The sequence below is a fragment of the Nerophis ophidion genome, linkage group LG19 (genome assembly GCF_033978795.1).
Source record: "Nerophis ophidion isolate RoL-2023_Sa linkage group LG19, RoL_Noph_v1.0, whole genome shotgun sequence".
Lineage (NCBI taxonomy): Eukaryota > Metazoa > Chordata > Actinopteri > Syngnathiformes > Syngnathidae > Nerophis > Nerophis ophidion.
Window position 1 is genome coordinate 8636773 of NC_084629.1, and position 120700 is coordinate 8757472.

General features: G+C 41.1%; 3 protein-coding genes across 8 annotated transcripts in view; 2 read left to right on the forward strand and 1 right to left on the reverse strand.

Moving 5' to 3' along the window:
* The first annotated feature begins 60103 nt into the window (after positions 1–60103).
* Positions 60104–103768, forward strand: egfl6 (EGF-like-domain, multiple 6). Of its 3 annotated transcripts, XM_061879087.1 has the most exons (13): positions 60104–60415; positions 75254–75360; positions 77706–77798; positions 79918–80037; positions 80095–80214; positions 87574–87708; positions 87789–87911; positions 88269–88331; positions 88770–89018; positions 95109–95183; positions 99496–99591; positions 99731–99993; positions 101306–103768. In XM_061879087.1, the coding sequence occupies exons 1-13, from the start codon at positions 60342–60344 to the stop codon at positions 101411–101413; spliced, it is 1626 nt and encodes a 541-aa protein (XP_061735071.1). In that variant the 5' UTR covers positions 60104–60341; the 3' UTR covers positions 101414–103768. The 3 variants fall into 3 exon arrangements, with proteins under 3 accessions (XP_061735071.1, XP_061735072.1, XP_061735073.1); XM_061879088.1 differs by lacking the exon at positions 88269–88331; XM_061879089.1 differs by lacking the exons at positions 87789–87911; positions 88269–88331.
* Positions 103769–108906: 5138 nt separating this feature from the next.
* rab9a (RAB9A, member RAS oncogene family) lies at positions 108907–116065 on the forward strand. Of its 2 annotated transcripts, XM_061879096.1 has the most exons (3): positions 108907–109056; positions 109320–109455; positions 114747–116065. In XM_061879096.1, the coding sequence occupies exons 2-3, from the start codon at positions 109417–109419 to the stop codon at positions 115368–115370; spliced, it is 663 nt and encodes a 220-aa protein (XP_061735080.1). In that variant the 5' UTR covers positions 108907–109056; positions 109320–109416; the 3' UTR covers positions 115371–116065. The 2 variants fall into 2 exon arrangements, with proteins under 2 accessions (XP_061735080.1, XP_061735081.1); XM_061879097.1 differs by lacking the exon at positions 108907–109056 and having other exon boundaries at positions 109318–109455; positions 114725–116065.
* Positions 116066–117069: 1004 nt separating this feature from the next.
* trappc2 (trafficking protein particle complex subunit 2) overlaps positions 117070–120700 on the reverse strand; it is a 3940-nt gene continuing 309 nt past the window's right edge. For all 3 annotated transcript variants that reach the window (XM_061879100.1, XM_061879101.1, XM_061879098.1), the window contains 4 exons: positions 120575–120696; positions 117635–117783; positions 117454–117535; positions 117070–117392 (listed from right to left, as the gene is read on the reverse strand). In XM_061879100.1, coding sequence (XP_061735084.1) covers positions 117294–117392; positions 117454–117535; positions 117635–117783; positions 120575–120667 — 423 coding nt within the window. In that variant the 5' untranslated portion in view covers positions 120668–120696 and the 3' untranslated portion in view covers positions 117070–117293. The remainder of the gene's footprint in view (positions 117393–117453; positions 117536–117634; positions 117784–120574; positions 120697–120700) is intronic.

Consider the following 120700-nt stretch of genomic DNA (forward strand, 5'->3'; position numbering starts at 1 on the left):
TCAATCTTCCAAAACTGGTAATTGTAATCAGCAAATGTGCTGTCTAGAGCTCGGCAGAGTAACCATGTTATACTCTTCCATATCAGTAGGAGGTAGCTAATTGCCTTGTAGATGTTGGGAACAGGTTGTGTGAGCTGATTGTCTTGATCACAATTTGTGGATCGCAGGTACAAATGTATCTAATGCTTAAAACAAAAATAAAGAAATGGTGTGTGTGCCTCTAAGAAAAGGCATTTAAAGGTCTACTGAAATGAGATTTTCTTATTTAAATGGGGATAGCAGGTCCATTCGGTGTTAGCAACTTTTGGTCGCTAATAAAGCTTTTCATTTACCGGAAGTAGCAGACAATGTGTGTGTGAGGGCTCCTCACATTGTTTATAATGTGAGCCTCCAGCAACAACAGCTATTCGTATCGAGAAAGCGACAATTTCCCCATTAATTTTAGCGAGGATGAAAGATTTGTGGATGAGGAAATTTAGAGTGAAGGACAAAAAAAAAAAAAAAGGTGATTTAGATGTTTTTAGACCAATTTAATAGGATAATTCTGGGAAATCCCTTATCTTATGTGTTGCTAATGTTTTAGTGAGTTAAATAATACCTGATAGTTGGAGGGGTGTGTGGACGCCAGTCTCTGAGGGCAGTCACGAAGCTGCAGCAGGACAGAGGCTCTGCTGATCTCCGGTAAGAGGTGACTTTTTACTACAATATTCCACCGAAGACTGCTGTTTCACATCTGGTCGGGGTCCATATTCGCTGATCCATAGTAAAGCTTCACCTCCAAGAATTTTAAACAAGGAAACACCGTGTGGCTAAAGGCTAAAAGCTTCCCTCCATCTTTTTACTGTGGCTTCTCCATTATTAATTGAACAAATTGCAAAAGATTCAGCAACACAGATGTCCAAAATACTGTGTAATTGCGTGATGAAAAGAGACAATTTTTAGCAGTAAGCGGTGCTGGGCTAATATGTCCCCTCCAATAACGTCACAAACGCGTCATCATACGCGTCAATCCGCAAAGTTTTCAATCGGAAAGTCCGCGTGAAATTCAAAATTGTAATTTAGTAAACTAAACCGGCCGTATTGGCATGTGTTGCGATGTTAGGTTTTATATCAATGATATCTTAGACTGCGTGGTCGGTAGTAGTGGGTTTCAGTAGGCCTGTAACGCAGTGTTTTTCGACGCTAGTGTACCATGAGCTACAATCTGGTGGGATTATGTAATTTTACCTAATTGGGTTAAAATCAATCTTCCAAAACTGGTAATTGTAATCAGCAAATGTGCTGTCTAGAGCTCGGCAGAGTAACCATGTTATACTCTTCCATATCAGTAGGAGGTAGCTAATTGCCTTGTAGATGTTGGGAACAGGTTGTGTGAGCTGATTGTCTTGATCACAATTTGTGGATCGCAGGTACAAATGTATCTAATGCTTAAACCAAAAATAAAGAAATGGTGTGTGTGCCTCTAAGAAAAGGCATTTAAAGGTCTACTGAAATGAGATTTTCTTATTTAAATGGGGATAGCAGGTCCATTCGGTGTTAGCAACTTTTGGTCGCTAATAAAGCCTTTCATTTACCGGAAGTAGCAGACCTGTGTGTGAGGGCTCCTCACACTGTTTATATCAACAGCTATTTGTATCGAGAAAGCGACAATTTCCCCATTAATTTGACCAAGGATGACAGATTCGTGGATGAGGAAATTTAGAGTGAAGGACTGGGGGGGGGGCGATTGCATTAGTAGCGATTCAGATGTTTTTAGACCCATTTGCTAGGCTAATTCTGGGAAGTCCCTTATCTTTTGTGTTGCTAGTGTTTTAGTGAGATAAATACCTGATAGTCGTAGGGGTGTGTCCCCGGGTGTGTGGACGCCAGTCTCTGAGGGAAGTCACGAAGCTGCAGCAGGACAGAAGCTCCGCTGATCTCCGGTAAGAGGTGACTTTTTACCACAATTTCCCACCGAACACATGTTCGCTTGACCGCTCTGATCCATAGTAAAGCTTCACCTCTGGGGAATTTTAAACAAGGAAACACCATGTGGCTAAAAGCTTCCCACCTCCATCTTTCTACTTTGACTTCTCCATTATTAATTGAACAAATTGCAAAAGATTCAGCAACACAGATGTCCAAAATACTGTGTAATTGCGCGATGAAAAGAGACGACTTTTAGCCGTAAGTGGTGCTGGGCTAATATGTCCCCTCCAACCAATAACGTCACAAACACGCGTCATCATACGCATCATCATTTCGCGAAGTTTTCAACCGGAAACTCCGCGGGAAATTTAAAATTATTTTTTAAACTAAACCGGCCGTATTGGCATGTGTTGCAATGTTAAGATTTCATCGATATAAAACCTATCAGACTGCGTGGTCGGTAGTAGGCCTGTAACGCAGTGTTTTTCGACGCTAGTGTCCCGTGAGCTACAATCTGGTGGGATTATGTATTTTCCCCTAAATGGGTTAAAATAATTTATCCAAAACCGGTAATTCTAATCAGCAAATGTGCTGTCTAGAGCTTTGCAGAGTAACTATGTTATACTCTTCCATATCAGTAGGTGGTAGCTAATTGCCTTGTAGATGTTGGGAACAGGTTGTGTGAGCTGATTGTCTTGATCACAATTTGTGGATCGCAGGTACAAATGTATCTAATGCTTAAACCAAAAATAAAGAAATGGTGTGTGTGCCTCTAAGAAAAGTCATTTAAAGGCCTACTGAAATGAGATGTTCTTATTTAAACGGGGATAGCTGGTCCATTCTATGTGTCATACTTGATCATTTCGTGATATTGCCATATTTTTGCTGAAAGGATTTAGTAGAGAACATTGATAAAGTTCGCAACTTTGTCGATAATAAAAGCTTTGCCTTTACCGGAAGTAGCAGACGATGTGACGTCACTGGTGTGAGGGCTCTTCACATTTTTTGTGAGCCAACAGTAGTAAGAGCAATTCGTACTGAGAAGGCCACAATTTCCCCATTAATTTGAGCGAGAATGAAAGAATTGTGGATGAGGAAATTTAGTGTGAAGGATTATTAAAAAAAAAAAAAAAGGCGAGGGCAGTAAGAGCGATTCAGATGTTTTTAGACACATTTACTAGGATATTTCTGGAAAATCCCTTTTCTGCTGTTGTGTTGCTGGTGTTTTAGTGAGATTAAATAGTACCTGAAGTCGGAGGGGTGTGGCCACGGCTGTGTTGACGCCAGAGTCTCTGAGGGAAGTCACGGCAGCTGCATGGACGGCGCAAGCTCCGCTGATGTCTCCGGTAATAGGTGACTTATTACAATTTTCTCACCGAAAACTGCCGGTTGACCGCTCTGTTCCATAGTAAAGCTTCATCTTTGGGAATTTTAAACAAGGAAACACCGGCTGGGTTTTTGTGGCTAAAAGCTTCCCACCTCCATCTTTCCACTTTGACTTCTACATTATTAATTGAACAAATTGCAAAAGATTCAGCAACACAGATGTCCACAATACTTTGTAATTATGCGGTTAAAGCAGACTACTTATAGCTTGGATCGGGCTGGAAAATAATGTCCGCTAGAACCGGTGACGTCAAACGCACGCGTCATCATACTGCGACGTTTTCAACACGACACCTCACGGGAAATTTAAAATTGCAATTTAGTAATCTAAAAAAGGCCGTATTGGCATGTGTTGCAATGTTAATATTTCATCGTTGATATATAAACTATCAGACTGCGTGGTCGGTAGTAGTGGGTTTCAGTAGGCCTTTAAGCTTAGGGATGACTATGTAGAACGAAACTAAAATTGAAGTGGCTACAAAGTAAACAAAACCAGAATGCTGGACGACCGCAAAGACTTGCATAGACGGCGTCCACAAAGTACATCAGAACGTGACAATGTCACCACAAAAAAAGATGGCAAATTAAATATTCTTGATTGCTTAAACAAAGCAGGTGCGGGGAGTATAGCTCAAGACATGAAAGTGCAACAGGAAAATGCCACCAAAATAGCACAAAAGAACAAACACTACACACGGGAAAACTGCAAAAAAAAATGAAGGTAGGGTTAGAGCTATAGTGATGCATAGTTTGTTATGGTTTAAACTTATATTCAACAATTGCAATGACTTTTCGTCAGTTATTTTTTTCAATGATTTCTGCTGGTGTGTCTCGGGACTTTTTCAATGAAAAAAAATGCGGCTTAGCTTAAAAAAAGGTTGGAAAACACTGCTCTAATGATCACACCCAAATAATTTGTACGGGTAGAGAAAATTTGCTCAGTCCTGCAAAGTGATGATCGCATGCATAGGTTTATGCAACTTCCTAGATACTGACACAGCTGTGCCTTTACAATGAGTTCAACCCGGGGAATGTCAACGTCCCCTTCATCCTTGATCCCATGAGCGCTGAATGTCTCAAATCTGCAAAACTTGGTGGTGTAGGGAGTGGAAAATTTGACAATTATACTCTTTATGGCCTGAGCAAACTGCATGATTAAGATGTGTTGCAAGTAGAAATATGCCCACAAATTGCAACACGCTCAATCGATTTAAAGGCCTACTGAAACCCACTACTACCGACCACGCACTCTGATAGTTTATATATCAATGATGAAATATTAACATTGCAACACATGCCAATACGGCATTTAGTTAACTAAATAGCAATTTTAAATTGTGTGGCAAAGTATCCTGCTGAAACGTGCGCGTGACCTCACGCATTGTAGAGGACATTTTGTTCCAGCTATAAGTCGTCTCTTTTCATCGCATAATTCCACAGTATCCTGGACTTCCGTGTTGCTGAATCTTTTGCAATTTATTCAATGAATAATGGAGACGTCAAAGAAGAAAGCTGTAGGTGGGAAGCGGTGTATTGCGGCCGCCTTTAGCAACAAAAGCATGGCCGGTGTTTCCTTGTTTACATTCCCGATAGATGACGGTGAAGCTTTACTATGGAACAGAGTGGTCAAGCAAACACAGTTGGATTGAACCACACACACAAAGTACAGTGTATTATGCAGCGATCATTTCGAAAGATCGTGTTTCGAAGAGGGTCCCTTGCGAAGGGCAGAGATGGGCATCCCCACCACCCGTCGACTGGTGCTGAAGAAAGGTGCGGGGCCGATCTTTAGGTTGTATAGTTACGACCATATAATCTCACTAAAACACTAGTAACACAATAAGCAGATAAGGGATTTTCCAGAATTATCCTAGTAAATGTGTCTAATAACATGTGAATCGCTCCCACTGTATAGTCTTTTTTTTCTTCTAGTCCTTCACTCTCACTTTCCTTATTCACAAAACTTTCATCCTCGCTCAAATTAGTGGGGAAATCGTCGCATTCTCGGTCCGAATCGCTCTCGCTGCTGGTGGCCATGATTGTAAACAATGTTCAGATGTGAGGAGCTCAACAACCCGTGACGTCACACGCATATCGTCTGCTACTTTCGGTACAGGCAAGGCTTTTTTATCAGCACCAAAAGTGGCAAACTTTATCGTCGATGTTCTCTACTAAATCCTTTCAGCAAAAATATGGCAATATCGCAAAATGATCAAGTATGACACATAGAATGGACCTGCTATCCCCGTTTAAATAGGAACATTTCATTTCAGTAGGCCTTTAGAACAAGCAGTTTCTCTTTACAAGAATGTAACTTGTACACCCTTGGCGGTGAAACTCAAATTCAGTATTTTCACAAGTCACCGACCAAAGTGCCTACCTTGTATCAAGCTACATGAAATCAATAAGTATTGTGACGGTAACAAGCATTCAGGGTAGACTCGGACTGCTTCAACGCGGTCACGGGGAGAACATGTAAACTCCAGACGGAAAGACTCGGGATTGGACCCAGGACCCTGTGTATGTGTGTTATATGTATATGTATATATATATATATATATATATATATATATATATATATATATATATATATATATATATATATATATACATATATATCCATCCATCCATCCATTTCCTACCACTGGCGCCTATCTCAGCCACAATCGGGCGGAAGGCGGGTATCATCCTGGACAAGTCGCCACCTCATCGCAGGGCCAACACAGATAGACAGACAACATTCACACTCACATTCAAACACTAGGGCCAATTTAGTGTTGCCAATCAACCTATCCCCAGGTGGATGTCTTTGGAAGTGGGAGGAAGCCGGAGTACCCGGAGGGAACCCACGCATTCACGGGGAGAACATGCAAACTCCACAAAGAAAGATCCCGAGCCTAGGATTGGACCCAGGACTGCAGGACCTTCGTAATGTGAGGCAGACGCACTAACCCCTCTGCCACCGTGAAGCATATATATATATATATATATATTAGAGATGCACGGTTTTGCGGTCTCATCCACGGATAAACCGCGGATTTTAGATTTTAATTAGATTCGGGCGGGTGACGGTTGAACCATCCGGAAATATTTGCATGGTTCTGTGATCGGTATCCTTTGCCATTTAAGACCCGTGTCACAAAGCGAAGTTGACAATAAGAGACTCTATTATTCTCCTGAATGACTGCCGGCAGTCACCCAGATAATAAGTATAAGGGTGTGCTATGAAGTCATTGACTTTGTCGCCTACTACAACATGTACGATCTAATTGTCAGTCCAGCATCATGTTGTGTGTGGCTTCCGCGGCATCATGCACACGACTGCAAGGCATACTGGGTGACACAGAGTACACTAATGGTTGTGATATAAACAATTTTAACACGCTTAGTAATATGCGCCACGCTGTGAAGCCACACCAATTAAGAATGACAAACACATTTCGGGAGAACATCCTCACAGTAAAACAACATAAACGCAACACAACAAATACCCATAATCCTTTGTATTCATGACACTTCCTGACTATTTTGTACACTATTTTATACACCCCGTGCGTTGGTAATTAGGGTTGGGTTGGGGGCGCGGGGGTGTAAAATATAATTAGGAAGTGTCACGGATACAAAGGATTATGGGTATTTGTTGTGTTGCGTTTATGTTGTGTTACTGTGAGGATGTTCTCCCGAAATGTGTTTGTCAATCTTGTATTGTGTGGCTTCACAGCGTGGCGCATATTAGTAAGTGTTAAAGTTGTTTGTATCACAACCATCAGTGTACTCTGTATCACCCAGTATGCCTTTCAATCCTGAACGTGTAATCGCGGAAGCTGCACACAACATGTCGCCGGACCAACAACCGGTTTGTACATGTTGTTGAAGGTGTTTGAGGTAATGATTTCACAGCACGTCCATTTTCTAGTAATCAGGATGAATGCTATTGGATAGCCGCGGGAACATTTGCGGCTCAAATTGTCTTCATTACTCTGTGAAACAAGTTTAAATAGCTCTGTGAGTGGTAAAGGCGGACATCCTCTGATGTGTTTCAGCGGGCTGTTGGCGGGCGGGTACGGTCCTGATAAAATGTTCGTTTGGGTGGATGACGACTTTGGTGATGCGGATGCGGATGATATGATTGCCTATCCGCGCATCTCTAATATATATATATATATATATATAATATATATATATATATATAAATAGTAGAAACCACATGGCCGAAGCTAAATCGTGATGGCAAGCAGCAGAACAAAAACAAACAATGGTACCTGCAAACGAAATATTTTTAAGTATATTGTGGGAAATGGGCTTCACGGTGGCAGAGGGGTTAGTGCGTCTGCCTCACAATACAAAGGTCCTGCAGTCCTGGGTTCAAATCCAGGCTCGGGATCTTTCTGTGTGGAGTTTGCATGTTCTCCCCGTGAATGCGTGGGTTCCCTCCGGGTACTCCGGCTTCCTCCCACTTCCAAAGACATGCACCTGGGGATAGGTTGATTGGCAACACTAAATTGGCCCTAGTGTGTGAATGTGAGTGTGAATGTTGTCTGTCTTTCTGTGTTGGCCCTGCGATGAGGTGGCGACTTGTCCAGGGTGTACCCCGCCTTCCGCCCGATTGCAGCTGAGATAGGCGCCAGCGCCCCCCGTGACCCCAAAAGGGAATAAGCGGTAGAAAATGGATGGATGGATGGATTGTGGGAAATGTATTTAACTCTGCAGAGCTCCCTGCAATATCGGCTCTGAGAAGTCAACAGTATTCAGTAGTTTAGTGGTGTGCGGGTCAGCTGATGAGAAACTATCCCTGTGGGAGCAGGTCGATGACAGCTAAAGAATGCTTTTCGTGTTCAGGCACGGTTTTGACTTCTGGCAAGCGTGCTTCACTGCACAAGTGGGAACAATATTCATGTCTGTGCCGTGTCCCTCAAGGCTCAGGTAATAAAGGTGTGGACCTCGTCATTTTAAAATAATATAGTAATATAATAGAAAATAGAAATATCTGATAATCATTACGAAATTGGAATAAAATGGTAGATTTATACTGATACGTTATTTGCCCTGCCCACGTTATATATTTGCATGGCCACTTTTTAGTGAGCAGGATGCATAGAGCTTCATCATAAATGCCCCATGGGCCCAAAAAAATGGCTTGAAAATGCAGTTTACATATGATAGCATTGTAGTCGAGTGCAGAGGTGTAGTATTGGTACCGGTACCAAAATCAGGACAACACTAATACATATACATATATATAATTTTCACAAAACAATAGTGACACGATATGTTACGGTATATGTCAGTAACTATATTGCCATTTGCTTACTTTCTACTAAAAGAGTGGTTGTCTAGAACAGTGGTTCTCAAATGGGGGTACGCGTACCCCTGGAGGTACTTGAAGGTATGCCAAGGGGTACGTGAGATTTTTTTTAAATATTTTAAAAATAGCAACAATTCAAAAATCCTTTAGAAATATATTTATTGAATAATACTTCAACAAAAAATGAATGTAAGTTCATAAACTGTGAAGAGAAATGCAACAATGCAATATTCAAAGTTGACAGCTGGATTTTTTGTGGACATGTTCCATAAATATTGATGTTAAAGATTTTTTTTTGTGAAGAAATGTTTAGAATTATGTTCATGAATCCAGATGGATCTCTATTACAATCCCCAAAGAGGGCACTTTAAGTTGATGTACTGTGCAATCTACTAATAAAAGTATCAATCAATCAATCAATCAATGTTTACTTCTATGTGTAGAAATCTTTATTTATAATTGAATCACTTGTTTATTTTTCAACAAGTTTTTAGTTATTTTTATGTCTTTTTTTCCCAAATAGTTCAAGAAAGACCACTACAAATGAGCAATATTTTGCCCTGTTATACAATTTAATAAATCAGAAACTGATGACAGAGTGCTGTATTTTACTTCTTTAATTCTTTTTTTTCATCCAAAAATGCTTTGCTCTGTTTAGGGGGTATTTGAATTATAAAGAATGTTCACAGGGGGTACATCACTGAAAAAGGTTGAGAACCACTGGTGTAGAATGTTTACTATCTTATTTTATGAAAAAATTCTAATTCTACGAAATAATCGAAAAACATTATTTGCCCACTTGTCAATATAGTGAGAGCGTAGAACTGTTCAACTTGCACCATACTGACACCGTTATAGTCGATAATGTCTTGAAACGGTCTTGATTGATGTTTAGTAGCTTTTTTTCCCCTATGCTTAAGTCTGTTTCTGTTCTCTACCCTATTTGCGTGTGTTTACTTTCGGTTGTTAGGGACACTAATTGTTTGCATTTGCCTTCGGTTTATCGATTAGCTTCCTCCCGTTTCTGCCCCTAATCACTCTCCTTTATATTCTGCTGTCTACCAGCCTTTACTTGCAGCATCAATCTTCACTCTATGCGGCAATTGCGTTTTTTTATTTTTGTTTTCACCACTCTTGACTGTTTTTTCATCGTCTAAGACACAGGTGTCAAACTCAAGGACCGGGGGCCAGTTGTGTCATTTTGTGTCATTTTATTTGGCCGTCGAAAGCTTGGAAATAATTTGTATCAATAAAGTACTGTAACTTCTCTTATTAAATGTATTCTTTATTTCTATTTTAGACGAAACTAAAATAAATGTATTCCATGTAATCGCAAATTATGTTAACTTAAATATTGTAATAATGCTAAAATATACTAGCAAACATTTAAAACTTTTTTTTTTTACATAGAAATACATACTGGTAATAATGATTTCAAAGGATATCCATTAAATCCTGCAATGTAAAAGTAGCAATAGATTTCATGGTAAAATTGTGAAATTGACTGTGGTTTTTATAGCCTTTTTCTCTAAATGAAAAAAATATATATAATTTTATTTACTGTAATGAACTTTGGTGCAGTTTTGGCATTTACAGTAATACACCGGAAAATGTACAGTTGCGGTAAAAAATAAAACAAGAAACAAACAAACTGGCACCTCTGGTGCCCAAATTTTACTATAAAATTGCATTTTTTTTTATTTACAGTAATAAAACAAATGTCAATTTTACAGTAAATTTCTAGCAACTGGGCTGCATTGTTTTTCTTACCATAAAAACAGCAGTCCTGTTTTTCCATTCACAGTAATATACACAAAGTTTTGAGGTGAAATTTTTGCAACTTAACCATATTTTTTGGGACATTTTAGTAAAAAAAAATCTACTAATAAAATGCATGAAAAATTTGGTGTTAATAGTATTCACTGTTAGATGCGTCCTTCTGAGGCCAAACATAACTGCGATGTGGCCCTCAGTGAAAGTTTAAGACTTTCACGCTATCGCCCCTTGCCGACGTTTTGGTTTATGGGCTCCATGCTAAACTTGTTCCTGATTTTTTGTATGTTTTGCCCTGCATGGAAGAATTCAAATGGATTCTTACCTGCACTCTGCTTCTGACGCTTTCCTCCTTGTCCTTCTGCATCCGTGAGGACACAACTGTCGCAGCAATGCGACCAGAACGTAACAGATAAAAGGCTATTGTAACCCTCAGGAGGGCTAAACGATTTTTATATTATTCGACTCAAAATTTCATTTAATTAAAAATATATCTTTTCGACCTATTTGCAAAATAATCAATTTAACATACATTAATTCAAAGGGTCATATTATAAGGGGGTTTACGCCAAGGTACTGTAAAGGAAGGTCCGGTCGATAGTCGAACCTCAGATTCAAGAGGAGCTATGTAGATTCCGTCCTGGTCGTGGAACAACTGACCAGCTCTTTACTCTTGCAGGCCTGGGAGTATGTCCATCCAGTCTACATGTGTTTTGTGGATTTGGCTTATGATAGGGTCCCCCGGGAGATCCTGTGCGAGGTGCTCAGGGAGTACACAGTGAGAGGGACCCTGCTGAAGGCCATCCAATTTCTGTACAACCAAAGCAAGAGTTGTGTCCGTGTGCTTGGTCGGATCCGTTTCCAATCGGGGTTGGTCTCCACCAAGGCTACGCTTTGTCACCTATCCGTTTTCTGATTTTCATGAACAGGATTTCTAGGCAGAGTCGTGGTATACGTCTCATCTGCGTCACTCCTGTTTGCAAATTACGTGGTCCTGATGGCACCATCGGTTTGTGACCTTCAGCTCCCGCTGGATCGGTTCGCAGCCAAGTGTTCAGCAGCTCGGATGAGGATCAGCATCTCCAAATCTGAGGCCATGGTTTTCAGCAGGAAACTGAGGGTTTCTACAGTCCAGGTAGAGAACGAGACTCTGTCCCAGGTGGAGGGGTTTAAGTATCTCGGGGTCTTGTTCACGAGTGAGGGAAACTTGGACTACGCACTCAGGAAGGCCATCAATGGACGTGAGCAGGATCTTGGCCTTACCATTACATCAAGGAGTTTAAGAAGACACCCTGCTTTAGTCTTGACAGACCTAGACTACGTGGACGACATCAGCCTGCTCTCCAACCACACGGTGTAAGCACAGTAGCTATTGAGCAGAGTGGAGTCAGAGTGCGCCAAGGTTAGCTTTTGGCTGAATGCCAAGAAAACTGAGGTGATCACCTATAACATCCAAGCGGAACACCCACCTCTCACAACAACAGGAGGCACTGCTCTGAAGGAAGTCAATTGTCATGTTTTGTGATCATGTTTTGTTGAGTTGTGTTATGTTACTTCAAGACTCCATTAGTTGCTGTTTTTTCACTCCCTTGTTTTGTTTCCATGACCACTCATTGGTTTCACCTGTACTCATTTGGACTCACGCACCTAATTTGTTTAGGACTCACGCACCTGTGTTAATCCTGTCACTATTATTTAAGCTTGTAGTTGCCAGGCAGTCGGCCTGGCGTCATTGTTGTTGTTCCATGCTCTGTTCATTCTCTTCATGCCATTGTTCATGCTTCATGCCCTGCACGGAAGCTTTGTTTATTCAAGTCACAGTTATCGAGTTTTTCATGTCCTAAGTTTTTTGCCTTTGTGGTAGTTTTTGTTTTTTTAGCCAAGTTTGTTCTTCGCCTTGTGCGCGCCTTGTTCATGCTTCATGCCTTGTTCATGCTTCATGCCCTGCACGGAAGCTTTGTTTATTCAAGTCACGGTTAGCGAGTTTTCCATGTCCTAAGTTTTTTTCCTTTGTGGTAGTTTTTTTTTTTTTTAGCCAAGTTTGTTCTTCGCCTTGTGCGCGCCTTGTTCATGCTTCATGCCTTGTTCATGCTTCATGCCCTGCACGGAAGCTTTGTTTATTCAAGTCACAGTTAGCGAGTTTTTCATGTCCTAAGTTTTTTGCCTTTGTGGTAGTTTTTGTTTTTTTAGCCAAGTTTGTTCTTCGCCTTGTGCGCGCCTTGTTCATGCTTCATGCCCTGCACGGAAGCTTTGTTTATTCAAGTCACAGTTAGCGAGTTTTTCATGTCCTAAGTTTTTTGCCTTTGTGGTAGTTTTTGTTTTTTTAGCCAAGTTTGTTCTTCGCCTTGTGCGCGCCTTTAGTTTGCACTTTTTTATAGATAAAATAAAATGTGTTTTTGTGATGGGACACAAGTAGGGGATTTTATTGTGTGTTTTTGTTTCATTGCCATGCAAGTTTTATAGTGTTTTATTGCTGTGGATTTTAAATTTCATGTTTTTATATTTTAGGATTTGTTTATATTTTGAATTGCACGTTTTTACATTTTGGAGGTTGATTGTATTTTTAATTGCACGTTTTTACATGATAGAATTTGAATGTCTTTTTTTATTGCATGTTTTTACTCCTTGTGGACTTTGCTGGTATTTTAAGACATGGCCCTTTTAGCTGGTTGCCCCTAACAACCAAAGTGCCCAATCCAATGGCACAGGAAATTGGACACACCTGTGTAGCATTAGGACTGCACATTTAAAAGGAGCAGCAAGAGGAGAGACAGGACGGCAGGATTCGGCAGGTTCTGGCCGGAACGGGGAAGAATCTGCGGCTTGGCCGAGAACGACCGGGTAGACGCACGCAGGCTGGGAAGGAACCCCCGGACCACGCAGTAGACCCCGCAGGCTACCGGAATGACCCCCAAGACGTCCACAACAGGCAGGGGCAGAGGAAACTCTGCCGCCCAAGTAAGTGCCGTACTGTTGTGGATCTGTGGGGACACCCAACTGCCTTTGGCTGTGGGCTTGCGGGCTTGCGGGCTTGTGCGTCGTACGCTGGCTGTGTGGTTCTGTGGACAGGGGAGCAGGACCATTACATATTTACCTTCACGCCTTGTCCCGTCACCTTCCTTTGCATTCCGGGAAATCAAACCCCACCACAGTACACGTTCTGCCATCAATGACTTCAAGTACCTGGACTCATGGGTCAACTTAACAGAGCAGGATCTAAAAGTGAGGAAGGCCCTGAACGGCATGGCCAGTGTGTGGAACTACAATCTCCCCCGACAAATCAAACTCAGCTTCTTCTACACGACTATGGAATCTGTTCTCCTATATGGCAGTGACTGCTGGACCCTGAAGCCAACACTGCAGAAGTCTCTAGACAGGTGCTACACCAGAATGCTACGTGAAGTGCTCAACATCAACAAGAGTAAATGTTACCAACGAGAATCTGAATGCTGGAATACTTTGGCTGAGCGACAAAACAGCAGCCAGAAGAATGAGACACTGCCAAAGACACCAGGATCTGCCAGCCAGCAAACTGGTACCGTGGGAACCCCCACATGGGCACCGGTCACGAGGACGTCCCACTGTAACATATGTGGATGTACTCAAGAATGATGCGGGAGCACAACGCACCAATGAGCTGGCCAGATGTTTCGACAACCGGGATGACTGGAGACAGCGATGGAATGCTCGTCTGAGGACGACCAAGAGAGAGAGGGAAAGATGGAGAAGGAAATCAACCGAAAAATCGAAGCAGCTGGGGCAGTATTGCTGTCTCTCTGCCGCACTGTTGTGACGGAACAAGAGCTGAGCCAGAAGGCAAAGTCATGAAGCGTGGGTCATGACCGAAAGAATAAGATTGCGGATCATACTTACCAACCTTGAGACCTCCGATTTCGGGAGTTGGGGGGTGGGGTGGGGAGGCGTGGTCGGGGTTGGGTCGGGGGCTTGGCTAAGAGGGGAGGAGTATATTTACAACCAAGTCAAGTATTTCATATTCTACCTATATATATATATATATATATATATATATATACATATATATATATATATATAGCCTTCCGCCCGATTGTAGCTGAGATAGGCGCCAGCGCCCCCCGCGACCCCGAAAGGGAATAAGCGGTAGAAAATGGATGGATGGATATATATATATATATATATATATATATATATATATATATATATATATATATATATATATATATATATATAAATAAGAGAAATAGTTGAATTTCAGTGTTCATTTATTTACACATATACACACACATAACACTAATCTACTCATTGTTGAGTTAAGGGTTGAATTGTCCTTTTGAGTTTGAACAGTTTCTTAGCTGGATCAAATTAGTGCATTGTTTGACTTCTTTGTCCAATCCATTCCATAATTTAACTCCACATACTGATTTACTAAATGTTTTAAGTGTCGTACGTGCATAAAATTGTTTTAAAGTACAATTTTTCCCTAAGGTCATATTTCTCCTCTTTTGTTGGGAAGAATTGATGTACATTATTGGTTAGCAGGTTACAGTTTGCATATTTTTGGGGCTTATTTCTCCATTGTTCATTTACGTTTCGACGAGGAGTTGCTGGTGTGGACCCCATGATGCAGAGACGACAGGCAAAGTGCCGGTAAAATGCATTTAGTAGCAGAAATAAAGACATTGTGCAGCAGGGACGTGCACGTGAATCATGGGGGAAGTTATGCAGAACGACCGCCACCAGCCCTCAAACAAGGGAAGTGGTGGAGGCAAACAGGAAGTGGAAAAAACAAATACTAGAGCCCTAGACAGGAAATAATAGTGAAACTAACTACAAAGTGCAAAGTGTCAAGTGAAATCATTTCAACACAATAATTCAGATATGTTATTAAATCACACCATGCCACCTTATCTTGTATATTTCTGTGCATGAAATGTGTGCATACTTGCAAACAGTAAGACTACAGCTCAGTCAAAGTGTAAGAAGTGCATTGTAAGGCAAGCAGAGGGCCTTCTGCACGTTTGTGTGGCCCTATGGAGTCTTTATGCTCTTCTCCCTGGGTGCACCCAGAAAAGAACAATCCTTCTTTGTCTTCTTTATTATACCCGTGGTGGGAAAAAAACGCGCCGCTATTGTGTGATAGCCGGACACAAAAGCCAAGGGTGTGAAGCCGTCCGGCGACCGAAACTTTCCCAGTTCTTCTTTTTTTGTGTGTCACATTCGTCAAGATAGTCCACTGAGTTTAAGGAAAGTAGTTGATAAGAAGTAGCTACATCATTGAGAAGACACAAGGCAGAGTAAATAGAAAGAAGAAGTTGGCTACACTGCAAAAAGTCAGTGTTCAAAAACAAGAAAAAACAATACAAAAATGAGAGGTATTTTATTTGAACTAAGCAAAATTATCAGCCAATACAACAAGAAAATTTGGCTTGTCAAGACTTTCCAAAACAAGTAAAATTAGCTAACTTGTCAGGATTATTTGTTGACGAACCCCAAGATGCAGAGATGGAGGCAGGCATGGAATGATAAAACATGATTTAATTAAATACTACAACTAGAACAAACAAAGGGTACAAACAAAAAGCACGCACGTGGGCGGATATAACAAACCAAGGGCTATGAACAAACAAATCGGAAGCAGCGAACAAAAAACAGTAAGCTACAGACATCTACCAAATATAGCTTACCGCTACGCTGCAATCACACGACCAGTAGGAATGACAAGTAGAAAATGACATTGACACGACAATAAAATGATCCAGCAACTTACACAAGACAAAGCAGGTACAAATAGGAGCGGGCTGATTGGCAACAGGTGTGACCAGGTGCCAATTAGGAACACAGCACTCAGGGAACAAGACAGGAAGCTGACAAAATAAGAGCACTAGACAGGAACTAAAGACAGGATATACCAAACACAGAGGAAACAGACAAATGCAGAGGAAAACTAAAACATAGACAAACTGTCAGGGGAAAGCCTGACATAACTTCAATGAACCCCAAATACCTTAAAATAAGTATATTCTCACTAATAACAAGTGCACTTTTCTCGGTAGAAAAAAGGAGACATTTTTGCTCAATATGTTGAAAAATATTCTTAAATGAAGTAAATGCTAGTGCCATTATCTTGACATAATGATATGCGCTCGACATTACATTTCTTGAAACCAGCAAACTTATAAGGTTTTACTAATTACGTATAAAATACTACACGGTCTAGCTCCAGCCTATCTTGCCGATTCTATTGTACCATATGTCCCGGCAAGAAATCTGGGTTCAAAAGACTCCGGCTTATTAGTGATTCCTAGAGCCCAAAAAAAGTCTGCGGGCTATAGAGCGTTTTCCGTTCGGGCTCCAGTACTCTGGAATGTCCTCCCGGTAACAGTTCGAGATGCTACCTCAGTAGAAGCATTTAAGTCTCACCTTAAAACTCATCTGTATACTCTAGCCTTTAAATAGACCTCCTTTTTAGACCAGTTGATCTGCCGCTTATTTTCTTTCTCCTATGTCCCCCCCTCCCTTGTGGAGGGGGTCCGGTCCGATGACCATGGATGAAGTACTGGCTGTCCAGAGTCGAGACCCAGGATGGACCGCTCGCCTGTATCGGTTGGGGACATCTCTACGTTGCTGATCCGCTTGATATGGTTTCCTGTGGACGGGACTCTCGCTGTTGTCTTGGATCCGCTTGAACTGAACTCTCGCGGCTGTGTTGGAGCCACTATGGATTGAACTTTCACAGTATCATGTTAGACCCGCTCGACATCCATTGCTTTCGGTCCCCTAGAGGGGGGGGGGTTGCCCACATCTAAGGTCCTCTCCAAGGTTTCTCATAGTCAGCATTGTCACTGGCGTCCCACTGGATGTGAATTCTCCCTGCCCACTGAGTGTGAGTTTTCCTTGCCCTTTTGTGGGTTCTTCCGAGGATGTTGTAGTCGTAATGATTTGTGCAGTCCTTTGAGACATTTGTGATTTGGGGCTATATAAATAAACATTGATTGATTGATACTAAAAACTAATGTTTTGTTCTTAATGGAAAGGCAACAAGGCAACGACTTGTTACTCTCGGGCTCTCCCAGCCACTCAGGCAAATCATATTGTCTAAAAATGCATTTTTCCATCGACAACATGACATCATCGCGCCAAGTGAGTGCTCTTTCCTCATGTACAACCCGGCCCCCGGCACAAAAAAAATGTAATTGTAATTTTGAAGAATTTCTCTGAATGTGCATGAACTATTTCTGTTCAAAATAGTTTGAAATGTCACATGTTAAATGTTTAAATATTAACTGTCAGTTTACTGTACTGTGCCAACTGTACTACTATATGAGTACGTGTTTTCTATTGTTTAATTGAAAATAAAACAGCAAAGTCCATTAGGCTGTCATCTGTTTTAATTATGAGACACAATTGTGTCAAAGCCATGATTTTTTTTTTTCATGCTTGAAGTAAGAAATGATTACTTTAAAAAAGTAGTTTTATACTTGTGGGTGTTGTTGACACAGCTTTGCAACAATTGATATTCTAGTTTCAAGCATGTCTTACTCAATTTAGGTCATCAAAGCTCAGCTACAAGCTGTAATATCTTACCGAGATCATTTAGGACCAAAACACTAAAACAAGTAAAACACTCCAACATAAGATCAGATTTTTTTATCAGACAGAAAATAAGAAAATATCACCCTTATTTGAGATAGTTCATCTTACTTAGATTTTACTTTTTGCAGTGTAACCAATAATGGACAATAAACTCATACATATCAGAGGCTTTTTCTTTCATTTGTGGCTTTTGTAGACCAGAATTATCCAGCGAGACTATTTGCCTAAAGGCTTTCTGGGTAATTATGTGAAACATAAGAAGTGCCCATTAGAGGGAGGGAGAGAATGTGGAAAAACCGGACCCTAAATTGTATCAACTCTTGAAACAAAAACCTACAAAAGTGTTATTTTTTCCTCAATGTAAACAAATTCCAAATGACGAGTGGAGGTTATTTCAAACCAAGAGCCAATCCTAACCCACCCCAAAAAGAATTTCTGGGGCCTATCTTGTGTTTTCTTGTCTTAACAGGTTTTAGGGTTATGTGTGTTTTTTTCCCCTCAAGATTCTGACCCTCCCCTGAAGTCTTCTGGCACAGCCTACACTTTTAAAAACCCTTGCTCCAGTTACACACACACACACACACACACACTGGTTATCATTTTGAATGGGGACCAGGTTTTTGATCAGTACTTTTCAGTAGATTTAATTTTTTTATTTTTTTCATTTTTTTTCATGAAAAATTGAGTTTTTTGGTATGGTGCACTAAATGTAAGTGTATCTTGTGTTTTTTATGTTGATTTAATTAAAAAAAAAAAATAATAATACATAAAAAATTATTGGGCTGCGGCTCGATGGTTGGCCCGGTGGTTGGGGACCACTGCCCTAGGGGTCCTGTTTTTTGGTCCCCATACCGTCAGAGGTCCCCTAAAGGTGTAAACAGAGCGATGTCCCCATTAAGTCAGAACACACACACACACACACACACACACACACACACACACACACTGGTTAACTTTTGGAAGGGGGACCACACTTTCAACAGGTTCTGGAGGCATAAAAAAAATTAGGTAAAATGGCCACTGCCCAGTTAGCTCATACATGTCTTTAAACCTCTGGATTGATGAAGTAATGGATGGATGGATGTGCTGATCAGTCTTACTGGGGACCCTGGGGAAAAAGAGTTAATATGTTTCATGGGTACCAAATTTCAATAATTTTGCATAATTCACACACATTTGTACGTGACTGTGAGGAGTATTAAAAAAAAAGAGTACAAATTAAATATAAAATGATCCTCAGAATACATGACTACAGCTGTCCTCTTATAGGCCAGGTGGAAGTGATTTACTATATAGGGAAGAAGTGTGAGCAGAGCAGCAAGAGTAGTACCAGCCACAGCCCGACGAGGGGGCCGCTGAGCAAATGTCTCACACTCAAACTAACCAGTAAGCATGTTTTATGGGCCAAAGCTTAAAAATCACTTAGGCATCTTCAGAATGGTTCTGACTATCATTTAAAAAGGTTTCCCCTAGGGCGGGGGTCGGCAACCCGCGGCTCTACAGCCGCATGCGGCTCTTTAGCGCCGTCCTAGTGGCTCTCTGGAGGTTTTTCAAAAATGTATGAAAAATGAGGGGGAAAAAGGACATTTTAGGTTGTAATATGCTTTCTGCAGGAGGACAAACATGACACAAACCTCCCTAATTGTTACAAAGCACACTGTTTGTATTAAACATGCTTCACTGATTCAAGTTTTTGGCGAGCGCCGTTTTGTCCTACTAATTTTGACGCTCCTTGAACGCACCGTAGTTTGTTTACACGTACAACTTTCTCCGACTTTCTCAGCCGTGTTTTATGCCACTTCTTTTTCTGTCTCATTTTGTCCACCAAACTTTTAACGTTGTGCGTGAATGCACAAAGGTGAGTTTTGTTGATTTTATTGACTTGTGTGGTGTGATAATCAGACATATTTGGTCACTGCAAGCTAATCGATGCTAACATGCTATTTAGGCTAGCTATATATACTTATTGCATCATTATGCCTCATTTGGAGCTATAGTTGAGCTAATTTAGTTTCCTTTAAGTCCTCTTAATTAAATGTATATATCATGACACACTATCTGTATGTAATATGGCTTTGAATTTTTTGCGGCTCCAGACAGATTTGTTTTTGTATTTTTGGTCCAATATGGCTCTTTCAACATTTTGGGTTGCCGACCCCTGCTCTAGAGGACCTGTTTTTTGGTCCCCATACCGTCAGAGGTCCCCTAAAGGTGACTGTGTAAACAGAGCGATGTCCCCATTAAGTCAGAACACACACTCACACACACGCACTTTTTTGTATTTGTTACCTTCTTGGGTTACACTTTAGTATGAGGAAGATATTCTAAGTAACAAATACTTAATTTAGAGTTATTTGGACACTATTAACATTTGTAGTTTTTTGTCTTGTTAGTTAGGGTTAGGGTTATATCAAACTTTTGATTTTGATTTTGATTGGAGGTGTCATTGTGAAAATGCCATCCATCCATTTTCTACCGCTTAATCCCTTTTTTTTTTTTTTTTTTTTTTTTTCGGGGTCGCGGGAGTCGCTGGCGCCTATCTCAGCTACAATCGGGCGGAAGGCGGGGTACACCCTGGACAAGTCGCCACCTCATCGCAGTGCCAACACAGATAGACAGACAACATTCACACACTAGGGCCAATTTAGTGTTGCCAATCAACCTATCCCCAGGTGCATGTCTTTGGAAGTGGGAGGTAGCTGGAGTACCCGGAGGGAACCCACGCATTCACGGGGAGAACATGCAAACTCCACACAGAAAGATCCCGAGCCTGGATTTGAACCCAGGACTGCAGGACCTTCGTATTGTGAGGCAGATGCACTAACCCCTCTGCCACCGTGAAGCCCTAAAAACAACTAGAACAGCCTAATAGCTAGAACTAGTATGCATATTTCTAAATATATATATATATATATATATATATTTTAAGCATACACAGTCTGTGGTGCCCTCAGGTGGTTAGGGAGAGCGTTCTACAGACTGGGAGCGGCGGGACAGAAACCCGGTCTTCCATTGTCCGTAGCTCTGTCAACACTGGCTGGAGAACCTCCGTTCAGTTTGTTTTCCATTTCAGATCATTCAAATTTTACGGATTTATACCCCCAATTTCCTTAATAATGAAGAGTGTCTTCGATTATCAGAACCAATCGAAACGGATGCTGATGAGAATTCCATTGAATAGCGGGCGGAGTTGCAAATATCCTGTCTACGTGTTGCATGAATATTTGATTTAAGGGAGGCTTTTTACAGCCATTGAAAAGAAGGATCTAGTCACAGGTGAGCATGGCGACCTAAGCAAAAATTAAAAAGTCACACTTGGCACAATGCAGTCTGAAATGTACCATTCTTCTGGCAACCTCCAAACCCGGACTCACCCATCAGATTGTCAGATGGAAAAGCGGGACTAATCACTCCGGAGAACGTGTCTCCACTACTCTAGAGTTCAGTGGCGATGTGCTTTACATCACTGTAGCCGACGTTTTGCATTGGACTTGTTGATGTATGGCTTAGATGCAGCTGCTCGGCCATGGAAACCCATCCCATGAAGCTCTTTGCGTACTGTACGTGGGTTAATTGGAAGATCACATGGAATTTGAAGCTCTGTAGCAACTGACTGTGCTGAAAGTCTTTGCACTATGCGCTTCAGCATCCGCTGACGCCTCTCTGTCAGTTTCCGTGGCCTACCACTAGGTGGCTGACTTGCTGTTGTTCCCAAAGTTTTCAATTTTCTTATAATAAAGTTGACTTTGGAATATTAAGGAGCGAGGAAATTTCACGACTGGATTTGTTGCACATGACAGTTCCACCCTTCAAATACTTTTTGGCAGTGTAGCATATATATATATATATATATATATATATATTTATATATATATATATATATGCTACATTGCCAAAAAGTATTTGGTCACCCATCCAAATGATGAGAATCAGGTGCCTTAATAACTCGGCCCGGTCTATAAAATCAACACTTAGGCATGGAGTTTGTTTCTACAAATATTTTTGAAAGAATGGGCCGCTCTCAGTGATTTCCAGCGTGGAACTGTCATAGGATGCTACCTGTGCAACAAATCCAGTCGTGAAATTTATATATATATATATATATATATATATATATATATATATATATATATATATATATATATATATATATATATATATATGTCCCGGCAAGAAATCTGCGTTCAAAGGACTCCGGCTTGTTAGTGATTCCCAAAGCCCAAAAAAAGTCTGCGGGCTATAGAGCGTTTTCCGTTCGGGCTCCAGTACTCTGGAATGCCCTCCCGGTAACAGTTCGAGATGCCACCTCAGTAGAAGCATTTAAGTCTCACCTTAAAACTCATTTGTATACTCTAGCTTTTAAATAGACTCCCTTTTTAGACCAGTTGATCTGCCGTTTCTTTTCTTTCTGTCCCACTCTCCCTTGTGGAGGGGGTCTGGTCCGATCCGGTGGCCATGTACTGCTTGCCTGTGTATCGGCTGGGGACATCTCTGCGCTGCTGATCCGCCTCCGCTTGGGATGGTTTCATGCTGGCTCCGCTGTGAACGGGACTCTCGCTGCTGTGTTGGATCCGCTTTGGACTGGACTCTCGCGACTGTGTTGGATCCATTATGGATTGAACTTTCACAGTATCATGTTAGACCCGCTCGACATCCATTGCTTTCCTCCTCTCCAAGGTTCTCATAGTCATCATTGTCACCGACGTCCCACTGGGTCATTATTGTCACCGACGTCCCACTGGGTGAGAGTTTTCCTTGCCCTTATGTGGGCCTACCGAGGATGTCGTAGTGCTTTGTGCAGCCCTTTGAGACACTAGTGATTTAGGGCTATATAAGTAAACATTGATTGATTGATTTATATATATATATATATATATATATATATATATATATATATATATATATATGTTTTGAAAGACTTCCAGGGTTCAGACCAAAGTAGATTTGTGTTAGCCCCGCCCCCTGACTTTGTGGGTGAGTTTGACAGATAAGATATTAATTAATGAAGCGCTGCCACTCAGGTTCTTTTAATAATTTAATCATGAACTAAATTAATAAGTACTGAAATCAATAATTAATTCAATCATGAAAATAATGACGTTTAGAAATAACGAAATGATCGAATATACTTTTACATTTAAAACCAAAAAAGACACATTTAGTAGTACATTTGAGTATTTCATTTAAATTATGATTTAAAATATAATTTAAATTCTCTGAGGTCCGAGAGCCAGTTCCAGCTCGTGGTGCCTAAGACGGCCCTAAGCTCTGGAACACTCTGCCCCTCCATATTCAAACTCTTCCCAGAGTGGACTGTTTTAAGTCTTGTCTTAAGACCCACTTTTATTCTCTGGCTTTTTAACACTACGTGAGTTGTGTGGTCCTCTGTGTTTTTATATTTCGATTTATATTTATTGTTGTAATTGGTTTCATCCTTCAAAATCGTTTTCAATCATATTTATTGTTATCTTGTTTTTATATCCATCCATCCATTTTCTACCGCTTATTCCCTTTTGGGGTTGCGGGCGGGGGGGGCCCTGGCGCCTATCTCAGCTACAATCAGGCGGAAGGCAGGGTATACCCTGGACAAGTCGCCACCTCATCGCAGATTTTTATATTGGTTTTATATTTATTTATTTTTCTGTTTTTATTCAGTCATTGGTGGAGCTAAGGATAATATTTGATCGTTGTTTTTAATATTGTTATGCAGCACTTTGGAATCGGTTGTAGTTGTTAAATGTGCTACACAAATAAAGTGGATTAATTGGATTAGCTTGATTAGATTATAATGGATTAATGACACATGTATTGTATGTCATTATTTTAGGGATGTATTTAATTAATTTGGTTCCATTTGACCTCCTAGATACTGTGTGCCTCTGTCAGGAAGCACATGACCAGACTTGCACAATATCACATTCAAGCAGAGTCTGCACGACTTTTTGCGGTTTGGTTACTACCGTTTATGTCGGTGCTGCTACCCATGCCATTGCTTAGTTTTTAGTATGACAGTGGTTAACTTTTATTGTGTCAATGTAAACATCACATGTACAGTTTAAATATTATATGATGGCCACAGTTGATAGATTCTTTTTATGTCCATTATGTCCTATGAGACGCATATGCTGTAGTTTGATCTTCACCTGTCCAAAAAACACAATGGAACTTCTTCTTTTTTTTCAATTTTACTTCAGTTTCAGTTTCGGTTTATTTGGAACATGCATACGGTACAATGTAATGCATCACCTATTTCCAGTTGTTTCATTACAGCACGTCCGAAAAGGAGTAGGAAGAAGCAGAGCTTATTTAATCCTCCCCCTTTTCATACCATAGCAATTTTTTAGCCGATTTCTTTGTTCTCTGTAACAGAACAGTGAACAAATAAATAATGAATAAATAATATACCATAGTAAGCAAACCAATATTATATAGATAAATAATATTTGTCTTAATAAAAAAAGGGAAAACAAGTGTTTAAGATGTTTATCATACATTCTTGCTCTGTGCACTTTCACTGCAAAAAGTCAGTGTTCAAAAACAAGAAAAAAAAAATACAAAAATGTGTGGTATTTTAATTGAATTGAGCAAAATTATCTGCGAATAGAACAAGAAAATTCGGCTTGTCAAGACTTTCCAAAACAAGTAAAATTAGCTAACCTCAATGAACCCCAAAAATACCTTAAAATAAGTATATTCTCGCTAATATCAAGTGCACTTTTCTTGGTCGAAAAAAAGAGACATTATTAAATTAAATACATGTGTCATGTCTTTTTGATCACGTCTTGTTTGGCTATGTTCTGTTGACCTTTGGACTCTTTAAGTTCCTGTTTTTTTTCACTCCCTTGTTTTGTCGCCATGGTTAATCAATCAATCAATCAATCAATGTTTATTTATATAGCCCCAAATCACAAATGTCTCAAAGGACTGCACAAATCATTACAACTACAACATCCTCGGAAGAACCCACAAAATCATTGTGTTCACCTGTCTCTGATTTGTGCTCGCCTGCTTACCTAACACTAATCAGAGGCAGTATTTAAGCTCGTCTTTGCCAGTCAGTCACTGACGTCATTGTGTTCCTTTCATGACCTGTTCTTGCCACAGTAAGTCATACTCGTTTTTCATGCCGAAGTTCATGCTGTTCTTTTCAAGCCATAGTAAGTGTTGTTAGATTCATGTTCATAGTCTGTTTATGTGTTAGTTTTGTTCCTTAGGTCAAGTTGTGCCTCCGCTGTGAGCGCTTTTTGTTTGTACCTTTATTTTTTAGTTAGAATTAAATCATGTTTTTACCTGAACGCCATGTCCCGAGTAGTCTGTCTGCGTTCCTGGGAGAATGACCCTTCAGCAAGCTTCGACCCCCCCCCCATCCTTCCATTATCTTGACATAATATGCGCTCGGCATCATGATTTTTTTTTTCATGCTTGAAGTAAAAAATTATTCCTTTAAAAAAGTAGTTTTGAACTTGTGAGTGTTAATGGCACAGCTTTGCATCAGTTGATATTCTAGTTTCAAGCATGTTTTACTCAATATAGGTCGTACCATCTCAGCAACAAGCTGTAATATCTTACTGCAAAACCCTTAAAACAAGTAAAACACTAACATAAAATCTGCTTAGTGAGAAAAATTATCTTATCAGACAGAAAATAAGCAAATATCACCCTTATTTGAGATATTTAATTTTACTTAGATTTCAGTTTTTGCAGTGTTCTGAACACTTGTAGTTTGAACAGTCTCTTCAACTGAAGCATATTGGTGCTTTGTTTGATTTCTTTGCTTAATCCATTCCATAATTGATTTCCACATACTGATATGTTAAAGGTTTTAAGTGTTGTACGTGCATACAAATGTTTTAAATTAAATTCTCTTCTAAAGTTATATTTTGCTGAGAAGAATTGTTGTACATTCTTGGGTAGAAGGTATTGTTTGCTTTCTACATAATTTTAGCTGTTTGCAAATGCACCAAATCGTCAAATTTCAACAATTGTGATTCAATAAATAAAGTTTGTATGTTCTCTATATCCAACAAGATGTATTCTTCTAATGTATCTTTTTTTGTAACACAGTTAGTTGAAAGAAGCGCACATTTGTAGTTGTTTCCCCATATTTCTGCACAGTAATTCAGATATGGTAACACTAGTGAGCAGTAGAGAATATGAAGTGATTTTTGGTCTAGAACATGTTTTGCTTTATTCATTATTGACGTGTTTCTTGCTACATTATGTCGTATATTTTTTTTACATGAGATTTCCAATTTATTTTGTAATATAATGTTAGACCCGCTCGACATCCATTGCTTTCGGTCCTCTAGGAGGGGTTGCCCACATATGCGGTCCTCTCCAAGGTTTCTCATAGTCACTGTCATCGACGTCCCACTGGAGTGAGTTTTTCCTTGCCCGTATGTGGGCTCTGCACCGCGGATGTCGTTGTGGCTTGTGCAGCCCTTTGAGACACTTGTGATTTAGGGCTATATAAATAAACATTGATTGATTGCCCCAAGTGGAGGAATTCAAGTACCTAGGAGTCTTGTTCACGAGTGGGGGAAGAGTGGATCGTGAGATCGACAGGCGGATCGGTGCGGCGTCTTCAGTAATGCGGACGTTGTACCGATCCGTTGTGGTGAAGAAGGAGCTGAGCCGGAAGGCAAAGCTCTCAATTTACCGGTCGATCTACGTTCCCATCCTCACCTATGGTCATGAGCTTTGGGTCATGACCGAAAGGATAAGATCACGGGTACAAGCGGCCGAAATGAGTTTCCTCCGCCGTGTGGCGGGGTTCTCCCTTAGAGATAGGGTGAGAATCTCTGCCAGCCGGGAGGAACTCAAAGTAAAACCGCTGCTCCTTCACATCGAGAGGACCGACCCAGATGAGGTGGTTCGGGCATCTGGTCAGGATGCCACCCGAACGCCTCCCCAGGGAGGTGTTTAGGGTACGTCCAACCGGTAGGAGGCCACGGGGAAGACCCAGGACACGTTGGGAAGACTATGTCTCCCGGCTGGCCTGGGAACGCCTCGGGATCTCCTGGGAAGAGCTAGACGAAGTGGCTGGGGAGAGGGAAGTCTGGGTTTCCCTGTTTAGGCTGTTGCCCCCGCGACCCGACCTCGGGTAAGCGGAAGATGGATGGATGATTGATTGATTGATGTATTATTACAACCAAAAATGTGTTTTGTGAATTGAATTATATTTATATATAGTGCTTTTCTCTAGTGACTGAAAACGATTGGGGCGCATGGTGATGTGGAGTCGTTCTCGAACACAGTGAGCTTCGAACACAGCATGAAGGTAAGAAACAAATGATTTATATAAAAATGTAATCAGACTTTGACAAAAACAGTCAGAACCAGCATGTTCTGTTACCTCCCGGTAACAGTTCGAGATGCTACCTCAGTAGAAGCATTTAAGTCTCACCTTAAAACTCATCTGTATACTCTAGCCTTTAAATAGACCTCCTTTTTAGACCAGTTGATCTGCCGCTTCTTTTCTTTCTCCTATGCCCCCCCCCCCTCCCTTGTGGAGGGGGTCCGGTCCGATGACCATGGATGAAGTACTGGCTGTCCAGAGTCGAGACCCAGGATGGACCGCTCGTCGGGACCCAGGATGGATCGCTCGCCTGTATCGATTGGGGACATCTCTACACTGCTGATCCGCCTCCGCTTGAGATGGTTTCCTGTGGAAGGGACTCTCGCTGCTGTCTTGGATCCGCTTTGGACTGAACTCTCGCGGCTGTGTTGGAGCCACTATGGATTGAACTTTCGCAGCATCATGTTAGACCCGCTCGACATCCATTGCTTTCGGTCCCCTAGAGGGGGGGGGTTGCCCACATCTGAGGTCCTCTCCAAGGTTTCTCATAGTCAGCATTGTCACTGGCGTCCCACTGGATGTGAATTCTCCCTGCCCACTGGGTGTGAGTTTTCCTTGCCCTTTTGTGGGTTCTTCCGAGGATGTTGTAGTCGTAATGATTTGTGCAGTCCTTTGAGACATTTGTGATTTGGGTCTATATAAATAAACATTGATTGATTGATTGATTGATTGATAGAAAGAACAAAAGGGCTTAGCATGGAAGCTAGTATAAGCAGAACTTGGTAACCAAAGTCGTCACGGTTGTGCGAACACAAGCTAAGAAGCAAGACTGAATGAACGGAAAAGGCAGGCTTAAATAGAGACAGTAATCAGAACACACATGTGCGCGCTCAGAACAGGCGGCAGGTGAAAATAATGAGTTACCATGGAAACAAACAGAGGAGCACAAACCGCAACCGAATGAGTCCAAAACAGAAAACACAAAATGACTCGAAAATCTAAATCAGCTGATCCCAAAATTTACATAGTGAAACCAAATATCTAAGTTACATTTAAACCAGTGTGGGTGGCACTGGGAGCAGGTGGGTAAAGTGTCTTGCCCAAAAACACAACAGCAGTGACTCGGACCTGGAACCCTCAAGTTGCTGGCATAGCCACTCTACCAACCGAGCTATACCGCCCCGTTTTCTTTTACCCTTTCAATGTCTACTCCGTCTATTTGTATATTTCTGTTTGACTTTCTCCAATTGGGACTAAAACTAATTCTAAAAATTTCTCCTGCTTATGAACATATTAGTCTCCCGGCTGGCCTGGGAACGCCTCGGGATACCCCGGGAAGAGCTAGACGAAGTGGCTGGAGAAAGGGAAGTCTGGGTTTCCCTGCTTAGGCTGCTGCCCCCGCGACCCGACCAAGGGTAAGCGGAGGAAGATGGATGGATGGATGGACCTGGTTCTCAGATAAATCTTAGCTGACATTGCTTAACACGGTAAGTAATGAATAATTCCGCTGGTAAACAAAGTGTCCAAAATAACGTTCAAAATATAAAACATTCTCATGCATTTTAATCCATCCATCTTGTTTCTACCTCACCTGTTCAAGAAGTCGCATTAATGGTAAGAAGTATTTTATTTATTGTTGGTTTCCCAGCCTAAGCAGGGAAACCCAGACTTCCCTGCTTAGGCTGTTGCCCCCGCGACCCGACCTCGGATGAGCGGAAGAAGATGGATGGAAGATGGATGGATGAACATATCACAGCAACAGCATGTGCACGCTCTTACACTTTTTTAATTCATCCGCTAAAGAAAGGGGAGAGGCATTATTTTTGCAAGACGTCTTGAAAGCCTCTCTTTTTGAGTTGCTGGAGAAAGTGTTTTTCCAATCCAAGGCGTATGAATTAGACAGAGGACGGCGGCGGTAGGTTGATTCAAAGTGACACGTGCATGCAAATGCAACCTCTCAGCCCGGAGAGAGATGGGAGTCACGCACAGTGGCTCCACAGCTGTGGACTCGGCAACTGGCTTATGTCAGAGTGTCCGCCCCGAGTCATGCCAAAGACTATAAAAAATGGGACCTATTACTTCCCTGCTTGGCACTCAGCATCAAGGCGTTGGAGTTGGGGGTTAAATCACCAAAAATGATTCCCGGGCGTGGCCAACGCTGCTGCTCACTGCTCCCCTCACCTCCCAGGGGGTGATTAAGGGTGATGGGTCAAATGCAGAGGGTAATTTGTGTGTGTGACAATCAGTGGTACTTTAACTTTTAACTTTAACGTGAAAGCTCTTGAGGAAGTGAGTGAAATACCGTACAACTCTCCTTTGTGCAAAAAAGGGGAAGATGGAGATTGCGTGACATTTGTAATCATGTGATGGAAGTGTGTGTCTAAGGCAGAGCTCGCGAGTACATTTACGCTTAATACGGCTGCTGCCGTTCCAGCCGAAGGTTTTCGTGCCGCGCACTTTTTCGTACGATGTTGTTCTGATGTACGGCACTGACTTTAATTCGATGCCTGTTTTGTAGATTTTGAGGGAAATATATGGTTTAGCAATTTTTTTGGGGGGGTGAAAATGAATTTAATTTGTTCGGGTATGTCAGTGTTTTTCAACCTTTTTTGAGTTGAAAAAAAATCCAGGGCCACACCCCTAGCAGAGATCATTAAAAAGCGAAACTCATTTGACAGTAAAAAGTCCATCCATCCATCCATCTTCTTATTATCTTATCTAAATCTTATCCGCTCATCTTCTCCTCTCTGAGCTGCCACCTTATCGTTGGTAGAGGAGTTTTTCGTGTCCCAATGATCCTAGGAGCTATGTTGTCCGGGGGGTTAAAGCCCCCTGGTAGGGTCTCCCAAGGAAAAAAGACAGAAAAAAGTCGTTGTCGCGATTGCTGGATATGACTTTAAAGCATAACCAAGCATGCATCACTATAGCTCTTTGTCAGGCTTTCCCCTGACAGTTTGTCCAGGTTTTAGTTTTTTCCTCTGCATTTGTCTGTTTCCTCTGTGTTTAGTATCCCCTGTCTTTAGTTCCTGTCTAGTGCTCTTATTTTGTCAGCTTCCTGTCTTGTTCCCTGAGTGCTGTGTTCCTCCTCAGCTGCGGCTGATTGGCACCTGGCCACACCTGTTGCCAATCAGCCTGCTCCTATTTGTACCTGCTTTGTCTTGTGTCAGTTGCTGGATCATTGTATTGTCATTCGGACTAGTCGTTGCCATATGTTGCTCTTGTCGTGTCTGTGATTCTTTTCAGCTATTACCTGTCGTGCTACATTTTGTCCTGGTCGTCGTAGCGGTAAGCTGTTCTTGTTAGCCATTAGTTATTTCCAGTTTTTCTGTTTGCTATCCTCTACCTTCCATGCTAAAGTTACTTTTTGTTTTCTAGCTCCCAGTGCTAGCTCCCTTAGTTTGTTATTCCGCCCACGTGCGTGCTTTTTGTTTGTTCTTGTTCTATTATTTATATTTAATGTCTTCATATCCAATGCCTGCCTCCATCTCTGCATCTTGGGGTTCGACATCTCTGACACTCTTGTCTCAAAGTAAGTGTACTGTCACCACCTGTCACATCACGCTATGACTTATTTTGAGTTTTTTGCTGTTTTCCTGTGTGTAGTGTTTTAGTTCTTGTCTTGCGCTCCCATCTTGGTGGCTTTTTCTCTTTTTTTGGTGTTTTCCTGTAGCAGTTTCATGTCTTCCTTTGAGCGATATTTCCCGCATCTATTTTGTTTTAGCAATCAATAATATTTCAGTTGTTTTTATTGTTCTTTGTGGAGACATTGTTGATTGTCATGTCATGTTCGAATGTACTTCATGGATGCCGGGTAAGTCTTTGCTGTCGTCCAGCATTCTGTTTTTGTTTACTTGGTAGCCAGTTCAGTTTTAGTTTCGTTCTGCATAGCCTTCCCTAAGCTTCAAAGCCTTTTCTTAGGGGCACTCACCTTTTGTTTTTATTTTTGGTTTAAGCATTTGACCCCTTTTTACCTGCGCCTTGCCTCCCGCTGTTTCCGACATCTACAAAGCCATTATCTACCGGCTGCCACCTACTGATAAGGAAGAGTATTACACGGTTACTCTGCCGAGCTCGAGACAGCACCGACACTCAACAACAACGCATACTTTCCAGACTTAAATTACTGGTTTGCAAAAAATATTCTTAAGCCAAACAGGTGAAATTAGATTATCTCACGGCACACCAGTGTGCTGCTGCACAGTGGTTGAAAAATACTGGTGTATGTAATTAAAACATCCATCCATACATCTATCTTCTTCCGCTTATCCGAGGTCGGGTCACGGGGGCAGCAGCCTAAGCAGGGAAGCCTAGACTTTCCTCTCCTCAGCCGCTTCCCCTGTATTTAAAACACAAATTTGCATATCTTCCTGATACATATCAACATATCAGGATTAGATCTCAGGAAAATGTGCCACTATATTCTTATCGGTGACAGATCAGGAAGGGGCTAGGAATACCCTTGTGGTAAAATGTTATATTGGGCGCTCTGACATTCATTAATTGACGTAAAATAGGCGCTTAATCATGCAAAATGTTGTGATTTTTTTTTTTGTGCGTGTAATTTTCTAATCCAGGATGTATTTAATTTGTCTTAAGAATGTCGCGGCCTGATAAAAAATGATCTGCAAGCCATAATTCATTCACATACATATTTTAAAGGCCTACTGAAATGAGATTTTCTTATTTAAACGGGGATAGCAGGTCCATTCTATGTGTCATACTTGATCATTTTGCGATATTGCCATATTTTTGCTGAAAGGATTTAGTAGAGAACATTGACGATAAAGTTAGCAACTTTTGGTCGCTAATAAAAAAGCCTTGCGACGATATGCGCGTGACGTCACGGGTTGTGGAGCTCCTCACATCCTCACATTGTTTACAATCATAGCCACCAGCAGCAAGAGCGATTCGGACCGAGAAAGCGACGATTTCCCTATTAATTTGAGCGAGAATGAACGATTTGTGAATGAGGAAAGTTAGAGTGAAGCAGTTGAAAAAAAATGAATTAAAAAAAAGGCGACGGCAGGGGGAGTGATTCAGATGTTATTAGTCACATTTACTAGGATAATTCTGGAAAATCCATTATCTGCTTATTGTGTTACTAGTGTTTTAGTGAGATTATAAAGTCATACCTGAAAGTCGGAAGGGTGTGGTGACCGCCAGTGTCTCTGATGGAAGCCATGGAGGAGCCAAAAAATTTGCAGCTACCTCTTTGACAGCCGCAGGAGGACGCAAGCTCCGCTCATGACTCCGGTAAGAGCCGAATTGTTACCACAATTTTTTCACCGAAACCTGCCGGTTGACATGTGGTAGAGAAACATGTTCGCTTGACCGCCCTCTTCCGTATTAAAGCTTCACAACAAACAAAGAAACACCGGCTGTGTTTTGGTTGCTAAAGGCAGCTGCAATCCACGCTTTCCACCAACAGCATTCTTCTTTGACGTCTCCATTATTAATTGAACAAATTGCAAAAGATTCAGCAACACAGATGTCCAAAATACTGTGTAATTATGCGATTAAAGCAAACGACTGGGATAAAACCGATAACGTCACAAGCACACGTCAACATAAGCATCATCATTCCGCGACGTTTTTAACAGGACACTTTGCAGGAAATTTAAAATTGCCATTTAGTAAACTAAACCGGCCGTATTGGCATGTGTTGCAATGTTAATATTTCATCATTGATATATAAACTATCAGACTGCGTGGTCGGTAGTAGTGGGTTTCAGTAGGCCTTTAAAAAGAGGTGTTGCAGGTTCGAGAAGAACTTGACAACGACACCCCCGAAAAGCTGCAGCTGAATGCATAGTAAAATAATTCATTTGATGCAACGATACAAAGGGAAAGTCCAAGGTTTGCGAAGAAAAAGGTTGATTTCAACCTGTAGTGTTGCCATCCTGCCATGTGGAGTAAAAGTAAGCTCGTTTTTGCAATACACACAACTTAGTTATCGGAAGTTGCGTAACAGGAAGTGGTTTCAAAGCCGCACTGAATGTAGAACTCAGCTGATGAATTGACAGTAGTGGTGGCTTTGCGAACAATGCAAGTGTCATATCAAAATGACAATGTTTTGACATTTCTGGCTATTGATTTAAACGTTTGTTTGGTGTGTGTGTGGAGAGAGTCTGAAGAATGTGTCTTGTTGGCGAACAACATGTTGGAACTAAATCTGCGAGTAATAGGAACATGCATGTGGTTAATGATGTTTAGAAATGTTAACCGTGCGTGTGTGTGTGTGTGTGTGTGTGTGTGTGCGTGTGTGTGTGTGTGTGTGTGTGTGTGTGTGTGTGTGTTCTTGTATTTCTACCATTCTTGAGACATCAACAAGAAAAACAAAAACTACCATGAGTGAACAAATGGATGGTAAATAGATTATACTTGTGTTGCACTTTTCTACATTTTTTTTTAAGGAAATCAAAGCGCTTTGACACTATTTCCACATTCACCCATTCACACACACATTCACACACTGATGGCGGGAGCTGCCATGCAAGGCGCTAACCAGGAACCCATCAGGAGCAAGGGTGAAGTGTCTTGCTCAAGGACACGACGGACGTGACCAGGATGGTTGAAGGTGGGGATTGAACCAGGAGCCTTCAGGTCGCTGGCACAGCCACTATCCCAACTCCGCCACGCCGTGCCCGACTTTATCAGTATTTATTGCCATATTTCCCAACTTCTTTGTCACGTGTTGCTGGCATTAAATTCTAAAGTTAATGATAATTTGCAAAAAAAAAAATGTTTATCAGTTTGAACATCAAATATGTTGTCTTTGTAGCATATTCAAGTGAATATGGGCTGAAAATCGTTAGCAAATCATTGTATTCCGTTTATATTTACATCTAACACAATTTCCCAACTCATATGGAAACGGGGTTTGTAGAAATAGACTTAGACTTAAACAAACATTAATGATCCACAAGGGAAATTGTTCCATACAGTAGCTCAGTTACAAAGGATGGAAAGTGTAAGCATGGAAAGGATATTGCAGGTATTAAGTAGACTAACAATGTACCGTATTATTTACAATCACCTTGACATTGAGTTAGCATAAGCCAACTTTTGGGTTAAATAATTCAACCCAATAGTTCGGTTGGGAATAACCCAACATTATGTTGTCATAACTCAAATTTTTGGTTAAATAATTCAAAGCAAAAGTAGGGTTGAAAAAACGTACCCGAAATGTTGAGTTAAAACAACTTAAATAAGGGGTTTGTCCTTTTTTGGACCAGCAGTTGGGTTAAAATTGGATTAATTTTTAACCCAGCATTTTTTAATGTTTGGCACATGTTAAAATAGCAATTTGAGCTCTTGCAGGCAAAACAAATAAATAGACACACACTGAGTTCAAATTCTCATGACACAGAATGACATTTGCATACAACAGATGCATTCCAGTCAAAGGTAACATGTTGTAACAAAAGGGTGTGTTACATTTCAAGTACCTCTACAGTATGCAAATATCAATCAATCAAAGTTTATGTGTATGGGCTTTAATCTCAGGTGCCTCCAAGGGCTGCACAAACCTCGATGACGTCACTGGCCTGAAACCACATCAAAGAAAATATCAAAATCAAATCAAATCAAACTTTATTTATTTTGCACTTTTCATGCACAGGCAAGTGACAAACACAAAGTGCTGTTACAAATAAAACAAACAAACAAAAAATACTCACAGGAGAAGAGAAGAAAACATACACACACAAACACACAGACACACACACACACACACACACACACAATTACGCAGGCACAAAACTAAACATGGCATGGCACTGAGAATTTAAGTAAAAATAGCATCTACACTGGGGTATAACTGAAATTAATGCCATCCACTATATATATATATTTATATTAGGGCTGGGCAACGATTGAAAATTGTAATCGAAGTTAATCGCACTATTTCTCCAATTAATCAGGATTAACTGCATTGTATACGCAAAGCCCAATAACGAATTCAAAAGTAGTGTGTAGTGCACATTTGTTGGAATATTCTCCCACATGAAACAAAAGCGCCAAAACATTTGTTGTGCAAACACAATTTAAATCAGTCCTTGTTAAACAGTAGCAGTTAAATAGCATATTTTATGAAAATCAACTCAAAAAATGTAAATACAAACATTCAAGCTTATTGCCACTGCCAGGGTATTTAAGTTATCCTGTTTGTTATGGAAAATAAAAAATAATCTGTCGGCGTTAATAGATTGATGAGTTAACTTGAAATTAACGCATTAACTTGCCCACCCCTAATATATATATATATATATATATATATATATATATATATATACTGTAATATTACAATTATTCATACTTTAACATTTCTATATAAATATTTTATCATATGTATTATATTATATATAATACATATATATATACAGTATGTATATATATATATACCGTATTTCCTTGAATAATTAATTCAAAATCTCTTTCCACTCCTGCGCTTATTCAAAGCATGCGGTAAAAGTAAGCAGGCGCTAATTATTTTAAAACCTCTTCTCACCCCTGCACTTACCAATGGCATGAAGTAAAAAAAATTGTGTGATCAATAAAAAAATCTATAAAAATTATACTGCATCCGCGGCCCGGTGGTTGGGGACCACATCTTTACAGCATGCCACTACACCATACTGTCTGCATGCCAGCCGGACGCATGCATTTCGCTGCTTCTAAAACGAGATTGCAATGCATACTTGGTCAACAGCCATACCTTTTACACTGATGGTTGTGATATAAACAACTTTGAAACTCTTAATAATATGCGCCACACTCTGTGAACCCACACCAAACACATTTCTGGAGAGCATTGGCTCTGTGGCACATTATGAACGCAGCATTTTTTTTATTTTTTTATTTTTTAAATTTTTATTTTAATCTTCTTTTTTTTTTTTTTCTCCCCTCCCCCCTTGTTTACCTGTATGTCATCTTTTTTGTAAGGGGCGCCGGAAGCCGGCAGACCCGTCAGCGATCCTGTTCTGTCTCCCTGTAATGTTTGTCTGATCTTGAATGGGATTGTGCTGGAAATTGTAATTTTCCTGAAGGAACTCTCCTGACGGAATAAATAAAGTACTATCTAATCTAATCTAGGGATTACCCATAATGCCGTGTATCCGTGACACTTGGATATATTATACACGCGCCCCCCAACCCCCGCCCACCTCAACCGACGCATGGGGAGGGGGGGTATAATATATCTATGAGTCACGGATACACGGCATTATGGGTAATCCCTGTGCTGCGTTTATAATGTGCCACGGAGCCAATACTCTGCAGAAATGTGTTTGTTATTCTTATTTGACCAGGCGGTAAAAGTAAGCATGCGCTTATTAATTTGGTGAGCGAGTTTTGCCCGGCAGTAATTCAAGGCAGGCGCATGTTACTTGCCCGGCGGCTATTCAAGGAAATACTATATTATATATATTTAATATATGAGTCACTACCTATCAAGCCCCAAAAGGAAATGAAGACTTCACCCACCCAGCCTTCCTCGCCCCCGTGATGCAGACCGCATTTAAAAACCTGCTGTCATTTTTATTGAAGGCGCAGCAGGCGTCTAGTTAAAGCCAAAGTCTAGCAGAGTGCACTTACCCCGTCACAGTTGTCACCCTTAGGGTAGTGTGTGACCAAACAAAAGCTTTAAGTGGGCATCACTGTTGTTTTTTTTGTTTTTTTTTCAAGGCTACTTCAAAAGGCACTCTGTCATTGTGTAAGCTGTGCCGGAGATATATACTTAAGAAGTCCCTGGAAAATCTGGTAGGGTGGGTTCCGAGGTCCTATGCCTTGAAGTTCCACACCAGGAGTAGCCAAAGAATGAAGTTAATAACATGCAAAAAAATGAGGCTAAATTCCAGCAAAAGTTTAAAAACTCTGATTCCTGGGTCTTTACGTTCCTATTAGGGTTGTACGGTATACCGCGATACTAATGAATCATATTCGATACTATCCTAATCCTCCGACTCACCCACAAAGCCCTCCACAACCAGGCCCCCTGCTTCACCACACAGCCTCCGCCCTTCTGATGCCAACCTCCTCTCCCCACCACTCAGAACCAAGCTCCGGACCTGGGGTGATAGATCCTTCTCCATCGCTGCACCCACCCTCTGGAACTCTCTTCCCAAACTCATCCGTGACTGCGTAGACCTTCCTACCTTCAAAAGCCTTCTCAAAACACAACCTCTTCAGATCTGCTTTTAACCAGTGATTAGTGTTCTGTGTCCCGTGATGTCCTGTCTTGTAAATGTCCAGTATTATTATGTAATTTTATATTTCCTGTATTTTATATTATTACTTTGAACTGTTTTATATTTACAATTTTTTTATCCTATAAAGCAGGGGTGTCAAACTCAAATACAGAGTGGGCCAAAATTTTAAACTGAACAAAGACGCGGGCCAAGGTTGAAGAAATGAACCTTTTAATAAGGACCCCAACAAGTTTTGCATTGAATATTGAACAAGCAATGCTAAAATAACTTTATAGTGACATGCAAAATCGAGTTTGAAATAATAATAATAATAAAATATCAATAATTATTGCTCAGTTTGCTACACTGATTTGCTTTAACACTAAATAGAATACGGTGGAAGAGGGGTTAGTGCGTCTGCCTCACAATACAAAGGTCCTGCAGTCCTGGGTTCAAATCCAGGCTCGGGATCTTTCTGTGTGGAGTTTGCATGTTCTCTCCCGTGAATGCGTGGGTTCCCTCCGGGTACTCCGGCTTCCTCCCACTTCCAAAGACATGCACCTGGAGATAGGTTGATTGGCAACACTAAATTGGCCCTAGTGTGTGAATGTTGTCTGTCTATCTGTGTTGGCCCTGCGATGAGGTGGCGACTTGTCCAGGGTGTACCCCGCCTTCCGCCCGATTGTAGCTGAGATAGGCGCCAGCGTCCCCCGCGACCCCAAAAGGGAATAAGCGGTAGAAATGGACGGATGGATGGAAAATAGAATAGAATAGAAAGTATTTTATTGATAGGATAGAAAGTACTTTATTGATCCCTATGGAACAAGCAACGCTTATATAACTTAATAGTGCAAAATCAACTTTAAAAAAACAAACAAAAAAACATCAATGGCATTTAAAATAACCTTTTAACAAAAAATTGAATGCCTCTTTTCTATTTGCAGCCTTCTGAGGTAAATATCAACATTAACTCTTTCCACAGGCTAATACATTTGAAAATAAATGAGGGGGAAGGGGTTTGTTGGTAGCGGGGGGTTTATATTGTAGCGTCCCGAAAGAGTTATTGCTGCAAGGGGCTCTGGGTATTTGTTCTGTTGTGTTGCGGTGCGGATGTTCTCACAAAATGTGTTTGTCATTCTTGGTTAGTGTGGGTTCACAGTGTGGCGCATATTTGTAACAGTGTTAAAGTTGTTTGTATGGCCACCCTCAGTGTGACCTGTATGACCAAGTATGCCTTGCATTCACATACCTGTGTGTAGAAGCCGCATATATTATGTGACTGGGCCGGCACGCTGTTTGTATGGAGGAAAAGCGGACGTGACGGTTGTAGAGGGCGCTAAAGGCAGTGCCTTTAAGGCACGCCGCCCCCAATATTGTTGTCCGGGTGGAAATCGGGAGAATGGTTTTTCGGGAGGGACACTGAAATTCGGGAGTCTCCTGGAAAATCGGGAGGGTTGGCAAGTATGAATATTAGCGGTGAATGGGGTGTTACAGCGACACCGCCGCTGTATAATACCAGCGGGCCAGCTGTAATGTTAATTTGATATTGCCTCAAGGGCCAAATGAAATTACACGGCGGGCCAAATTTGGCCCGCGGGCCAGAGTCTGACACCCATGCTGTAAAGCGTCTTTGAGTACTCTGAAAATCGCTATAGCAAATAAAATGTATTATTCCGATTATTATTAAAGCGCCTGTAAAAAATACCGGTCCGCCACCCCCCCGCTCCACCTTTATCGTCACGTCTGTTACGACTGGTTGGCATAGTGATGCCAAATTGGTCCCTTCGTGGATGCGTCGGCATGAACACAGCAACGGTAAGTTTAAATGATTTATTAACCTTACCAAAAACAGACTATGAAGAAAAACACTGGAGCTAACAGACAAAAATAAACCAAGGGCGCTAGCATGAAAGCTAGGAATAGAAAATACAAAAACTATACTTGGCACGAAGCACACAAAAGAGTAAATAAAAAAACATTCAGCATGAAAGCTGGAATATCGAGTGGCTTAGCATAAGAGCTAGCGAGAAAATACATACGGGTAGAAGACAGTCGTGAATGTTGCTCGAAGGCAAATTAGAGTCCCAGAAAGAATAACGAAAAGGGACGGGCTTAAATAGGGGAGTAATCAAAAAGTGACAGGTGTGCAGAAACCGTGATTAGCAGGTGGGATCAATGAGCAACCATGGTGACTGACTAAACAGGAAGTAAGGGTGTAGAACAACAGTGATACAACAACTGGAAGTATAAACTATATGTGGTGATTCAAGTAGCGGATCGCAACAACGTCGTGTCATTGCTGGTTAACGAGCAGAGGAGCATGTTCGGCAGCGCAAAATCACGGAGTACTTACAAACAGACACAGTGTGTAGACAGAAAAGGGAGAACGGACGCATTTTGGTTGAAAAACTAACGATAAAGGTGAAGTTAGAACACTGAAACGCCCTCGGGAAGAAGTGTTTTTAAGACATGGCTAGCTAGCTAGCTGCTAAAGTCCATCCCCAAAAATCACCAATCACTAATCCGAATAAAGCGAGTTTCTTACGAGTATCATCCCTGCAGGACGAGGAATAGCTAAACATGTTTCACTACACACCGTAGTTCACCGTCGTCAAAATGTAAACAAACGCCATTGGTGGATCTACACCTAACATCCGCTGTAATGATACCAAGTACATGCACGTATCTAGTCGATACTACTATGATTACATCGATACTTTCTGGCATCACATCTTCTTTTGTTTTGTTGACATTTTTATTATGTCTATAAACTCAGGAAATAGGTCCCTGGACACATGAGGACTTTGAATATGACCAATGTATGATCCTGTAACTACTTGGTATCGGATCGATACCCAAATTTGTGGTATCATCCAAAACTAATGTAAAGTATCCAAACAACTGAGGAATAAATGATTATTACATTTTAAATGAAGTGTAGATAGAACATGTTAATAGAGAAAGTAAGCAGATATTAACAGTAAATGAACAAGAAGAAGAAGAATTAATTTGCTACCACTTGTCCTGAATAATGTTGACAAAATAATAGAATCGAAAATGACACAATATGTTACTGCATATGTCAGAAAACAAATTAGGATGCTATCTTTGCTTACTTCTGTCATGTCTGTGTGATCATGTTTTGTTTTAGTCATGTTTGGTTTTGTTTTTTTGGACACTCAGTTCCTGTTTTGGCACTTCCTGGTTTGTTTTGTTACCATAGCAACTCATTAGTTTTTACCTGTCCTCATGTCTCGCACCTGTTTTCACTCATTATGTCACTGTTATTTAAGCAGTCTGTTTCTGTTCTTCGTCCTGGCAACATCACCGTCTACCACCTCCATCACACCATCTATCACCTTCTATGCCTTCCATGCCGATGATCCAGGTTACTTTCTTGTTCAAAGTAAGTTTTTTGTTATTCATGCCATAGTGCTAGTTTTTGTTTTACGACCATAGTTTTGCCTTAGTGCAAGTTTTGTTTTCATAGTCAAGTTTTCATACAGCCATTGTGCGCGCCTTTTGTTTGTTACTGTTTTTAGTTATAGTGTTAAAATAAAAGATGTCTCTACCTTCGCGCCGTTTCCACTCCTTTCGCTTTGCACCTCGGGAAAACAATCCACACCCAAGTCCAGGTCCTGACAACTTCCTAATAAAAGACAAGTTGTCTTGTATGTTCACTATTTTATTTAAGGACAATCTTGCGTTAAAAACCATATGTTACTGTTCCGCAATATTTTTTTGTTAAAATAAAGCCAACAATGCAATTTTTTTGTGGTCCCCTTTATTTAGAAAATTATCCAAAAGTACCGAAGAGTATCAAAATAATTGTTGTACCAGTACCAAAATACTGGTATTGGGACAACACTAGTGAATTAGTGAAGTGAATTATATTTATATAGCGCTTTTCTCAAGTGACTCAAAGCGCTTTACATAGTGAAACCCAATATCTAAGTTACATTTAAACCAGTGTGAGTGGCACTGGGAGCAGGTGGGTAAAGTGTCTTGCCCAAGGACACAACGGCAGTGACTAGGATGGCACAAGCGGGAATCAAACTTGCAACCCTCAAGTTGCTGGCACGGCCACTCTACCAACCGAGCTGTGCCGCCCCCACTAGTACCTGTAGAAGTGCGGTTCATGCAAATCCGGCTGATGACGTATGGAGGAGTGGTTTCCCATATGTCCATACTGATACCGTGTCAATCAATCAATCAATCAATGTTTATTTACAGTATAAAGCCCTAAATCACAAGTGTCTCAAAGGGCTGCACAAACCACAACGACATCCTCGGTAGAGCCCACAAAAGGGCAAGAAAAAACTCACACCCAGTGGGACGTCGGTGACAGTGACAATGATGACTGTGAGAAACCTTGGAGAGGACCGCATATGTGGGCAACCCCGCCAGGGGACCGAAAGCTATGGATGTTGAGCGGGTCTAACATCCATCCATCCATCCATTTTCTACCGCTTATTCCCTTTCGGGGTCGCGGGGGGCGCTGGCGCCTATCTCAGCTACAATCGGGCGGAAGGCAGGGTACACCCTGGACAAGTCGCCACCTCATCGCAGGGTCTAACATGATATTGTGAAAGTCCAATCCATAGTGGATCTAACATAACGGTGAGAGTCCAGTCCAAAGTGGATCCAATGTAGTAGCGAGAGCCCGTCCATAGTGGAGCCAGCAGGAAACCATCCCAAGCGGAGGCAGCGCAGAGATGTCCCCAACCGATACACTGGCGAGCGGTTCATTCTGGGTCCCGACTCTGGACGAGCGGTCCATACTGGGTCCCAACTCTGAACAGCCAATACTTCATCGATGGCCACCGGACCGGACCCCCTCCACAAGGGAGAGTGGGACAGAGGAGAAAAAGAAAAGAAACGGCAGATCAACTGGTCTAAAAAGGGGGTCTCTTTAAAGAGTATACAAATTAGTTTTAAGATGAGACTTAAATGCTTCTACTGAGATAGCATTTCGAACTGGGCATTCCAGAGTACTGGAGCCCGAACGGAAAACGCTCTATAGCCCGCAGACTTTTTTTGGGCTCTGGGAATCACTAATAAGCCGGAGTCCTTTGAACGCAGATCTCTTCTAATTTGAAATAAAGAGACAATACTTGGTCACAGTTCTTTTACTAAAAAGTAAGACATTGAAAAGCGAGTACCCATCAATTTGTACGCAAAAAAAAAAAAAAATGCATAGGGAATTGTGTAATGATATCATCAAAATTCATACACATTCACTGCAAGGAGCAGCCATCAGAGAGCAGCCACGACTGCACTGTGGCCCTCAATGAAAACGAGTATGACAGCATTGCTCAACCGTGTTTGCACCTTTTATCCCGATCTGCACCATAATAATGTCTATCGGAATCCGACCTCCATTGAGCAGTCGGAAAAATAACATCGCAGTATATCTGACCCGTGTGTTGCAATCTCATCTCCCGCTGAGAACAGGATGTGGTGGCACATTACAAACTTACCCATCAACCGTCATGCCTCTCCTTTTATAGTAATGGCTTTGCTTGTTGAGGACCGTGAGGAGTTTGGTAATACCAAAACATGATCCAATTATAAATACTTCTCTAAAAGCTTAAGAGAGAGCAAGGAAGTGGGGTGATTAGCAATGAAGATAATCAAGTTATGTGCAATCAATAGATATCCCATATGATGCAAATAATGTATAGCAAACAATAGATTAATCAATATGAAATATGTTTTATTAAAAAAAAAAAAAAAAACATCTAACATTTGGCTCTCTGGTACAGAACATGCTTTGGTTAATAGGGCTATGGGGACCCCTAGTGACTGAAGGGAGATAAAGCATTGCATAAGAAAAATAAATAAATGAAAAAAACTTAATTTGAGACTTTACACCAGGTGTGTCAAACTCAAATACAGAGTGGGCCTAAATTTAAACTGAACAAAGCAGCGGGCCGAGGTTGAACAAATGAACCTTTTAATAGGGACCCAAACAAGTTTTTCATTGAATATTGAAGAAGCAAGCCTTATATAATTTTATAGTGACATGCAAAATTGAGTTTCAAATAATAATAACAATAATAATTAAAAATTATCAATGGCATATCAAATCCAATTTAAATAAAAATTGAATGCTTCTTTTGTATCTGCAGCCTTCTGAGGTAAATATCAACATTAACTTTTTCCAGAGGCTAATACATTTGAAAATAAAATAACAATGAATAAATGAACCATTCAGGCCTTTTTAATGTCTGGGCTCAGGTAGGTGGGGTTAGGGGGGTTTGTTGCTAGCGGGGAGGGGGGGGGGGGGGGGGGTGTATATTGTAGTGGTTCGGAGGAGTTAGTGCTGCAAGGGGTTCTGGGTATTTGTTCTGTTGTGTTTGTGTTGTGTTACGGTGCGGATGTTCTCCCGAAATGTGTTGGTCATTCTTGTTTGGTGTGGGCTCACAGTGTGGCGCATATTTGTAACAGTGTTAAAGTTGTTTTTATGGCCACCCTCATTGTGACCTGTATGCTGTTGATCAAGTATGCCTTGTATTTACTTACATGTGTGTAGAAGCCACATATATTACGTGACTGGGCCGGCACGCTGTTTGTGAGGAGGAAAAACAGACTTGACAACAGGTTGCAGGGGACGTTAAAGGCAGTGACCTTAAAGGCACACCCCCAATATTGTTGTCCGGGTGGAATTCGGGAGAATGGTTGCACCGGGAGATTTTCGGGGGGGGCACTGAAATTCGAGAGTCTCCCGGGAAATCGGTTAATGCGGTGTTACAGCGGCACCGCTTTATAGCACCGGCGGGCCACCTCTAGTGTTAATTTGATATTGCCTCAAGGGCCAAATGAAATTACACGGCGGGCCAAATTTGGCGCGCGGGCCAGAGTTTGACACCTATGCCTTACACCCACTAAGATTATTTGGAAATAAATGTGGCAAACAGTAGGAGTGAAGTGAAACAATAATACAAATAGATCATTTTTTGGGATGTAATAACTGATGAAGCAATGAACTAGAAATCTCATGTAAAAATATGCAATATAAAGTGGCAGGAAATATTTTAATAACGAATAAAGCAAAATATGATCAAGACCAAAAATCTGCATGTTCTCTACTGCTCGCTAGTGTTGTTGTGCAGAAATATGGGAAATAACGACAGTAACGGTGTTACAAAAAAGATCAGTTAGATTAATACGTAATGTTGGGTATGGACAACATACAAACCCTTTAATTATTAAATCCAAAATACTGAAATTCAACCACATAGTGAATTTGCAAACAGCTAAAAATTATACACAAAGCAAACTATATGTCACGGCGCGGGCTCGAACCCTCTTTTCCCCGGCAGCTGGGTCTGCCAGTACCTCCGTTGGCAGTGCGCCGAGACACGCCCACAGCCTTGTCGGCATGTGGGCGATCAGCAATCTGCACACCTGGGGACTGATGAGGGAGAGCTGTATAAAGACCAGTGGACCCAAGGATTACCATGAATTGATTAACGTGGACCCCGACTTAAACAAGTTGAAAAACTTATTGGGGTGTTACCATTTAGTGGTCAATTGTACGGAATATGTACTGAACTGTGCAATCTACTAATAAAAGTATCAATCAATCAATCAGGATCTTGGTCAGAACTTAATCTTCTGTTGGTACCGTAAGCGATGGCCTAGCTCTAAGCAGCCTCTCTCTTTGTGTTGTCCCCCCCCCCCCTCCGAGTTTCATTGTGCGTTGTCCTACTCAGTGGCCTAGTGCTTAGAGAGTCCGCCCTGCGATCGGTAGGTTGGAGTTCAAACCCCGGGAGACCAAAGACTATAAAAAAAATGGGACCCATTACCTCCCTGCTTGGCACTCAGCATCAAGGGTTGGAACTGGGGGTTAAATCACCATAAAATGATTCCCGGGCGCGGCACCGCTGCTGCCCACTGCTCCCTTCACTTCCCAGGGGGTGAACAAGGGATGGGTCAAATGCAGAGGACATATTTCACCATCACCTGGTGTGTGTGTGACAATCATTGGTACTTTAACTTAACTATTTCCTGTCATTCCTGCAGTAAATCCCTGTTCCTGCGTGGCGAGCTGTGTGTCTCGTCTTCCTCGTTAGTCTTCTCTGGCTGAACCCTTGGATCTCGACCTTTCACATGGACACAGACCGTCTTCGCCCCGCTTAGCCCCCGACTCTCTGCCTTCCTGCTTTGTCCCTCCTCTCGCCCAACACATCATGGTAATACACAACAATTAATTACACAGTCACACACACACCTTGGCTCTAGTCACACTCCATTTCTCCCTGTTTAATTCATAGTATTGTTTGGTGATATTATTTATTGTTTATTATATTTATTTTTATATATATATATATATATATATATATATATATATATATATATACATTTTAGAGCTTTACTGCCCCCCTTTGGTTATGTGCCGTCACCTCCTCCTGCTAAACATTACAATATAATCTGCAACCCAAGAATATACAACAATTCTTCTCAACAAAAGAGGAGAAATATATTCTTAGAGAAATGTGTCATTTTAAACATTTGTACGCACGTACAACACTTAAGACTTTCGGTATATCAGTATTTGGATTTACATTATGAAATGGATTAAGCAAAGGAATCAAACAATGCCCTACTAAGATCCACTTCAAGAAACTCTTAAAACTTAAAGTGTTTACAAAGTACAAAGAACAACCCTGATAAACATTCTGAATTTATTTTGTCCATCCATTCATTTTCTAGATAATCTTACTCATCTCGCTATTAGAAATATAACTTACTTCAGTAATTATTATTTATTTTTATTGTTATTAGTTATGGATTAGTCCGTCTATCTGTGCTTGGCCCTGCGATGAGGTGGCGACTTGTCCAGGGTGTACCCCGCCTTCCGCCCGATTGTAGCTGAGATAGGCGCCAGCGCCCCCCGTAACCCCGAAAGGGAATAAGCGGTAGAAAATGGATGGATGGGATGGATAGTTATGGATTTTATTGTGAATAAATTGAGAACAGGAAGTGAACAAAAGTTTTAGCAACTGTTATTTAGAGGAAAAAGGATAGGATTAAATAATCTCCACTTCTTCCTACTCCTTTTCGAACATGTTGAATGGGAAATTTTAATTGTAACTCATCATGTTGTATGCTTGCATGTTCCAAATAACTCAAACTCAACTCAACATAAAGAACACAAAAACCCTCTATTGAATCTAAAATATTGAAATTCAACAATTTGATGCATTGGCAAAAAGCTTAAATGATGTACAAAGCAAACTATAACCTGCTACCCAAGAATGTACAACAATTCTCCTCAACAAAAGAGGAGAAATATAACCTTTGAGGAAATGTATTTAAAACATGTGTATGCACGTACAACACTTAAAACCTTTTAGCATAGCTATATGTGAAATTATATCATGGAATGGACTAAACAAGTATGTCAAACAATATACTAATCTGATCCACTTTAACAAATTATTCATACTAAAAGAGCTTACAAAGTACACGGAATAATTATGATAAACGTCTTGAATTTACTGGAAATAAGATAGTATTCTTCTCATTACGTAAATAATAACTGACTTAACTATTTATGAAGAGAACTGTTGTATTCAGAATAAATTGATGTAAATTATGTATAAATTAAGAACAGGAACATAGTCCTGGAATTAGTATGAGGTAGCATTAATAAGTGTTGCTTCTTTCTACTCCTTTTCGATCATGTTGTAATAAAAATATGTTCAGTTCAGTTTCGGTTTATTTGGAACATGCATACGATACAATGTAGTTCATCACATATTTCTAGTTGTTTTCATCACAGCTCGTCCGAAAAGAAGTAGGAAGAAGCAGAGCTTATTTATTCCTACCCTCTTTCATACCGTAGCAATTTTTTCCTATTTCCTTGTTCTCTGTTTGATGGCCGGTGACAAATGGATAATAAACAAATATTTACCATAGTACGTAAACAAATATTAATTACATAAATTATCTTAGTTTCAATAAATAAAAAGAAGCAGAGGTTATTTATTCCTACCCCCTTTCATACATAGCACTTTTATCCTATTTCCTTGTTTTCTGTTAGATAGTCGGTAAAAAATAGATAATACACAAATATTTACCATAGTAAGTAAACTAATATTAAATACATAAATTATCTTAGTCTCAATAAATATAAATTTAAAAAAAGGGTTTAAGAAGTTAATCATAATTCTTGTTCTGTGTACTTTGTGAACACTTGTAGTTTGAACATTCTCTTAAACTGAATCATATTGGTGGCTTCGTTTTGTCAAAGTTAGTTGTGACAAACCCCAAGATGCAGAGAAGGAGGCAGGCATTTGCAGTTAAACATGTTTTAATTAAAATACTAGAACAAGAACAAAAGGGGTACAACAAAAAGTGCGCACGTGGCGGATAACAAAACTAAAAGAGCTAGCATGGGAGCTAGAAAACAAAAGGAACTTAGCATGGAAGCTAGCGAAAACAAAAGGGCCTAGCGTGGAAGCTAGTGGGTAGCGAGCAGGGAAACAGAAGTCGTTACTTGTAGAATGAAAACAAAACGGAAGCAGGGAACAAACGACAGTAAGCTAGAAACAGATACTGAAATATAGCTTACCGCTACGCTGCAATGACGCCACACGAAACGACACGACAGGAGCGACAATACGGAAGTGACATCGACAATAATCCAGCCCAGACTGGATGTCAAGACAGGTCTAAATAGGAACGGGCTGATTGACACCAGGTGTGGCCAGGTGCCAATCAGCCGCAGCTGAGGGGAAACAGCGCCCAGGGAGAAACACAGGAAACAGACAAAATAAGAGCGCTGACAGGAAATACTACACACACAGAGGAAAAAACTAAAACACAAACAAACTGTCAGGGGCAAGCCTGACAAGTTTAATTTTTGGGGGGGTTATTCCATTCTATTATTTAATTCCACATAAAGCTTTTAAGTGTTGCACAAGCATACAAATGTTTCAAATTTGATTTTCCTCTCAGGTTATATTCCTCTCTTTTGTTGAGAAGAATTGTTGTACATTCTTGGGCAGCAGGTTATAGTTATGTGATGTATCATCTTAAAATTGTATAAATGTTTGAAATAAACTTCAACCAAACAAGTTACGGCGATCAAAAACATAATTGCCCCAAATGCTTCTGCTCACTTCTGTGACATCATGAAAGGAAAATAAGCTATAATTTGCACATAATACAATGAATCCCTTTTTATAGTGCACATTGTAAAACTGTCAGAACTCACAGTTGTAAGCGTTTTCTATTGGAATCCAGGGAAATATATGCAGTCACAAACGTGGGGTGTTAGGAGTAGATTTTTCTCCATGAGGCCCCCAATCTAAAACTTCTTTGACACCCCTGGTTCAAGGGGTGAATCCGGTGTCCAGATGTTTTTTTTATCTTCCTTTATAATTTAAACCACAACCTAAATCCATAACTAGTCGTTGAGGACAAGAAACCGCACAAAAAACACACATGACCACTTAAGCAATACAGCAGACTTTCCAAATAAACCTGCAGAAACTGCTGCCTTTTTCCCTGCAAGAAAATACACGCCGCTGTCCTCATGTTTCATTCAAACAGTGATTGAGCCAAATCATTGCTGTGTACTGTGCTCACTTTTATTATTCAGATATATTCAGATATATATATATACTGTATATATGGGCTTCACGGTGGAAGAGGGGTTAATGCGTCTGCCTCACAATTCTAAAGGGGTAGTCCTGGGTTCAATCCCAACCTTGGATCTTTCTGTGTGGAGTTTGCATGTTCTCCCCCGTGACTGTGTGGGTTCCCTCCGGGTACTCCAGCTTCCTCCCACTTCCAAAGACTGCACCTGGGGATAGGTTGATTGGTGACACTAAATTGGCCCTAGTGTGTGAATGTGAGTGTGAATGTTGTCTGTCTATCTGTGTTGGCCCTGCGATGAGGTGGCGAATTGTCCAGGGTGTACACCACCTTCCGCCCGATTGTAGCTGAGATAGGCACCAGTGCCCCCCGCGACCCCAAAGGGAATAAGCGGCAGAAAATGGAATAAGCGGCAGAAAATGGATGGATGGGTGTATATATATATATATATATATATATATATATATATATATATATATATATATATATATATATATATATATATATACATATACATCCATCCATCCATCCATTTTCTACACATATATATATATATAGATATAGATATATATATATATATATATATATATATATAGATATATATAGATATACAGTATATGGTGGCAACTTGTCCAGATTGTAGCTAAATTAGGTGCCAGCGCCCCCCGCGACCCCCAAAAAAAGGGAATAAGCGGTAGAAAATGGATATATAATATATATATATATGTAAATATATATATATATATATATATATATATATATATATATATATATATATATATATATATATATATATATATATATATATATATATATATATATATATATATATATATATATATATATATATATATATGTGTGTGTGGTGTGATGAGGTGGCGACCTTTCCAGGGTGTACCCCGCCTTCCGCCCGATTGTAGCTGAGATAGGCACCAGCGCCCCCCGCAACCCCAAAGGGAATAAGTGGTAGAAAATGGATGGGATGGATAGATGGATACTGATATACGAACCACCTTAAGAACATATGTTTCTTTATGCAAGTTTGTCCTAAAATAAAATAGTGAACATACAAGACAACTTGTCTTTTAGGAGTAAGTAGGGTTGTGGGAAAAAATCGATTCGAATACAAATTGAATCGTTTATGTTGTGCGATTCAGAATCGATTCGAATTTAAAAAAAAATCGATGTATTTTTTTTTTTATTTAAAAATGTTTATATTTATTTATTTATTTATTTATTTATTTTAATTAATTCAACAAACCACTACACAGCAATACCATAACAATGCAATCCAATTCCAAAACCAAACCTGACCCAGCAACACTCAGAACTGCAATAAACAGAGCAATTGAGAGGAGACACAAACACGACACAGAACAAACCAAAATTAGTGAAACAAAAATGAATATTATCACCAACAGTATCAATATTAGTTATAATTTCAGCATAGCAGTGATTAAAAATCCCTCATTGACATTATCATTAGACATCTATAAAAATAATAAAAAAGATCAATAGTGTCACAGTGGCTTACACTTGCATCGCATCTCATAACCTTGACAACACACTGTGTCCAATGTTTTCACAAAGATAAAATAAGTCATATTTTTGGTTTGTTTAATAGTTAAAACAAATTTACATTATTGCAATCAGTTGATAGAAAATTGTCCTTTACAATTATAAAAGCTTTTTTTTTAAAAATCTACTACTCTGCTTGCATATCAGCAGACTGAGGTAGATCCTGCTGAAATCCTATGTATTGAATAAATACAGAACCGTTTGGAATCGGAAAAATATCGTTTTTGAATTGAGAATCGAATCGAATCGGAAAAAATCGATATATTATCGACTTGTGACCCCCAGAGTTGATATTGAATCGAATTGTGGGACACCCGAATATTCACAGCCCTAGTAGTAAGTAAACAAACAAACAAAGGTTCCTAATTTAGTCTGCTGACATATGCAGTAAAATATTGTACCGGTAAGGTACAGGTCCCCTGCGCCCGTCGTTGTCACGTCATGTCATTGTTCATTCACGAGCAGAGGAGCATGTTCAGATGTGAAGTGGAGTGAATTATATTTATATAGCGCTTTTTCTCTAGTGACTCAAAGCGCTTTACATAGTGACACCCAATATCTAAGTTACATTCAAACCAGTGTGGGTGGCACTGGGAGCATGTGGGTAAAGTGTCTTGCCCAAGGACACAACGGCAGTGAGTAGGATGGCGGAAGCGGGAATCGAACCTGCAACCCTCAAGTTGCTGGCACGGCCACTCTACCAACCGAACTAAACCGCACCATGAAACAAAGATTAAACATGGACAAAGATAAGACCTTCTGGAGGAAAGTTCTTTGGTCAGATGAAACAAAAATTGAGCTGATTGGCCACAATACCCAGCAATAAGTTAAAGGAGAAAAGGTGAGGCCTTTAATCCCAGGAACACCAACCCTACCATCAAGCATGGTGGTGGTAGTATTATGCTCTGGGCCTGCTTTGCTGCCAATGGAACGGGTCCTTTACAGAGAGTAAATGGGACACTGAAAAAGGAAGATTACCTCCAAATTCTTTAGGACAACCTAAAATCATCAGCTCTAAGGTTGGGTCTTGGGCGCAGTTTGGTGTTTCAAGAGGACAATGACCCACGTCAAAAGTAGTAAAGGAATGGCTAAATCAGACTAGAATTAGGATGTTAGAATGGCCTTCCCAAAGTCCTGACTTTAAACGTGTGGACAATGCTGAAGAAACAAGTCCCTGTCAGAAAACCAACACATTTAGCAAGACAAGTGGTCAAAAATTCAACCAGAAGCTTGTGGTTGGCTACCAAAAAAGCCTTATTGCAGTGAAACTTGCCAAGGGACATGTAACCAAATATTAACATTGCTGTATGTATACTTTTGTTTCAGCAGATTTGGTCACATTTTCAGTAGACCCATAATAAATTCACAAAAGAACCAAACTTCATGAATGTTTTTTTGTGACCAACAATTATGTGCTCCAATCACTATCACTGTCATGTTCTGTGGTCGTGTTTTGTTTAGTTATGTTCTGTTTGTTTAATCAATCCAATCCAATCCACTTTATTTGTATAGCACATTTAAACAACAATAACGTTTCCAAAGTGCTGCACAGCCATGTTAAAAACACTATTTAAAAAAAAAAAAAAAAAAAATTATGCTCCACCAGTGACTGAATAAAAACAAAAAATAACTAAATACAAAACCAATAAAAACAATATAAAAACAAATATGATTAAAAACTATTTTAAAGGGTAAAATCAATTAAAACAGTGAAATAGAAATCAAAGTGTATAAAAGACACAGAGGACAACAGAGGACAGAGGACCACACAACTCACGTAGTGTTAAAAGCCAAAGAATAAAAGTGGGTCTTAAGACGAGACTTAAAACACTCCACTGTGGAAGCAGTTTGAACATGGAAGGGCAGAGTGTTCCAGAGCTTAGGGCCGACCACAGAGAAGGCTCTGTCTCCCCTGGTCTTAAGTCTGGTCTTGGGCACCACGAGCTGGAACTGGCTCTCGGACCTCAGAGCGCACGCAGGAATGTAAATTTGGATGAGGTCCGAGATATATTGAGGTGCCAGTCCATGTAAAGCTTTAAAAACAAACAGCAATGTTTTAAAATCAATTCTAAAATGAACAGGGAGCCAGTGCAAACTCTGAAGAATTGGGGTTATATGCTGGCGTTTCCTGGCCCCTGTTAAAAGTCGTGCTGCCGCGTTCTGGACTAACTGCAACCGGGAGAGAGCTTTTTGGCTAATGCCAGCATAAAGTGCTTTGCAGTAGTCCAGGCGACTTGAAATAAAAGCATGCACGACTTGTTCAAAAAAGGTTAAAAGATAAAAACGGTTTAACCTTTACTAAAAGACGAAGGTGATAAAAACACGATTTTAAAACGCCATTGACTTGTTTGTCTAGTTCAAAATGGCTGTCTATAGTGACGCCAAGGCTGGTGACTTTGGGACTCACATCATTTTGCAATGGTCCCAAGTCAGTGAGGGCCGGACCAAAAACTAAAATGTTTACGTTTTTCCATCATTCATTATTAAAAAATTCTGTGCTAACCAAGCCTTGACGTCGCATAGACAGTTAAGAAGGGATGTCAGGGGGCCGTTTAAGACTCTTTTAGTTCCTGTTTACGCTCCTTTGTTTGGTCACCATGTCAACTTATTAGTTTCACCTGTCCCATGTGTTGGACTCACGCACCTGTTTAATCATGAAGAGACAGTTAGTCGGCCTGGCGACATTGACATTATTATGTTGGATCTCTTGTTTTTGCTCGGTCCGTGCCATAGTTTTTATCACCATAAGTGTTTTTGTTTATGACCATAGTTCAATTTATGTGTTGGTGTTTTTTTTTGTTTCCTGCGTTAAGTTTTTTGTTGTTTGTACCCTTTTTGAGTAAAAAATTCAATCATGTATTTACCTGCAAGCCTGGTCCAGTCCTGTCCGTTTGCATCACGGGAAAATATGCCTCGCAGAAAGCTGTGAAATCCTTGCAGTAAGCTGAAATTTATTGATTTATTGAAACTTTAATTAGTCGATTGCACAGTACAGTACATATTCCGTACAATTGTCCACTAAATGGTAACATTTGAATAAGTTCTTCAACTTGTTTAAGTCGGGGTCCACGTTAGTCAATTCAAGGTAAAAAAAAAAAAAAGCTGCATCAAAGTCCTTGTTTTGACTATCACAAAAAAAAATAAGAGTTGTAGAGATTATTGGAAACTCAAGACAGCCATGACATTATGTTCTTTACAAGTGTATGTAAACTTTTGACCACGACTATCTAAAAAAATGTGAAATTAGTGTAGTTTAATTTGATGGGTTATTAAATGACTTGTGTATTCAATGTTTATATTTACTATATGAGTTTAACATGGGGTGGGGAAACCCTTTGACTGTACATATCACATTGCAAGTGAAACAGATGATACCATAGTTCAGTGGTTCTCAAATGGGGGTACGCGTACCCCTGGGGGTACTTGAAGGTATGCCAAGGGGTACGTGAGATTTTTTTTTAAATATTCTAAAAAAAATAGCAACAATTCAAAAATACTTTATAAATATATTTATTGAATAATACTGCAACAAAATATGAATGTAAGTTCATAAACTGTGAAAAGAAATGCAACAATGCAATATTCAGTGTTTTTTGTGGACATATTCCATAAATATTGATGTTAAAGATGTATTTTTTTGTGAAGAAAAGTTTAAAATTGTCATGTCTTTTGATCATGTCTTGTTTGGCTATGTTCTGTTGACCTTTGGACTCTTTAAGTTCCTGTCGATACTTGGACTAATAGGTGGTTGTTTTCCCGAGATGCAAGTGAACTTGGACGGGAGATGGCATGAAGGTAAAGACATCTTTTATTTTAACACTATAACTGCAGAATGGCGATACAAAAACTTGGCTGTGAAAACAAAACTCGCACTAAGGCAAAACTATGAACAAAAAACAAAAACTTGCACTGTGGCATAAATAACGAGAAAACTTACTTGGAACGGAACGAAAACGGGACATGGATCATTGGCATGGATTCCAAGGTACGTAGCAGGTGATGGAGGGTAATGTTGCCAGGATGAACAACAGAAACAGACAGGCTTAAATAATACTGTGGTTATTAGTGAAAACAGTTTTGAGACATGAGGACAGGTGACAAAACAAACTAGGAAGTGCAAAAACAGGAACTGAGTGGCCAAAAAACAAACAGAACATGACTAAAACAAAACACGATCACATAGACATGACAGTTCCTGTTTTTTTTTTTCACTCCCTTGTTTTGTCGCCATGGTTACTCATTGTGTTCACCTGTCTCTGATTAGTGCTCGCCCGCTAGCCTGCTTCCCGAGCACTAATCAGAGGCAGTATTTCAGCTTGTCTCCTCATTGTGTTCTTTTCATGCTCTGTCCATGCTAGTTTTTCATGCCAAAGTCCATGCTGCTCTTGTCAAGCCACAGTAAGTTTTTTTTGTAGTGATGGGTTGATGAGGGGTGGCAGAGGGGTTAGTGCGTCTGCCTCACAATACGAAGGTCCTGCCGTCCAGGGTTCAAATCCAGGCTCGGGATCTTTCTGTGTGGAGTTTGCATGTTCTCCCCGTGACTGCGTGGGTTCCCTCCGGGTACTCCGGCTTCCTCCCACTTCCAAAGACATGCACCTGGGGATAAGTTGATTGCCAACACTAAATTGGCCCTAGTGTGTGAATGTGAGTGTGAATGTTTTCTGTCTATCTGTGTTGGCCCTGCGATGAGGTGGCGACTTGTCCAGGGTGTACCCCGCCTTCCGCCCAATTGTAGCTGAGATAGGCGCCAGCGCCCCCCGCAACCCAAAAGGGAATAAGCGGTAAAGGATGGATGGATGGATGGGTTGATGAGGGGTCATGAAGCGTTTCGACACATTGCAAAACTGTATTGATACTCTGTCGATACTGTGTCACTAAATACTGACATCTGCTGGACATTAAAAATCCCTACAAGCAACTTATGGACCGACTCAACTGACACGGATTTTATGACCTAGTACAGGGGTCGGTAACCTTTTTGGCTGAGAGAGCCATACAAACCAAATATTTTTTTAAGTATTTCTGTGAGAGCCATATTTTTTTTTTTACACTGAATACAACTATTTGAGTGCATTTTTAAGAAAGAACAACATTTTTAGAGTATAATAAGCCTCCTATTCTTTTAATAAGTGTTATTCTGAGGTTAACCAACAATAAATAAAATACTTCTTACCATTAATGCGACTTTTTGAACAAGTGCGGTAGAAACCGGATGGATGGATGAAAATGCATGAGAATGTTTTATACTTTGAACATTATTTTCAACACTGTGACTACCAGCGGAATTATTCATTACTTATCGTGTTAAGCAATGTCAGCTAAGATTTATCTGAGAGCCAGATGCAGTCATCAAAGAGCCACATCGGGCTCTAGAGCCATAGGTTCCCTACCCCTGATCTAGTATATACAATAATATAAACCAAGTTATCGTATTTAATTTAGGATTATTTTATATCTTCATTTAAATAAAAATATATTTTTCTCTTTTTTAGATACAGTCCATAAATAATGTGAACTTGTATCATAACATGGAAATCTAACAGAACGCCTTGTGAATTAGGATGCTTATGGACTGGGAATTCTTTATTTTTTTTACATGCGCTCTGAATACGCACTATTGATTGGCTCTTACTGCTTTTTAATGTAACCAATTAGATGGTTGTGTGGGTGGGACAATGCTGGGTGCTGAGACAGAGGCAGAAGAAGCAAAGCAGCTTGTTAAGACTTTAGCTTGGAAACACCCCCGAACCGAAACGGTTTAATACAAATACACGTACCGTTACACCCCAACTAACAGATCAAGTTTAAACTTTGAGAGAACAGGATGAAACGACAAGGAAATTAACACAAATACCTTTTTTCCGATATATGATCAAAATATTCCCACACGGCGGAAATGATCTCCGACGACGATAAATTACAAATGACCAACGACAGAAGTGCGGCGATTCTGTTGGCAGCGGCATCTCGTTGACAGATGCCTCTCCTTACAAACGCAGTTTGGCGCCGCGCAGGCTTCAGTTCGACACAGTTCGCGTCTCGGTCCCGTGACCGAAACAGCTCATGACCGGTCACGTGACTTTCGAAAAGCGGTCCGCGCACCGGCACAGGGTTTTGCTCTATGAGCTCGACGCATGCGCCGATGCATCGGTGTTTGCCGGACCCATCACTAGTTTTTTGTTTCATGTCCAAAGTTCAGTCTTAGCGTTAGTTTTGTTTCCTTCGTCAAGTTGTGCTTTTGCCTTGTGCGCCTTTTTGTTTTCACATTTTCTGAGTTAAAGATGAAATCATGTTTATACCCGCACGCTAGAGATGCGCGGATAGGCTATTATATCATCCGCAACCGCATCACCAAAGTTGTCATCCACCCGCCGTCCACCCGAATAAAGATTTTATCAGAACCGTACCCGCCCGCCAACCGCCTGCTGAAATACATCAGAGGTCGGCCACCTTTACCACTCACAGAGCTATTTAAACCAGTTTCACAGAGTAATGAAGACAATTGGAGCCGCAAACGTTCTCGTGACTATCCAACAGTGTTCATCCTGATGACAAGAATATGGACATGCTGTGAAGCCATTGCCTTTGACACTTTCAACAACATGTACAAACCGATTGTTAGTCCGGCAACATGTTGTGTGCAGCTTCCGCAATCACAAGTACAAGATTGAAAGACATACTGGGTGATACAGAGTACACTGATGGTTTTGATATAAACAACTTTAACACTTTCTAATATGCGCCACGCTGTGAAGCCACACCAAACAAGATTCACAAACACATTACGGGAGAACATCCTCACAGTAACACAACACAAACGCAGCACAACAAATACCCAGAATTTTCTGTATCCGTGACACATCCTGAATATATTTTACACCCCCACGCTCCCAACCCCGCCCACCTTACCGACGCACGGGGGGTGGGGGTGGGGGGGGGGGCGGGGTTTGCTGCTAGCGGGGTGTATAAAATAGTCAGGAAGTTTCACGGATACAAAGGATTCTGGGTATTTGTTGTGTTGCGTTTATGTTGTGTTACTGTGAGGATGTTCTCCCGAAATGTGTTTGTCAATCTTGTATTGTGTGGCTTCACAGCGTGGCGCATATTACTAAGAGTGCTAAAATTGTTTATATCACAACCATTAGTGTACTCTGTGTCACCAAGTATGCCTTGGAGTCGTGTGCGTGTTGCTGCGGAAGCCACACACAACATGAAGCTGGACTGACAATTAGATCGTACATGTTGTAGAAGGCGACAAAGTCAATGGCTTCATAGCACGCCCTAATACTTATTATCTGGGTGACTGCCGGCAGGCATTCAAGATAATAATAGCGTCTCCTATTGTCTTCTTCGCTTTATGACACGGGTCTTAAATGGCTCTTTGAATGGCAAAGGATACCGATCCCAGAACCATGTATATCAAATATTTCCGGATGGTTCAACCGCCACCCGCCCGAATCTAATTAAAATCTATTTTTTTCGTCATGTCACTCGCCCGACCCGCGGTTTATCCGTGGACTCCGCGGATGGGACCGCAAACCGCACATCTCTACCGCACGCCATGTCCCAAGTAGTCCGTCTGCTTACCTGGGAGAACGACCCCGCAGCAAGCTGTGACCCCCCCCATCATGACAAGAATTAAGTTCATGAATCCAGATGGATCTCTATTACAATCCCCAAAGAGGGCACTTTAAGTTGATGTTTACTTATATGTGTAGAAATATTTATTTATAATTGAATCACTTGTTTATTTTTCAACAAGTTTTTAGTTATTTTTATCTTTTTTTCCCAAATAGTGCAAGAAAAACCACTACAAATGAGCAATATTTTGCACTGTTATACAATGTAATAAATCAGAAACTGATGAAATAGTGCTGTATTTTACTTTTTTATCTCTTTTTTTTTTTCAACCAAAAATTCTTTGCTCTGATTAGGGCAGTAATTCTCAACCTTTTTTCAGTGATGTACCCCCTGTGAAGATTTTTTTTAATTCAAGTACCCCCTAATCAGACCGAAGCATTTTTGGTTGAAAAAAGGAGATAAAGAAGTCAAATACAGCACTATGTCATCAGTTTCTGATTTATTAAATTAAAATATTGTTCATTTGTAGTGGTTTTTCTTGAACTATTTGGAAAAAAATATATAAAAATAACTAAGAACATGTTGAAAAATATACAAGTGATTCAATTATAAATAAAGATTTCTACACATAGAAGTAATCATCAACTTAATGTGCCCTTTTTGGGGATTGTAATAGAGATCCATCTGGACATCTGGATTCTAAACATTTCTTCACAAAAAAAGAAATCTTTAACATCAATATTTATGGAACATGTCCACACTGAATAATGCATTGTTGCATTTCTTTTCACAGTTTATGAACTTACATTCATATTTTGTTGAAGAATTATTCAATAAACATATTCAAAAATGATTTTTGAATTGTTGCTATTTTTAGAATATTTTTTTTTTTAAATCTCACGTACCCCTTGGCATACCTTCAAATACCCCCAGGGGTACGCGTTTGAGAACCATTGGATTAGGGCAGTGGTTCTCAAACTTTTTTTTGTCATCCCCCACTTTGGACAAGGGGTAGTTTTCAAGCCCCACCTGCCCCCATCGCCACAACAGAACGCTAATGCCAAGCTTAACATTTTCAAATTTATTGAACATCAAGTAACATTCAAGTCAGGGTTTCCCACACATTCATTTATTTGTGGCGACCGATTTTTTAATTTTATTTTAATCTTCTATTCTTTTCTACCCCCCCGCCCCCCATGTTTACCTGTATGTCATCTTTTTTGTAAGGGGCGCTGGAAGCCGGCAGACCCGTCAGCGATCCTGTTCTGTCTCCCTGTAATGTTTGTCTGATCTTGAATGGGATTGTGCTGAAAATTGTAATTTTCCTGAAGGAACTCTCCTGACAGAATAAATAAAGTACTATCTAATCTAATCTAATCTAAAATTCCCCACAGGTGGGGCCCGCCCCACACTTTGAGAAACGCTGGATTAGGGGGTGCTTGAATTAAAAAAAACGTTCACAGGGGGTACATCGCTGAAAAAAGGTTGAGAACCACTGCCATAGTGAACACCAGAAGGCGGGTTTGCAACAAAGAAAATATAAAGCTGTACATCATTTAAAAAAAAAAAAAACATCCGCCATCCATTACAGAGGACCAGATGTCCAAGGTGAGCGCTCATAAAAGTTTAGGACTGAACTTGGATAGTCTGTGCGGCATAAAACACTGTGGAACTGACAGGTCTGTGTCTGCAAAATGCTTTTGTCTGTTTTTGCGTGAAAATTAACTGTGTCAGTAAGTTTTTGTCTTTATATTTAAGGCAAAAACTAGACATAAGTGTGTTTGATGACTTGCAGGAAGAATTCCACTCGGCCCGTGTATAGGGTTTCAGTGAACAGAGGAGAGAACCCCTCGACATATAATCCCCCACCCGGTTACAAACCCACCCCTAGTTGCAAAAGTCACAACCTATCCCTCCTCACTCACTTCACTGTGTCAGCCCACTCTTGCATTTCCACAGAGGGAAGAAGCAAAAATAATGGGCCTCTGAGAGAGACATTTTTTTTTCTTTCCCTCTTTCCTGGAGCTTTCGCTGTGGAAGCCACATGCAACACAGCCTGCATTGTGTTTGAAGATCAAGCCTGGGAGCAGGAGACGGGACATTAAAAAGGAGCAAATCCTTAGTTTGGAGAAGAAGTGGAGTTATGAAGCCCATCACCTTCGTCGGTGCTCTTTTGCTCCTGCTCTATTTCTCTTATAGAGGTGCAGATGCCAACAGGTGAGTTGATATTTCAACGCTGCAGAAAGTGTAGACTTTTCTCAAACAAAGTGCAACCTGCAGCCAAAGCGCTTACTGTTCATATCGTCTTTTTTTTTTGATTGATTGACACTTTTATTAGTAGATTGCACAGTACAGTACATATTCCGTACAATTGACCACTAAATGGTAACACCCGAATAAGTTTTTCAACTTGTTTAAGTCTGTGTCTACGTTCATCCATTCATTGCAGAATTTGCAGTTTTTAAATTGTTTTAACCTTCGTCTTGTGTTAGGGTCGGCACCGACCCGTTTTAGTTTTTAAATGCATAAAAGAACCACATACATTTATTTTTATGCATCAAGGCTTTTTGACTTTGTCAGGAACCTCCATTTCAACAAAATAAAACTTGTTTTTTTTGTTTCACTAAATTATAAAATGCTCTGGTTGAAATTATGACCTTGGTGTTGTTAGGGTCGGTTTCGACCCAGTTATAAAAATAAGACTATAAAGCACTAAGTAGAGCCAAAACTGAACACACTGACGGCCAGCTCCTCTCCCAATCATGTGAGCTTTAGTGGATTCTCATTTCACCTTGTTATCCAGTACAAAAACAAACAACATTTATGTGGTTCTTTTATGCATTTAAAAACTAAAATGTCCAGACATTTGAGGTCAATTCAGTATAGAGTTGTTACTATGTTAAAATTATTAACATGAAAAAATAAATAAAACTAATTTATTTAAGAGATGTGTTCTAATACCCCTCAGTAAGGGTCAGGTAACACAACAACCTTTTTTTTTATTTAAACGATTCTCTTGAGGTTCGTTTTACCATTTTCTTCAATTGAAATCGAGGGGTATACTGACAAAAAAAAGGCCCAATGGCCCACACCAAAAATATTAAAACCAATATTTTCATGGATAAGGAAACCTAACGAGGTAACCAAGAGATGAGAAACAAATTGGATGATAGAAAATTGTTTTAAGTGTATTTTACAGCTGATTTAAGACATGGGTCAAAACCGACCCGTTAACATAAGAGATGGTAACAGAAAGCTAACACAAGAGGAAGGTTTTTTTTTTTAGTTTGGTTTATTAAGGATCCCCATTAGTCTACACCGCAGTGGAGACTATTCTTCCTGGGGTCCAGGCAAAAAACATCACACAACCACTGAACAAACGATTAAAATGCAGTACAACATGATCCAATAATAAATTGTCATAATACAAAAATAGCAACAACAAAGAACCAAAAAATACTAATAAATGTTGTTACATAATAATTTTCATACCAAAGCTAAAAATATCAATCAATCAATCAATCAATGTTTACTTATATAGCCCTAAATCACTAGTGTCTCAAAGGGCTGCACAAACCACCACGACATCCTCGGTAGGCCCACATAAGGGCAAGGAAAACTCACACCCAGTGGGACATTGGTGACAATAATGACCCAGTGGGACGTCGGTGACAATGATGACTATGAGAACCTTAGAGAGGAGGAAAGCAATGGATGTCGAGCAGGTCTAACATGATACTGTGAAAGTTCAATCCACAATGGATACAACACAGTCGCGAGAGTCCAGTCCAAACACAGCAGCGAGAGTCCCGTTCACAGCGGAGCCAGCAGGAAACCATCCCAAGGGTAGCGGACCAGCAGCGCAGAGATGTCCCCAGCTGATACACAGAGGGACATAGAAGAAAAAGAAAAGAAACGGCAGATCAACTGGTCTAAAAAGGGAGTCTATTTAAAGGCTAGAGTATACAAATGAGTTTTAAGGTGAGACTTAAATGCTTCTACTGAGGTGGCATCTCGAACTGTTACCGGGAGGGCATTCCAGAGTACTGGAGCCCGAACGGAAAATGCTCTATAGCCCGCAGACTTTTTTTGGGCTTTGGGAATCACTAATAAGCCGGAGGCCTTTTGAACGCAGATTTCTTGCCGGGACATATGGTACAATACAATCGGCAAGATAAGATGGAGCTAGACCGTGTAGTATTTTATACGTAAGTAGTAAAACCTTAAAGTCACATCTTAAGTGCACAGGAAGCCAGTGCAGGTGAGCCAGTACAGGTATATATGTATGTATATATGTATATAAAGGTATATACAGTACAGGCGTAATGTGATCAAACTTTCTTGTTCTTGTCAAAAGTCTAGCAGCCGCATTTTGTAATAAAAATAGCAATATAAAAATAGATATACTGTATACATTTTTGCAAAAATAAAACAAAGAACCAATGGCCTAAAATATACACATTAGTGTACCAAAGACAAACAATAAGTGACGAAAAAGTATCATCCATCCATTTTCTGCTGCTTATCCCATAATCAATAAAATACTCAATAGTCAATAAAACCAGTCATGACATTAGGTACAATCTAAAATAATCTCTTTACGCAATACTTCTCCTTTTAGTTTATTCTTAAAACCCACTATGCTGGTGATTGATAGCAGATATTGTGGAAGTCTGTTCCAGTAAGTGATTGCCCGATACATTACAGTCTTTTTCAAAACATCACTTTTGGGTTTAAGACGTGTGAGAGCACCTCTTAGGGCTAGCCTGGTACCGTAGTTGTGACTGTCACTGGCAAGCAAGAGCTGAGAATACAGATATGAGGGTTTATGGTATGTATAGATCCATCCATCCATTTTCTACCGCTTATTCCCTTTCGGGGTTGCGGGGGGCGCTGGCGCCTATCTCAGCTACAATCGGGCGGAAGGCGGGGTACACCCTGGACAAGTCGCCACCTCATCGCAGGGCCAACACAGGTAGACAGACAACATTCACACTCACATTCACACACTAGGGCCAATTTAGTGTTGCCAATCAACCTATCCCCAGGTGCATGTCTTTGGAAGTGGGAGGAAGCCGGAGTACCCGGAGGGAACCCACGCATTCACGGGGAGAACATGCAAACATCTCTACGCTGCTGATCCGCTTGAGATGGTTTCCTGTGGACGGGACTCTCACTGCTGTCTTGGAGCCACTATGGATTGAACTTTCACAGTATCATGTTAGACCCGCTCGACATCCATTGCTTTCGGTCCCCTAGAGGGGGGGGGTTGCCCACATCTGAGGTCCTCTCCAAGGTTTCTCATAGTCAGCATTGTCACTGGCGTCCCACTGAATGTGAATTCTCCCTGCCCACTGGGTGTGAGTTTTCCTTGCCCTTTTGTGGGTTCTTCCGAGGATGTTGTAGTCGTAATGATTTGTGCAGTCCTTTGAGACATTTGTGATTTGGGGCTATATAAATAAACATTGATTGATTGATTGATTGATTGATTGATTGATGATCAAACTCCACACAGAAAGATCCCGAGCCTGGATTTGAACCCAGGACTGCAGGACCTTCGTATTGTGAGGCAGACGCCTCACAAGTATGTATAGATGTTTTTTAAAAATAGAATCAAACTACAAGCCAGTCTTTCATCAACTTTCATCCATGACAATTCATGATGCATGATCTCAATGCCGGTCCTAAATGAGCAATGGAGAGCTAGTCTGGCAGCTCTGTTTTGGGTAAGCTGGATTTTATTCAGTTCTTGTTTAGATGCATTAGACCAGATTGCTGGGCAGTAGTCCATATGTGACAATACAAGGGATTGTATAACTTGCTTCATAGATGTGTTAGTTAAAAAATAGGCACTTCTTCTTATGATTGAAATGCTTCTGCTCATTTTTGTTACTATGTTTTTAATGCGAGTGGCCCAAGATAGTCTTTCATCTATTGTAACTCCCAGCAACCTTGCTTCTTTAACTTGTTCAACATGAACTCCGTTCAGAGAAACATTTAATATGCGTTCCTTTCTATGAGCATGTTTTGAGCAAATAACAAGACATTTTGTTTTGGAAATATTAAGTTTCATCTTATTTTCTGTAACCCATTTTGAAATCCGCATGACCTCATCTTGAGTATTAATGGCATGTTCACACTGCTCTAACTACCAGTTGTGTGTCGGCTACATGGGGCAAAGGACTGTCAATAACGGAACAGCACCTGTCACTCTCAAGCTATTCTGGTTGATTTCTCTCCAGCTTTAGATTCCCCAAGTCTGCTTTTAGTGGGAATGGTGGAGGGGGTGGGCGGGGATAAAGGCCTACAGAAACCCACTACTACCGACCACGCAGTCTGATAGTTTATACATCAATGATGAAATATTAACATTACAACACATGCCAATACGGCTTTTTTAGTTTAATAAATTGCAATTTTAAATTTCGCGCAATATCAGGACTGTGACATGGCTTTATTTCGCTTCTTCTACACAAAGAATGATTCGAACGGGCGAGACGTGCATGTAAGTACACGTTTTTTTTTTATACACTATAACACAAAAAGGCAAAACCAAAAGCACGCTCGATGGCGGACAATAATCTATGCTAAAACTTAGAACAAAAACAGCACAATGGCAATGCTATATACAAACAAACAGAAGATACTATAAAAGGCACATGGCAAACCAAAAACTAGCACTGAGGCATATAAACAAAGAAGTCTTACGTGGCGTGGTCTAACAAACAACGTGGCAAAGCATGAGGGTCCGGCAAGGAAAGGTAGGTGCGTGGTCATGAGTATTCAACACAGTCCAGTAGGTGCAGAAGCCAGGCCGAGGAAAGGAAAACAAATGACTTAAATACTGCTGTGGTAATTAGAACCAGGTGTGAGAGGCTGAGGATCGGGGCGTGACTAAGGGGACCAGGTGGAAACTAATGGGTTGGCATGGAAACAAACAAAACCAGGAAGTGCAAAATCAATCAATCAATCAATGTTTATTTATATAGCCCCAAATCACAAATGTCTCAAAGGACTGCACAAATCATTACGACTACAACATCCTCGGAAGAACCCACAAAAGGGCAAAAAAAACTCACACCCAGTGGGCAGGGAGAATTCACATCCAGTGGGAGGCCAGTGACAATGCTGACTATGAGAAACCTTGGAGAGGACCTCAGATGTGGGCAACCCCCCCCCCTCTAGGGGACCGAAAGCAATGGATGTCGAGCGGGTCTAACATGATACTGTGAAAGTTCAATCCATAGTGGCTCCAACACAGCAGTGAGAGTCCCGTCCACAGGAAACCATCTCAAGCGGATCAGCAGCGTAGAGATGTCCCCAACCGATACAGGCGAGCGGTCCATCCTGGGTCCCGACGAGCGGTCCATCCTGGGTCTCGACTCTGGACAGTCAGTACTTCATCCATGGTCATCGGACCGGACCCCCTCCACAAGGGAGGGGGGGACATAGGAGAAAGAAAAGAAGCGGCAGATCAACTGGTCTAAAAAGGAGGTCTATTTAAAGGCTAGAGTAAACAGATGAGTTTTAAGATGAGACTTAAATGCTTCTACTGAGGTAGCATCTCGAACTGTTACCGGGAGGGCATTCCAGAGTACTGGAGCCCGAACGGAAAACGCTCTATAGCCCGCAGACTTTTTTTGAGCTCTAGGAATCACTAATAAGCCGGAGTCTTTTGAACGCAGATTTCTTGCCGGGACATATGGTACAATACAATCGGCAAGATAGGCTGGAGCTAGACCGTGTAGTATTTTATACGTAAGTAGTAAAACCTTAAAGTCACATCTTAAGTGCACAGGAAGCCAGTGCAGGTGAGCCAGTACAGGCGTAATATGATCAAACTTTCTTGTTCTTGTCAAAAGTCTAGCAGCCGCATTTTGTACCAATGTGAAGCAAGAGTCCAAAAAACAAAACAGAACATGACCAAACATAAACCTGATTTACAGGCATGACAGATGTGTCCTGTTGATACGCGTATGATGACGTCACCGGTTGTAGCGGACATTTTTTTCCCAGCCCGATCCAAGCTATGAGTAGTCTGCTTTAATCGCATTATTACACAGTATTCTGGACTTCTGTGTTGCTGAATCTTTTGCAATTTGTTCAATTAATAATGGAGAAGTTAAAGTAGAAAGATGGAGGTGGGAAGCTTTTAGCCTTTTAGCCACACAAACACAGCCGGTGTTTCCTTGTTTAAAATTCCCGAAGGTGAAGCTTTACTATGGAACAGAGCGGTCAAGCGAACATGGTACCTGACCACGGTGAGAAATTTGTGGTAATAAGTCGGCTCTTACCGTAGACATGAGCGAAGCTTGCGTCCTCCTGCAGGTGCGTGGCTTCCGTCAGAGACGCTGGCGGTCACCACACCTGTGGCCACACCCCTCCGACTTTCAGGTACCATATAATCTCACCAAAACACTAGTAACACAATAAGCAGATAAGGGATTTTCCAGAATTATCCTAGTAAATGTGTCTAATAACATCTGAAACGCTCACACTGCCGCCGCAGTCCCTCACTCTCACTATCCTCATCCACAAATTTTTCATCCTCGCTCAAATTAATGGGGAAATTGTCGTTTTCTCGGTCCGAATCGCTCTCACTGCTGGTGGCCATGATTGTAAACAATGTTCAGATGTGAGGAGCTCTACAACCCGTGACATCACGCGCACATCGTCTGCTACTTCCGGTACAGGAAAGGCTTTTTTTATTAACGACCAAAAGTTGCGAACTTTATCGTGGATGTTCTCTACTAAATCCTTTCAGCAAAAATATGGCGATATCGCGAAATGATCAAGTATGACACATAGAATGGACCTGTTATCCCCGTTTAAATAAGAAAATCTCATTTCAGTAGGCCTTTAAAAATGTTTTAAAAGAGACTCTGAGCTTTTATTTTGGCTATACTAGTGAATTGAATTGAATTATATTTTTATATAGCGCTTTTCTCTATCAACTCAAAGCGCTTTACATAGTGAAACCCATTATCTAAGTTACATTTGAACCAGTGTGGGTGGCACTGGGAGCAGGTGGGTAAAGTGTCTAGCCCAAGGACACAACGGCAGTGACTAGGATGGCTGAAGCAGGTATCGAACCTGCAACCCTCAAGTTGCTGGCACGGACGGCCACTCTACCAACCGTTGTCTGATACCAATATTTTACATCCCTCAGATGGCCTTATTCTGTTTCAGCATGATGGTGCCCCAGTGTTGAAGACCCATAAAGGCACGCTTAGATTTGGACTATAATCCCCTGACCTGAAACCCCATAAAACACTAGAAAATAGACCATGAAATCTCACCAGGCAAAATGTTTTTCCAGACTGGACAAGCTAGAGCAGGGGTCACCAACGAGGTGCCCGCGGGCACCAGGTAGCCCGTAAGGACCAGATGAGTAGCCCGCTGGCCTGTTCTAAAAATAGCTCGAATAGCAGCACGTACCAATGAGATGCCTCTTTTTTTTTTTTTTTTTTTATTTACTAGCAAGCTGGTCTCGCTTTTCTCGACATTTTTAATTCTAAGAGAGACAAAACTCAAATAGAATTTTAAAAACCAAGAAATATTTTAAAGACTTGTTTAAAAAAAATCATTTATTTTTTTTACTTTGCTTCTTATAACTTTCAGAAAGACAATTTTAGAGAAAAAATACAACCTTAAAAATGATTTTACATTTTTAAACAGATATACCTTTTTACCTTGTAAATTCCTTCCTCTTCTCTCCTGACAATTTAAATCAATGTTCTAGTTGTTTTTGTTTTTTTTGTAAAGACTAATAAATACATTTTAATTTAATTCTTCATTTTAGCTTCTGTTTTTTCGACAAAGATTTTTTGTGAAATAGTTTCTCTCAAACTTATGATTGAAATTTAAAAAAAATATTCTGGCAAATCTAGAAAATCTGTAGAATCAAATTTAGATATTTTTTCAAAGTCTTTTGAGTTTCTTTTAAAAATGTTGTTCTGGAAAATCTAGAAGAAATAATGATTTGTCTTTGTTAGAAATATAGCTTGGTCCAATTTGTTATATATCATAATGTGCAGATTGGATTTTAACCTATTTAAAACATGTCAACAAAATTCTAAAATTAATCTTAATCAGGAAAAATTACCAATGATGTTCCATAAATTATTTTTTTAATTTTTTCGAAAGGTTTCAAATGATTTCTCTTCTTTTTTTTTTTTCAATTGAATTTTGAATTTTAAAGAGTCGAAATTGAAGATAAACTATGTCTCAAAATTAAATGTTAATTTTTTTTGTGTTTTCTCCTCTTTTAAACCGTTCAATTAAGGTTTTCTTTTTCATTTATTCTCTACAAAAAACCTACCGTAGAAGGAAAAAAAATGTCTGACGGAATGACAGAGAGAAATACCCTTTGTTTTTGGTTGATATTTATCTGTTTCTATATATATTTATTGTGAGAAATCATAAAGATTATCAGTGTTTCCACATAGATAAATATCTAATCATTAATAACAACATAGAGTTAAAGGTAAATTGAGCAAATTGGCTATTTTTGGCAATTTATTTAAGTGTGTATCAAACTGGTAGCCCTTTGCATTAATCAGTACCCAAGAAGTAGCTCTTGGTTTCAAAAAGGTTGGTAACCCCTGAGCTAGAGAGTCTTTCTATACATAGGCTCAAAAGAGAGTCTAAATTGTAAAACTCTGCTGGTGCCAAAATGACTTCAATACTTTTTGGTACTTTTCTAAATAAGGGGGACCACAAAAAAATTGCATTACTGGCTTTATTTTAACCAAAAAATCTTAGGGTACAATAAACATGTTTCTTATTGCAAGTTTGTCCTTAAATAAAATAGTGAACATACAAGACGATTTGTCTTTTAGTAGTAAGTAAACAAACAAAGGCTCCTATTTTAGTCTGCTGACATATGCAGTAACATTTTGTGTCATTTATCATTCTATTATTTTGTCAACCTTATGAAGGACTATATAAGTGTTGTCTGATACCAATATTTTTGGTGATATTTTGATACTTTTCGGTGCAATTCTAAATAAAGGGGACCACAAAAAATTGCATCTTACATTACAATAAACGTATGTTTAATATTGCGAGTGTGTCATAAATAATAAATTATACTTGTACTTGTATAGCGCTTTTCTACCTTCAAGGTACTCAAAGTGCTTTGACACTACTTCCACATTTACCCATTCACACACTGACCAGCACCCATCAGGAGCAAGGGTGAGAAGTGTCTTGCTCAGGACACAACGGACGTGACGGGTATGGCACTAGGTGGGGATTGAACCAGGGACCTTCAGGTTGCGCACGCCCACTCTTCCACTGCGCCACGCCGTCCCTTAAATAAAAGGTTCTTAAATAAAATAGTGTACACACAAGACAACTTGTCTTTTATTCGTAAGTAAGCAAACAAAGGCTCCTGGTTAATCTGCTGATGTATGCAGTTCTATTATTTTGTCAACATTATTAAGGACAAGTGGTAGAAAATGAATGATTAATCCACTTGTTCATTTACTGTTAATATCTGCTTACTTTCTTTTTTAACTTCTGTTAAAATGTATAAAATCACTTATTCTTCTGTTTGAATGTTTTACATTAGTTTTGGATAACACCACACATTTGGGTATCAATCCGATACCAAGTCGCCACAGGATCATACATTGGTCATATTCAAAGTCCTCATGTGTCCACGGACATATTTCCTGAGTTTATAAAAATAATATAATTTTTTTTTAAACTAAAGACGTTGTGAAGGCAAAAAACATCGACGTAATCATAGTAGGATGGCTCCTGTACTTGGTATCAATACAGTGGATGTCAGGTGTAGATCCACCAATGGCGTTTGTTTACATTTTGGCGGCGGGTGTGTAATGAAGCATGCTTGGCTATTCCTTGTCCTGCAGGGATGATACTTGTAAGAAACTTACTTTATTTGTCGCCATGGAGGCGAGGAGTAGTGATTTAGAAGAAGCTAAAACAATGGAGACTGCGGAATGACTTTAGCCGCTATCTAGCTAGCCATGACTTAAAGCATCTTTTCCTGAGGGCGTTTCAGTGTTACAACTTCACCTTTATCATTAGTCAAAATGCATCCGTTCTCCCTTTTCTGTCTACACACTGTCTGCTTGTAAGTACTCTGTGATTGTGCGCTGCCGAACATGCCCGTTTGCTCGTAAACCAGCAATGAACCTTATTTCCCCCTTTGGGATTAATAAGATATTTCTGACTTACGATAATGATATGAGACCAAGTGTTAATCACAAAGAATATCATTACGTCTTAGGTCAGACTGATTACAAAAATGAATACAATGCAATTATACTGCGAACGAAGGGACACATACAAACTGATACAATTACTACACAGTGCTAAAATAAATAAACTAAATCAATAATAAATAATACTAGTACGTATTGCCTAAATGAGATGTCAATAAAAATGTAGGTGCAAATTAAAATACAGCTTTGCTACTTTAATCATTTTTGGGGGGTTTGTCCCATAGACTTGTTCGGGTCTGTGGGACCCGTTTTCATTTGTTGGTAAAAGAAAAATGATACAGTTTAATTAATTTTTCGAACTAAGACTCACTGACTTTGGCTCAGTTTCTGTTAAGAACATATATCAGAATACATATTTGATGACCACACACACACCATACATCCCTCTACACATTTCTATTACATATAAGATGTCCAGTTGACCTGGGGCTAATGTATGTGTGGAAGTTGATGTCTGTGTACCACACACACACACACACACACACACACACACACACACACACACACACACACACACACACACACACACACACACACACACACACAGCAGGCCTAGACAGAAGGAAGACAGAGTGTAGGCACACAGAACATCAGAGGGTGAAATGTGCGAGAAAATGAGAGTAGACAATGTGGACAAACAATATTGCAACTTTGTGTGGGAACCGCAAGTTCAGAAACACAAAAGAAAAATCCCTGTGGGATGCAGAAACTGGCTGAGAAATTTTCCGTGCAACGTTCATATTGTTACTCAGCCAGCATTTGTGGGTCTGATGGACCCGCTGCATTTTATGGTTTTTAACGTCTCACAATCAAACACTTTTATGTCACAATACTGAACAGATGTTTATTGGGATAAGGTAAACATATTTTCAGTATTTTAACATAAAAGTGTTTGATTGTGTGGCATTAACAGCCACAAAATGCAACGGGTCCATCAGACCCACAAACACTGGCTGAGTAACAACAATATGTACATTACACAAGGGTTAAGAAACTTCTCTATGACTTGCGCTCCAAACTTCTTCTGTTTGTTTGACCTTGTCATTATTACCACAAGTGGTGGACAAGTTAGGGTTAGGGTTAGTGTGAAGCGACCGGAATGAGAATCAACACCTCCAAGTCCGAGTCCATGGTTCTCGCCCGGAAAAGGGTGGAGTGCCATCTCCGGGTTGGGGAGGAGACCCTGCCCCAAGTGGAGGAGTTCAAGTACCTAGGAGTCTTGTTCACAAGTGAGGGAAGAGTGGATCGTGAGATCGACAGGCGGATCGGTGCGGCGTCTTCAGTAATGCGGACGTTGTACCGATCCGTTGTGGTGAAGAAGGAGCTGAGCCGGAAGGCAAAGCTCTCAATTTACCGGTCGATCTACGTTCCCATCCTCACCTATGGTCATGAGCTTTGGGTCATGACCGAAAGGATAAGATCACGGGTACAAGCGGCCAAAATGAGTTTCCTCCGCCGTGTGGCGGGGCTCTCCCTTAGAGATAGGGTGAGAAGCTCTGCCATCCGGGAGGAACTCAAAGTAAAGCCGCTGCTCCTCCACATCGAGAGGAGCCAGATGAGGTGGTACGGGCATCTGGTCAGGATGCCACCCGAACGCCTCCCTAGGGAGGTGTTTAGGGCACGTCCAACCGGTAGGAGGCCACGGGGAAGACCCAGGACACGTTGGGAAGACTATGTCTCCCGGCTGGCCTGGGAACGCCTCGGGATCCCCCGGGAAGAGCTAGACGAAGTGGCTGGGGAGAGGGAAGTCTGGGTTTCCCTGCTTAGGCTGTTGCCCCCGCGACCCGACCTCGGATAAGCGGAAGAAGATGGATGGATGGATGGTGGACAAGTGTATTACAACCAGTGTTAATTTTGTTGACGAAAAATTTTCGTCATAGTTGTTGTCAACGACCTTTTTTTGTGACTAGAACGAGACAATAACTAAATAAAAAATAATTTACGTGGACTAAGACGATGACGAGGTGTATTGACATATTCGTCAACAAATAAAAACGAGACGAAAATGTCTGCCAGAGACGAGATCCAATCGGAACTCATTTCGTTAGGAAGAGGCGGGAGGAGTTGGGAAGAGAACCAATCAGAGCGACGCTGTAAGGAAGTTACGTAAACGTAGTTTGCGTTTGAGACTGACCCGGGAATGTCAACGCCGGGGAGGAAGAGGAGAGAGGACATATGGGGAAGTTTAATTATGACGTCGAAGATAACAAGACGCAGTGTAAGAAAAACACAACAAACTTGAAGCGACATTTACAGTCCAATCACCCCGAAATCCACACACAGGTAAGCATTTTCCACAACATACAACTCACTCGACGTTATCCCGTTTATCACACTGCTTACTCGTGAAATACTGAATTTGAGACATGATTTTCATCAAAATACGACTTGTATCGGTGATTTTTCCGCTGTTTTGCTTTGACTTTCAGAAATTGAAGGGAAAGTTTATATGTTACCCTTTAGTCGACTTAATCTACTGTAGTTTTCGTCGACTATATCCATCCATCCATTTTCTACCACTTATTCCCTTTTGGGGTCGCGGGGGGCGCTGGCGCCTATCTCAGCTACAATCGGGCGGAAGGCGGGGTAAACCCTGGACAAGTCGCAACCTCATCGCAGGGCCAACACAGATAGACAGACAACATTCACACTCACACTCACACACTAGGGCCAATTTAGTGTTGCCAATCAACCTATCCCCAGGTGCATGTCTTTGGAAGTGGGAGGAAGCCGGAGTACCCGGAGGGAACCCACGCATTCACGGGGAGAACATGCAAACTCCACACAGAAAGATCCCGAGCCTGGGATTGAACCCAGGACTGCAGGACCTTCGTATTGTGAGGCAGACGCACTAACCCCTCTTCCACCGTGAAGCTCTCGTCGACTATAATCTTATATTTCGTCAACTAAAACTAAAACAATCTAAATAACTAAATTTAGGGACGGCGTGGCGCAGTGGGAGAGTGGCCGTGCGCAACCCGAGGGTCACTGGTTCAAATCCCACCTAGAACCAACCTCGTCACGTCCGTTGTGTCCTGAGCAAGACACTTCACCCTTGCTCCTGATGGGTGCTGGTTGGTGCCTTGCATGGCAGCTCCCTCCATCAGTGTGTGAATGTGTGTGAATGGGTAAATGTGGAAGTAGTGTCAAAAGCGCTTTGAGTACCTTGAAGGTAGAAAAGCGCTATACAAGTACAACCCATTTATCATTTATTTAAATTATGACTGAAACTAAATTACATTTTAGTCAAAAGACTATGACTAAAACTAAATCAAATTTTGCTGTCAAAATTAACACTGATTACAACCGAGTACCGCAGCGGCCCAACAATTCCTAAGAATTCAAGGCTGTATACATTTAAGTGTTTACTTTTTTCAATGGTTCCAATCAAATGTAATCTTTTTTTTTTTTACACAGTAACAAAACCAACAAACCCAGATCCAAACGTGATCAACAACCATGTGTTTGGGCAGAAATGACACAGGGATAGCAAAAGCTGGTAACATACAAACGTACCAGCAATCTTGCACTTGGTGGTAGTAATCAGACGTTGTGCAGGATGAGTTTTACCATCTGAACCCAACAAACTGTAAACTGGTTGTTGGTCTAGGGCAGGGGCGCTCACACTTTTTCTGCAGGCGAGCTACTTTTCAATTGACCAAGTCGAGGAGATCTACCTCATTCCTATTTATAATTTATATTTATTTATTTATGAAAGAGACATTTTTGTTAACAAGTTAATGGTGTTTAATGATAATACAAGCATGTTTAACACATATAGATGTCTTTCTTTCACGAAGACAAGAATATAAGTTGGTGTATTACCTGATTCTGATGACTTGCATTGATTGGAATTAGACAGTGGTGCTGATAACGTCCGCATTTTCAAATGGAGGAAAAAAAAAGTTCTCCTTTCTGTCCAATACCACATGAAAGTGGTTGGATTTGGCATCTCATTTGTCCAACTTGCATACTCGTTTTTAAACACTTTGTTATAAGAGTAGCATATGTGTGTGGCCCTTTAATGTCTGGCAGCAGGTGAGTGACGTCAGTGAGAGTGCGGGTGGGCAAGCAAGTGAGAAAGCGGTCGCTGAGGGCGGGGGAGAAATACATTGGCGTCAAACTCCGTAGCTTGCTAGCTTGTGCACGCTAGCTTTCTGAGACTCTTATTTTGTTAGCACAGGCAGGATGAAACAGGTCTTTTATGGTGAAGACAGGAACTGTGCAGTCGGTCTTTAGAGTTTTGACAGTAGGTACGGAGTCTCTAGAAATAAAATGTGTTTCTCTGCGTCCGCCCTGTTAGTGATTTTTTTCTTAAACATGAGCTCGCAGCAGCCAGCGTCATCTCACAAGATCCTCGGGTGCCAAGAATGTCAAACAACTGACGAAAGTGAAGTCTTGGTGTGATTGATGATTGCTCATTTTTATGTCTATTTTTTAATGCCTGGCTTGAGATCGACTGACACACCCTCCGAGATCGAGCAGTCGATCGCGATCGACGTAATGCCCACCCCTGGTCTAGGGAGAATCTTACTTTTTATATCCAAACGAATGCATCACTTTGACTGTTGTTGTTGTTGTTAGCATTATTCTTATAATTAGTTTGAAAACCTGCAAGATGTGGATATTTTGGTTGTATTCTTGAATCGACTTAAATACCATACATGTATTTTCATTATCGAGATTAAATTTTGGTCCGAGGCCATGATGTGCTTTCTAACTTGAACTCCCAGGGTTGTAAATATGTATACGACGGTGATATGACCTACACTACCTTGAACTCCTCTGCTCCTCGACACAGGCATCACAGACAAATCTCTCCTGGAATCCAACAAGGTGTATGTCGCTATGGCAGGAGGCTGGAGTGTTGCTACGGCTGGAAAAGGAACAGCAAAGGCCAGTGTGAGGGTAAGACGAGTCAAAGTTCTTGTGTTAGATTTGTTCGTACAATGTAGCAACAATGGAGGAGTGGTTCCAAGTAAACTAGCATAGTACCAACATTTCACAATCGAAAAAAAATAAATACCATCGAATGTAAGATCCCCACCAGATGATGTGGTCCTGATGGCTTCATCTGGCCGGGATCTTCAGCTCTCACTGGATCGGTTCGCAGCCGAGTGTGAAGCGACCGGAATGAGAATCAGTACCTCCAAGTCCGAGTCCATGGTTCTCGCCCGGAAAAGGGTGGAGTGCCATCTCCAGGATGGGGAGGAGACACTGCCCCAAGTGGAGGAGTTCAAGTACCTAGGAGTCTTGTTCCCGAGTGGGGGAAGAGTGGATCGTGAGATCGACAGGCGGATCGGTGCTGGGTCTTCAGTAATGCGGACGTTGTATCGATCCGTTGTGGTGAAGAAGGAGCTGAGCCGGAAGGCAAAGCTCTCAATTTACTGGTCGATCTACGTTCCCATCCTCACCTATGGTCATGAGCTTTGGGTCATGACCGAAAGGATAAGATCACGGGTACAAGCGGCCCAAATGAGCTTCCTCCGCCGAAAGGATAAGATCACGGGTACAAGCGGCCGAAATGAGCTTCCTCCGCCGAAAGGATAAGATCACGGGTACAAGCGGCCGAAATGAGTTTCCTCCGCCGGGTGGCGGGGCTCTCCCTTAGAGATAGGGTGAGAAGCTCTGCCATCCGAGAGGAACTCAAAGTAAAGCCGCTGCTGCTCCACATCGAGAGGAGCCAGATGAGGTGGCTCGGGTATCTGGTCAGGATGCCACCCGAACGCCTCCCTAGGGAGGTGTTTAGGGCACGTCCAACCGGTAGGAGGCCATGGGGAAGACCCAGGACACGTTGGGAAGACTATGTCTCCCGGCTGGCCTGGGAACGCCTCGGGATCCCCAAGGAAGAGCTGGACGAAGTGGCTGGGGAGAGGGAAGTCCGGGCTTCCCTGCTTAGGCTGCTGCCCCCGCGACCCGACCTCGGATAAGCGGAAGATGATGGATGGATGGATGGATGGATGTAAGATCCTCGTTTTTACTAACTTGCGGCCGTATCTCTCCAGGTCACTGGTATATGTGAGTGACAGTAAGAATAGCTGGAACTTGCTTGGGGAGCAGTTTTCAGGGCATTCAACCAATCGCGACTGGACTGTTCGGTTTGTCTTAGAAGACGTTTAGCCTCATCAGCTCATGATCCTAGACTTAGTTTGGTCAGACGTCAATCAATCATAGCGATCAAAGTTTATTTATATAGTCCTTAATCACAAATGTCTCAAAGGGCTGCAGAAGCCATATTGACATCTTCGGCTCAGATCCCACATCGGGGCAAGAAAAAACTCAACCCAATGGGATACAATGAGACCTTGGAGGGTACAGCAAGATGTGGGGAAGTATAATAACAGTACCAAAATTTCACAATTAAAAAAAAAAAAAAAAAATACCATCAAATGTAAAATCCCCGTTTTTGCTAACTTGTGGCCGTATCTCTCCAGGTCACTGGTATATGTGAGTGACAGTAAGAAAAACTGGAACTTGCTTGGGGAGCAGTTTTCAGGTCATTCAACCAATCGCGACTGGACTGTTCGGTTTGTCTTAGAAGACGTCTAGTAGGGCTGCGAATCGATTCGATTCAATATCGATTCTTGGGGTCAGGATACGATTCAAAATATATATTTTCTTTCAATTCAACACGATTCTCGATTCAAAAACTATTTTTTCCCGATTTAAAAGGATTCTCAATTCATTCAATACATAGGATTTCAGCAGGATCTACCCCAGTCCGCTGACATGCAAGCAGAGTAGTAGATTTTTGTAAAAAGCTCTTATAATTGTAAAGGACAATGTTTTATCAACTAATCCCAATAATGTAAATTTGTTTTGACTATTAAACCAACCCAAAATATGACTTATTTTATCTTTGGGAAAATATTCGACACAGTGTGTTGTCAAGCTTATGAGATGCGAACCCCTGAGGCCGACTCACCGAACCTCTAGGGTTCGATCGAACCCAGGTTAAGAACCACTGGTCTACACACCGTGTCTGCTTGTAAGTACTCCGTGATTGTGCGCTGCCGAACATGCTCGTCTGCCCGTAAACCAGCAATGGTGACAACAACGAGGGCGCGTTTCAGGGGCGGTATAGTACCGAATATGATTCATTAGTATCGCGGTATTATATTACCGGTAATGCCGGTATACCGTACAACTCTACCTGGAACAATGGAAATGTTTGGTTTTGACTTTAATCCCTCCACCTAACATCCTTCCACCACTAAAATTATTCGCCTTCTCCATGCTAAATGTTTTAACAGCACAGTGCGAGAACGGCTGCAAGCACGGCGAGTGCGTTGGACCAAACAAATGCAAGTGCTTCCTGGGATACACCGGAAAGACGTGCAATCAAGGTAAGGACTCGTACTTTTTTGTCCCTCTGTGTAAATGGCCCCTGTACAGAATGGGGGGGTATTGGCCATTGTCTACTTTCAGATTTAGTACCAGAGCTGTTAAAAAGGTGGTTAAAAACGCCTATGTATAGTTGACGAGAAGGACAGGATATTACTCAAGAGTAGTATTTGGACATCAAAGAGGAAAAGAGGAACACTGCTTGGATCTCAAAAAAGTGAAAAGGTCATCAAAAAGGCCTAATTTCAAGAACGAGGGTACAACACAATCCAAAAGTCATATGATTCAGTCAGCAAATTGAATAGGAACTTTCTTTTTAATAGAAAGATCTGAAACAACTAAAGATAGTTTTTTTTCAGTTCCAATAACTGACAAAATAAAACTAATCAGTAAAACCAATTGGACTATTGAAGAGAGTGATAAGACAAATATTTCCGAACGCTCCACCTGTCAGGTCCTACTTTGAGAGATGAGTTGGTTCATGGCTATCAATCACCAACTTCTACAAACCCTGTTTCCATATGAGTTGGGAAATTGTTTTAGGCATAAATATAAACAGAATACAATGATTTGCAAATCATTCAGTTGAATATGCTACAAAGACAACATATTTGATGTTCGAACTGGTAAATATATATTTTTTTTGCAAATAATCATTATCTTTAGAATTTGATGCAAGCAACACGTGACAAAGAAGTTGGGAAAGGTGGCAATAAATACTGATAAAGTTGAGGAATGCTCGTCAAACACTTATATGGAACATCCCACAAGTGTGAAGGCTAATTGAGAACAGGTGGGTGCCATGATTGGGTATAAAAGCAGCTTCCATTAAATGCTAAGTCATTCACAAACAAGGATGGAGCGAGGGTCACCACTAAGCTTTACCGGAAGTATGTGCGCGTGACGTCACGAGTTGCAGGGCTCCACACATCCTCACATTGTTTATAATGGGAGCCACCAGCAGTAAGAGCAATTCGGACCGAGAAAGCGACAATTTCCCCATTAATTTGAGCGAGGATGAAATATTTGTGAATTAGGATATTGATAGGATATTGAGCTGCCACCTTACCGTGGTAGAGGAGTTTGCGTGTCCCAATGATCCTAGGAGCTATGTTGTCCGGGGGCTTTATGCCCCCTGGTAGGGTCTCCCAAGGCAAACAGGTTCTAGGTGAGGGATCAGACAAAGAGCAGTTCGAAGACCTTTATGAAGAAGAAAAAACATAGACCCAGATTTCCCTCGACCGGACGCGGGTCACCCGGGGCTCCCTCTGGAGCCAGGCCCAGAGGTGGGGCACGATGGCGAGCGCCTGGTGGCCGGGCCTGTTCCCATGGGGCCCGGCCGGGCACAGCCCGAAGAGGCAACGTGGGTCACCCCTCCAATGGACTCACCACCCGTTTCAAATGTAATTAGACACATTTACTCTGATAATTCTGGAAGATCCCTTATCTGCTTATTGTTTTAATAGTGTTTTAGTGAGATTGTAAAGACATACCTCGAGGTCGGATGGCTGCGGTGAACACGCAGTGTCTCAGAGAGAAGCTAATGAGCCAAGCTCACAACTGCCTTTTTTGACAGCTGCTGCAGGACGACAAATAATCCAATGATGTCTCCAGTAAGATATATATCACAATTTTCCCATCCAAAAACATGCTGGTTGACGTAGAGAAAACATGTTCGCTTGACCGCTCTGCTTCACAACAAACAAAGAAACACCGGCTGTGTTTTGGTGCTAAAGACAGCTGCAATACACCGCTTTCCACCAACAGCATTCTTCTTTATAGTCTCCATTGTTAATTGAACAAATTGCAAAAGATTCAGCAACACAGATGTCCAAAATACTGTGTAATTATGCGATTAAAGCAGACGACTTTTAGCCGCCAGTGGTGCAGCGCTAATATTTCCCGACAGTCCGTAACGTCACGCGTACACGTCACCATTCCGCGGCGTTTTCAACGAGAAACTCGCGGGAAATTTGAAATTGCAATTCAGTAAACTAAAAAGGCCGTATTGGCATGTGTTGCAATGTTAATATTTCATCATTGATGTATATAAACTATCAGACTGCGTGGTCGGTAGTAGTGGGTTTCAGTAGGCCTTTAAAAGTTGTTTTTTTCCCCCAGATATGAACGAATGTGGCTTGAACCCTCGTCCGTGCGAACATCGCTGCATGAACACCCACGGAAGTTACAAGTGCTACTGCCTCAACGGATACACCGTGATGCCTGATGGATCTTGCGCCAGTGAGTACCATGGCTCTTGTTCATGGTTTTTGCATATTTGCTGAACATGCCCGTTAGATTCCAGGTCCTGCTCCCTCGCTCACTGCCAGTACGGCTGCGAGGAAGTCCGGGGCGAGATCCGTTGCCTTTGCCCGTCTGCGGGGCTGCAGCTGGCATCGGACGAGAGGACTTGCGTAGGTAAGTGATCGGCACTCTCAAAGAAACATATGTCAAACATATGGTCCAGTTAAAGACAGAACAAAGTACGATGTAAGAAAGGAAGAGAATATCCAGGAAAGTAACAAGAGGGGATTGAATTGACTTTGGCTTATTTCCAGCCCATTGGTGATTGGGGGTTTTAGTGGAGAAAAGCCTATAAAGATTCTCTAATGTGGCTTCTGCATGCTTGGCTGGTAAATCAAAGGGAGGCAATTAGGTTTCTAGTTCCACAACGCTTCCTGGGCTGCAACAGAGCCAAGTTGGCACAGGTACTAACAAAACAAGTAGAAACACAAGATAAATAAATTGGAGACTCTTCAGAACCTCCACATGGATGGATGTGCATGTTTTAGCCCAGGTTTCCATTCCAGGGATTTACAAGGTAGGAACTCTTGTAAGACAGATGTACTCATGACGTTAGACATCTGGACTAATTGAGTATCACCCGAAGGCAAAATAGCTGTCTTTCTTTTGTAGGATTGTAAACACGCGCACGCCGATGCTGCATCTGAAGACTGCTCGGAAGTCGTAAATATCCTACGAGGAGTTTATAAGGTCTGACCTGAAAACATTTCAGTCAAGCGTATTGTAGGCAAAAAAAAATGTACACCGAATTCACTCTGTTCCGTGGCGCCGGTCCGAGTTTTTTAAAGTTTAATGATTTTTTTCTAAACTAGCTTTCGGCATCTTAAAACCTTTGATAACGCTACAATGCTTTAGTCCATGGTTAACATTTTTGAATTTCGAACGTTTAACAAGTACTGTATTAAAGATAATTTACTCCAGATATGGACAACAACGGAATGTTGTGTCATCGTAAAATATACCATATATTATGAGAAATATGACTTACAAAGCATTCTTGTCCTATGGCAGGCCTTTCGGAAATTCATGCCAGATGTTAAATGGAACAGGGCTTCTCAATTTGTGCCACAGTGAGCCTCCCCACAGAGAATATATTACAGTCGGTGCTTCCCTTACTCCCTGAAAACCAGATTTTCTGGTGCAAATTTAGTGGATTTTTCTGCTCAGACCAGATCCTGCTTACTCTCTTACTGCTTGAACACATGTTTTATTTGTCTTCTGTCACACACTTCAAACACTGTCCTCAATTTGAGCTCACAATACATCCACAGGACTTTATAAGCATGATCTAATAGTACTGAATAGCACGGGGGTCAGCAACCCGCAGCTCTCAAACCGTATCGGCTCCCTGCAGCATTTTTAAAAGAGGATTGAAAATGGAAAAAGATGGGGGAAAATATTTTTTTTGTTTTATTCGTTTTTTTTTTTTTAGGAGAAACATGACACAAACCTTCCCAATTGTTAGAACTGTTTAATATGTTTGTGTGTATGCTTCACTGATGAGAGTGTTTGGTGAACATCGTTTAGTCCTACTTTTTTAGGCAGTCCTTGAACTCACCACAGTGTGGACTGTGACGCAACAGTTTCTTTACATGGGAAATCTTCCACTCCTTTGTCTCATTTTGTCCACCAAAAGTTTTATACTGTGCCTGAATGCACAAAGGTGCTCGTTGTTGATGTTATTGACTTGTTGGAGTGCTAATCAGGCATATTTGGTCAGTGCATGACTGCAAGCTAATCCATGCTAACATGCTATTTAGGCTAGCTGTATGTGCATATTGCATCATTGTGCCTCATTTTTAGGTATTTTTGTGTAATGATCCGATGTCCGGATCATACCCATATTCTAGTTTTTGTTCCATTTTGGTATCACTCTGTTGTTTGACGTTCTTATTTCCTGTTTGCTTAGTCACCATTGTTGTTTATTAGTTCCACCTGCTACTCTCGGTTCCCGCACACCTGTTACTATTGATTGCTACCTTATTTAAGCTCGTCCCTTTTCGTTGTTCTGCCTGGGGTCCTAATTTGCCTTCGTGCAACAAGTGACAAAACAACTGCTTTGTATGTATATTCTCGCTAGCTTACACGCTACGCCTTTGTTTTATTCTAGCTCTCATGCTAATGGATTGTTTTCCCTTTTTTCTGCCTTTGTGCCAAGTCTAGTTTTTCTGTTTGTATAACTAGCTTCCATGCTAGTGCCATTTGTTTGCCTTTCTGCTTAGCACCAGTATTTTGTTTAATTACTTTGATAAATCTTTTATTTCTTACCTTTTGCTGTGTTCCTGCTCCGACGCATCCTCGGAGGAACAAATCTGGCATCGTTATGCCACACATTCATCACATTTTGAGCTCATTTAATATCCTTCAATATTGTCCTCGTTGTATAGAATTTAGTTTTGCATGTCTCGTGACACATTATCTGTATGTAGTATTGGCTGCATTTCAGATAGTTGTTTGTGTGCCATGTTGTTCCAGACCACAGCAAATATTACTTAGCTAGCTAAAGATTGCAAAAAATCTATTAAACAAAAACAGCCTGCTGTTTTCTTTAACTTGGACACACACATCTATACCTTTGGCCATTATAAGCGAGTGATTTCCAGGCGTCATCTCACCTTCTGAGTAGCCTCTGATTTACGAATGGTTTCTAATGTTGTAAGAATGTGTAGAATAAAAATTTTATTTCAACATTTCTGTCAACGAAGATTTGATTCAGCCTATGACAGACAGTAATTTTGATAGTAGGCTAATATAGCTAATATAGACACTTACGTAATTTGTTGCCTTCATTTTATCACTTATATCCATCCATCCATTTCCTACCGCTTATTCCCTTTGGGGTTGCGGGGGGTGCTGGAGCCTATCTCAGCTACAATTGGGCGGAAGGCGGTGTACACCCTGGACAAGTCGCCACCTCATCGCAGGGCCTGTAACACTTATATAAGACTTAATTTTTTGGGGCTCGAGACATATTTGTTTTTTGAATTTTTGGTCTGATATGGCTCTTTCAATGTTTTGGGTTGCCGACCCCTGGTGAAAAATATAAAACTGAGTATTATTAGTTGGTGTCATTCAACTGAGAATGTGTGCACAATTGATAACGAGTAATAAAAGTGATGCAGACAGCCCAATTTAAATGAGGATTTTGGATGTACACCCGACCATGGAGACACTTATTTACCCCACATCTATGTGCTTCAACATGTGGTGTTTTTACTATGCTGTGAAACATGCAGTACACAACTTTAATCTGTACCACCTTTTCTGGCAATATAGAACTGCAATCTAGACAGCCAAAGGTGTGCTCTGCTATTATGCGCTGGAATGATTTAGGCCAGGGGTGTCCAAAGTGCTGCCCATTTGTGGCCTTCAGCACGTTTTTTATCGTCCTGTGTCATATTCTACAGACAAAATAAACACATCTTGGATTAGGACATTACAAAAAAAATATGGATACAATGGAACTACCTCAAATCAATCAAAAATGGCTAACCACCTATTTGTCTTACTGTATATGGTAGTTGATCATTTTTGTGCATCCTGAACATATTTCATGTAAAATATGGTAGGTTTCCAGTCTGGTTAATCTCTCAAAAAGTTTATAGTTTGCGGAAAAATGGTATTAAGAATGAGAAGTAAATACATATTTCGAGGGGGTTACATTATATATGACACTAATTAACTTTGTTACCTACGATAAAGCACAAAGCTATGATGTGGTGTGGCTGTTTTGTTCAGATAGTTAACATATATTGATTGACCTTAATTCTATTGGTTTATCTTTATTGACAAAATGTATGAAAGTGGCACCCAAATTCTTATTTTTTTCTGTATGAGGCCCTAGCTGAAAAAAAAAAATGACACTCCTGATTTAGATGCAATAAAATGCATGTTAACTAACCAACGGCATTACATTAAAAAAACGTCAATTAATTTTGCTGGTTTCAATCAGCAATTTAAGTCATCAAGCTGCTACAGTACAGTGAGACAGGGGCGTCGATATGTGGAAGCGTGTTTAATAAACACCAGGATATGACGTGTGTATCTAATCCAAATACGTGGTGTGAGACCATGTGATGCGATTGACTGGTGAGCTTAACCGGGAAGTGTTGAAGGTGCGTGTTGTGAGAGATGCGGACGTCCAGAGAGGGAAAGGCTGGCTCGGAGGTCCTTGGGCAAGCAAGAGGTCAAGGGCAGGAGCGAGGCGTCAGGGTCTGTGGACAGGCGAGAGGTCGAGATCCGGGAAGGCTGGAAGAAGTCCAGGGGGAGTCCGGGGAAGCGAGACACACGGCTCGAAACGGGAAAACCGAGGGAAGCTTGCGGATGACGACACAGGACACGACATGATGAGCACAAAGGAGGGAAAACAAAGAGAGCGAATGCACATGGAAAAGGAGCTAGAGACATGTAGGCTTACTGCACAGGAACACGTAGCTACGTTCTGCCACTGGAATGCAGGAAGCGCTGGCTTAAGAAGGGAGTGCAGTCATCATCACCATCAGGTGTGTTGATTTCAGTTCCGCAGAAAGACGGGAATGCCTGCGGGTGTGCCCAGAGGCGGGCTCAGAGGAGCGCAGAGAGGAATGTGTGGCGGCAGGAGCTTGAGCAGTAACACAAGCAGCTACAAAATGACATTGCTGAGTAGACGATATGTCTAATATTTTTACATTTGACAGTCTAAATATGTTGACAGGCATACGATGGAGTGTTCTCTCTCCATTGTGTGTCATTGCAGCACAATCACCTCCTTTCTCACCTCTGTTTGTGCGTAACTGTGCCAGTTTGGACGAACCTTTCAAAAGTGCTGACTATAGATGCAAAAACAGCGGCTGCAAACAGTTTTAGCCTTGATTAATCACAATCGCCAAATGAGTTGCATCTCCTCCTCCTGCTACTGTGGGCGTTCTCATATTTAGCATATATTCTGCATAAACATTAGACATACTTGCCAACCCTCCAGAATTTTCTGGTAGACTCCCGAATTTCAGTGCATTTCCCGAAAATCTCCCGGGACAACCATTCTCACGAATTTCTCCCGATTTCCAGCCGGACCTGAGTGAGGACAGCCTGTCGTCACGTCCACTTTTTCTCTATATAAACCAATCGAGTTATAACATCTACAGCTTCTGGAGAGTGCACAACTGCACACGCAACAAGAAGGAGACTATTATATATGTCTCCGTTAGCCATAAGTTTATCAATAACCCCTAAAGTAGGCAGGCACAGAGCTATTTCTCAACATGTGTTTCCAGCCGGCACGGTAACACACTGACACACAACATCCGGAATCCCATCATGCATTGCTTCAAAACTACGGCAAGTAGTAATGTCCAAAAAAGATAGTGACAGAGAATTGAACGAGGATGGACAATTTTACCCTAAACTCACTCCTTTCCTGCAAATTAAATGTCATAGATGCTGCCCATACCAATGCTCCTTCAAAGGCTGTGCTACTTGTTGCAAAGTATTGCACTTTCAAATACAACAATGAGTAGAGAGAAGTGTTGTGTGTGTGTGAATAAATGAATATTCAAGTATTTCATATATACATATATATATGTATGTATGTATGTGTGGGAAAAATCACAAGACTACTTCATCTCTACCGAACTGTTTCATGTAAGTATTAAATGGGATTTTTCCAAAGACCTTTAATATAATAAGCAATAATAATGCATTTGATTTATAGAAACACTTTTTTTCTGGTGAACTTAACTGTGTTACTTTGGAAAAAGGTTAATACTGCACATACTCCACATGCACAAAAGTAGGAAACATATATCTGTATAAATCTTATTAATTCACTTTCTTTTAGTTTAAAGTGTAAAAATAAGTCAAGTATTATCTGTCATGATCATGATGTAAAATAATATATATATATGTATGTATGTGTATACAGTATATTTATGTATGTATATATATATATATATTTTATATACATACATATTAGGGCTGGGTGATATTGGCTTTTATTAGTATCGCGATATTTCTATGCCATATTGCAATATACGATATATATTACAATATTTTGCCTTAGCCTTGAATGAACATTTGATGCATATAATCACATCAGTATGATGATTCTATGTGTCTACATTAAAACATTCTTCTTCATACTGCATAATATATGCTCATTTTAAACTTTCATGCAGAGATAGAAATCACAACTAAGTCAATTGACCAAAACTGTATTTATTAAATACTCTTCATTCTCTCACGGGTGACTTTTTAAATGAAAGAACAAATTAATTGTGTTGCTACCTTTATGTAGTAACACTTCTGCTGCATACTTTGCATTAATTGATTGATACTTTTATTAGTAGATTGCACAGTTCAGTACATATTCCGTACAATTGACCACTAAATGGTAACACCCCAATAAGTTTTTCAACTTGTTTAAGTCGGGGTCCACGTTAATCAATTCATGGTACAAATATATACTATCAGCATAATACAGTCATCACACAGGTTAATCATCATAGTATATACATTGAACAGCATATTGCTGTTGTCTGCTTAATATCTTCCCACTTGAAGCCAAACCACCGCCAGATGATGGACCCCCTGCTCTTTATGTTGGGCATTTATTGTTCTTCCTCCAGTTGTGATAAGTTTCGCACCGTCTCGGGGACGGCGTGGTGCAGCGGGAGTGTGGCCGTGCGCAACCCGAGGGTCCCTGGTTCAATTCCCACCTAGTACCAACTTCGTCACGTCCGTTGTGTCCTGAGCAAGACACTTCACCCTTGCTCCTGATGGGTGCTGGTTAGCGCCTTGCATGGCAGCTCCCTCCATCAGTGTGTGAATGTGGAAATAGTGTCAAAGCGCTTTGAGTACCTTGAAGGTAGAAAAGCGCTATACAAGTACAACCCATTTACCATAATGAGGGGTTCCCTCAATCATCAGGAGAAAAAAAATGAATAAATAAATAAAAATCTCCTGATGATTGAGGGAACCCCTCATGAAACAGTTCTGTAGAGATGAAGTAGTCTTGTGATTTTTCCCACACCTACATATTGCGCTCTACCACGGTATCGAGCACTATTCTCTGGATAATCCAATCATATACATATTTATATATATATATATATATATATATATATATATATATATATATATATATATATATATATATATATATGTGTTTATGTATGTACAAAATAAATACTTGAATTTCAGTAAATTCTAGCTATAAATATACTCCTCCGCCTTGCCCCCGCCCACCTCAAACCCCCCCATTCACCCCCAATCTCACAAATTCAGAGGTCTCAAGGTTGGCAAGTATGACATTAGGACACGCTAAATGTATTGTGCTCACTATTTTGCTCCTTTAAGAGGCGCAATCCAAATCAAGTAGGATCAGCTTTGCACGTGTTTTAGTACACGCAAACCATTAGTAAATCAGGCCCTAAGGATGTACAGGTGAGATAGTTGGAGTGATTGGCTAAGTGTTGTTAATGTTTGGTTTCCCTGCAGATATTGACGAGTGCGTCACTGGAAACAACCTCTGTCCATACAACAGGCAATGTGTCAACACATTTGGCAGCTACTTCTGCAAGTGCCAGGAGGGCTACAATCTGAAATACGTCAACGGCAAACACGATTGTGTAGGTAAGGTGAATTCAGGGGGTAACATCTGCGGCCACTTGCGGTCCAAAAGGTACAAAAACAAGGCTTCTTCCAATTTCCAGACGTGGATGAGTGTGCGTCCAGCACCAACAAGTGCAGCCATCAGGCTGTCTGTCTGAACAATCAAGGATCCTACAAGTGCAGGTGCAAGTCTGGCTTCAGAGGCAATGGCTTTGAATGCTCCGGTGAGATCCTAGATCTGTTGCACAGAATTAGGAACCAAAGTGGTCTCAGCGGTTCAATTTAAAGCATCCTGGGTCTTCATGGCTAATGTCTTTCCCCGTCACTGCCAGAATGTTTTAGTGCCGCATAGTTTAGTGTTAGCACATCACCAGGATATCCAGGACTGATTTCCTGTCCTTAGAAAAAAAAATGTTGCATTTTGCAGATGTTAGTGAGCGAGAGTCAGGAATTGCAAGCACACATTAGTAAATACCGCCTGGCATCTGAAGACAAATGGAAAGACAGGTTATGCTTACTGCATTTAGCCCAGTTGAGGCTTTATGTAGCGGAGTGAATGAAGGTACATTTATTTCTTATAGTCAAGCCGTTTTATCAGAGGTCACGTGATGGAGACAAAGGCAGTGCAGACCACGTCTTGAATGGTGAGCCAATGTGGAATCCGAGCTTTGCTTTTGCTATTAAGTCGCTGCCCGGCAAATCCATTAATTGCCTCCTCTCAACTTCTTCCGAGAAGCAATCTTCCCACCTCCCTGCTCATGGCTGGTTATGTGATCTCCCGGGCCCACAGTGCTTGATATCAGGACTTGAAACTACTGCATGACCATTACAGACTTTAATCATGTGATTGGATGCTTTTGCAAGAAAGTAACTACCCCAAATGATGAGCACTACTTTAATGCAGTGATGTCTTTACTGCATGTTGTGTATGCTCTGCTGCTTTCTCGTTGTATACCATAAGAGTACTACCCCAGCACAATAGCATGTGAAAGGTTTCATAACACCTGGTAAAATGCTGCAGCGCTAAAGGATGTTTGCAGTCCCATGTCACACCTAAGCTGTTTCCTCTTTCCTGCCTGTAGCAATCCCAGATTCCCAAGTAAGGCCTCGAATCCTGGGGGGTAAGTTTGAGAATGAGGACATCAAAAACGCCATCCCCGAACCAGCAGTGACGCTGCCTCCGAGGATCCGACAGCAGCCGTTCGATTACGAAGAAGAGGTCTACGTTGGCGAACCAACTGGAGAGACCCCGATGGAAGAGTTCCTCGAGGAGGAAGAGGACGAAGAAGAAGAGGAAGACAACCAACTCAATCCAAGAGGAGATGTTTTCAGTAAGTCACGGATGTATTTTATCTTGGTAATTATCAGGGTCTTTTTACCAAAGGAATTAATCAAACCAAATCTTAAACACATCATTAAGTACAACAGTAAAGTAAATCGTTCTGTTCTTACCAAGCTCTCAAAATTAAACTTCTCTCAAAATGCTGTGAGCTAGATTGAATTGTACCTGCATGATCGAACACAAACTGTATCAGTTTACAAGTGCGGATCTGACTCGCTTAGGCTAACCTCCGGAGTCCCTCAGGGGTCAATATTAGGCCCCCTTTTATTTAGCTTCCATATAAATGATTTGCCTACTGTTTGTCCTGAGGCTGAATGCTTAATGTATGTAGACGACAGTTTTCTTAGTTCATGGTCTCACCAAAGACATTGTTGCTGCTAAACTCACTAAAACAATGTCCTATGTTGCAACTTGGTTACAAGAGTGCTGTTTGCAGCCAAACCTTTTTTAAACTGTAGGCGTGCATGTAACCAAAACAAAAAAAGTATCATCTGACCCTAACAAAGATGGATGGATGGATGGATGGATGGATGGATAGATGGATAGATAGATAGATAGATGGATAGATAGATAGTACTTTATTGATTCTTTTAGGAGAGTTCCTTCAGGAAAATTTAAATTCCAGCAGCAGTGTACAGAGTTGAGATCAATTTAAAAAGTAAAAAGTAAATAATATGGGTATAAATGGAAACAAAATAGAAAAATCTTACAATAAAAATTAAAATAAAAGCAACAATGGGAATACAAATATGACAGTAAAATAAGAATATAACAAGAGAAACTAGGCAGTAGTGACCATGTTATAAAAAAGTATTGCACTGTTATTGTTTTGCATCCACTGTCATCATAGTACCCCCTGGCCCCCGCCCCAGAGATGAGTTGTACAGTCTGATGACGTGTGGGACAAAGGAATTTTTGAGTCTATTAGTCCTGCATTTGGGATTAAGCAGTCTAGCACTGAACAGGCTCCTCTGGCTATTGATAACGCTATGCAGAGGGTGACTGGCATCATCCAGGATGATCACTAGTTTTTCTACAGTCCTCTTCTCTGCTACCTTCACCAGTGAGTCCAGTTTTATTCCGATTGTAGAACCGGCCCGCCTGATCAGTTTCTCCAGTCTGGAGCTGTCCTTCCTAGATGTACTGACCCCCCCACCCAACCCCCAGCGCACTACGATGTAGAACAGAACACTGGCAACCACAGACTGGTAGTGCAACCACAAGAGTTTTTTTCCAGATGTTGAAGTAGCGCAGCCTCCTGAGGAAGTACAGCCTGCTCCGTCCTTTCCTGTCAGCGAATATAAATATATTGGGTTAAAAATAGATTCAGAGCTGTCCTTTAAAGCCCATATTGGCAAATTGTGCATAATAATCAAGTTTAATCTCGCAGATGTTCATGCAATTTGAAATGAAATGTCAACTGAAGCTGCAAAATTGTATTTGCATTCGATCATTTTCGGCCACTTCAACTATTGACTTACTAGCTGGTCGCAGGCTGATCAGAGTTTGAAAAAAACCCTATGGAAATCTTGTACAAACAAGCAATTAAAGTTATGATAAAAAACTTAGGCACTATCATATAAACTGGGACAGTCTTCACATATTTGCAGACTTAAAACGGACCTATAAAATACTGCATGAATTGGCTCCAGATCTTCCTGCGGAGTTCATCAGCCAAAAGAAAGAGCCGAGAGCGTGTCACTCGAGGCTCTGTCAGAGGTGACTGTTATATTCCTCTGCACAGGAGAACGTTCAGTACGGCGTGCCAGCAACCTGAGGGTTCCTGGTTTGATCCCCACCTTCTACCAACCTCGTCACGTCCGGTGTGTGCTTGAGAAAGACACTTCACCCTTGCTCCTGATAGGTCGTGTTTAGGGCCTTGCATGGCAGCTCCCGCCATCAGTGTGTGAATGTGTGTGTGAATGGGTGAATGTGGAAATAGTGTCCAAGCGCTTTGAGTACCTTAAAGGTAGAAAAGCGCTGTACCAGTAAAACCCATTTACCATTCAGTAAGTCGGCTTGGTCCGTATGACGTGCAAAGGTGTGAAACCTGGTCACCACTTACAAGGCCTTAACAAAAAAATTTAAAATGTGGCTTAACGCCTACAGCTGCCGGCACTAAAAGATGACAGATGCTAAGATGAATGTTATGTTGTATTTTATTTTTATCATAATGTCTATGTGTTGTGTGCTTTTATTCTTTTTCTCTCTTTATTTTTATTTTAATTTGTAATTTTAAAGTATTTTTACATCATGGCCAGGGGACTATATATGAAAACTAGCCTTCTGGCAAAGTCTGGCTTTTTTAACCATGCGTAGTCATGTGTTTTATGAAATTGCATTGTCCCGTTTGAAATAATCTAATCCAGGGGGTCGGGAATCTTTTTGGCTGAGAGAGCCATACAAGCCAAATATTTTACAAAGTTTTACCGTGAGAGCCATATAATAATTTTTTTAAGACTGAATACAACTAAATGTGTGCATTTTTAGGAAGACCAACATTTTTAGAGTATAATAAGTGTCATTTTCTTTTTTTGTTATTTTGAAGATAACCAACAATAAATAAAATACTTCTTACCATTAATGCGACTTCTTGAACAGGTGAGGTAGAAACAAGATGGATGGATTAAAATGCATGAGAATGTTTTATATTTTGAACGTTATTTTGGACACTTTGATTACCAGCGGAATTATTCATTACTTACCGTGTTAAGCAATGTAAGCTAAGATTTATCTGAGAACCAGGTCCATCCATCCATCCATCTTCCTCCGCTTATCCGTGGTCGGGTCACGGGGGCAGCAGCCTAAGCAGGGAAACCCAGACTTCCCTCTCCTCAGCCACTTCGTCTAGCTCTTCCCGGGGGATCCCGAGGCGTTCCCAGGCCAGCCGGGAGACATAGTCTTCCCAACGTGTCCTGGGTCTTCCCCGTGGCCTCCTACCGGTTGGGCGTGCCCTAAACACCTCCCTAGGGAGGCGTTCGGGTGGCATCCTGACCAGATGCCCGAACCACCTCATCTGGATCCTCTCTATGTGGACGAGCAGCGGCTTTACTTTGAGCTCCCCACGGATGGCAGAGCTTCACACCCTATCTCTAAGGGAGAGCCCCGACATACGGCGGAGGAAACTCATTTCGGCCGCTTTCGACCCAAAGCTCATGACCATAGGTGAGGATGGGAACGTAGATCGACCGGTAAATTGAGAGCTTTGCCTTCCGGCTCAGCTCCTTTTTCACCACAACGGATCAGTACAACGTCCTCATTACTGAAGACGCCGCACCGATCCGCCTGTCGATCTCACGATCCACTCTTCCCCCACTCGAGAACAAGACTCCTAGGTACTTGAACTCCTCCACTTGGGGCAGGGTCTCCTCCCCAACCCGGAGATGGCACTCCACAGTTTTCTGGGACAAAACCATGGACTCGGTGCAGTCCATCAAAAGAGCCACATCTGGCTCTAGAGTCATAGGTTCCCTACCCCTGATCTAATCTAACCTAAGGCCTTTGACAAGGAGAAAATACCTATCCCATTCTTGCTCATAACCGATGACATTTTTTTTTTCTTAGTTTTTTTTTTTAAATACTCCTAAAAACGTTTTTGGAAAAGGCAATACATTTGGACACTCAAGGGTGAAAAGTGGACGTCTATTGGAATGCATCTTTAGGGCCGTCTTTCACCACTAATCTTTATGGAAACACCAGTGTCTGTGAAAGACGTTACATAGCAAGAGAAGACAGGCCCCAAGACATCCATCACCTACGGGGAGGATTTTTTTTTCCACTTTTGGCATGTGAGAGCTGAGGGATCCAACTCATTTTGGCTCAGCTTCCCATACGCCCTGGGAGAAGGGTGACAAAGGTTATATGGCCTTTTATTATGCTTTCCCCAGAACAGCTGTTTTGCCAACAGACTGACTCCTCACAGGAAGGTCTGTCATCAGCACTGGAGATCTTTCACTGCACTAGACCACTTTAGGTCTTCAGGTTCAATAAGCCCAGCTGTCACTTGTCTGACTCTCTAAAACTGCCTGCCGTGGGAGTGCGTATACTACAAGGGCCTTAAATCCCTTGGGGGCTGCATCCTAAAGTTGTAGTAACGTCCCACTCAAGACTTGAGTGGCAGTGGGGCAGGTTCGTACCTGCGAGTTAAAAGCCCCCTTCTGGCTTTTGCCTCAAAACGGTCAATTTTATGTATATCTACAAAACCTATAACCAGTGTAATTGGCACGTTGTGTAAATCGTAAATAAAAACAGAATACGAATATTTGCAAATTGTTTTTTATCTATATTCAATTGAATAGACTGCAAGGACAAAATACTTAACGTTTGAACTGATAAAATTTGTTATTTTTGGCAAATATTGGCTCATTTGGGATTTGATGCCTGCAACATGTTTAAAAAAAAGCTGGCTCAAGTCGTAAAAAAAGACTGAGAAAGTTGAGGAATGCTCATCAAACACTTATGTGGAACATCCCACTGGTGAACGGGCTAATTGGAAACAGTTGGGTGCCATGATTGGGTGTAAAAGCAGCTTCCATGAAATGCTCAGTCATTCACAAACAAGGATGGGGTGAGGGTCACCACTTTGTGAACATATGTGTGAGCAAATTGTGGAACTGTTTCTCTCAACGAGCTATTGCAAGGAATTTAGGGATTTCATCATCTATGGTCCATAATATCATCAGGTTCAGAGAATTTGGAGAAATCACTGCACGTAAGCAGCAAGACTGAACATCAACATTGAATGCCTGTGATTATCGATCCCTCAGGCGGTACTGCATCAAAAAGCAACATCAGGGTGTAAAGGATATCACCACATGGGCTCAGGAACACTTCAGAAAACCACTGTCAGTAACTACAGTTCGTGTCTACATCTGTAAGTGCAAGTTAAAACTCTACCATGCAAAGCGAAAGCCATTTATCAAAAACACCCAGAAAGGCCACCGGCTTTGCTGGGCCCAAGCTCATATAAGATGGACTGATGCAAAGAGGAAAAGTGCTCTGTGGTCTGACCAGTCAACATTTCAAATTGTTTTTGGAAACATTGGACGTTATGTCCTCCGGACCAAAGAGGAAAAGAACCATCAGAACTGTTATAGGCGCAAAGTTCAAAAGCCAGCATCTGTGATGGTATTGGGGTGTATTAGTGCCCAAGGCATGGGTAACTTACACATCTGTGAAGGCATTAATAATGCTGAATGGTACATACAGGTTTTGAAGCAACGTATGTTCCCATCCAAGCGACATCTCTTTCATGGACGCCCCTGCTTATTTCAGCAAGACAATGCCAAGCCACATTCTGCACATGTTACATACAACAGTGTGGCTTTTTAGTAAAGAGTGTGGGTACTAGACTGGCCTGCCTGTAGTCCAGACCTTTCTTGCAATGAAAATGTGTGGCGCATTATGAAGCGTAAAATACAACAACGGAGACCCCGGACTGTTGAACAACCTAAGCTGTACATCAAGAAAGAATGGGAAATAATTCCACCTGAAAAGCTTCAAAATTGGTCTCCTCAGTTCCCAAACATTTACTGAGTGTTGTTAAAAGGAAAGGCCATGTAACACAGTGGTAAACATTTTTCTTTGACAACTTTTTTGCAATGTGTTGCTGCTATTAAATTCTAAGTTACGGATTATTTGCAAAAAAATATGTTTTTCAGTTCGAACATTAAATATCTTGTCTTTGCAGTCTATTAAATTGAATATAAGTTGAAAAGGATTTGCAAATCATTGTATTCTGTTTTTTTTAACGATTTACACAAGGTGTCAACTTCACTGGTTTTGTGTTTATATAAATATATATATATGTATGTATGTATGTATATATATATACATGTATGTATATATATACATGTATATATATATATATATATATATATATATATATATATATGTATGTATATATATATATACATATATAATGTGTGTGTATGTATGTATGTATGTATATATAAATATGTATATATATATGTATATACATATGTATGTATGTATACATATATATATATATATATATATATATATAATTTTTTCTGATGTTGTATGTTTTCTAATATCTGTTTCTTGTCTCTCCATGTAGCATCAGAGGACTTTGAATCAGTTTTCGGTCCAGTCACGGAGTTCAAACAGCTTGAAAGGGCAGCGCATCAGGAAGGTACAAAAAATGACATCTAATGTCTCTTGCGCGAAAGTGGAACCTCTAAAGCCGATTATTCCGATCTTCAATTTGTTCTGATTTGGAAGACACAAAGAGACAATATCCTCTGACATGCCAGAACTTCAAACAAACAGTCGCGACTGACCGATTGCTCCAACAGTTGTTTTACCCACAACAAGTCAAACGACCGGACTTAAAATTGGAAATGTGCAACATTTGAGCAGCCACATCAGTACCACTTTTGCAATTGATTAAGGCACTGATACTCTTCTGCTGTATTATTGGAATAAACTGTATTTCACTGGAAAAATAGTTGGAGAAACTGAGATATATTAACCAAAAAGCAACTAGCAGATGGACAAAGTATTGCGAAATCAACATATCTAAAAGTCAAACATTTTCATTGAGTTGTAGGTCAAATTCTCAATTGCTTAACTAAGCTTTAGGTTCCACTGTATGACATCACTGCATTGCAACTCTTTACATGACAAATGGCATCATAAGCGCCGATCCCGTGGGTGCTTCGGGGCCTGAGCACCCCCGGACAATGCCGAGCACCTACGTGGGTGATTGACTGCAACTTTAAATCTTTAAAATATCCATCCATCAATCCATCTTCCTCCGCTTATCCAAGGTCAGGTCGCGGGGGCAACAGCCTAAGCAGGGAAACCCAGACTCCCCTCTCCCCAGCCACTTCGTCTAGCTCTTCCCGGGGGATCCCGAGGCGTTCCCAGGCCAGCCGGGAGACATAGTCTTCCCAACGTGTCTTGGGTCTTCCCCGTGGCCTCCTACCGGTTGGATGTGCCCTGAACACCTCCCTAGGGAGGCGTTCGGGTGGCATCCTGACCAGATGCCCGAACCACCTCATCTGGCCCCTCTCGATGTGAAGGAGCAGCGGCTTTACTTTGAGTTCCTCCCGGATGGCAGAGCTTCTCACCCTATATCTAAGAGAGAGCCCCGCCACACGGGGGAGGAAACTCATTAAGGCCGCTTGTACCCGTGATCTTATTCTTTCGGTCATGACCCATAGCTCATGACCATAGGTGAGGATGGGGACGTAGATCGACTGGTAAATTGAGAGCTTTGCCTTCCGGCTCAGCTCCTTCTTCACCACAACAGATCAGTACAACGTCCGCATTACTGAAGACGCCGCACCGATCCGCCTGTCGATCTCACGATCCACTCTTCCCTCACTCGTGAACAAGACTCCTAGGTACTTGAACTCTTCCACTTGGGGCAGGGTCTCCACCCCAACCCGGAAATGGCATTCCACCCTTTTCCGGGCGAGAACCATGGACTCGGACTTGGAGGTGCTGAGTCTCATTCCGGTCGCTTCACACTCTGCTGCGAACTGATCCAGCGAGAGATGAAGATGCTGGTCAGATGAAGCCAACCTGGACCACATCATCTGCAAAAAGCAGAGACCCAATCCTACAGTCACCAAACCGGAACCCCTCAACGCCTTGACTGCGCCTAGAAATTATGTCCATAAAAGTTATGACCAGAATCGGTGACAAAGGACAGCCTTGGCTGAGTCCAACCTCTTTAAAACAATTTTAGAAAAATCTATCTTGTTGCTGTTAATTTTGTGGCAAATTGAGTCCGTTTTGCATGATTAAAGAGTCACAAATCGTACAGACTTTGATTAACAAATTCTAACCTTGGTTTCGTTATGCCCGATAGTAAACTAATGTCAAAATCATTTTAACTTTGAACACACTGCGCATGAATGAAGGGTATACTTAGTAAAAAGCCATACATGTGACACTAAGGGTGGCAGTATGAACAATGCCAACACTGTCATAAACATGTGCCATATAGTGAAACCAACGTCACACATTTTGGAAAAATATTCGCAACACAACATAAACACTATCAGTCAATCAATCAATGTTTATTTATATAGCCCTAAATCACAAATGTCTCAAAGGACTGTACAAACCACTACGACTACGACATCCTCGGAAGAACCCACAGAAGGGCAAGGAAAACTCACACCCAGTGGGCAGGGAGAATTCACAACCAGTGGGACGGCAGTGACAATGATGACTATGAGAACCTTGGAGAGGACCTCAAATGTGGGCAACCCCCCACCCCTTCTAGGGGACCGAAAGCAATGGATGTCGAGCAGGTCTAACATGATACTGTGAAAGTTCAATCCATAGTGGCTCCAACACAGCCGCGAGAGTTCAGTTCAAAGCGGATCCAAGACAGCAGCAAGAGTCCCATCCACAGGAAACCATCCCAAGCGGAGTCGGATCAGCATCATAGAGATGTCCCCAACCGATACACAGGCGAGCGGTCCATCCTGGGTACCGACTCTGGACAGCCAGTACTTCATCCATGGTCATCGGACCGGACCCCCTCCACAAGGGAGGGGGGGACAGAGGTGAAAAAGAAAAGAAGCGGCAGATCAACTGGTCTAAAAAGGAGGTCTATTTAAAGGCTAGAGTATACAAATTAGTTTTAAGGTGAGACTTAAATGCTTCTACTGAGGTAGCATCTCGAACTGTTACCGGGAGGACATTCCAGATTACTGGAGCCCGAACGGAAAACGCTCTATAGCCCGCAGACTTTTTTTGGGCTTTAGGAATCACTAATAAGCAGATTTCTTGCTACAGAACAAATTCCCAGAATTCCCTGCAGCACCAACTCTTATGGGACGCTACAATATAAACAAACGCCATGGGTGGATTTATACCTGATTGATTGAGACGTTTATTAGTAGATTGCACAGTACAGTACATATTCCGTACAATTGTCCACTAAATGGTAACTCCCAAATAAGTTTTTCAACTTGTTTAAGTCGGGGTCCACGTTAATCAATTCATGGTAATAAACAATGCCAACACTGTCATAAATATGTGCCATAAGTGAAACCAACGATAAACATATTTTGGAAGAATATTTGCACCAAAATACAACATAAACACTAAAAAACAAATTCCCCGAATTCCCTGCAGCACCAACTCTCCGGGACGCTACAATTTAAACAAACGCCATGGGTGGATCTATACCTGATTGATTGATTGATTGATTGATTGATTGATTGGTTGATTGATTGATTGATTGATTGATTGATTGATTGGATTTAAAAAAACACTCTAAGACCAATGTCTTGAAGAAAATATATCACTCTTCAATCGACATTGTAGTTAACACTATGATTAATGTTAATTAAAAACTAAATGTGGGATGTAAATAATAATGGAAGTATAATTGTTTGTATATATAGTATACAATTAGTGCAAAGGTTTAATACGTGTGCAAGGATATTTCACATGCCTTTACTGTGTATATAATTAAACTACGTTCATGTTGTGTATAATGTGCATTTGTAATATGTTGTGCAAAGGACATTTCATAATTTTCGAAGTTCATTTTGTACTTGATATTGTTTATAGGGTTAGGCGCAATAAGTGTTCAACTTCGGTCCGCAAAATTTTCATTTTCAATAAAAAAATTCATTGATTGAGACTTTTATTAGTAGATTGCACAGTACAGTACATATTTCGTACAATTGACCACTAAATGGTAACACCCCAATAAGTTTTTCAACTTGTTTAAGTCGGGGTCCACGTTAATCAATTCATGGTATCCATGACATCCACTGTAAAGATACCAAGTACAATAGCATATTTAGTCAATACTATTGTGATTACATTGATATTTTTTTATATCACAAAATATTTTTTATTTTTTTATATGATGTTTTTAAATTCAAGAAATATGTCCCTGGACACATGAGGACTTTGAATATGACTAATGTATGATCCTGTAACGACTTAGTATCGGATTGATACCTAAATTTGTGGTATCATCCAAAATTAATGTAAAATATCAAACAACAGAAGAATAAGTGATTATTGCATTTTAACAGAAGTGTCGATAGAACACGTTGAAACAGAAAATAACCAGATATTAACAGTAAATGAACAGGTAGATTAATAATTCCTTTTTACAGTTTGTCCTTCATAATGTTGACAACATAATAGAGTGATAAATGACAAAATATGTTTCTGCATATGTCAGCGGATTAAATTAGGAGCCTTTGTTTGTTTACTTACTACTAAAAGACAAGTTGTCTTGTATGGTCACCATTTTATTTAAGGACAAAATTGTAAATATTAACATATGTTTAATTTACCGTAAGATTTTTTTGTTAAAATAAAGCCAATAATTAATCCCGCTTTATTTAGAAAAGTACCGAAATACTTTTGATACCGGTACCAAAATATTGGCATCACTGGCAGAAATGTGGATCGGCGCCTATGAATGGGATAATATGCAACTTTTGTTTCCCCACTAGAGTTCATTATGGACTGCAATTTTGACAAGGGGGCGTGCGAGTGGGTCCAAGACAAGGCTGATGACGTGGACTGGAGTGTAGCTTACCATGGCAGAGGTACACAAGATTACCGGAATAGAAATACAGATTGATTGAAACTTTTATTAGTAGATTGCACAGTTCAGTACATTTTCCGTACAATTGACCACTAAATGGTAACATCCGAATAAGTTTTTCAACTTGCTTTTTTCTTCAGGTGGCGAGTACTACATGTCCCTGAGTGGTCTCCTGGGCAAGCAAGAGGATGTGGCCAAGCTCAAGCTGCTGCTCAGTGATCGAACCCAGCAGGGCAGCTTTTGTCTGACATTCGACTACCGTGTCGTGGGTCATGGTGTGGGCACTTTAAGGGTGCTGCTAGATAACAAAGCGTATCCCGTGTGGGAGCAAAGCCACAGCAAAAATCAGGGCTGGCAGACCGAGTTGCTCACTGTGGCCTGGAGAGAAGAAGCACCGCACGCAGTGAGTCATTTGCTGATTTTAGTGCTGCAAATCATTTAAAAAAAAATGATTCGCAAAATTCCTGATACACTGTGAACCATCAAATTAATGGATCAATTGAATTAACCGCCACATTTCCTATAGTTTTTAGGCGTCATTTGTCATATTGTCATACTTGCCAACCTTGATACCACAGATTTCTGGAGGTGGGGGTGGGCGTGGTTAAGAGGGGAGGAGTATATATACAGCTGTTGTGTGCGCAGTTGTGCACTGCACTCTTTAAAAGCCGTAGATGTTATTGTCACATATGCATAATTGATTGATTGATTGAAACTTTTATTAGTAAATTGCACAGTACAGTACATATTCTGTTCAATTGACCACTAAATGGTAACACCCGAATAAGTTTTTCAACTTGTTTAAGTCAGGGTCCACGTTAATCAATTCATGGTACAAATATATACTCTCAGCATAATACAGTCATCACACAAGTTAATCATCATAGTATTTACATTGAATTATTTACAATCCGGGGAGTGGGATGACATCAGTACTTCAGTCATCAACAATTGCATCAACAGAGAAATGGACATTGAAACCGTGTAGGTCTGACTTAGTAGGATATGTACAGAGAACATAGTGAGTTCAGATAGCATAAGAACAAGCATATACATTATAAATACATTGGATTATTTACATTAGGTTATTTACAAACCAGGGAGATGGAATGGAGGAGGATAGTAAAGGGTTGACGTTGCCTGGAGGTGTTGCCTGGAGGTGTTGTGGTGCATGTACAGTAGATGGCAGTATTGTCCTGTTTAAGAGTGTCACAACATTGCTGTGTACGGCAGACGAACTGCTTTCGGTGGACGAAAACGTGACTGCTGTTGTTGTGTGTTGTTACCGCGCTGGGAGGACGTTAACAATAAACCCACATAAGAAACCAAGTACTTGCCCTCGATCATTCTACAGTTATAACGTCATTGGGCAGACACGCTGTTTATATTGTGGGAAAGCAGACGTGAAAACAGGCTGTCCTCACTCAGGTCCGCATGGAGTTGGAGGGGGCGTGGCCTCCAGCTCCGCCTGAATTTCGGGAGATTTTCGGGAGAAAATTGGTCGCGGGAGGTTTTCGGGAGAGGCGCTGAATTTCGGGAGTCTCCCGGAAAATCCGGGAGGGTTGGCAAGTTTGCGTATTGTTGTCGACAATGAACTCATCAGTGGTGATAATTCTGTCTCAGCAGTTTGCTCCTTACTCTAGTGGTTCAATATGCGCTCTAATAACTGATAAACAATCTGCAAACGGCCTATGATACAGGTGCGTGTCTTGCAGGTCATCTTTGAAGCACAACGTGGGAGAGGAGTTGGCGGAGAGATCGGACTGGACAATGTTGTGTTGACCTCCGGGCCGTGTCAAGATGAAGACTCGCCAATCTTTTAGGAAACTTCAATTTGAACAAAAGAACAACAAAATATTGTCCAACTGACAGGACTCCCGGTATGGGAGTATTTGGATGTGTTTAGATGCTGTGTACAATAAGCGCATGTACTGTCGCGGTCCAAAGTTTACATACACTTGAAAAGAACATAATGTCATGGCTGTCTTGAGTTTCCAATAATTTCTACAACTCTTATTTTTTTTTTGATAGAGTGATTGAAGCACATACTTGTTAGTCACAAAAAACATTCATGAAGGTGGGTTCTTTTATGAATTTATCATGGGTCTACTGAAAATATGACCACATCTGCTGGGTCAAAAGTATACATACAGCAATGTTAATATTTGGTTACATGTCCCTTGGCAAGTTTCACTGCAATAAGGCGCTTTTCGTAGCCATCCACAAGCTTCTAGTTTAATTTTTGACCACTCCTTTTGACAAAATTGGTGCAGTTCAGCTAAATGTGTTGGTTTTCTGACATGGACTTGTTTCTTCAGCATTGTCCACACGTTAGGACTTTGGGAAGGCCATTCTAAAACCTTAATTCTCACCTGATTTAGCCATTCCTTTACCATTTTTGATGTGTGTTTGGGGTCATTGTCCTGTTGGAACACCCAACTGCAACCAAGACCCAACCTCTGGGCTGATGATTTTAGCTTGTCTTGAAAAATATTTTTCATCGTCCCATTTACTCTCTGTAAAGAACCAGATCTATTGTCAGTAAAACAGGCCCAGAGCATAATACTATTACCACCATGCTTGACGGTAGAGGGGTGTTCCTGGGATTAAAGGCCTACCTTTTCTCTACTAAACATATTGCTGGGTTGTCACGCCTATGGATTATGTTTTGTTTTTGCCATGTTTGGTCATGTTAGGTTTTGTTTTTTGGACACTCAGTTCTGTTTTTGCACTTCCTGATTTGTTTTCGTCTCCATGCCAACTCATTGATTTTCACCTTGCCCTCAAGTCCTCAGTTCTCACACCTGCTAATCATTATCACAGTCATTATTTAATCCATTCTGTTTCTGTCTTCGTCCTGGCAACTTTACCTAGCTACCTTACCTACATTTCCATGTACCTACCTTCATGATTTGATGTTCGTTTTTGACCATGCCAGGTAAGTTTTGTATTTATGCCTCAGTGCAAGTTTTTGGTTTGTTATTTATGGCACAGCCCAAGTGTTTTTGTTTCACGTTTTTAGTTTACTGCCTTTGTTCTAGTCATTTGTTTTTGTAGCCAAGTATTTGTTCTCCGCCACTGTGCGCGCCCTTTTTTTGCCTTTTTGTGTAGTTTTGTTAGAATATAAATAAATATGTACTCACGTTTACGCCAGGCTCGTCCCAAATATTCTCTGCATCGAAGAAACAATCCTAGTCCAAATCCTTGTTTGACATGGGTGTTGTGGCCAATCAGCTCAATTTTTGTTTCATCTGACCACAGAACTTTCTTCCAGAAGGTCTTATCTTTATCCATGCGATGTCTGACTTAAATGTGTGGACAAAGCTGAAGAAACAAGTCCATGTCAGAAAACTAACATTTAGCTGAACTGCACCAATTCTGTCAAAAGGAGTGGTCAAAAATTAAACTAGAAGCTTGTGGATGGCTACCAAAAGCACATTTTTGCGGTGAAAATTGCCAAAGGACATGTAAACAAATATTAACATTGCTGTATGTATACTTCTGACCCAGCATATTTGGTCATATTTTCAGTAGACCCATACTAAATTCATAAAAGAAACAAACTTCAAGAATATTTTTTGTGACCAACAAGTATGTGTTCCAATCACTCTATCACCAGAAAATAAGAGCTGTAGAAAATGATTGGAAACTCAAGACAGCCATAACATTATGTTCTTTACAAGTGTATGTAAACTTTTGACCACGACTGTATATGTTTACTGTAAGGCCATCACCTGATTTTTAAGAAGAGCTCAGGAACAAAAACACTTTTTAAGTCATGTTTAGTCATAAATATGTACTATTGTTTTACTGAAGTTGAATAGAACACCTTGTTGTGAAGTGTGAAATGTTTATTTCCTGGCAGGTTAAATCAGAAATGCTGTACATTTTGCTTTTCAGATATTCTGTGCTTTCCCATTAAATTTGTTTTGTTTTTTTTGTCAAAATCAGACTCATTGGCAATATCACTGAAGAAGATGTTCACACTTGTATTATAAAGCAAAGAAAAGCAAAATATCTAATCAAAACACTGTACAAACACATATAAGATAATTCTCCATTGTTAGAAGCCTGGGATTTGTTGTCCAAAGTGAAGATAATGACAGCTTGGTTTTGATGGTGGTCAGTGCCGAAAATCCAGGCCCACACAAATAAACGGATGGCCATTGTAAAAAGTTCTTGGTAGTTCTTTTTTAAACTTTCATCCAAAAATGGTGGGACAAAAAAAATTTGTTACGGCGCAACAACAAACGTCGGGGTAAAATTAGTTGATAAAATATATAATTAACTGAATGTAACCACATTATTTCCACAATGGATATATATTCACCGTTTTTTGGAGTATAAATCGCTCCGGAGTATAAGTCGCACCTGCCGAAAATGCATAATAAAAAAGGAAAAAATATATATAAGTCGCACGGAGTATAAGTCCCATGTTTTGGGGAAATTTATTTGATAAAACCCAACACCAAGAATAGACATTTGAAAGGCAATTTAAAATAAAGAATAATGAACAACAGGCTGAATAAGTGTACATTATATGACGCATAAATAACCAACTGAGAAGGTGCCTGGTATGTTAACGTAACATATTATGGCAAGAGTCATTCAAATAACTATAACATATAGAACATGCTATACGTTTACCAAACAATCTGTCACTCCTAATTTCTAAATCCCATGAAATCTTATACGTCTAGTCTCTTACATGAATGAGCTAAATAATATTATTTGATATTTTACGGTAATGTGTTAATAATTTCACACATAAGTCGCTCCTGAGTATAAAGTCGCACCCCCGGCCAAACTATGAAAAAAAATGCGACCTTTAGTCCGAAAAATACGGTACATTATTATGACAATAAGGAAATAATGCATTTCTGTTTTGTCCATCAAAATGTTTTTTTGTGCCCAATTCGGCTAGATCAGGGGTCAGCAACCCAAATTGTTGAAGGAGTCATATTGGACAAAAAATACAACAAAAAAAAAAAAATCTGTCTGTCCATCCATCCATCTTCTTCCGCTTATCCGATGTCGGGTCGCGGGGGCAACAGCCTAAGCAGGGAAGCCCAGACTTCCCTCTCCCCAGCCACTTCGTCTAGCTCTTCCCGGGGGATCCTGAGGCGTTCCCAGGCCAGCCGGGAGACATAGTCTTCCCAACGTGTCCTGGGTCTTCCCCGTGGCCTCCTATCAGTTGGACGTGCCCTAAACACCTCCCAAGGGAGGCGTTCGGGTGGCATCCGGACCAGATCCCCAACCCACCTCATCTGGCTCCTCTCGATGTGGAGGAGCAGCGGCTTTACTTTGAGCTCCTCCCGGATGGCAGAGCTTCTTACCCTATCTCTAAGGGAGAGCCCCACCACAGGGCAGACGAAACTCATTTCGGCCGCTTGTACCCGTCATCTTATCCTTTCGGTCATGACCCAAAGCTCAGGACCATAGGTGAGGATGGGAACGTAGATCGACCGGTAAATTGAGAGCTTTGCCTTCCGGCTCAGCTCCTTCTTCACCACAACGGATCGGTACAACGTCCGCATTACTGAAGACGCCGCACCGATCCGCTTGTCGATCTCACGATCCACTCTTCCCTCACTCGTGAACAAGACTCCTAGGTACTTGAACTCCTCCACTTGGGGCAGGGTCTCCTCCCCAACCCGGAGATGGCATTCCACCCTTTTCCGGGCGAGAACCATGGACTCGGACTTGGAGGTGCTGATTCTCATTCCGGCCGCTTCACACTCGGCTGCGAACCGATCCAGTGAGAGCTGAAGATCCCGGCCAGATGAAGCCATCAGGACCACATCATCTGCAAAAAGCAGAGACCTAATCCTGCGGTCACCAAACCGGAACCCCTCAACGCCTTGACTGCGCCTAGAAATTCTGTCCATAAAAGTTATGAACAGAATCGGTGACAAAGGACAGCCTTGGCGGAGTCCAACCCTCACTGGAAACGTGTCCGACTTACTGCCGGCAATGCGGACCAAGCTCTGGCACTGATCGTACAGGGAGCGGACCGCCACAATAAGACAGTCCGGTACCCCATACTCTCCGAGCACTCCCCACAGGACTTCCCGAGGGACACGGTCGAATGCCTTCTCCAAATCCATAAAGCACATGTAGACTGGTTGGGTAAACTCCCATGCACCCTCAAGGACCCTGCCGAGAGTATAGGGCTGGTCCACAGTTCCACGACCAGGACGAAAACCTCACTGTTCCTCCTGAATCCGAGGTTCGACTATCCTAGCCTCCTCTCCAGTACACCTGAATAAACCTTACCGGGAAGGCTGAGGAATGTGATCTGTGTAATCTTTCTGGAGCCGCAAAAAATTAAAAGCCTTATATAAGGGTTGTAATCAAGGCAACACAATGTAAGTGTCTATATTAGCTATAATAGCCTACTATCAAAGGCTGACGCAAATGTTCATTGACAGAAATGTAATTGAAAAAAATTTCACTTTTTTGCAACATTGGAAATCATTAGTAAAATGGGGGCTTCTCACAGTATGAGATAACTTCTGGAAATTACTGGGTCAGAATGGTCAATGGTATAGATGTGTGTGTCCAAGTTTAAGGAAACCGCGGGCTGTCTTCTTCCAATGGATTTATTGCAATCTTTGCAAGCTGGGTAATGTTTGCTGTGGTCTGGAACAACATTGCACACAACTATCGGAAATGCAGCCAATATTACATATAGATTATGTGTCATGAGACATGCAAATATAAGTTAAATACACAGAGGACATAGAGTAAGTAAAGGAAATTAAATTATCTCAAATATACCTACAAACGAGGCATAATGATGCAATATGTACATATAGCTAGCATATTTAGCATGTTTGTACCTATTAGCTTGCTGTTATGCACTAACCAAATATGCCAGATTAGCACTACAACAAGTCAATAACATCAACAAAACGCAACTTGTGTGCATTCATGCTCGGCATAAAAAGTTTGGTGGACAAAATGAGACAAAGAAGAAGCAGCATAAAACACGTCTTTCTGTGGCCGCATCGGAGAAAGTTGTACATGTAAACAAACTACGGTGAATTCAAGGATCGCACTTCTTTTATATATTGGTCAGTTGACTCCCTATGGAGACACAACATCTTTTAAACTAAATAAGACCACCCACAAAATGGCACATCGTAAACAGACGGTCAGAAAGCAGCTTGAAAACTATCTTTAAAACATAATAAATGCACAATTTTGACCAAAGAACCACCATAACATGTTATGCAGGCCACAAGGAAGTATTTCAAATGTAGAAAAAAAATCCTAATACGACCCCTTTAAATAGGTACCTTTTTGGGTAAATTGTACATGTCAGAGTAGTTTTAATGCAACATACTTTTTACATTTAGTTGAGTATTTTTCTTGGCAAGAACCACTACTTACTCTGTTACATTTACTTTCATTCCCATCGCTACATTTATTCACTCAGCATCAAGGGTTGGAATTGGGGGTTAAATCACCAAAAATGATTCCCGGCCGCCACCACCGCTGCTGCTCACTGCTCCCCTTGCCTCCTAGGGGGTGAACAAGGGGGATGGTTTTAATGCATACTTGTCAACCCTCCCGGATTTTCCGGAGGACTCCCGAAATTCAGCGCCTCTCCCGGCAACCTCCCGGGATAAATTTCGGCAATCTCCCGAAATTCAGGCTACGCCCCCTCCAGCTCCTTGTGGACCTGAGTGACGTGTGTAAAGAGCGTGTCTGCCCAATGACATTATAACTGTGGAATGATCGAGGGCGAGTTCTTGGTTTCTTATGTGGGTTTATTGTTAGGCAGTTTCATTAACGTCCTCCCAGCACGGCAGCAACACACAACAACAGCAGTCCGTTTTCGTCTACCATAAAGCAGTTCGTCTGCCTTAAACAGCAATGTTGTGATACTCTTGAACAGGACAATACTGCCATCTACTGTACATGCATATGGATGGAAAAACAATTCAACCCTTAACTCAACAATGAGTAGATGAGTGTTATGTGTGTGTAAATGTGTAACTAAATGAACACTGAAATTCAATTCAAGTATTTATTTTGTGTATATATATATATATATATTTATATATATATATATATATATATGTTATATATATATGTGTAACCGGTGGTCTTTTCCTCTGCGTTGTGTGGCTTTTATGGAAGACGACCGACACCATGGGTTTCTCCACTGCACTTTACTGATAATACAAAATACAATTGTCATCAAAAACTTTGTGCCATCGTCGAGCCCCTCCCCCGTTATCGCAGACCAAAATGGAAGTTGGAAGGCGTGTCCAACGCATATAAAAAGACAGGTGTCACAGTTATTATTGCAGTAGGAGGGACAACTAGACAATGTTTCCACATTGACAAAACATCAAACAATATTCAGGTACTTACATGTGACTTACATATTTTGTGTAATTATAACAATAATCAAACATTAGAAAATACATTATTTACAAGACATAATTGACCCTGTTACATATGACTTGGTGAATCTAGCGGTAAATATAGAATAGAATAGAATAGAATAGAATATAATAGAGTGTACTTTATTGATCCCTGGGGGAAATTCAGCACCACAGTTTGCTCACTATAAACAATGATAGTAATAAATAATATAATACATCATATATACAATATATAATATATGAATAATATGGGCTTCACGGTGGCAGAGGGGTTAGTGCGTCTGCCTCACAATACAAAGTTCCTGCAGTCCTGGGTTCAAATCCAGGCTGGGGATCTTTCTGCGCGGAGTTTGCATGTTCTCCCCGTGACTGTGTGGGTTCCCTCCGGGTACTCAGGCTACCTCCCACTTCCAAAGACATGCACCTGGGGATAGGTTGATTGGCAACACTAAATTGGCCCTAGTGTGTGAATGTGACTGTGAATGTTGTCTGTCTATCTGTGTTGGCCCTGCGATGAGGTGGCGACTTGTCCAGGGTGTACCCTGCCTTCCGCCCGATTGTAGCTGAGATAGGCGCCAGCGCCCCCCGCAACCCCAAAAGGGAATAAGCGGTAGGAAATGGATGGATGGATATAAATAATATAAATATACTCCTCCCCTCTTAACCACGCCCCCAAACACGCCCAGCCCCACCACCGACCACGCCCCCCACCCCCAACTCCCGAGATCAGAGTATGTTTTAATGCAAAGGACAAATTTCACCTAGTATGTGTGTATGTGACAATCATTGGTACTTTAACTTTAAAGTAACTTAATGTGATGTACATCGTATTCGTACAGGCAAGCTATAAATTGAAACTGAACCGTACAGCCAGCTCAATGCCCATCGATTACGCATGCACAATACCGCCCCCTGGTGGTGAATCCCAAGCCAACCGGACTATCTCGTTGATTGGCTGATTCGGTCACGTGGCCATGACAGTCCGGTCGCTCCACTTCCGCTAGTTAGCTCTGACAGGAAGCTAGCGGCGTTAGGAAACATCGTCGGCTACGAACCAAAAAAAAAAGGTAAACTGTCAAATAACGTTCACAACACACGTTTTGGTGTTATTTCATTTAACTTACAGTGCTCTGTTACTTCATAGCTCTAATTGTTAGAGTCTTATTCGAAGTGACTTGAGCTAATCTTACGCTGAGCGTGCTAATGTTGCTGTTTGCTTTACTCCAGCTGTGTTGTCATATTGTCTGTTTGCCACCTACACCACACTTGCATATTTCTTGTTTTGTACTGCATTGTTCACGTCACACTTAATGTTAAACTGGTGTTGCAGGGCAGGCTGTGCGAGGACTGGAGCTCCATGGCCGACTGGCCGTCCATAGCAACCCTGAACAAATGAGCATGTGACTTAGTAGCAGGGTCTGCACCTCATGATCTGGACTAGTAGAGGAAGCCTAAATCAATCAGTGGTGAGTCCAACTACCCATTAAATCTCGGGAATGTGTGTCAGTAGAAATAAGATTTGGTTGACTAGACTAAACAACTTGTATTAATAAATCAATGTTTACTTACATAGCCTTAAAGGCCTACTGAAATGAGATGTTCTTATTTAAACGGGGATAGCAGGTCCATTCTATGTGTCATACTTGATCATTTCGCGATATTTCCATATTTTTGCTGAAAGGATTTAGTAGAGAACATCGATGATAAAGTTTGCAACTTTTGGTCGCTAATAAAAAAGCCTTGCCTGTACCGGAAGTAGCAGACGATGTGTGCGTGAGGTCACAGGTTGTAGGGCGCCTCACATCCTGACATTGTTTACAATCATAGCCACCAGCAGCTAGAGCTATTCGGACCGAGAAAGCGACAATTTCCCCATTAATTTGAGTGAGGATGAAAGATTTGTGGATGAGGAAAGTTAGAGAGAAGCACAAAAAAAATGAAAGAAAAGGCGACTGCTCCAGGCAGCGGCAGTGGAAGCATTTCAGATGTATCCATCCATCCATCCATTTTCTACCGCTTATTCCCTTTCGGGGTCGCGGGGGGCGCTGGCGCCTATCTCAGCTACAATCGGGCAGAAGGCAGGGTACACCCTGGACAAGTCGCCACCTCATCGCAGGGCCAACACAGATAGACAGACAACATTCACACTCACATTCACACACTGGGGCCAATTTAGTGTTGCCAATCAACCTATCCCCAGGTGCATGTCTTTGGAGGTGGGAGGAAGCCGGAGTACCCAGAGGGAACCCACGCATTCACGGGGAGAACATGCAAACTCCACACAGAAAGATCCCGAGCCTGGATTTGAACCCAGGACTGCAGGACCTTCGTATTGTGAGGCAGACGCACTAACCCCTCTGCCACGGTGAAGCCCCATTTCAGATGTAATTAGACACATTTACAAGGATAATTCTGGAAAATCCCTTGTCTGCGTATTAAAGCTAAAGTACCAATGATTGTCTCACACACACGAGGTGTGGCGAAATTATTCTCTGCATTTTACCCATCACCCTTGATCACCCCTGGGACGTGAGGGGAGCAGTGGGCAGCAGCGGTGCCGCGCCCGGGAGTCATTTATGGTGATTTAACCCCCAATTCCAACCCCTTAATGCTGAGTGCCAAGCAGGGAGGTAACAGGTCCCATTTTTATAGTCTTTGGTATGACTCGGCCGGGGTTTGAATTCACGACCTACCGATCTCAGGGCAGACACTCTAACCACTAGAACACTGAGTAGGTTTATTGTTTTCATAGTGTTTTAGTGAGATTTTAAAGTCATACATGAAAGTCGGATGGCTGCGGTCAACGCCAGTGTCTCTGAGAGAAGCCAAGGAGCCAAGATCCCAGCTGCCTTTTTGAGCTGCAGGGGGAGGTCGCATAATCCACTGAAGTCTCTGATAAGAGCCGACTTAATATCACAATTTTCCCATCCAAAATTATGCTGGTTGATGGAGAGAATTATGTTCGCTTGACCGCTTGTGTTAAAGCTTCACAACAAACAAAGAAACACCGGCTGTGTTTCAATTGCTAAAGGCAGCTGCAATCTACCGCTTTCCACCAACAGCATTCTTCTTTATAGTCTCCATTATTAATTGAACAAATTGCAACAGATTCAGCAACACAGATGTCCAAAATACTGTGTAATTATGCGATGAAAAGAGACGACTTTTAGCCGTGTGTGGTGCTGGGCTGAAATGTTCGCTCCAACCAATAACGTCGCAAGCACCCTTCAACTTAAGCGTCATCATTCCGCAACGTTTTCAACAGGATTCCTCGCGGGAAATTTAAAATTGCAATTTAGTAAACTAAACGGGCCATATTGGCATGTGTTGCAATGTTAATATTTAATCATTGATATATAGACTATCAGACTGCGTGGTCGGTAGTAGTGGGTTTCAGTAGGCCTTTAAATCACGAATGTCTCAAAGGGCTGCACAAGCCACAACGACATCCTCGGCTCAGATCCCACAACTTGTAGTTTTGCTTTGCATGTACTAAAATTTGCGTTGTTGTTTTTTAAGAGATACTTTTTGTTTTGCTTCCTATAAGTGTTGCCCAGTATTCAGTGATTGTATGACAATAGGTCCAAAATGTCAGTTGAAATTGGGCAACAGCTGAAACAATTGTTCCTATAGGACAGCGTTTTTCAGCCTTTTTTGAGCCAAGGCGCATTTTTTTCATTGAAAAAAATCCAGAGGCACACCACCAGCAGAAATCATTAAAAAAATGTAACTCAGTTGACAATTCAAAGTTGTCGTCGCAATTGTTGTATATGATTTTAAACTAGGGCTGGGCGATATGGCCTTTTTTTGACATCTCGATATTTTTAGGCCAGACGACGGACTCCCTGCTGTTTTTCCTGGTAATCAATTCTTCCTTCATTTTTTACCATATCCGCACCTGATTTCTCTCATATTACCACTTGCACGGCTTCGCTAGCATCACAGCTAAAGTTACCCATGCTGCTACCTCTCTGCTGGGCGAGGGAGTATTTGTATGTGACGTATGACGTGACGTGTGTAAGAAGGTGGGGTTAGTGTCTGTGAGAAGGAGACACAAGAAGGAGTAGGAAGAGCCTGTAGTGTAATGCCCGCAGCTAAAAGCAACTGCGTGAGAATGTGTACTCGAATATCACGATATAGTCATTTTCTATATCGCACAGAGACAAACCTGCGATATATCCCATACATCGATATATCGCCCAGCTCTAATTTAAACCATAACTGACCATGCATCACTATAGCACTTGTCTCAAAGTAGAATTGATTGATTGATTAACGTGGACCCTGACTTAAACAAGTTGAAAAACTTATACGGGTGTTAGTGGTCATTTGTATGGAATATGTACTACCCTGTGCAATCTACTAATAAAAGTTTCAAAAATGTGTACTGTCACAACCTGTCACATCAGGCTGTGACTTATTTGGAGTTTTGTGGTGTTTTCCTGTGTGAAGTATTTTAGTTCTTGTCTTGCACTCCTATTTTAGTAGCTTTTCCCTTTTTTGTTGGTATTTTCCTTTTGCAGTTTCATGTCCTCCTTTGAGCGCTAGTCCCCGCACCCGCTTTGTTTTAGCAATCAAGAATATTTAAGTTGTTGCTATCTTTTTTTGTGTGGACATTGTTGATTGTCATGTCATGTACAGATGTACTTTGTGGACGCCGTCTGCTCCACGCGTTGTAAGTCTTTGCTGTCGTCCAGCATTTTGTTTTTGTTTACTTTGCAGCTAGTTCAGTTTTAGTTTCGTTCTGCATAGCCTTTCCTAAATGCGAAGAGTACTCACACGAGCCAAATGTGACGGAATTTGGGTGTAAAGTGGGCCTAAGCATGATATGATTGGCCTAGTTTGAATAAGTACACCCGAAGATGCTTCTATTTTGTATTTTGTCCGTTTTTTTCGGACTATAGAGCGCACCATATTATAAGGCACACTGCTGGTGAGCAGCTCTATTCAGGTCTATTTTCATGCAATAGGCACCAGGTTATAGGCGTGTTAAAAGGGTCATATTATGATTTTTTTTTTTTACAGAACTGTAATAGTGGTTCTTTGGTCAAAATATTGCATAGATTATCTTTTACAGACTGTCTTCAAGTCGCTTTCTGACCGTCTTTTCAAGATCCACCATCTTGTGGGCAGTCATATTTACGTGGCTCCAGTATGACAGCATCTTCTTACCGTCATGTTTATTGTAATAGTAGTTTTTAGTGCTTCCATAGTTAGTCTACTGACAGATATAAGTTAGAACTGTATGCTACTTTATATTAGAAATGGCAACAGCAGAGGATAAATGCCCCACAACAAGAGAATAGAGAAAAAGAAGGAGCTTATTGACTACATGGTCGGACTCCAATAGCAGACCCGTGCAAAGCACTTTGGGTAAACCTTTACCATATATGAATGGTACAGGTCGTCAATTGTACAGGCGTCACCCTGCAGTCCAAACGTATCTCTTACGCGTGACTGCCATCCACTGGACACTTTTGTCTTTACAGTATGTACTGGATAAAATTGCTTCCGAGTCGGTAAGCACAACCTGAATTAATTTGTACATTTGACGGATTGTTAATTTCTTTTGTGTCTTATAATCTGAAAAAATATGTTATTTGTTTAAACCCTTTTGGACCCCTAAGGCCAAAAAGCGTGCATTATATGTGTTCTTTGTGTGATATGATTGTTTCAGTTTAAAGGTTAGATGTCTAAAATTCCGCCAGGGAGGTTTTCACGATTTAAAAAAAAAAAAATTGCATTGTGTTTTTGATTGCAACATTGTTAGAATAGGATTTAAACAAAGTATACACACTTTCTCTTGAGAACTCTTTTAGCCCCATTGATACTCATTATAACTGATATTTTTTAAACAGATTGTGAAGGCATTTTGCTATGCATTTTCCATGAAAACTGAATGAATCTCATGTTTGCTGATTGAAAAACAAGACAATATTGTTTCGGTGTAGTTGTGCCCCTTAACCTCTAGATGGTGCAAGAAAACCATAGACATAATTTTCAGAGCTTTGTTGCATAAACGAGTTAAACTGCTGAAATGCAAGGGATAATTTATTGGGCAGTTACATATTTATATATAACATGGCACACACACACACATATGTATATGTATGTATATATATATGTGTGTATGTGTATATATATACACATATATATATGTGTGTGTGTATGTATATATATATGTGTGTATGTATATATATATATGTATATATATATGTGTATATATATATATATATATATATATATATATATATATATACATACATATATAAGACTTGTGTGAGCTCTATAAATTCAACCAAGCCATGCCTGCTGTTTCTTTCACTCTGTAGGCACTGTACAAATAATATAGATTTGTCTACTGTATGAAAATCAATCATGTCATAAATTATTGACCTATTCAAGGCTCTAATTACCCATCACCAAATATTCCACTATGCTACTTATTTTTTTGAAATACTGCAAATCATGCATTTTCTCATTATACATTTTTTTTTGACAAAAAGGCCATAGAATATAAAAAAAATACTAAAAGCTTTATATCAATATGAAGTTCTTAAAAGATTCCAAGTGTTAAAAGTAATGATTCTTTTATATATACTTTTAAGTGTGTGTAGTCAATCTCAAGATTGCATAAGGGTTAAATTGGCAACATAATTAAGACACATCACCTATGAGTACAAAGGTCACTTATTTGTGGAAGTAAGAAGTGATGTTTTGGTTTCTTTAAAACAGGTCATCCTATAATCGCAAACAGAAACAGCAAGCAGCCATGTCGACAAAAACATCCCTGTTGAAAGTTATCCTACTGGGCGACGGTGGCGTGGGAAAGAGCTCCCTCATGAATCGCTACGTCACCAACAAGTTTGATGCGCACCTTTTCCACACCATCGGCGTGGAGTTCCTGAACAAGGACCTGGAGGTGGACGGCCACCAGGTCACTCTGCAGATTTGGGACACCGCCGGTCAGGAGCGCTTTCGCAGCCTGAGGACTCCTTTCTATCGAGGCTCCGACTGCTGTTTGCTCACCTTCAGCGTCGACGACAGCCAGAGTTTCATCAATTTAGGCAACTGGAAGAAGGAGTTCATCTATTACGCAGACGTCAAAGAGCCAGAGAAGTTCCCTTTTGTGATTTTGGGCAACAAACTGGATGTGGCGGAGCGGCAGGTGTCCACCGAGGAGGCGCAGCAATGGTGCCAGGAGAACGGCAACTACCCGTATTACGAGACCAGCGCCAAGGACGCCACCAATGTAGCAGTGGCCTTCGAGGAGGCGGTGCGCAGAGTTTTGGCGATAGATGAGCGAGCGGACCACCTCATCCCCACGGACACGGTCAAGCTTCACAGAAAGCCTCGCTCTGCTGGCACCTGCTGCTCATAACACCCAGGTGGTGATGAGTAGCATTCATAAATAATGATAGGTGTACAAAACTGCATTACATTGTATTACAACTAATAACATTGAATCAGGGTTTGCTTACCGTTGGGATCACTATAATAGAAGCACTACTAAACGTGTCTTATAATAAACATGAACGCACTGAATCACTCCGCTTGACGCCAGTACAAAGGTCAGATGAAGAAGAAATATTTCATATAAACTTTGTGTGGGTACCTAGAAATCTGTAGCTTTGTACTACCTACAAGTACAATTATGTGATAATATAGATGAAAATCTGATTCATGTTAATATGTATCTTTTAAATTAAGCCGCATTCACATGTCTTGTTGCTAAAGCAGTTATGTTACTAACAAAGGTATTGATTTTGACACTTGTTTGCACACATGCCTGCCTTGTGAATTTAGAGCATTATTGAGTTTTTAATGCACTAATGTACTAACTTCCAAATCCTGATAAAATACAAAACTGGAAGCATTTGTTCTGTATTTTTCTCTCACATAATTGCACGTACAAAGAACTAGAAGTAGAGGAAAGTGTTATTGAGCGTTCTGGCTATTGATAGAACCTGAAATAATTTAGACTTTGTTTTGTATAATACAATTGAAGGTCTGCTGTTTTTTTGCATTTCCTTTTTTTTTATGTCAACCAATGAATAAAGTGTCTGGGAATCTTGACTGTTTTGTAACCCTAATAAACATGTCCACTATAACCTTAGTTTCTATACTCATTAGGATCACAGCTGACTTGGGACAACAGGCGTGGTACACCCTGGACTATCCATCCATTTTCTACCACTTGTCCTTTTCGCGGTAGTCAAAACCAATTCACACCTACAGATCATTTAGAGCAGAGCTATTCAACTGGTGGGCCGGGAGGGGCACCATACCCCCAGGTTCAGTTCTAAACTTGGGAGGCAAACATTTTTGCATCAAATTCCTAAAAATATTGGAGTGTTGTACAGAGGAACTTAAACCATTATGAACATATTGGCAGGTCCTTGCATTGACATTTGAACCTTGCTAGCAAACAAAACACTGAGGTCCAAAGTTGTGGTTTATATGGCTGAGGTTTTCCTCAAGGCGCACCTAAAAGTCCTCTCCTTTTCGGCAAATACCCTTTTTTTCGTGATGTCATTTAGGTAAAAAAATGTTTTTCATAATGTGATTTACATAACAAAGGTGTTGCTGTAGCTTGTTTACTTATGATACAGGCAGTAGTCATTCTTCAACTTCTTTAAATATAGTTGTGGTATTCCTCAAGGTTCAATTTTAGGTCCTCTCGTTTTCATCATTTGGTCTACACAACTTGCGAGAAACTCACATTTGTCCAGCAGATTTTTTCCCAAATCCTACGCTTTAATAGAGATTATATTTGACTATCTTTTTTGTAGAAGGTCCTTAAAAACGGCAGAAGGCTACTGTAACCGACAAAATAAACACACATAAAAAGTCTACTGTAGAGGATATTGGTCACATACAAAATAGGACTAATTGTGAGGAGATAATTTCTGTCCCAGAGTCTTTAGCTTTGTGAAAGTGTGGCCTTAAAAAACAATTTAGTTGGATATCCCTGATTCAGAGTCTTCAATAACCTAACCTGCATGTTTTTGGACAGTCCCCAGAGAAACCCCACGCCTGCACATGCAGGGAAGAACACGCAAACTCCATGCAGAGACCGATGAGGATTCAGATCTTTAATCTCCTGACTGTAAGGCGGACATTTATCCTACCAGAAATAACTGATATCTTACTTGATAGTTTTTGGTAACAAATGACAAACATAATTCAAGAAAATCAAGAAAAAATGCTTTACAAACAAGGTTGTTCTATTACATTTGACATTTCGCAATGGGACAACATACACAGACAGCGAACTTGCATTAATTATTCAAGTGATTGTGTCTTAATTAAGGAGGTGTTTCTTTCCAAGAAACTGCACTTTCCTCTCAAAAGCTGTGGAGCGTATTGGGGCGTTGGTCTCATAGAACGGATTCATGGCAAACTAAAAGACAACGAAGCAAGAATAAGATACTACAATATGACTCGTTTGAAAGACAACTTACCTTAATGTATAAATCGTACACGTCATTAAAAAAGTTCTTGATTCCGTCTTCTTGCCGCACATCGTGGAGCATGATGAATCTTATATGTATGCAAAACCATTAAAGAAAATGCTGTAATTCTAGTCTTCTGTGAGATACTGTATATTTCATTGAGAGACTAAACACAACGGTTAAGAAAAGGATATGTCCCGCGGTGACAAATGCAGAAACAAACCACTCGTTGAACTTGTCTACAGTTTTCAAGTACATGTTGTTGGACAGCCACATGTTTTCATCCACCAGATCCAGAGCGGCGTGTGCAATAAACTGGTTTAAGTGACGGTGGTCATCCTGTGGTCAGAAAAAAAAAGTATTATCAACAGGTTGAAATGACAGACCTGATTTACCACAGTAATGAGAAACTATTGAGGTATTAGATGATGCTATTGTGAGTGAAAGCATAGCCCTTTTTGTATCGGATCTTGTTAGAACAGAGGTGTCAAGCGTACGGCCCAAGGGCCGGATCTGCCGTTTCTTTTCTTTTTCCTCCTCTGTCCCACTCTCCCTTGTGTAAGGGGGTCCGGTCCGGTGCCGATGGATGAAGTACTGGGTTTCCAGAGTCGGGACCCAGGATGGACAGCTTGTCCAGAGTCGGGTCCCAGGAGGGACCGCTTGCCTGTGTATCGGTTGGGGACATCTCTGCGCTGCTGATCCGCCTCCGCCTGGGATGGTTTCCTGTTGGCTCCACTGTGGACGGGACTCTCACGGCTGTGTTGGATCCACTATGGATTGAACTTCCACAGTATCATGTTAGACCTGCTCGACATCCATTGCTTTCGATCCCCTAGAGGAAGGGGGGGGGTGCCCACATATGCGGTTCTCTCCAAGGTTTCTCATAGTCATCATTGTCACCGACGTCGCACTAGGTTTGAGTTTTCCTTTTACTAAGGATGTTGTGGTTTGTGCAGCCCTTTGAGACACTAGTGATTTAGGGCTTTATAAATAATCATTGATTGATTGATAGATGTTGCCCCTGTTGTTTTCAATTGAATTGTCGTTTTACTTTACCTGTTTTGTACAGCGCTTTGTGATTTTATCTGTGAAACGCGCTTTTTAAATAAAATGTACTTACTAATGTAGTGAAGTGAAGTGAATTATATTTGTATAGTGCTTTTCTGTCGAGACTGAAAGCGCTTTACATAGTGAAACCCCATGATCCACATGATGAATCTACATTTAAAGGCCTACAGAAACCCACTACTACCGACCACGCAGTCTGATAGTTTATATATCAATGATGAAATATTAACATTGCAACACATGCCAATAAGGCCTTTTTAGTTCACTAAATTGCAATTTTAAATTTTGCGCGAAGTATCCTGTTGAAAACGTCCGTATGATGACGTGTGCGCGTGACGTCTCGGATTGTAGCGGACATTTTGTTCCAGCCCGAACCCAACTATAAGTAGTCTGCTTTAATCGCATAATTACACAGTATTCTGGACATCAGTGTTGCTGAATCTTTTGCAATTTGTTCAATTAATAATGGAGACATCAAAGAAGAAAGATGTAGGTGGGACGCGGTGTATTGCAGCTGCCCTTAGCAACACAAACACAGCTGGTGTTTCTTTGTTTACATTCCCGAAGGTGAAGCTTTACTATGGAACAGAGCGGTCAAGCGAACATGGTTCTCTACCACATGTCAACCGGCAGGTTTCGGTGAGAAAATGGTGGCATTAAGTCGGCTCTTACCATAGACATGAGCGGAGTTTGTGTCGTTCCTCGTGCACCTGTCAAAGAGGCAGCTGCGACTGTCTTACCTCCTCTGACCGGCCGCCCCCGAACGTGGGATGCTTCCACCATCAAGAAGAGGGAAAAAAAGCTCAGCCCTGCCCCAACAGCTGCCTTCGCTTTGCCTCGTCGAGAAACATGGCTTCCCTCAAAGACACTGGCGGCCACCACACCCCTCCGACTTTCAGGTACGACTATATAATCTCACTAAAACATTAGTAACACAATAAGCAGATGAGGGATTTTCCAGAATGATCCTAGTAAATGTGTCTAATAACATCTGAATCACTCCTATTGCCCTCTGTTTTTTTTTTTCCAGTCCTTCACTTTCACTATCCTCATCCACGAATCTTTCATCCTCGCTCGAATTATTGGGGAAATCGTCGCTTTCTGGGTCCGAATCGCTCTCGCTGCTGGTGGCCATGATTGTAAACAATGTGAAGATGTGAGGAGCTCCACAACACGTGACGTCACGCGCACATCGTCTGCTACTTCCGGTACAGGCAAGGCTTTTTTATTAGCGACTAAACGTTGCTAACTTTATCGTCGATGTTCTCTACTAAATCCTTTCAGCAAAAATATGGCAATATCGCGAAATGGTCAAGTATGACACATAGAATAGACCTGCTATCCCCGTTTAAATAATTAAATCTCATTTCACTAGGCCTTTAAGGGTTGGAATTGGGAGTTAAATCACCAAAAATGATTCCCGGCCGCGGCCACCGCTGCTGCCGACTGCTCCCCTCACCTCCCAGGGGGTGAACAAGGGGATGGGTCGAATGCAGAGGAAAAATTTCACCACACCTAGTGTGTGTGACAATCATTGGTACTTTAAGTATAATTTTTAATCCACTTTGTATCCCAATTTTTATGATGTAGCCCCTGTTGTTTTAAATCAAATTGTCGTTTTACGTTACCCGTTTTGTACAGCGCTTTGTGATTTTATCTGTGAAAAGCGCTTTTTAAAATATACTTACTAATGAAGTGAAGTGAATCATATTTATATAGCGCTTTTCTGTCGAGACTCAAAACGCTTTACATAGTGAAACCCCATGATCCACATCATGAATCTACATTTAAACCAGTGTGGGTGGCACTGGGGGGAGGTGGGTAGGTCACAACAGCAGTGACTTGGATGGCAGAAGCGGGCATCGAACCTGGAACCCTCAAGTTGCTGTCCCATCAACCGAGACACCTATACCTGTCAAATGTTTGTATACACGTTGCCAATCGTAGCATCATAACGTGTGTCCAGACTTTTGAGGGGTTGGTCAGCCTAAAAAAATGGAACTATCATGACAGAAGTGAATGATGCATGCAAAGTATATATATAGTATATATCCAAGTATACCTTAGACTCGGGCTTCCCCGATGGTAAGAACTCCATCTCGAACACTGGGTTATCATGATGACCAACCATGACGAAGTAAAAAGTGCCCGACATGATGCGCTTTGCTTCTCAGCAAAACAGCTCTGC

What these genes read in the sequence shown, in the direction of transcription:
- egfl6 (XM_061879087.1), top strand. Translation starts at nt 60,342, where the DNA reads ATGAAGCCCATCACCTTCGTCGGTGCTCTTTTGCTCCTGCTCTATTTC. An exon ending in TGCAGACCACGTCTTGAATG is followed by an intron (nt 88,332 to 88,769) that starts GTGAGCCAATGT and finishes TCCTGCCTGTAG; the next exon opens with CAATCCCAGATTCCCAAGTA. An exon ending in TGTAGCTTACCATGGCAGAG is followed by an intron (nt 99,592 to 99,730) that starts GTACACAAGATT and finishes TTTTTTCTTCAG; the next exon opens with GTGGCGAGTACTACATGTCC.
- rab9a (XM_061879096.1), top strand. Translation starts at nt 109,417, where the DNA reads ATGATCTGGACTAGTAGAGGAAGCCTAAATCAATCAGTG. An exon ending in GAAGCCTAAATCAATCAGTG is followed by an intron (nt 109,456 to 114,746) that starts GTGAGTCCAACT and finishes AATCGCAAACAG; the next exon opens with AAACAGCAAGCAGCCATGTC.